Source organism: Leguminivora glycinivorella, chromosome 26, assembly GCF_023078275.1.
Source record: "Leguminivora glycinivorella isolate SPB_JAAS2020 chromosome 26, LegGlyc_1.1, whole genome shotgun sequence".
Classification (NCBI taxonomy): Eukaryota; Metazoa; Arthropoda; class Insecta; order Lepidoptera; family Tortricidae; genus Leguminivora; species Leguminivora glycinivorella.
The window spans coordinates 7,303,172-7,417,753 of record NC_062996.1 but is presented as its reverse complement, the minus strand read 5'-3'; the positions used below and the strand labels follow the sequence as shown (position 1 = coordinate 7,417,753).

Sequence of the window (114,582 nt, the reverse complement as noted above, 5' to 3'; positions counted from 1 at the left end):
GGTTTTTTTTTTCATACATTTTGTATGGCAGTAACGGAATGGAAGGTTTGAAAAATGTATGGATATCTTAAGACATTTGTTTTACTTCCTATCAGGCAGGATCGAAAGACCTTGAGATTCTGAGTATGAATCGCGTAAAAAACACCCATGTTACAAAAAAACAGGGGTGAACAACTTTAAAAAAAACCGGCCAAGAGCGTGTCGGGCCACGCTCAGTGTAGGGTTCCGTAGTTTTTCGTTTTTTTCTCAAAAACTACTGAACCTATCAAGTTCAAAACAATTTTCCTAGAAAGTCTTTATAAAGTTCTACTTTTGTGATTTTTTCCATATTTTTTAAACATATGGCTCAAAAGTTAGAGGGGGGGGACGCACTTTTTTTCCTTTAGGAGCGATTATTTCCGAAAATATTAATATTATCAAAAAACGATCTTAGTAAACCCTTATTCATTTTTAAATACCTATCCAACAGTATATCACACGTTGGGGTTGGAATGAAAAAAAATATCAGCCCCCACTTTACATGTAGGGGGGGTACCCTAATAAAACATTTTTTTCCATTTTTTATTTTTGCACTTTGTTGGCGTGATTGATATACATATTAGTACCAAATTTCAGCTTTCTAGTGCTTACGGTTACTGAGATTATCCGCGGACGGACGGACGGACGGACGGACAGACATGGCGAAACTATAAGGGTTCCTAGTTGACTACGGAACCCTAAAAATGGCTCATCTGGCCGGCAGCCATAAGGCCATAACAGATAATAGTAATTATGTGTTGAAATGAAATGAAAATGAAATATTTATTTTTCAAGTAGGCATATTACAATAAACATGTGAACGTCAAGTTTCAGTAAATAACTGATTTCGGTGTTTTTCTCAATTTCATGAGTAAAAATTACTCTAGACAATGAAATAAAACTATGGAAACGTTAATTAATCCGTTTCCATAATTTTATTTCATGAGTAACTATCGCGGTAACCGTTACATTACCTTTTATTTTTTATATTAAGTACATGTATTAGTTTACTTAATAATATACATTTCCATATTTATACATTGAAATAGATATCATACACGAAAGGAAAAAACGACACCGACGACGGTTTTTTTCCCACATTTCTAATTAACTACGCGCCTGCTTTCGAGTGCTTTAAATTTTAATAAACCAACGCATTCTTTGATTGGGGGCTCGGGCCTCTCAAGGTCAGTGCAAATGTGATGCGTAGAATAGGTACTAGTATAGGTAGGTAGGGGCGCGGGGCCGCGACTAAATCTTGTTCATTCACATCCGCTTGCATGTGTTGCGGATAGAGCGAGTACGTAAGCGGCGAGCACACATACTAATACTAACCGCGCGGAGGCCGTTTGCCACCCTGATGTATACATCAGGTATACCTCTATGTACCTAAATGAATTTATTAGTGTGAGAGACCCTTACGAATAACATTCAAGTTAGTGTCAAGTGATTGACTGCACATGTCAAAACAAAAAACATTAGGAATTGGTCACACACGTGTTCAGTAATTATCTTTGGTAAAGGCAGTCACACACATGTTCAGTAATTATCTTTATTTTTTTAATAACTCGATAACCGTAAGAGTTAAGTTTCTTAGAGACATTAAATTCATTTGATCTTCCCTTAAAGTTGACGGAATTCAATAAAAACAGTGTGTATAACAAATAACAATTTTATTTACATGATTTATTTTAACTTGCATTAATATGCTGTTCTCGAACATATTGTATCGATAAACTACCTCTCTAGTCGATCTGTGTCGATACTAACCCAACGAAGTAACTTTTCTAAGACGTCACCAGGTCACCACGCGTCCTTTTCTTTAGGGTGCTATAGAAAAGGATACCTATAGTTTTCTTTGTTCTTATTTACTGACAGACTTGTTTGACAGATTATATCAATTTATAGAGCAATCAATTTGATTAGTGAAACTAAATAATTTGTTATTCATGTTACCTACTTAAAACTGGAGTTTTAACATTTGGTTTAACAAGACGTCCTTACGAGGTTATATAAACAACAATGTGACACAGGACTCATAATAAAACGGCTCAACATAATTTTTAAGAAAAAAAAAACCGTCGCCTTTCGGGTTCTGGTGAAAGCTTCTTGCGAATGTTGGATTATGTAGAAATGTGTAAATATTTTTAAAACTGCTTTTAATGCTTTAATTATTAGATGGCAACACAAATGAATATACGTATAACGTTAAGGTTTGAGGAGTTTCCTCAATCATTCATGAATCCGATTACATTATAAGAAATCGAAGCTTGACAAACTTTGACTTGAAAACTCAATATGCTTAACAAACATAACTAAATAAATGTCACTGTTTTGGACTTAAATGCAAGCTTTTCTTCCAAAAATACCAAAGTTACTATGAGTGTGCCGTTCAGATTTGAGGAGTTCGGTTCTGACTATCATCAGCAGTTCCACTGCACCAAATGTTACTGTTCTGGACGTAAGTGCATGATGCTGTTCTTATAAAAATACCAAAGTCACTATAAGCGTGCCGTTCAGATTTGAGGAGTTCGGTTCTGACCATCATCAGCAGTTCCACTGTACCAAATGTCACTGTTCTAGACGTAATCGCATGCTGTTCTTATAAAAAATCGGCCAAGAGCGTGTCGGGCCACGCTCAGTGTAGGGTTCCGTAGTTTTCCGTATTTTTCTCAAAAACTACTGAACCTATCAAAATCAGAATAATTTTCCTAGAAAGTCTTTATAAAGTTCTACTTTTGTGATTTTTTCATATTTTTTAAACATATGGTTCAAAAGTTAGAGGGGGGGACGCACTTGTTTTTCCTTTAGGAGCGATTATTTCCGAAAATATTAATATTATCAAAAAACGATCTTAGTGAACCCTTATTCATTTTTAAATACCTATCCAACAATATATCACACGTTGGGGTTGGAATAAAAAAAATATCAGCCCCCTTGGGGGGGGGGGGTTCTAACTATACTAAACTAACTTCCTAGTTGACTACGGAACCCTAAAAATGGCAAAGTCACTATAAGCGTGCCGTTCAGATTTGAGAAGTTTAGGTTCTGGCCATCATCAGCAGTTCCACTGCACCAAATGTCACTGTTCTGGACGAAAGTGCATGCTGTTCTTATTAAAATACCAAAGTCACTATAAGCGTGCCGTTCAGATTTGAGGAGTTCGGTTCTGACCATCATCAGCAATTCCACTGCACCAAATGTCACTGTTCTGGACGAAAGTGCATGCTGTTCTTATAAAAATACCAAAGTCACTATAAGCGTGCCGTTCAGATTTGAAGAGTTCCGTTCTAGCCATCATCAGCAGTTACACTGCACCAAATGTCGCTTTTCCGTACCCAAATGCATGCTGTTCCTTTAAAAACACAAAAATCAGCATATGTATGCCTTTCAGATTCGAGGAGTTCCCTCGATTTCTCCAGGATCCCATCTTCAGAACTGGGTTCTGAGAAAAATGGGACTAATCTGTATGCATATACATTCAATAAAAAATCGGTCCAGAAGCGACGGAGATATCGAGGAACAAACATTAAAAAAAAAACATACAGACGACTTGATAAAGCTAGGAACATACTACGCGGACGTCCGTCGTAAATCGACCGCGGACGGGAATCTGGACAATGGAAATACACATAACCGTGCAAACTATCGGTCGACGGACGTGGACGTGGCCTTGAGCGCATGGACGTCCGATCGAAATCTGGCTCGCTGGATGTTTTGTTCCGTGCACACTGATCGGTCGCGGTCGCGGTCGTTTTACGACGGACGTCCGCGTAGTATGTTCCTAGCTTAACCGTCCTTCTTGAGAGATGAGGCGACGGTTAAAAATAATACCAATACTAATAGGTGCGTGCTATATTTTACTCAGCAGCCGGCGTAGCCGAATGGCAATTGTCGACACCATATGCCGACAGAAATGTAGTCTAGCTTTGTCGCGCAAGTACGCAACAGCTATAATTAGAGGTAGATAGATACAACGAAACAAATATTATCGTGAGCACGTGTGCATTCGACTACGCGCACTGATGAGCGGACCCAGCGCGTACGTACATTGCGCACCACCTGCACGCACACATACAAACCGCGCGGCATACAATCCACTGGTAGGCTATGTCTACAACGCCATCTAGTAATGTCTGACTTTAAACGTGCACATGACGTTGTATGTTTAGTGCGTGAAAGCTAAAACAGATGTCGCAAGATGTTGCAGTTTAATGACTATTTCGACGCAGGATACTGATAAGAGTTTTGTTGGCCACGCGTGGCTACTGGCGCCATCTAGCTCTTTGAGTGTGGATTAAATTTAGTACACAGGTCTAGAATACTTAGGACGGCGCCCATTTTTAGTATGGGGTTAGGTATCTGTACTAGTATTATTTGATCTGTGACACCGAGATCCAACTGACGTCACCGATAACAAAGGAAAGGACTGGAAGTTCAAACTCACCCGTTGCGTACGCAGGGTCACTTGAAGCGGGTACCTACACCGTTAGTCACTTGTCATTTGGGAACGGGACACTTCAGCAGCTATGACGTCACCACACCGGGATCCAAGCATGTGATGTCACCGATAACAAAGGATAGGGCTCGAAGTTCAAAGTCCTTTAATAGTCGCGCGCAGCGTCATGTGACGGGTCTAACCCTACGCCTCAGCCTCGAGAAGATTTCATTCCCCCCTCAGTTGGAGGGGGGTATCCACTATGGCACCGGCAAGAAACTCGGCGGGCCACTTTTCAAAACATTACATCTTATAATTAACATGCATTAAAAAACAAGATACAATTTGATAAGCAAAAGTATTCATCAAAAAAAAAACAGACTAGGTACAGTACAGTCTTCTTGTCATTTAGGAACAGCTTGTGACGTTTTTATATTAAAGGAAAAAATGGAAAAATTTACGCTTCCGGCGGGACTTGAACCCGCATCATTTGCAATCCGTGCAAGGCTCTTAACCAATTGAGCTACGGAAGCCGCGCCGGACATCGCAAATCTTTCCATGCCTTTCCTTATGTACACACGTCTTGGGGTGACGTCTAGCGCCATCTACCGACAGACTATTACATCTTGTAACGGCACTGGAGTCTCAAGTTATATTGAGAATTCACCAGTAACAATGTGCTAACCCATACTAAATTTATTTTTAACAAGCAGAAACGTCTGCTAACGATTCTAAACATTTTTATATTAAAGGAAAAAATGGAAAAATTTACGCTTCCGGCGGGACTTGAACCCGCATCATTTGCAATCCGTGCAAGGCTCTTAACCAATTGAGCTACGGAAGCCGCGCCGGACATCGCAAATCTTTCCATGCCTTTCCTTATGTACACACGTCTTGGGGTGACGTCTAGCGCCATCTACCGACAGACTATTACATCTTGTAACGGCACTGGAGTCTCAAGTTATATTGAGAATTCACCAGTAACAATGTGCTAACCCATACTAAATTTATTTTTAACAAGCAGAAACTATAACATAACTTGAGACTCCAGTGCCGTTACAAGATGTAATAGTCTGTCGGTAGATGGCGCTAGACGTCACCCCAAGACGTGTGTACATAAGGAAAGGCATGGAAAGATTTGCGATGTCCGGCGCGGCTTCCGTAGCTCAATTGGTTAAGAGCCTTGCACGGATTGCAAATGATGCGGGTTCAAGTCCCGCCGGAAGCGTAAATTTTTCCATTTTTTCCTTTAATATAAAAATGTTTAGAATCGTTAGCAGACGTTTCTGCTTGTTAAAAATAAATTTAGCTTGTGACGTCACCACGCCGGGATCCCAGTGAGTGACGTCACCGATAGCAACAGATCAAGGTTCTTTACGCGTCAATCTGTTAATTGCACTCAAAAATGTGACGCAGCGCAGCTTATGGTGACGTCAACAGACAAGATGAGCATGTGTCGTCATCTACAATAATATCAATGTGTGAGCAGCAGTATAATAAAGAGTACTATCGTACAGTATGGCCACTTCCGCTCCCCGCTGAAAGTGCCTCCACCCGCTCTCGGTTACCTCACAGTTACCGCCTGTTAAAAACGCGAACAGTCGTGTCTCACTCATACAAGCATAGTACGCGTTCAACTAAGAAGCTTAGAATGTGTGCTAGGAACGCGCCTCTTTCATATATTTGATCGCCAGTGTTCGAGATGTGGTGTGAGTGACCTCTTAAAATGATGAGAGAGAGAGAGAGAGAGAGTATATATTTCTGTGTGAGAAATCACAAATAACTATTGTATCTAAATAGTGAGAATGAAACGTTTGGTAGGTAAGTTTTACTATAAATAAAACAGTACTGATTTAATATTTCTTTATTTTATCCTTAAAAATAAGCTTCAACAAAAAGATACAGTTCATAAAAACAAGAAACAATATTACGCCGAAATACATTAAAAAATAATGTCTTCCATTTTTATATTCAAATTGGCAACGATTTTAACACTTTAGCAAACAAGAACCCGCCTGGTGGGTACTCGTGAACCTTGTTCAGATGTCGGAGAACCCGCTGGGCGGGTCCTCGTTCTCGCCATACAAGAGCGGTTACAAATTACGACCGGTTTCTGACGCCATTTTTTGTCTGGCAGTGAAGTTAACACAATCACTACTGTTAAACTAAAATCTAAAATAAAATAAAAATGGCTTCAAAAACCGGCAGTTATCGTACAGGAATAAGGAAGAGTGTAACTCCATACATCAGTAAATGCAGGTTATTTGTATAGGCATAGTTAAGTGACATCTAGCGACAAGCACGCGAATTATCAGTACAACTACTCGATACTAGGTGGCAACTGTGTCTCGTCTGCCAAAAATGTAATATTAGAACAGTTTACAACTAATATATTACAAGCAGAAGGAATTGAAAACAGAATACTGATTAATCCATACTAATATTATAAATGGGAAAGTGTGTGTGTCTGTTTGTTTGTCCGTCCTTCACGGCAAAACGGAGCGACGAATTGTCGTGATTTTTTAAGTGGAGATAGTTGAAGGGATGGAGAGTGACATAGGCTATTTTTTGTCTCTTTCTAACGCGAGCGAAGCCGCGGGCAAAAGCTAGTACTATTATAATATAAGCTAAAAATTGGTGAGCATTAGACTTTCCGTTCGTCGCGACATCTATTGACAAGTAGCAGTACTGATAATTTACGCTAGTTGACGCGTGATTGTCGCTAGATGTCACTTAACTATGTCTATACAAATAACCCGCATTTACTGATGTATGGAGTAACAACACTTCCCTTACTTATTCCTCAATGCCATTATCTATAACCAATATGTATAGCGATATTAGCGATCACCCGCCTAACGGGTTGTCCGGCTGAGCAATGTTCAACAAGCACCCACTAGGCGGGTTCTTGGCAGTGTAAATCTTATTCACGTCAAACTGACGACATTTTATAAATCCTTGGACAGGTGGAGCTATCAAGATAGTTGCCAAGTTGTTCTGACTCTAGATCGAGGTCATTGCATACACCGTGTAATACGTGAAATCAAACAGATTTACACATATCTCTAAGGCCAAGAATCACGAGGTATTTCGATCCTGATAGGAGAAAAAAATTGTCCCAAGATCACCATACATTTTTCAGACCTTCCATTCTGTTACCGCCGATACAAAAATGGTAACGGAATTGGAAAAAAAAACTTTGGGACACTTTTTTCTCCTATTAGGATTGAAAGAGCTCGCGATTCTGAGTGGAAATCACATAAAAATTCCCACATCCAAAAAAAAATGGGGGAACTTTGGAAAAAATGGCCCTAGTACAAAATATATTCAAAAACACAATGCATTATGGAAAAAAATGTAAAATATATGTAAATGTTGTAAAATATTTGTGCTACTTCAATATTACTACACGTGAACGCTTAAATTCATTTTCATCACACTCGCTCGTAAACGGTGTCATTAGATGCCTGCATACTGTAATGAGCAGGGCCCGTAACTTTCATGCCGATGACATAAAGACGTCACGCTGCATATAGGATGATTCAAGAGTTTTATTTAATAATTAATCATTATTCATCAATCATTCTAATCATGACTTCAAAACTAATCTCTTCATGCGTGAAATAATTAATACCTACTTGATACGCGAAAAGTTAATTAAATTATTTGTTTATTTTATTAAATATGTTTGTTACCATATTTCAATACATTATTAAAACAAAACAAATTGTTTCCTTTTCGTTTCACGTATCAAGTAGGTATTAATTATTCCACGTATGAATAACTTTTGAAGTAATTTGTACATGATAAAAATTGATTAATGAATAATGATTAATTATTACAATAAAACTATTTGAATCATCCTATATGCAGCGTGACGTCAAATTGATGTCATCGGCATGAAAATTACGGGCCCTGGTAATGAGCTATTTTACCGCCATAGGGCGGTAAAGTAAATACCTGGGTGGGGCCTTCCACGACCAGTCAAAAATTACAAGATGGCGGAGGAATGTTCGAAATGTCAGCGTGGGTATTTCAATACAAGTTTATAATTTGGTTATTACTTCGCGAGCGTGATGAAAAACATTGTGTATATCAGCGGCTGAAGGATTATAAACTCGAGTTCGTAATCCTTCACTTTCCGCCCTTAACCCTTAAATGCATATTGTTGCCATTTGGCTACAATGTATGTATATTTTGTATGTATGTATGTATATTTTGGCTAGTTTATAGCCAAAATATAAGCTGGACTTTTTTATTTATTTTTCTTAGATCCTACATCTCAATTACTAAATAAAAACATTATTTCCAACCATTTAAGAAAAAATGGCGGAAAAGTGTGAAAAACTGGATGATGGTGATTTTTAGTACATGATTCAGGCAGATTTTTTCAGAGTTATTAACTATTTTATGTTTAATCATTTTATCATAGGGGTTTCTCAAATAGTGTACCTTTTTAATAGTAGTAAAAGTTTTCTTATAAATTTTACTAGTAATTATATATTTATATAAGTAAGATTTAGCCTATTTTACTTCTAACACTGATTTAGTATTAAAATCGATGTTAAATATTTTTTTATTATTTTTCCTAGAGTCAGAAAACCATTGTCTATCACATTATTAATTTCTAGTTAAAAGAAAAAAAATCATGCATTTAAGGGTTAATACACAATGTACTTATCATACCCAGTAACTTACTTCATCATTGACTCTTACAGAATAAGGCCTGATTTAGACGGCGTGCGAACTCGCATGCGATTTTAGTTACACCGCGGGCTGTTGAGGTTACATACACTTTAGCACAGCCATCAAATACCGCAATGTAATAAAACTCGTATGCGAGTTCTCGTACCGTCTAAATGGGCCCTAAGGAATATCATGATCTGTGTAAGGCACTGGTCCCACCAAATGCGAGTAAGCGATGCTATCGGCTATAGAAGAGAACAAAAGATAGTCGCTCCCGTGTAAATAAAAGAGACGGCATGATAGCGCAAGCGAGTTATAGTTTGTAGCCGAGCTATGAACTAAAGATCGGACGCTCTATCTTTTATCAAAGAGGATTAAGTATTATAGAGAGTTACTGTCAAAGTAAAACGTGTAATCTAATCACAGTGCAGACTGCCATCTCTCGACACAGGCTTAAAACTTTGGAACCTCAGTTTTGACAAATTTGGCCCATATTCTTAGCTTGATACAAAGACATATGTAACTCCGTATAGACAGATAAATTCTAAGAAAAAAACGTACCTCAAAACCATAATGAAAAAGGTACGGTGGCCAAGATGGCGTCAGACCTTTGGGGAACGCTCGGCTAGATGGCGCAAATAAAAATATTTGACATTTGAACACATATCAATCTAAGAATATGGGCCAAATTTGTCAAAACAGGTTCCAAAGTTTTAAGCCTGTGTCGAGAGATGGCAGTCTGCACTGTGATTACACGTTTTACTTTGACAATAATTCTCTATAATATGTGTTAAAATGTCAAATATTCATATAAGCGCCATCTAGCCGAGCGTTCCCCAAAGGTGTAACGCCATCTAGCCATCTAGGCCACCGTACCGTTTTCTATATGGTTCTGAGGTACGTTTTTTTCTTAGACTGTAGCTGCCTATATACGTAGTTTCATAAGTATTTGTTTTTTTTTTTACACGAAAGCGACTATTTTTTGTTCGTTTCTATAGCCGATACATAGCTAATCGCTTACTCGTTTCTGGTGGGGCCAGTGCCTAAGGTATCCCCCCCCCCCCCCCGATATTATGCAATACTTTATGGGGATGGCACTGGCACAAATAGTAGACAAAACGCCTTAATACATGTCACAAGGGAGCAAAGTTGTTTCACTTAGAAGTGAAAGAAAGAAATATACTCTCAGAACTTTTTTTTTTATGGGATAGGAGGCAAACGAGCAGACAGGTCGCCTGATGGTAAGCGATCACTGCCGCCCATGGACACCAGAAACACCAGAGGTATTGGAGGTGCGTTGCCGGCCTTTAAGATGGGTGTACGCTCTTTTCTTGAAGATATGAAGGTCGTATCGGTTCGGAAATACCGCAACTACGAGTAAGAACTGAGAGTTTCTTTCTTTTGCTACGTTTTTGAAATGTGATATTTAAAAAAAAATGGTACATTACGATACAAGTGCGAAAAAAGGAAGTTAAAAACGAGTGGCGATGATTACTTTTCGCACGTGTACCGTACGACGTTTTTCAGTACAGATGGCCCTCCGAAGTTACGACCTGACATATAATGAGCCACTTCTCGCACTAGTGCGTAAACACCATCTGTACTGAAATAGTACATTACGATACAAGTGCGTAAAAAAGGAAGTTCGAAACGAGTGGCGATAAATTAAAACACGACCGAAGGAAGTGTATTAAATCGACTCGAGTTACGAATTTCCTTTTCGCACGTGTATCGTACGACGTTTTTCAGTACAGATGAGCCTCCGAAGTTTCGACCTGGCATATAATGAACCACTTCTCGAACTAGTGCGTAAAAAAACTGTGTGCGTGTGGATTGAGTGAGCACCTTCCGAAAATAAAAAAAAATATGCTGATCATTTAGTAAAAGTTCTAAAACAATTGTAAAACGAATCTCTGAATTTGTAAAAAGATAAATCAAAAGATACATTCATTAACATGTGCTCACTCAGTTCTCACAAACTACCAACGAAAACAGTGAATGTATTCATTTAACATATAATATTTATATACTAACATTTAGTAAAAAATATGCCAACTTACCTCTATAAATATTAGATCACCTAGTGACGTATTTAATTTTTTACAAATAGTTTCTTATGCTCACTCAATCCTCACACTTTTGAAAAGCCGAATTTTGATGAAAAACATAAGATTTAGACCACTACTATATGTGTATAGTTTAGTAAAAGTGAAATGGGAATTTGTAAAATACAAAACGAACCACTAACATGTCAGGTTTTTTTATAATAAATTTTTGTAAGTGCTTACTCAGTCCACACGTTTTGAGAAAGTTAAAAATGTAAATATCTTAAGATTTGTAGCACCACAGACACTTGAAAGTACTTCAACATTTAGTAAAAATTTTTACTAAATATCCACCATCTAATATTTTATATTCGTTGTCTGGTTTTCAAGATATTCAGACATAATTTTTCTTATACAAATGTATCATGTAGGGTGACCACACTATGTCGGCTCCTGATTTTCCCCGCCTTCCCATTGTCATATTGAGATTGGGGAGTTTCGTTCAATTTTGATAATAGTTTATATTAAACTAATACCATATTAATTCTCCATCCGCAAACTGTTTTTAGGTTATGTTCTTGGCCTAGTGATGATGTGTATTGTGTAATTTTTATCGACGTCAGGATAATAACCATATCGACATTCATGCATTAAAAAGGACATGGTAAGAAACAAAGAATATAATACTTCACTAGTAAGAAACCAGAAATCAGGAGCCGACATAGTGTGGTCACCCTACATGATACATTTGTATGAGAAAAGTTATGTCTGAATATCTTTAAAACCAGACAACGAAATAAAATATTATTGGGTTGGTAAGAAAGTAATGAGCGATCGATTGAATTCCACATAAAATTTTTGAGAGAGTTCTAGAATCTTCTATGGCCGAAAGTATATAAAGGGCGAGTCGCACAGTTTTTCGTCAGTCATTCACTAGCTGTCGCCGAGCTAATATAAGGAAGAAAATGGACGAATTAAAAGTGCATGTAAGGCATTGCTTACTATATGAATTTCAGTCTGGCCATTCAGCCGCCGAAGCAGTGCGTAATATATGTCAGCGTGTTGCTCCTGAAGTTGTGTCTGAGGCCACGGCGAAACGATGGTTCCAGCGGTTTCGTAGTGGCGACTTTTCATTATCAGATCAACCTAAGTCTGGTCGACCGGTGAAGATTGATGTAGCCAAATTAAAAACCTTAATTGAAGGAGATCCGAGGCTAACGAGTCGTACTCTTGCTACCGAGTTAGGCTGCTCTCATGTCACCATAGAAACACATTTACACGAGTTGGGAAAAAACTACAAATACAGTGTTTGGATACCGCACGAACTTGATAGACATCAACTAAACCGCCGTGCCGATATCTGCATACAACTTCTGTCTTTTCGCCGCACATTCAACTGGTTGGACCATCTTATCACTGGAGATGAAAAATGGGTCTTATGTATAAATCACACATGCAAACGTCAGTGGCTAGCTCCAAACGAAAAAGGAATAGAGGCACCAAAAACAGAGCCTCACCCGAAAAAAGTTATGCTGTCCGTTTGGTGGGATATTCATGGTATTATTCACTGGGAACTCCTACCAAGTGGAATGACTGTTACCGCATCAGTAATCAGCTTGAAAATTTAAACCAAAAAATCTGTCAGAATCGTCCACAGCATGCTAAAGTTTTTTTCTTACACGACAATGCTCGCCCACACATTGCAAAAGTGACTCGGCTAAAGCTATTGGAGCTAGGTTGGAAAGTGATACCTCATCCACCGTACTCTCCAGACTTGGCACCTACGGATTATGCATTTTTCAGATCGCTAAGCAATGCCTTGAATGAAAAAAAGTTCGATGATCAAGCCCATCTACGACAGTACATAGCTGAGTTTTTTGAATCTAAACCTAAGAACTTCTTCGCCGATGCTATTCATTCTTTACCAGAACGATGGAGACAAGTAGTAGATAACGAAGGCCGTTATATTTTTGATAAATGATTAAAATAATAAATTAAATAAAAATTACAATATTGGTTATGATTCGCTCATTACTTTCTTACCAACCCAATAGATGGTGGATATTTAGTAAAAATTTTTACTAAATGTTGAAGTACTTTCGAGTGTCTGTGGTGCTACAAATCTTAAGATATTTACATTTTTAACTTTCTCAAAACGTGTGGACTGAGTGAGCACTTACAAAAATTTATTATAAAAAAACCTGACATGTTAGTGGTTCGTTTTGTATTTTACAAATTCCCATTTCACTTTTACTAAACTATACACATATAGTAGTGGTCTAAATCTTATGTTTTTCATCAAAATTCGGCTTTTCAAAAGTGTGAGGATTGAGTGAGCATAAGAAACTATTTGTAAAAAATTAAATACGTCACTAGGTGATCTAATATTTATAGAGGTAAGTTGGCATATTTTTTACTAAATGTTAGTATATAAATATTATATGTTAAATAAATACATTCACTGTTTTCGTTGGTAGTTTGTGAGAACTGAGTGAGCACATGTTAATGACTGTATCTTTTGATTTATCTTTTTACAAATTCAGAGATTCGTTTTACAATTGTTTTAGAACTTTTACTAAATGATCAGCATATTTTTTTTTATTTTCGGAAGGTGCTCACTCAATCCACACGCACACAAAAAAACAACCATCTGTACTGAAAAATATGTTATTTCTACTCAGAATCACTAGCTAGCTAAAACAATGTCCCATGCATTTTTTCTTATTTTGTTACCATTCTCCACACATTTTGTAGGTATGGGGTAACAAAATAGGAAAGTAACGAAAATGTATGGAAATCCTGGGACACTTTTTGTCTCCTATTAAGATAGAAAAGACTTGCGATTCTGAGTAAATTTGACCTAAAATTGCCCAAAAAATACTAAAATAAAAAAGTGCCTAAAACGACATGCTCTACTCGAGCTATTTATTATACTTGAGCGAAATATTCTAAAATCGAACCACGTGCGTTCATTGTTCTATTAGGCATTGGTTTGAAATTACTTACATATAAATATTGGGGGACATCTTACACAAATCAACCTAGCCCCAAACTAAGAACGATATATATACTTATATAAAGAAATACATACTTATATACATAGAAAACATCCATGACTCAGGAACAAATATCTGTGTTCATCACACAAATAAATGCCCTTACCGGGATTCGAACCCGGGACCACGGCTAGCGGCCGTAGCCGAATGGCACAAACGCTCACAAAACGAAACGCTCGTAGATATCTATCTCTACCGCTCTTGCGTATTTGCGCGACAGATCCAGACTACCTTTCGCTGCGTTTTCGTTTCGCGTCGCAGAAATGCCATTCGGCTACGGCACCTGGTCTGGCTCAGTCGGTAGTGATCCCTGCTAAGCCGCGGTCCTGGGTTCTAATCCCGTTAAGGGCATTTATTTGTGGGATGAACACAGATATTTGTTCCTGAGTCATGGATGTTTTCTATGTATTTTAAGTATGCTTAGCACCCATGGTACAAGATTTGCTTAGTTTGGGGCTAAGTTGATCTGTGTAAGGTGTCCCCAGTGTATATTTATTTATTATTGCTATCATTTGGAGTTACTAACTATTGCCTTTATAGGTACATATTATTTGTGCGTGGTGCCTCAAGCATTCTAAAATATTCTACAATATATTAATTATGCACTTACATACAAACCACGCTTTTGAGAATTAAGTAGATTAGAGATGGGCCGAATACGGACTTTGCCGAATACGAATATTCGGCCGAACATTCTGTTCAGCTGTTACCGAACCGAAGAAGAACCGTGAAGGTACGTTATTTTTACTTTCAAACAAAATTATTGTATTTTATATTTTAACGTATTTTTAACTCCTTAGAATGCAGAAATAGGATGTCATTATGTGATGAATTATGAAACAACTTACGCTATTTATTTACTTTGTTTATTAGGTAAATATTCGACAATGTAACCGAACTATTCGGCCGAATACGAACATTTACCGAATATTCGGCCCATCTCTAAAGTAGATAAAGGGGGCCTATTTCTCAAAACTTACAAGTTACAAGTTACAAGCGGAAGTCTCTTTCCAACTTGTCATATTACACATTGACTACCGCTTGAATATTGCAACTTTTTTTTTATACTACGTCGGTGGCAAACAATCATACGGCCCGCCTGATGTAAAGCGGTCACCGTCACCTATGGACGCCTGCAACTCAAACAGTGTCACATGCGCGTTGCCACCCCATTAGAAACTTGTACATTCCCTTTTGCTGTGATAAGTACACAGCAAAAAGGAGTGCACAAGTTCTAAGGAGGGTTCGGGTTGCCGACGACTCAAAGGACAATAGACGGAACAAGTTAGTTCCGTAAGTCCTCCTGTCATCAGCACCGCACCCTCGTAACTTGCCCCAGAAATGGGCAGTGGTGACTTCGAGCCACGTTGTGGAATTTCATTGGAACTATTATCTTCATACTACACTGAACTGTCACCGCACACAGAATAACAGCGCTCTCTCTACAAATAGTCATATGTTTCTGGTCAGACTTAACGTTTCGGGGCATCTTTTTATCATGTGCTCAATCGCGTTCGACGTAAGTGACTTTTAAATAGAAGTATAGATGATAAATTGAAATAGATATCATATCATACACGAAAGAAAAAATGGCAAGGCGGGCATGTGGTCTAGTGGTAAAGACGTTAGCCGCGTAAGCTGAAGACCCGGGTTCGATTCCCGGCTCGGCCACCAGTGGGCCTTGCCGTTTTTTCTTTCGTGTATGATATCTATTTTAATTTATAATTTATATATAGTAGTGTGACTATTTGAAAAAAGAACAAATCAAAAAATATTCAATAAAATAGTTTGATTTGTTCCCTAGTTTTATAGAAGTATAGACGGTCAACCAAATCATGCCACTAAAAAATGGTGCGAAATTCTTTTCTATGGGAAAAAACCTTCGCCCATACTTTTTCCATCATTTCGTAAATGTTGGGGCTCGTTGATAATTCCGACAACATGAGTCCAACATTTTTCAAATTTGCCGCCTTTTACGGTTCCCTTAGTGCGTTTTCACATTATCTGATCCGATATCGGATGTCGGACCGATATCCTATACATAACAGGCGCCATCAGGATTTTTTCCATTGAAATCCTTCCGACATCCGATATCGGATCGGATAATGTGAAAACGAACTTAGTTTCGCCATGTCTATCCATCCGTCCGTACGTCCGCGGATAATCTCAGTAACCGTTAGCACTAGAGAGCTGAAATTTGGTACCAATATGTATATCAATCACGCCGACAAAGTGGTAAAATAGAAAGTGGAACTCAACATGTAAAGTGAGGACTGTTTTTTTAATTTCAACCACAACTTGTGATACATTGTTGGATAGGTACCTATATAAAAATGAATAGGGGTTTACTAAAATCGTTTTTTGATAAAATTAATATTTTCGGAAATAATCGCTCCTAAAGTAAAAAAATAGTGTGTGGGGGTGTAAAAAATATGAAAAAAATCACAAAAGTAGAAATTTATAAAGACTTTCTAGGAAAATTATTTTGATCTTGATAGGTTGAACGATTTAAAAAAAAAATACGGGAAACTACGGAACCCTTACACTGAGCGTGGCCCGATACGCTCTTGGCCGGTTTTTTAGTGTCTTGATTTGGTTGGCCATCTAGTACCTAATACCTATGTGTTAGAGAGACAGAGATAGAGGTTACAGCTTGCATTGCGCGCCTTTCCTTGGAATGTTGGTGAATGGTACGGGGTGGGCGTAGAGACGTCTTCTTGACTTGAACTCCACGAGGTCCGAAATTACGGTGGGCTGAAAAAAAAAAGTTTTTGTATAAATTTCATTTTTGGAACAAGCTTTTATCGCCGACTGTACCTTTTTTTCAACAGTCATCTGCTGCTTTCCGAGGCGTTTCTAAAAACCCCTTACTGGGGATATGGCGTTTCATAACAGAGTTCCTATGACCTTTCTGCTCCATCATCAGATCAGCTCCATGATACCATAATATTGCATTGTTTGCATAGTTTAAGCAGCATAATTTTGCATAAAACTAGCGTGACTCAGGGGACCGTAACCATGGCAATAACAGGCAAGAAAAAGTTGACACATAGAAAACATCCATGACTCAGGAACTAATAGGGCTCATCATACAAATAAATGCTGATTAGCAGGCTGGGTTACTAGCTAGCTCTAGACTTGTGTAGGACATGTACTGAGCATTTCTTTTTTTTGCCAATAAAAAAAAATTCTTTGTTTTAGGGAATTTTAGGTCAATTTTACTCAGAATTACGAGTACTTTCAATCTCACTGGGAGACAAAAAGTGTCCCAGAATTTCCATACATTTTTGTTACTTTCCTCTTTTGTTACCCCATACAACATGTACGGAAAATGGTAACAAAATAAAAAAAAATCGTATGGGACAATTTTTTTAACTACTAGGATTGAAAAAGCTAGTAATTCTGAGTAGAAATAGCATTTTTTTTTTCAAAAATATATCACACTTCATAAAAGTGGCAAAAAAAAAAGAAATGCTCTACTAATAGTACAAAAGACACGATTCCCTGCACTGTACTAGACCGAACTACTCCCAAATGATTCTGCTCTCTAGTACATTTAGTACACTCACACACGCGCAACAGAATGGGTGCGAAAGGAGCGAAGAGCCGAGGAGTGACAATGACAGCAAAGCGATCCGTGTGATCCGATCGCAACCGAACTAGAACCGACTGACTCGGACCGAGAGCGCGCGATAACGGCTGATCAGCTCTCGGCTAGTACGAGCGAGCGTTACTGTACGCCATATGCACAATATGTCTCTCGCTCTTTCGGTGTACTACTGTACTAAATGTCCTAAAAGAACGAACTAGTACACTTCGGAGATCGTATTAGTTGGGAGCGATATTTTCAGTGAGTAGGCACAACTCTACGCTCTAGGCCAGGCAATCGTTAAAAAAGAGGAATGGGGGCTTAGAGAGAGAGAGAGAGAGAGAGAGAGACATACCTTGTCTTCAGTTTTCTCTTCATCCTTTTTCTCGCCGTTGGCGCCGGCACCGCCCTCTGCCGTCGACACGATGTACACAGACAACTTTTGTCGGTCCTCCGACGTATCGCCTATGTGTTTCTGTAACAAATATTTTATCACGCTAGTTCGAAAAAATATAGTATTTCATGCAGGTGTACTGAAGGACAAATAGCATATTAATCGGAACTGTCTGAAGTTATTAATATTGTACACTTAGCTTCAAAAGCTTTTTCTCCTTCATTAACTGAAAAATGTCCAGTACTTAAAATTCCAAGTAAAGAAACTGTATTTTTTGCAACCGTTGTTTTATTTAGATTTTTAGATTTATTTATTGAAATTGAGCTTACAGTTTGAACCAATACACCTACACATTAACAATACACAATACATGCAATATAATATTAATAATAATAATAATAAGTTTTGTAAGTGGTTTTGTATTTTACTTTTATATTCGTATTATAAATAACCTAGCCTAAGAAAGAAAATAAATAAAGAGTATAAAAAAAAAAAAAAAAAAAAAAAAAAAAAAAAACACTGACACTGGCTGGCCGGCTCTTTGGATAAATTTTCACAATTTTATTTATTTTTATAGTATTTTTATCGCCGTTCTTGGTTTTTGTGGTTCAGTTTTTGTGTATTTTCTTGCGCTATATTAAATCATGTACCTATACGAACATGCAACGAATGCAATCTAAATACACGGATATCAACATGGACTGTCAAACGGCGATAAGTGCATTGTGAAAATGTTAACAAGGTCACGCACCAAAGCGGCACAAGGAAACGCACGCCCACCATCCTCGCCCGCCTCGTCCAGCTCCCCGTCCGCATCCTCGTCGGGCGACGAGTTCGCCACGGCGCCCGACACCGACGGGTCCAGCGACGAGAGCGGGCCGCCGCCGCCGCCGCCGCCACCACCTGCGCGACGTGGGCGGCCACCGCTGCCGGCACGCTTGGGGCCTGCGGGACATCCTGCCCCGCCCACGGCTCCCGCTGCCGGTGGTGTAGTGCGTCGCATGAGATGGACTCGAGAAATAAACGAGAATGTCATGCGCGCCTATTATGGGGCCACAGAGGGTGGAACCCGGCTATCCGCGTACCGTTCTAGAATGCTGCCTCTGTTTCAGGCACTCGAGCCATCCACCACCGTATCGGAGCAGCGTCTATCGGATCAGGTGCGCGTCATTCAGCGGTCAAAGCGGTTGGATGACGCCACACTTGATCGGCTTCGCCAGGAGGCTCTCGCTGCTCGCGCGGACCCCGCCTCGGGGCGGGATTTGCCCGCCATGTCGCCGGACCCGGTGCCCGAACCCGACCTGGCACCGGAGGCGCCGCGGGTTGATTCCGGTAACGACGGCGGGGACTTCGCGAGTCAGAGCGTGAGTGAGCCTGCTAATGAGCAACTGAGGAGGTCTTTGGAAGAGGCGATTACGCAGTATCGCTCCACAAACAATCCTAGGCCACGATTACCACGTCTGCCTATGAATAGACGCAATCTAGCGTTAATGGGAGCCTTAAACGCTTTACTAGAGCCATTTATACGGACTAGTAAAGATCTAGATGATACACACTCGATCATGTACTGCGGAGCCATCGCGGCGTGCCGTGTTGCTCGAGTCAAGTTCCCGGACGCTGACCGTGCAACTAGGACCGTCGGAGGTGTCCCTGCATGGCAAGTACGGATCGAGCGTCGTATCAACTCGTTTAGGACTCTCATTGCAAAGCTGATCTGCTTCAGAGGGGGTAATAATCGCCCCCGAGTAATGCGCTTTGTGAACCAGGCGTTCGCGGGGACGGACATCAGGCCCCGCGACTATTTGGCCAATGTCACAGAGCGCATCGACTTCCTGAAGCAGAAAGTCTATGCATGGGCAAGCCGTATTCGCCGCTACAGAAAGCGTGTGGACCGATTCCAGCAGAATCGTCTTTTTCAAAGCGACCAAAGGAAAGTATACCGAAGGTGGGAGGAAACCGACCCTCGTGTGTCTGACGTGCGGCTGCCGGATGCTACTGCCATGTCTGATTTCTGGCGTAGCATCTGGTCGGTGCCCGTCGAACACACGGAGAGTGAGTGGATGACCGTTGTCGAACGCGAGTGCGAGAACATCGAACCTATGGGGGCTATCACCATCAGCCCCGACGACGTAAGTTGTGCTACCCGTACGGCCCAGAACTGGAAAAGTCCTGGACCGGACGGATTGCACAACTTCTGGCTAAAATGGTTTCGATGTTCGCACTCGCGTTTGGCAACGCAATTTCAACAAGCCCTCGATCTTGGTTCTCTCCCACCTTCCCTAACAACTGGTGTTACTTTCCTGCTCTATAAGTCCGGTAGTACCACGGAAGCAAAAAACTACAGACCCATTACGTGCTTGCCTACACTTTACAAGCTCCTTACATCCATTTTGAGAGCAAAAATTAACGCGCATATTGTCGCTAACAACATTCTGGCTCCCGCTCAAAATGGATGTAGGGTTGGGTCCCGTGGTACTAAAGAGCTCCTCCTCATAGACATGACCATCTGCCAACAAGTTCGGCGGAACAAGGGGGCCATCTCGGCCGCTTGGATTGACTATAAGAAGGCCTATGATTCGGTGCCTCATTCATGGCTGAGAAGGGTATTGGAGCTGTATAAACTTGATGCAGCTTTATTATCCTTCCTGGCTGCATGTATGAGGCAGTGGACCACAGTCCTTCGTCAACCAGGAGTCAGGGATGACCCCCCTGGCCCGCAGGACTTCATAAGGATTGAGCGAGGAATATTCCAGGGTGACAGTTTGAGTCCATTATGGTTCTGCCTAGCTCTGAATCCGCTCAGCACACTGCTGAAGGATTCTGGGCTAGGTTGCCGGCTTCGGAGAGAGGGTGAAGTCATCTCTCACCTTCTGTACATGGACGATCTCAAACTATTTGCACCGAACACCCAAGACCTGATGGTGCTATTGACAACCACAGAAGTTTTCAGTACCGCCATCAGAATGGAGTTTGGTGTCGATAAGTGTGCGGTCATGCATGTACAGCGGGGGAGGTTGTAAATTCAGAAAATTTACAACTTTCTGAGACGATGTCGTTCAGATCTATCTCTGAATCAGAAACCTATAAGTACCTTGGTATGTCACAGTCGTTGGGTATTGAGGATGTTGGCATTAGACGGTCGGTGAAGGAGCGCTTTTTCAGTCGGCTCACAAAAGTCCTTAACAGTCTTTTGTCAGGAGGCAACAAAGTGCGCGCCTTTAACGCCTGGGTAATGCCTCTACTCACATACTCCTTTGGCATACTACGGTGGACCCAGACTGAGCTGGACGCCCTGGATCGGAGGGTCCGCTCACTGCTTACCACACACCGTATGTTACACCCGCGCTCGTCTGTTATGAGATTGTACATCCCACGGAAATGCGGAGGTCGAGGCTTCCTAAACGCCAAAGATCTTCACAACCGTGAGGTGTACAATCTCAGGAATTACTTCCTTAACAACGAGTGTGGGATGCATCGTGATGTGGTGGCAGTGGACGGAAACCTCACGCCGCTCTCCTTGGCGAAACAGAACTGGCGCAAACCTGTGGTACTAAGTACTGCGGACCGCAAGGCGGTATGGGAGAGCAAGCAGCTACACGGGCGGTTCTACAAGGCCCTCACGGGACCCGATGTAGATCTGCTCGCATCGGTGAACTGGTTACGATTCGGGGACCTCTTCGGAGAAACCGAGGGTTTTGCCTGTGCAATTGCGGACGAAGTTATGATGACGAACAACTACCGGAAATATATCCTGAAGGACGGTACGGTCGACATTTGTCGGGCATGCCGCCGTCCCGGAGAGTCACTCAGGCATATCATTTCCGGTTGTTCTCATCTAGCTAACGGCGAGTACTTACACAGACATAATCTCGTAGCCAGGATCATTCACCAGCAACTTGCTCTTCAATACGGCCTTGTGGACCGCGAAGTACCGTACTACAAGTACTTACCTGCGCCAGTTCTCGAAAATGGTCGTGCCACGCTCTATTGGGATCGATCTATTATCACTGACAGGACTATTGTAGCCAATAAGCCTGACATTGTGATAATAGATCGACTGCAACGCCGGGCAGTGCTCGTTGACATCACCATCCCCCATGATGAGAATCTCGTGAAAGCCGAGAAGGACAAGTCCAGTAAGTACCTAGACTTGGCTCACGAGATAATCGCCATGTGGGATGTTGAATCAACGATCATTGTTCCGATAGTCGTTTCAGCGAACGGTCTCATAGCGAAGAGTCTCGACCAACACCTTAAGAGACTCTCGCTAGGTGGCTGGATCAAGGGCCAGATGCAGAAGGCGGTGATCTTGGACACAGCGCGGATAGTTCGACGGTTCCTCTCTCTGCAGCCCTAACCACCGGCAGCTTGGGCCCTGCCCCGCTGCTGGCGGCACCCTAGGTTAGGTTTTTTATAATGTGTTTATATATTTTGTATTGTTTTGTATGTGGTTTTGTATTTTACTTTTATAATCATATTATAAAAAAGCCTAGCCTAAGAATCAAAATGAATAAAGAGAATAATAATATAATTTCTTTATTCAGACACAAGTCCATGATTATTGTTAGTTAAGTTCTTAAAAACTATGTTATTTTAACTAATTACAATTAATAATTCTTACCTAATTAATTTAAGTAATAAATATCCCCACTATGGGGGTTTATTAGTGCCGACATCCAATGTCTTTGCAAAAGACTATCTGGCCTGTCCGCAAGCATGCTTAGAGCGCTGTTGGGACTACCCTGTATTCTGCTCCTGATGGACAAGGCTTTTTTACGCATTACGGCATGGAAGTCGTCTACGTGAGCGTCGGCGAACATTCCAGATGCGCTGCAGAATCTAGGGAGTCCCATCAGAACCCTAAACATGTTATTATAGAGAACACGTAAGGCGTTGAGTGCTCTCTATAGTAATATAGTATAAATAAAAACATGCTTATATAAATGTCAAAACAAGACCCAAATGTAATTAAACAAATAATTAAGAAAAAAAAAACCGGCCAAGAGCGTGTCGGGCCACGCTCAGTGTAGGGTTCCGTAGTCTTCCGTATTTTTCTCAAAAACTACTAAACCTATCAAGTTGAAAACAATTTTCCTAGAAAGTCTTAAGAAAGTTCTACTTTTGTGATTTTTTTCATATTTTTGAAACATATTAGAACTTTATAAAGACTTTCTAGGAAAATTGTTTTGAACTTGGTAGGTTTAGTCGTTTTTGAGACAAATACGAAAACCGGCCAAGAGCGTGTTGGGTCACGCTTAGTGTAGGGTTCCGTAGTTTTTCGTATTTTTCCCAAAAACTACTGAACCTATCAAGTTCAAAATAATTTTCCTAGAAAGTCTTTATAAAGTTCTACTTTTGTGATTTTTTTCATATTTTTTAAACATATGGTTCAAAAGTTAGAGGGGGGGGACGCACTTTTTTTTCCTTTAGGAGCGATTATTTCCGAAAATATTAATATTATCAAAAAACGATCTTAGTAAACCCTTATTCATTTTTAAATACCTATCCAACAATATATCACACGTTGGGGTTGGAATGAAAAAAAATATCAGCCCCCACTTTACATGTAGGGGGGGTACCCTAACAAAACATTTTTTTCCATTTTTTATTTTTGCACTTTGTTGGCGTGATTGATATAAATATTGGTACCAAATTTCAGCTTTCTAGTGCTTACGGTTACTGAGATTATCCGCGGACGGACGGACGGACGGACGGACAGACAGACATGGCGAAACTATAAGGGTTCCTAGTTGACTACGGAACCCTAAAAACTACGGAACCCTACACTGAGCGTGGCCCGACACGCTCTTGGCCGGTTTTCAATTTAACGTTCCGGACTACGTGCTATTATAAAACTACATATTTAAAAATAAATTACCTTATATATATATAAAAAAAAAACATAAAATAAGGTATAGAGACCCGACAAGAGTAAAAAAAAAGGATTAAATCATTTGTACCTTGTAGAATTGTATTAGTTCCTCCTTCGTGACAGTGTTTAGGACTTCCACCTCCACCCGTGGCCGGTCGAAGTTGTAAACCTATAAAAAGTAATATAATTCTAAATAACACAAGTAAGTAAAATTATATTCTTTTGACAATATTTTAACTTGTGCTATCTTAAAGTAGTCACACTACTATATATATAAATATATTTTTTGCAAAAATTTAATTATTGGCGCAAGCTTTTATCGCCGACTGTACCTTTCTTCCAACAGTCATCTACTGCTGCGAGACGTTTCTAAAAACCCCTTACTCGATGGGGATACGACGTTTCATTACAGAGTTCCTATGACCACCATTCTGCTCCATCATCAGATCAGCTTAATGATACCATAATATTGCATTGTCACGTGATTTACAAAATAAATCTATATCAAAAGTGACACTTAACGCCATCTGCAAGTATAATCGAAAGCTACAAGACATTTTTTATGGCGCCATCTATGCTAATGTAATGAACGAATTCAAGTATTTTAACTGCGCTCATGATGTAGGGCAGTTACAATTTGGTGCCGTGACCAGGATACAATAATAATAACAAACATGTACTGATCACTCGAAGCACTTGCTTAACGAACAGTCGTCCTGCTCGCATACGCTATACCCGTCTCGCTCTCACCTGTGCACTGATCTCGCTCCATATCTGCGAGGCTTTAGTAGACATCCGCTTGGGGCGCTCGAGTCGCTGCGCCGCTAGCGCCGCTCGGTGCTTAATGAACTCCTCCTCTGGCATAGCTTCTAAGTAATCCTGTAGAAAATTCAAATTTTGGAAAAAAAAAACCCCAACATATTGGACCGATTTTCATCAAACATGGCTAAGAACACTCCAGACTAAAAAAAAGAAATCTAAATCGATTCGTTGGTTCGAAAGCTACGATGACACAGACAGACGTCAGACACGTCAAACTTATAACAGTTATAACACCCTGACCCCGTCGTTTTTGCATAGAACTAAAGATAAAGACTATAGACAGCTAGGTGTGTTTTAATTTCTACGATTTGCTGATTTACGCAAAAAATAAATAAAAAATGTAGGTATGTTTCGCATTATGGCACTCATTTATCTCAGCCGTTATCAATTTCACGCTTATACGCACCTGGAACATTAATTTTGTTCCAATTAATAAATTATCCGATTATTCGAATACTAAAAATTGTATTATACGAATTATTCGAATATTAAAAACCCATCGTATAATGCAAACCCTAGTTAGGGGTTAAAATGGACTAAAAAAGAATTTCTAAAAGATTTGCTATTTCGGATTTCCAGCGCTCAGGGTCTAAATTTTTATTTCCATTTATTTAAGAAACAAACAGCCACATAACTACAAGTGACCAATTGATTGAAGTGATTATAACCAATGAAGTCCATACTAATATTACAAAAGAGAAATTATGCGTGTCTGTTTGTTTGTCCGTCTTTCACGGCAAAACGGAGCGACGAATTGACGTGATTTTTGAAGTGGAGATAGTTGAAGGGATGGAGAGTGACATATGCTGCTTTGTATCTCTTTCTAACCCCCCACTTCCGTAAAATGGGATGTGGAAATTTGTATGGAGTATTCTGGAATTAATGGATTTAACACGAGCGAAGCCGCGGGCAAAATCTAGTAACCATATATTCCTTAAAAATACCTTGTGCTCCTTAAGGAAGGATTATATCCTTTGCTCCAAGTAAGCCAGAGACTTTGTTCAGAGCTGTTCTAATATGACTATAGAATTCATACATTTAAAAATACCTTGTGCTCCTTAAGGAAGAATTCTATCCTTTGCTCCAAGTAAGCTAGAGACTTTGTTCTAAGCTGTTCTAAAATAACCATACAATTCCTAAATTTAAAAATACCTTGTGTTTTTTAAGGAAGGATTCTATCCTTTGCTCCAAGTAAGCCAGAGACTTTGTTCTAAGCTGTTCTAATATAACCATACAATTCCTAAATTTAAAAATACCCTGTGCTCCTTAAGGAAGGATTCTATCCTTTGCTCCAAGTAAGCTAGAGACTTTTTTCTAATATACATATTTTTAAAATTAAAGGAAAAATGGAAAAATTCACACCTCCGGCAGGACTCGAACCTGCGACCTTTGGCCTTGCCGGGGCCATAATATAATATCGCTCGCAGACGTTTCTGCATGATAAAAAAAACAAATTCTGTTGTAATATAACCATACAATTCCTAAATTTAAAAATACCTCGTGCTCCTTAAGGTAGGATTCTATCCTTTGCTACAAGTAAGCTAGAGACTAAGTTCTAAGCTGTTCTAAAATAACCATACAATTAATAAATTTAAAAATACCTTGTGTTCTTCAAGGAAGGATTCTATCCTTTGCTCCAAGTAAGCTAGGGACTTTGTTATAAGCTGTTCTAAAATAACCATACAATTCCACCAATATAATATCATACCATACAATATAATATCGCTCGCAGACGTTTCTGCATGATAAAAAAAACAAATTCTGTTGTAATATAACCATACAATTCCTAAATTTAAAAATACCTCGTGCTCCTTAAGGTAGGATTCTATCCTTTGCTACAAGTAAGCTAGAGACTAAGTTCTAAGCTGTTCTAAAATAACCATACAATTAATAAATTTAAAAATACCTTGTGTTCTTCAAGGAAGGATTCTATCCTTTGCTCCAAGTAAGCTAGGGACTTTGTTATAAGCTGTTCTAAAATAACCATACAATTCCTAAATTTAAAATACCTTGTGCTCTTTAAGGAAGGATTCTATCCTTTGCTCCAAGTAAGCTAGACACTTTGTTCTAAGCTGTTTTAATATAACCATACAATCCTAAATTTAAAAATACCTTGTGCTCCTTAAGGAAGGATTCTATCCTTTGCTCCAAGTAAGCAGGGTGTCGGTCGCTCTGTATGATAACCCGTAGCCCTTGGACCCCGTTGGAGCGCCGTACACCGCTGAATACGATGTAGCCCAGTTGCTCCTGTAAGGAAATGGTAAATTACGATACAAGTGCGGAAAAAAGTCCCTTCGATCGTGTTTTAACTTATCGCCACACTTCCTTACACGTATATCTATGGGGGATATATTTGCTTAGAATTTCTGGGCAGCAGTATCGGTAATCAAGTATCTGGTTCAAAAATAATTTAGAATTCAGAGGAATTACATTTTAGGTTTCAGAAGAATTTCCTCCCGCGGACGCCCCGGCTGTGGAATAAGCTCTCTGTCGAGGTATTCCCGATGAACTACAGTATGGGGTTCTTCAAAAAAGGAGTGTACAAGTTTCTAATGGGTCGGCAACGCGCATGTGACACTCTTCGAGTTGCAGTTGGACTTTGCCACCGACGTGGTATAACTAACCTAACCACAAAGTTAAAATTTTGATAAACCGCCGACACAGTGGACCAATTTTTATGAAACATGGCTAAAACACTCCCGACTAACTCAGCTTTCAAACAAAAAAAAACTAAATCTAAATCGGTTCATCCGTTCGGGAGCTACGATGCCACAGACAGACAGACAGACACGTCAAACTTATAACACCCCTTCATTTTTCGACAACCAGTCTGGCGCAGTCGGTAGTGACCCTGCCTGCTACGCCGCGGTCCCGGGTTCGAATCCCGGTAAGGGCATTTATTTGTGTGATGAGCAGAGCCCGGAAAATCCATAGCAAAACAAAAGACTGTCGCAATCAAACTAGGGTGAGAAACATTTTTTTATCGATATCGAGTAAGTTTTGTCAAAAAAAAATCATACCGATATGTTTAGGTACGTACGTTATTTTATAAATTATTCACGCCAAACGCAAAACAAGTAGTAAGTTAAGGGTTAGGTTAGGTCCATAGAACAGTTACAATGTTCAACTTTGTCTATTACGGAATCATTCCTCATTCTGGACACTGTTCGTTGTTACGTAAACTGGAGTAAACTTTTACCGGTGATACGCAAATTTGAAGCCGTACTGGACCGAAATCCTGATTATGACCATTTACGAGAAATATCCGAAAATCTTACCCGACCTGACCATCATACCAATTACAATGAGTTTTATAAATTTGCTCCCTTGACGTCGAGTGAAGTCGAACGTTCATTTAGTATACATAAATGGCTTTACAGTGATAAACGAAACAGTCTCCTCCCAGAGAATGTTGAAAAATTAATGATTATATACTCCCATTACTATAACAAACCCAATAAGATGTCAAGTGCTGCTGTGTGTACTGACGTGGATTTCGAGGAAGAAATTTCATCTGTACCTGTATAATTATTTATACATTTTTTTTTTCATTTGGTGGGCCATTTTCTTCTCATATTTAGAACTATCGATATCGATAAAAAAATGTTTCTCACCCTAGTTTGATTGCGACAGTCTTTTGTTTTGCTATGGATTTTCCGGGCTCTGGTGATGAGCACAGATATTTGTTCCTGAGTCATGGATGTTTTCTATGTATATAAGAATTTACATATTTGTCTGAGTACCCACAACACAAGCCTTCTTGAGCTTACCGTGGGCCTCAGTCAATCTGTGTAAGAATGTCCTATAATATTTATTTATTTATTTATTTTTGCGTCGGGGGTCAAAAAAAATTACCTTAGTCCTAAGAACATTGAAGCACGGCTCAGAGAGGGTCTGTGCTAACAATTCTAGCACAACGTTTGGTCTCGTCGCGCGCACGCCGCAAGCGTAGTAGAGAGAGGCGCACGATGATTTGTGTACTGCGTTCTCTTTCTCCCGCAAGTAGTGCGCTCCTGGTGACAAATACAATATTCCATTAAATAAATAAATTAAATTAAAATAATAAATTATTATTATAGGACATTCTTACACAAATTGAACGAGGCCCACAGTAAGCTCGAGAAGGTTTGTGTTGTGGGTACTCAGACAATGATATATATAATATATAAATACTTATATACATAGAAAACATCCATGACTCAGGAACAAATATCTGTGCTCATCACACAAATAAATGCCCTTACCGGGATTTGAACCCGGGACCGCGGCGCAGCAGGCAGGGTCACTACCGACTGCGCCAGACCAGTCGTCAAACATACTAAATGTGCTATTGCACGTAGGCGTAGCGGGAGTGATAGATAAATCGTTCTCCCAAGGGAGTTATGAAATTTCTAGTACCGTACTTAACTTTTTTATATCTATTTACATATCTTTTACATTGCGAGTGTGATGAAAAACATTGTGTGTAGCTCGGGGCGTAAAAATATTGCAAACTCGAGTCTTTAAATCGCTCCGGGAAGCCGTCGCGAATTAACTTACTCTCGTTAGCTATATTCAACTTCCGCCCCATGTACTATTCTTTGCCCCTGTGCCAGAGTATTCAATTTGACAGCAGCCTTGTGGTGTCCAATTTAGAATTTCTAACTAAAATATAGACCGTCAACCAAATCTTGTCACTAAAAAAAGGCGGCAAGTTTGAAAAATCGCGGGCTAGCAACACTAGTTTTGAAAATCGGTGGAAATTCGCGTGTCATTTGCAGAGCCCGGAAAATCCATAGCAAAACAAAAGACTGTCGCAATCAAACTAGGGTGAGAAACATTTTTTTATCGATATCGATAGTTCTAAATATGAGAAGAAAATGGCCCACCAAATGAAAAAAAAAATGTATAAATAATTATACAGGTACAGATGAAATTTCTTCCTCGAAATCCACGTCAGTACACACAGCAGCACTTGACATCTTATTGGGTTTGTTATAGTAATGGGAGTATATAATCATTAATTTTTCAACATTCTCTGGGAGGAGACTGTTTCGTTTATCACTGTAAAGCCATTTATGTATACTAAATGAACGTTCGACTTCACTCGACGTCAAGGGAGCAAATTTATAAAACTCATTGTAATTGGTATGATGGTCAGGTCGGGTAAGATTTTCGGATATTTCTCGTAAATGGTCATAATCAGGATTTCGGTCCAGTACGGCTTCAAATTTGCGTATCACCGGTAAAAGTTTACTCCAGTTTACGTAACAACGAACAGTGTCCAGAATGAGGAATGATTCCGTAATAGACAAAGTTGAACATTGTAACTGTTCTATGGACCTAACCTAACCCTTAACTTACTACTTGTTTTGCGTTTGGCGTGAATAATTTATAAAATAACGTACGTACCTAAACATATCGGTATGATTTTTTTTTGACAAAACTTACTCGATATCGATAAAAAAATGTTTCTCACCCTAGTTTGATTGCGACAGTCTTTTGTTTTGCTATGGATTTTCCGGGCTCTGGTCATTTGTATCTTATCTGTGGTAACCTCCACCCTACCAAAAAGAGAAATAACTAGCATATATATCCATCCCTTTTTAATACATTATCTAATTCGTAAGGAAGTAAAGGATGAGTATACGCGTTTCATGTTTTTTTTATTAGGGAGGCATTCCAATGTTGCAGGCCCAACGAGACCCTTGAGGCTGTTCGACGTACATTGCTGGTTTTTGTTCGTTTCATAGGGATACCATACTTTAGTTTGATGTACATTGCTACTGCCAAAATTTGGTTGACAGGCTGTAGATATCATCACGAAAGAAAAAGCGACATGGCTTACTGGTGGCCAAGCTGGGAATCGAACCCGACGTATTGAGAACCACTTTCCTTGAGATTTGGGGCGGCGGTTAAAAAAATATAAAATAATTGTAAATTACTCTTATTTTGTACCCAATTGGGCCATTTTTTCAAAGTTGTCCACCCCACTTTTTTCTTGGATTTGGAAATTTTTATATGTTTTCGACTCAGAATCGTGAGCTCTTTCAATCCTAATAGGAGAAAAAAAGTGTCCCAAGGTTTTTTTCCCATTCCGTTACCATTTTTTCATACATTTTGTATGGCGGTAACGGGATGGAAGGTTCGAAAAAATGTATGGAAATCTTGGGACATTTTTTTTCTCCTATCAGGATCGAAAGAGCTCTCGATTCTGAGTATGAATCGTGTAAAAAATACCCATGTTACAAAAAAGCGGGGTGGACAACTTTGAAAAAAAAATGGCCTAATTAGAAACATACAAACTAGAGATGGGCCGAATATGGACTTTGCCGAATACGAATATTCGGCCGAACATTCGGTTCAGCTCTTACCGAACCGAACATTCGGCCGAATATTCGGTTACGCCATATTTTTAAAGCGAATGTTAAGATTAAAACTATGAAATGATTGATAATGTTTATACATACTACAACTATGTTCTTATGATTTAGTGGATAACTAAAACTTAGTTAAAGCAACTCTGAACTCTTCTCAACTCTTAAACTACGGTTTTTTAACTTTTTTACAAAACAATTGTGTTTATATTTTGACGCATTTTTAGTAGTTCCTTAGAAAGCTACTAAAATAGGAGCTTATTATCCAATAGAATACGTAAGATCTTCATTAGTTATTTACTTTGTTTATTCGGTAAATATTCGGCAATGCAACCGAACTATTCGGCCGAATACGAACATTGAAAAACTTGCCGAATATCGAATATTTACCGAATATTCGGCCCATCTCTAATACAAACTAAAACTGTTCTGAGATTTTTTTCATTTGCATTATGTACTAACCTTTTTCTATTTCCACTTCTCTGTACAGTAAAAGTTGCTGCGATAAGAGCGGTGAGGCATCTTTGGGTATTCTGAAAATACATACAATACAATACAATACAATACATTATTGCACACCTCACATAATTTACATGTAATGCACAAGAAACAAAATGAAATGAAATATTTACTTTCCAAGTAGGCATATTACAATGCGCTTATGAACGTCAAATAAAACTACGCCGGCTCTAACCCTACGCCTCAGCCTCGAGAAGATTTCAGTCCCCCCTCAGTTGGAGGGGGGTATCCACTATGGAACCGGCAAAAACAACTTAAACAGAGGTAACAGGCGGTCTTATCGCTTAAGAGCGATCTCTTCCATACACACACATATTACGTATAAATATGCTAGTAAGAAAACTGGATATTTAAATATATACAAAAAAAATATTTGTATTTATATGTTTGTGTAATGTTTGGACTGACTCCACGAGACAGGCCTAGCCTAGTGTGGTGGTCAAAGGTAAAATCTTTTGAAACACTTTTTGGCAAATAAACTATTTTTTATTTATTTTATTATATTTTGCTACGTGTGAGAAAATTCTGAAACTAGTAAGTGGAAATGAAATAATTAAAATTTCGCGTAAACGAGTATTTTTAACCCCCGACGCAAAAACGACGGGGTGTTATAAGTTTGACGTGTCTGTCTGTCTGTCTGTCTGTCTGTGTGTGTGTCTGTCTGTGGCATCGTAGCTCCCGCACGGATGAACCGATTTCGATTTAGTTTTTTTTATTTGAAAGCTGTGTTAGTCGGGAGTGTTCTTAGCCATGTTTCATGAAAATCGGTCTACTATGTCGCGGTCGGGGGTTTTTTCAAAATTTTAATTTTGTGGTTAGGGTATTAACCCCCGACGTAAAAACGACGGGGTGTTATAAGTTTGATGTAACTGTCTGTTTGTGTGTATATCTGTCTGTGGCATATCTCCCGAACGGATGAACCGTTTTAGATTTAGTTTTTTATGGAGTGTCCTCCATGTTTCATGAAAATCGGTTTACATTGTCGGTCCAAATTTTAATTTTGTGATTAGGTTATTTCATATTTGCGCTGGTAGCCTAGCGGTAAGTACGTGCGACTTTCGTTCTACTGGGGACGCTATTGCACAACACCCTGCATTTTATGATTAAGCACTGAGACTTGGCACAGGTTGTTCCTTGGGTGACCCTGAGTAGATAAAGATCGGGAGGCATTGAGAGCCCCCCTTAATTTAGGAGGGTAGAGGGGGGGAAGGCTGGCGCCGCCGCGCTTGCTTTGAAACCATATTTCTCTAAAACTATACAAAATAGGGCATCGATATATCATTTTCGGATAAATGAAGGACGAGGAATTCATTTTTGGAACAAAAAAAATGTATTTTAGAATAAAAATACAAAATAAAATGGGAAAATCTGAAAACGAGATTTTTTTTTATACGTATTATTGCACATTTTATGAAAACTGTAATGGTTTTTTCTTAATAAAAAAAATTATTTAATAGCTACATTTAACTAGTTTTAGAAAATGTATAATTTGTTCTAGAAATATATTATACGACGAGTGATAAAAAATAATTTACATCGCCCGATAGGGTGATTTGAATGCTCATTTCAATAAGTTTTGTCAATGATTTCAGGTATAATCACTATTTTTAACACACGAAAGCCGTAATCATTGTAGTTTATGGCTATTTTAGTGATTAATGTACTTAAAATAAAAAAAAATACAAAATTTTTAAAAAATATTAAAAATGTGATAATTTTTTTTAACATTATCCTATTTTGTTCTTTCCACACAATATATATCTAAAAGCAATAAATATCAATAAAAAGCCACATTTATGCAGTTTATAAAAATATATAGTTTGTTATATAAATATATTACGAAACGCGAGATAAAAAATAATGAAAATGAAAATTTTAATGTACGGGTCAGCTTGCATTATTCGATGAGGTGAGGTAAAGGTACTACCCGCTATGCAGTGGAGTTCGTCTAGTAATACAGAAATATACTTATTCTAATAACGTTTACACATGTAGGTATATCACGACCCAGTACAGAAAATTGTAAAAGTCCTATAATATAGTTTATTTTGATTGTAAAATAAAATTGCATGTGACTTATATTGCAAAAAAAATGTCTTAATCACGTTCTCCTCTCCTGAAGCAGTTCTGCATGCATAGGCTTGAAGATTTTTTAGTTTACTAGCAGAATTTAGTTACTTCCTTTGGGCCTCCTTAAATTAAATCGGTTTTACCCATCCATAAAAGATAAAATAAAAATCGTCATATTCTTCCTTTCAGTATCAATGATAGTTAGTTATTGCGCAATAGTGCCATAAAAAATAAACTAGATTCGTATTAGCATTAAATATTAATGATTTTTGAACTAAGACATTGCTTTTGTACGAAGGAGAACCTCAAAAAATGGTCTGACTAGACGAAAACATGTGTATCGGGGCTAGTACTCAAGGCTCTCAAAAAGTGTAGCTATTTTGAGTTATTCAAATAAAACAACATGAATAGTCTGAATTTAATTATGTATATATCACAACATCCACTGCATAAGCACATCAGCTCCGAACATTTAATTTAAAAAGTCTTTTTTTACGATTGCACCTTACGCGGCACTGTTTTTTACACCTGCATCCGACAATTTCGAGGCATGTTTCTGCAGCAACAGGCAACGTTGCGGGCAAGTAGGCTCCCAAATACCAATTGTTACAGACTTTCGTCCAGCCACAAGTCGCAAATAATGGCAAATTTTGAATTGGGTTTAGTTGACCCCATAAATAATGATATACCTATAACCCTTACAAAAATGGTGCAAGGCAGCTTTTGTCGGTGAAATGCTGTTAATTTGGCGGTCTTTTTTGGTTAATAACTATTTTCGGCACTCGTTAACCAAAGTACAGGACGCAGATCTGGAATAATAAATATGTCAAGTAAGAATTATCCATAAATTAGGCAAATCATATAGATAACTACTATTTCACAAGATGTATTAAGATCAGATGTATATATCTGACCTATCATATCAATTGATCATTTCATGTAATATAAATAGTTAAATTCAGACTATATAGGAGTATGTTGTATAATTTGAAGTATAAATAACTACACTTTTTGAGAGCTTTGAGTACCTTTACCTCACCTCATCGAATCATACAAGCTGACCCGTACCGTACATCAAGATCGCCCTGCCACGTCACTTTCATTATTTTTTATCTCGCGTTTCGTAATATATTTATGTAACAAACTATATATTTTTATAAATAACATAAATGTGGCTTTTCATTCATATTTATTGCTTTTAAATATATATTGTATAGAAAGAACAAAATAGGATAATGTTATAAAAAAGTTATCACATTTTTTTTTGTATTTTTTTTATTTTAAGTACATTAATCACTAAAATAGCCATAAAATACAATGATAACGGCTTTCGTGTGTTAAAAATAGTGATTATACCTGAAATCATTGACAAAACTTATTGAAATGAGCATTCAAATCACCCTATCGGGCGATGTAAATTATTTTTTATCACTCGTCGTATAATATATTTCTATAACAAATTATACATTTTCTAAAACTAGATAAATGTAGCTATTAAATCATATTTTTTATTTAGAAAAAACCATTACAGTTTTCATAAAATGTGCAATAATATGTATAAAAAAAAAATCGTTTTCAGATTTTCTCATTTTATTTCGTATTTTTATTCTAAAATACATTTTTTTTGTTCCAAAAATGAATTCCTCGTCCTTCATTTATCCGAAAATGATATATCGCATGCCCTATTTTGTATAGTTTTAGAGAAATATGGTTTCAAAGGAAGCGCGGAGGCGCCAGCCTTCCCCCCCTCCTCCCTCCTAAATTAAGGGGGGCTCTCGATGCCTCCCGATCTTTATCTACTCAGGGCCACCCAATGAACAACTGTGCCAAGTCTCAGTGCTTAATCATAAAATGCAGGGTTCCCATACAAGACATAGCAATAGCGTCCCCAGTATTCCAGAGGTCGCGGGTTCAATGAGTTTTTCGGAATTTATGTGCGAAATGTCATTTGATATTTGCCAGTCGCTTTTCGGTGAAGGAAAACATCGTGAGAAAACCGGACTAATTCCAATACGGTCTAGCTTACCCTTCGGGTTGGAAGGTCAGATGGCAGTCGCTTTCGTAAAAACTAGTGCCTACGCCAAATCTTGGGATTAGTTGTCAAAGCGGACCCCAGGCTCCCATGAGCCGTAGCAAATGCCGGGATAACGCATGGAGGATGATGATGTTATTACATATTTAATGTATACTTACTTTCCTTCAACCATGTTTGCGATCTTAAGTGCCTTCTCTCTCGTGAGGTTGCCAAACATGAGACCTTCGATGTGGACTTTCCTGATAAAACGGGCTGCGAAGTCATCCAGCATTTCCGGCGTTAGTTCTGAAAAACATTCGAGTAAATAATAAATAAATGAATGATATTCTCTGTAGGGGGTAAGGCATAGCGGATGATATTCCGCTTTGTGTGGTAGGGCACAGCACAGCGGATATCGTCTCGCTCGAATCTAGAGCAGAGCCCAACTGGGGTAGTACCTCCGCCTTACAGAAGACCGCAGCCAAATAGCACTAGACCCTACTCATAGTGTTGTGTTCCTGCCGGTGAGTAAGGCTGCCAGAGCTCAACGAGGGTGCGGTGTGCTGATGACTTACGGAACTGACTTATTCCGTCTTTTGTCCTTCGAGTCGTCGGCAACCCGAACCCTCCTTGTAACTTGTACACTCCTTTTTACTGTGTATTTAACATAGCAAAAGGGAATGTACAAGTTTCTAATGGCGTGGCAACGTGCATGTGACACTCTTTTTAAAGTTGCAGGCGTCCATAGGTTACGGTGACCGCTTTCCACCAGGCGGGCCGTACGCTTGTTTGCCACCGACGTACTATAAAAAAAAAAATTATAGGACATTCTTACACAGATTGACTGGGCCATTTTTTTTTTCAAAGTTCACTACACTTTTTTGTAACATGGGTATTTTTTACGCGATTCATACTCAGAACCGCGAGGTCTTTCCATCCTGATAGGAGAAAAAAAATGTCCCAAGATTTTCATACATTTTTCAAACCTTCCATTCCGTTACCGCCATACAAAATGGTAACGGAATGGGAAAAGCCTTGGGACACTTTTTTTCTCCTATTAGGATTGATTGAAAGAGCTCGCGATTTTGAGTGGAAACCACATAAATACAGAAAAAAATGGCCCGACTAACGGCTCAGCCACGACATTGGTCTAAGCGCGACAGCGGGGAGCGGCGGCCATACATCGGAGCGAGACACAGCGATGGGACTTTTCATTCGCACGTATGGCTGCCGCTCACCGCTGCCGCGCTTAGACCAATGTCGTGGCTGGGCCGTAAGTCCCACGGTAAGCTCAAGAAGGCTTGTGTTCTAGGTACTCACAAGACAACGATATATATAATATACAAATACTTATATACATAGAAAACAATCACGACTCAGGAACAAATGTCTGTGCTCATCACACAAATAAATGCCCGCACCGGGATTTGAACCCAGGACAACGGCTTAGCAGACAGGGTCACTACCGGCTACGCCAGATCCGCTATTAAACATAGGATTACATTTTGTAGAGATAAATTAAAGATGTGTATTTCGTTCCCTAATCTGTAAGAATAATACGCCTTTTTAGGGTTCCGTAGTCAACTAGGAACCCTTATAGTTTCGCCATGTCTGTCTGTCCGTCCGTCCGTCCGTCCGTCCGTCTGAGGATAATCTCAGTAACCGTAAAGCACTAGAAAGCTGAAATTTGCTACCAATATGTATATCAATCACGTCGACAAAGTGCAAAAATAAAAAATGGACAAAAATGTTTTATTAGGGTACCCCCCCCCCCCCCCACACATGTAAAGTGGGGGCTGATATTTTTTTTCATTCCAACCCCAACGTGGTATATATTGTTGGATAGGTATTAAAAAATGAATAATGGTTTACTAAGATCGTTTTTTGATAATATTAATATTTTCGGAAATAATCGCTCCTAAAGGAAAAAAAGTGCCCCCCCCCCCAACTAACCACCCTAACATTTGAACCATATGTTTAAAAAATATGAAAAAAATCACAAAAATAGAACTTTGAAAAGACTTTCTAGGAAAATTATTTTGAACTTGATAGGTTCAGTAGTTTTTGAGAAAAATACGGAAAACTACGGAACCCTACACTGAGCGTGGCCCGACACGCTCTTGGCCGGTTTATCTATTATTATTTATTATACCGTATATTAACCAAGACCTTAAAATAGTATCTACTTACTCTCGGCCGCCTCCAAAAGTTGACACCTTGTCCACACCAGGTCGGATAAACAGAGAGCTTGTTGGTATACTGCGTGCTGAAAATAAATGTTAAAAGTTATTATGGGTTAAATTGTGGCGTAGGCGAGAGGCTGGCAACCTGTCACTGCAATGTCACAGTTTCGTTTTCTTTCAACCCCTTATTTGCCAAGAGTGGCACTCACAGATGTCATATATACCATAGATCAAGCAAACGTATCTACTTAGCGTGTCAAATTAACTCAGTAAAATCCACTGAGTTGTCCGTCTCAATAGCAGCTTGCAGCTTTCGGGCGTCAATTTTTGTAAGTTGAAGTCAATTAAAGCATTAAAAATGCCTCGTTACGTGATATTTAATTGCAATAACACAGAAATTATGAATACTCAAGGGCCTGAGACATATTAAAATCACAGGCAAGTAACAACTTCAGTACAAAATCTGACACGCTCGGCCGCTATACAAATAAATGAACTTGTTTCTTCTATCTAAATCTAATTCTGTGGTGGCACTGAAGCTTTAGTAGTTTCATGTGTTCTGCCTACCCCTTTATGGGATACAGGCGCGATTGTATGTATGTATGTAGTTATTATAGGAAAACACAAAAATTTGCCTAAAGATCGCTTACGGAAATACGAAAACCTAGCGAATGCACAACGGTGACAAATGGTTTGTTACAACCGCCCCCGATTTAAAGTTTTAGACGTGTTATAGCTAAAAGCATATGTGTCGCTTAAGCAATTGGATTTACCCAAGTTTGAAGTTAAGCGACACATATTAGAGCATAAATTAAATATAACAAGATCATACCATCCCATACATTAAAATGCGACCGCCTAAGACCGCGCTTACACTCCACCACACATGGCGCCACAGAAAAAAATGTCTTGTAGCTTTCGATTATACTTGTAGATGGCGTTAAGTGTCACTTTACATAGATTTACGGCTCGGAATTGACACTTAATGCCAATCTACAAATAATCGGTGGCAACAAGGCATTTTTGTGGCGCCATCTATGTGTGGTGGAGTGTAAGCGCGTTCGTAGGCGGTCGCATTTTAATGTATGGGATGGTATGATCTTGTTATATTTAATCTATGATTAGAGTTAGAGAGCGGACAAACCGCCGGCCGACGAGTCGTAGTTGTAAGCTCAATGAGCATATTGTTGTGTGCGTGCGTGATGACAGGACTCGCTGGTCGTTCGCATATACAAAATCATGGAAATAGTGCGCGTATATTGCGCAATATCCCAATAGGAGCGTCCATCTCCAAATGTGTGGATTTAAGAACTTGCGATATGCATATTCAATTCAAATTGCAAGTCATGTCCGATTTGCTTTCTTCCTGTATTACGGTCTTCGGCATCCTTAGGTGTGAGATTGTTCTTTTGTATGTCCGCTGTCATGTATAAGTAAATAATAAATATAATAAAAATATGAATATATAAATACACTCGCCTGATAAGGTTGCAGTTTAAGGGATGGAGAGTGACATAGGCTACTTTTTGTCTCTTTTCAGCCCCCCACTTCCCTAAAACGGGGGGGTGGACGTATGTATGGAGCATTGCGCGATTTTGCGGCCGCCATTTTGAAAAATGTCCGCCATCTTGAATGCCAGTGTTATCACTGCGCATTCTAAGTAAAATGCAGTTTTTTTTATATAAATACACTGACCTGATAAGGTTGCTCGGCCTCGAAGTTCCTGATGCCGCGAATGTGGTTCTCCTTCATAATGGCGAACCGCTGCGGGTCCACCTTGAAGTTCACGATGCCGTCTATGATCTTCTCTAGGAGCACGTGCTGTTTATCGTCGTACCCGTCCACTGTTATCTGTGGTCAAAACATAATCAAATAAAGATTTTAACTAAGGCTGGTTTCATTGCCCCAGATTTTTTTTTAATGGCTTTTACTACTCGCTATTTCAAGCCAGGTGGATTCCGCCAATGTCGTGGTGAGGAGTGAGGACTTTTGACTTTTTTTCCCAGATTTGTAAGAACCTCTTTTTGACACATTACAGTGTCCACAATACGTAAACACGCGCAACCTAATGAAATTTTAAATAAAATTCTGTAATCATATTTTTAAAAAATCAAGTACTTAAAAACAATATTTCGCTGACTTTAAACGTAATCTAGCACATGTTACATTTTTGCGGGTCTTAGTGAGTATTTTACGATATTAATTTATCACGCAGGATTTACTTATTATGTCATTTATTCATTCATTTTTATTTTTAAACTAGTGCTTTGGCAGTCTGTCATTTCGATTCAAATGACATTTCAGTAAGTTGATAGAAATCGTATATTTGTTTAAGCGCCTCCGAAATTAATTCGAAATTAATCGTTAGATTTGGCAAACGATACGTCTTAAGCCATATCGCAACATACTTCAAAACAAATGTGTCAAAAATGTGAACTTACAAATCCGGGACAATAGTGATCCGAGCGACCAATTTATATGAAGTTGATGTTACTCTAAAACGTTCCCCGAACATAATACATATTACTCATATTAGTCCGACGCGGATTGCTCAAACCAGCCTAATACCTGGGCAGTAAGAGTTTTGAATGATTCACGGTTATTTTCATTAGACTTATATTGACCGGGATATAGACCGTGATTACCTTTTTGATTATCGGGAGCTCGACAAAAATCAAAAAGGTAATCACGGTCTATATCCCGGTCAATATAAGTCTAATGACCTGGGCAGTAATTGTGTGCCATTAAGGAATACGCTTCCTAAAAATGTGTCCGCGGCCGACAACCAACAAAACTTCTTAAATATATTTATAAACTACTTACAAGAAACATTTTGTTGCCCGCAGCCACAAATTATTACATTTTGGATAATTTAAATCATATAGACCGTTAAATCGATAGCCTAAATTATTATCTACAAAATACTTTTGGGAAAGACAAGCTTCATCGCGACACCTACTTGGGTTGGTCTAAAATTTCGTATATCCAGTGTGTAAACCATTCTTATCGGTCAGTGCTATTGATATTATTAAATTAAAACGGGACTTAATCGCGTAAAACTTACGTTTTATATTTAACCCGACGTTTCGGACATGACATTACGTCCGTGGTCACGGGTAGACTGGCTGGGAGTTGTATCAACATCTTCTAGCTGTACGAGTGTGAGTGTGAGTGTGAAGTACGTGAAGCGATTGAAATCAGGAAACATCGTAATTTCAATCAAAATGAAGGGCAAGGGATTTCATCTTCGTGGAATCCAGTAATTAGCAAGTGTAAACGTGAGAAAACTTCCCGTCTCATACCATCGGATGTCGTGAGTGTTGTATGTAGGCAGAGTGGCAACCCTAGCGTAAAAGTGACTGATGACAATCAAGTGCGGGTAGTTCGAAAAACTCGTACAGCTAGAAGATGTTGATACAACTCCCAGCCAGTCTACCCGTGACCACGGACGTAATGTCATGTCCGAAACGTCGGGTTAAATATAAAACGTAAGTTTTACGCGATTAAGTCCCGTTTTAATTTAATAATATGAGTGAAGATCGTGTTAGTTTAAATCAATATAGTGCTATTGATAATTATCGTTCCTATGATTTCAGTTTCGTCTTTTGACATAACACTACATTTTGCTCTAATTATAAAAGTAAGTTCACTTACTTCTATAATGACTAGCTTGGCACTTTTTGACGTGAATTTCTGTGAATGTGAAAGGAAAGGGGATGTTACTGGACGGGGGATACCACTAGAGAATGTAAAAGATTGTAGGATACTGATACTGGATATAGATGTGATTGAATAATGGTAAATAGATATGACTAGACAGAGGGTATTTGGTGGTGTTATTGGACTATAAAGGAGGGTTACCCTCATCTGGCAGAATAATTTTAGTCCGAAACACACTTCGCATAACATGTTTCGCAGAAACACTTTCAGTCGAATGGTAATTTTGCAGAAAACTTAGTTGGCATTATTACTACCACGCATAAGACACAATTGGCAGAATATTGTTTTACATAACATTACTTTGGTCGACTTTGATTTAGCATAATTGTATGTGCCATAATAATCTTATAGCATAACATTACATTAGCAGAATTATTACACGCTATCAAAAAATAAAACCGGCCAAGAGCGTGTCGGGCCACGCTCAGTGTAGGGTTCCGTAGTTTCCGTATTTTTCTCAAAAACTACTGAACCTATCAAACTGTTCAAAATAATTTTCCTAGAAAGTCTTTTCAAAGTTCTATTTTTGTGATTTTTAGGGTTCCGTACCTCAAAAGGAAAAAACGGAACCCTTATAGGATCACTTTGTTGTCCGTCTGTCCGTCCGTCCGTCCGTCTGTCAAGACCCTTTTTCTCAGGAACGCGTGGAGGTATGAAGCTGAAATTTATATCAATTACTCAGGTCTACTGTCCCTTGAAGCTGTGAAAAAATCAAACTTCTAAGCCAACGCAATCAAAAGATACAGCCGTTTATGCCGCAAATTTTCGACACTTGCAAGGGAATCAAAACCTACAGGGTGCTTCCCGTGAACTCAGAATCTTGAAATTTGGTACGAAGCAACGTCTTATAGCATAGATAAAGGAAAAATTACGAAAACCATAAATTTTTAGTTACATCACATAATATATTTTTTTTTAATAATGAACGAACTTTGTAAACCTTGCAGGTTTGTACGGAACCCTCGGTGCGCGAGTCCGACTCGCACTTGGCCGGTTTTTTCATATTTTTTAAACATATGGTTCAAAAGTTAGAGGGGGGGGGGACGCACTTTTTGTTCCTTTAGGAGCGATTATTTCCGAAAATATTAATATTATCAAAAAACGATCTGAGTAAACCCTTATTCTTTTTTAAATACCTATCCAACAATATATCACACGTTGGGGTTGGAATGAAAAAAAATATCAGCCCCCACTTTACATGTAGGGAGGGTACCCTAATAAAACATTTTTTTCCATTTTTTATTTTTGCACTTTGTTGGCGTGATTGATCTACATATTGGTACCAAATTTCAGCTTTTTAGTGCTTACGGTTACTGAGATTATCCGCGGACGGACGGACGGACAGACAGACATGGCGAAACTATAAGGGTTCCTAGTTGACTACGGAACCCTAAAAACTGCCCCAGAGTCATCGTTACCCAGAGTCAGATATAGTGCGAAAAGATTTTTCTTCGTATTCTTACGGAAACGTACGACCGTGTCATGATATTCCAGTCAGTTTCAGTATAAGACGTACTGACACTGCCTGAAGTAGCATGACAAATACCAAAGAGGATCGAGTATTAAAGAGCGTTACTGTCAAAGCAAAATGTGTAATCACAGTGCATAGACTGCCATCTCTCCACACAGGCTTAAAACTTTTGAACCTCAGTTTTGACAATTTGGCCCATATTCTGAGCTTGATATGTTTTAAAATGTCAAATTTTAATATTAGCGCCATCTAGCTGAGCCTACCCCAAAGGTGTAACGCCATCTAGGTCACCGCTGCTTTATCTATATGGTACTGAGGTACGTTTTTTTCTTAGACTTTATCCGTCTAGATGGAGTTATATAGGTCTTTGCAAATACGAACGTCTCCGGAAAAGTACGAAAGAAAAGCTTTTCGCTCTACATCTGTACTAGAATATAATTCTTAGTGATATGTATTTGTTTTTAAATAATTACCAGTAGGCCTAGCACATGATTGCCGCGAGAGCATGTCGCCGCGAGATAGATCACACGTCTTCTTTCAACTGTATTAATGACATAAGGACGGGTAGTCTATCTCGCGGCGACATGCTCTCGCGGCAATCATGTGCTAACCCTGCAGCACGGGAAGCATGGTCGCGCGATAGACGATAAAATAGCAGGCCATCCCTATCGCACTATTTGTAAGTGCGATAGGGACGGCCTGATATTTTATCGTCTATCGCGCGACCATGCTTCCCGTGCAGAAGACTCCGCTGAATACACGAACTATTGCAGACTGTCACTAATGACCAAAGAGGATCGAGTATTACAGAGAGTTAGTGCATAAACTGCCATCTCTTGACACAGGCTTGAAACTTTTAAACCTCAATTTTGACAATTTGGCCCATTCTTAGCTTGATATGTTTTAAAATGTCAAATATTAATATTAGCGCCATCTAGCCGAGCGTACCCCAAAGGTGTATCGCCATCTAGCTCACCGTACCTTTTTCTGTATTTTGGGGTACGTTTTTTTCTTAGACTTTATCGGTCTATACGAAGTTATACACTATGTAACATAATTGCCGAAGATAAATCCTACGGCTTATACATTACCTTCTATAGTACCTTTAATTTTCATGGTGTTTATTTTAAAAAAAGGAAGTGGTATTCGTAACCGCTATTCGATACCGGTTATGCTCTTAAAAGGATCACCAGCATTAATGTTACATCCTGTATAGGTCTTTGCCGTTAGGAGATAAGTTCTTAGTCCAGGGTGGCTAGCCGAATGGCACAATCGCTCACGAAACGCTCACGAAACGAAGCGCTAGTAGATATCTATCTCTATCGCGCTTGCGTATTGGCGCGACAGAGCCAGCGGCGTATCGCTTTCGTTTGGCGTCGGAGAAATGCCATTCGGCTACGGGGCCAGGGTAGTTTTGTCACCATTAGGCGATGAGTTCCTAGTCCAGGGTAGTTTATTTGTCACCATTAGGCGATAAGTTCCTAGTCCAGGGTAGTTTATTTGTCACCATTAGGCGATAAGTTCCTAGTCCAGGGTAGTTTATTTGTCACCATTAGGCGATAAGTTCTTAGTCCAGGGTAGTTTTGTCACCATTAGGCGATAAGTTCCTAGTCCAGGGTAGTTTATTTGTCACCATTAGGCGATAAGTTCCTAGTCCAGGGTAGTTTTGTCACCATTAGGCGATAAGTTCCTAGTCCAGGGTAGTTTATTTGTCACCATTAGGCGATAAGTTCCTAGTCCAGGGTAGTTTTGTCACCATTAGGCGATAAGTTCCTAGTCCAGGGTAGTTTATTTGTCACCATTAGGCGATAAGTTCCTAGTCCAGGGTAGTTTTGTCACCATTAGGCGATAAGTTCCTAGTCCAGGGTAGTTTATTTGTCACCATTAGGCGATAAGTTCCTAGTCCAGGGTAGTTTATTTGTCACCATTAGGCGATAAGTTCCTAGTCCAGGGTAGTTTTGTCACCGTTAGGCGATAAGTTCCTAGTCCAGGGTAGTTTATTTGTCACCATTAGGCGATAAGTTCCTAGTCCTGGGTAGTTTTGTCACCGTTAGGCGATAAGTTCCTAGTCCAGGGTAGTTTATTTGTCACCGTTAGGCGATAAGTTCCTAGTCCAGGGTAGTTTATTTGTCACCATTAGGCGATAAGTTCCTAGTCCTGGGTAGTTTTGTCACCATTAGGCGATAAGTTCCTAGTCCAGGGTAGTTTATTTGCAGGGCCCGTAACTTTCATGCCGATGACATAAATTTGACGTCACGCTGCATATAGGATGATTCAAGAGTTTTAATAATAATTAATCATTATTCATCAATATTTTTAATCATGACTTTAAAACTAATCTATTGATACGTGAAATAGTTAATACCTACTTGATACGTGAAAAGTAAACGAAATTATTTGTTAATTTTTTTACATTCATTTTATTAACTATGTTTGTTACCATATTTCAATAAATTATTAAAACAAAACAAAATTGTTTCCTTTTCGTTTCACGTATCAAGTAGGTATTAATTATTTCACGTATGAGTAGCTCACTTTTGAAGTCATTTGTACATGATTAAATTGATTGATGAATAATGATTAATTATTACAATAAAATTATTTGAATCATCCTATATGCAGCGTGACGTCAAATTGATGTCATCGGCATGAAAGTTACGGGCCCTGTTTATTTGTCACCATTAGGCGATAAGTTCCTAGTCCAGGGTAGTTTATTTGTCACCATTAGGCGATAAGTTCCTAGTCCTGGGTAGTTTTGTCACCATTAGGCGATAAGTTCCTAGTCCAGGGTAGTTTATTTGCAGGGCCCGTAACTTTCATGCCGATGACATAAATTTGACGTCACGCTGCATATAGGATGATTCAAGAGTTTTAATAATAATTAATCATTATTCATCAATATTTTTAATCATGACTTTAAAACTAATCTATTGATACGTGAAATAGTTAATACCTACTTGATACGTGAAAAGTAAACGAAATTATTTGTTAATTTTTTTACATTCATTTTATTAACTATGTTTGTTACCATATTTCAATAAATTATTAAAACAAAACAAAATTGTTTCCTTTTCGTTTCACGTATCAAGTAGGTATTAATTATTTCACGTATGAGTAGCTCACTTTTGAAGTCATTTGTACATGATTAAATTGATTGATGAATAATGATTAATTATTACAATAAAATTATTTGAATCATCCTATATGCAGCGTGACGTCAAATTGATGTCATCGGCATGAAAGTTACGGGCCCTGTTTATTTGTCACCATTAGGCGATAAGTTCCTAGTCCAGGGTAGTTTATTTGTCACCATTAGGCGATGAGTTCCTAGTCCAGGGTAGTTTATTTGTCACCATTAGGCGATAAGTTCCTAGTCCAGGGTAGTTTATTTGTCACCATTAGGCGATAAGTTCCTAGTCCTGGGTAGTTTTGTCACCGTTAGGCGATAAGTTCCTAGTCCAGGGTAGTTTATTTGCAGGGCCCGTAACTTTCATGCCGATGACATAAATTTGACGTCACGCTGCATATAGGATGATTCAAGAGTTTTAATAATAATTAATCATTATTCATCAATATTTTTAATCATGACTTTAAAACTAATCTATTGATACGTGAAATAGTTAATACCTACTTGATACGTGAAAAGTAAACGAAATTATTTGTTAATTTTTTTACATTCATTTTATTAACTATGTTTGTTACCATATTTCAATAAATTATTAAAACAAAACAAAATTGTTTCCTTTTCGTTTCACGTATCAAGTAGGTATTAATTATTTCACGTATGAGTAGCTCACTTTTGAAGTCATTTGTACATGATTAAATTGATTGATGAATAATGATTAATTATTACAATAAAATTATTTGAATCATCCTATATGCAGCGTGACGTCAAATTGATGTCATCGGCATGAAAGTTACGGGCCCTGTTTATTTGTCACCATTAGGCGATAAGTTCCTAGTCCAGGGTAGTTTATTTGTCACCATTAGGCGATAAGTTCCTAGTCCAGGGTAGTTTTGTCACCATTAGGCGATGAGTTCCTAGTCCAGGGTAGTTTATTTGTCACCATTAGGCGATAAGTTCCTAGTCCAGGGTAGTTTATTTGTCACCATTAGGCGATAAGTCCTCAGTCCAGGGTAGCTTTAGGTTAGGTAAAAATAGACTTACGCTGACGCCATACTTGGCGTTCCCGATGCTCCACCGAAGTCCGGCCAGCTCCGCCGAATAAGCGAACTGTTGTAGGCTGTCGCGAAAGACGAGCACCCATAGAGAAGTCAGGTTGCAGTTGGCAGGGTCTTGGTAGGCGAGTGGGCTGGAAATGTACAATAGGTGTAATTTGAAGTTTTATCTATGAATTTGGAAATTATATAGAATTAATAATAAATATAAATAATAAATAAATATTGGGGGACACCTTATACAGATCAACTTAGCTCCAAACTAAGCAAAGCTTGTACTATGGGTGCTAAGCGACGAAATACATACTTAAATAGATAAATACATACTTATATACATAGAAAACATCCATGACTCAGGAATAAGTATCTGTGCTCATCACACAAATGCCCTTACCGGGATTCGAACCCAGGACCGCGGCTCAGTAGGCAGGGTCACTACCGACTGAGCCAGACCGATCGTCATTGACTTGACTATGATAACTTGTGTAACTGTAAAATATTAGGTAGTAAGCTGTAGGCAAGACATCTAAAAGCCTCCGCCACACATAAAGCGTTTTGTCAGCGTAGCATTCCGCTCACAATCCGCTTTTTGTCTCTTTCCAACTCCCCACTTCCCTAAAATGGGGGGTGGAAGTTTGTATAAAGCATTCCGCAATTTTCGAATTTAACGCGAGCGAAGCCGCGGGAAAAATCTAGTCTAAAATACTTCTCACCTGACTAAGTCAAATGTCAGGAACGCTTTGGGCAGTCGGAATTCATTGTCCTGTTTGAACCACAGTCTCATCAGCGTGGAATCCTGAAATAAACAATAATTCAGTATTTTCATACATACATAACATACATAAAATCACGCCTGTATCCCATAAAGGGGTAGGCAGAACACATAAAACTACTAAAGCTTCAGTGCCACTCTTGGCAAATAAAGGGTTGAAAGGAAACGAAACTGTGACATTGCAGTGACAGGTTGCCAGCCTCTCGCCTACGCCACAATTTAACCCATATCCCATAGTCGCCTTCTACGATACCCACGGGAAGAAAGGGGGTGGTGAAATTCTTAACCCGTCACCACACAGGGGATTACACTGATGATGGCTACAAATTTAATCCTTTTTTCAAAACGTGCATATTGATATTGAATTGAAATAAAGAAATATGTCATTTGTTCTTATAGAAAATAAAATAACACAAAAATATTTTAGGAAAATATAATTTTTGCCACGTCCAGGCTGCGAAACAGCGCCATCTAGTTGTATCCCTAAAAGGCTCATACATTTCAGGGGTACACTTTTAAGTATCAGTGTCAGTCAGCCCGTAAAGATTAGCAATTTTAATAATAAACACAACATGTCGAGCGACCTTCGACAATTTTACGTGAGTTACCCGATTTTACATGTTTAATTTGTCAGTCCCGTTGTTATATCGTCGTTGGCTCCACGTTAAAATGTCTCGCAGTGCTCACGAGCACCGTGTATAGTCTGGATTTTGAGGGTCTCTTTTTGAACTCACCCTGACCATCGCGGGCGCAATGGCGTCGCAAGTAGGGTCCTTCTCTGTCTCCAGTTCCAACCTTGACGGGATGAACTCGTTGGCGGGCGGCAGGTGTAATGCGGGGATCGGTTTCATCGAGTTCCACTCCTGAACAACATGAATAATTAAAACATAAACATACACAAACTCGCGCTTGTATTTACAAAAAAAATACAAAACATAAAAATTCTATATATATAATAAGTACATTTCATCAAAGAGGATCGAGTGCATGATGACATAAAGCAAGCTTCTAGCGATGCAATATTTGTCCGCAAACTAAAATCCATCCTACTCGAAATGGCTTGCTATACTTTGGATGAGTTCCTTGATACCTACAGGTCATTAACTGGATCGTGTACCTACTAATGTAATATGTGTGTCTGCATTACTTAGAATACCCAATGTGAAATGTGATTTTTTTTTTCTAAATAATCATTGTATGTAAATAATTGACGTGTAAATGTGAATATTTTACCAATAAACATCTATATCTATATCTATAGTATAACATAGAGAGGGGATACCAGTCAATATTCAAAGTTACTACCAAATCTACTAATACCCAATTAAAGGTTTTTTTTTAATTGCGCAATTCTTCGGTTTTACATACATACAATCACGCCTGTATCCCATAAAGGGGTAGGCAGAACACATGAAACGACTAAAGCTTCAGTGCCAGCTTCTTTGGTTTTATGGTTTTATAATAATGACTTCCCAATTCGTTACAAGGTATTAATACCCCTCCGCCTTGATATAATACAAAAATAATATAAGAAGTTTATAAACTTATCATACAGGTAAAAATACTACTACTATACTCTGTCAAACAAGTTTGTCACTAAATAAGAACGAAGAAAACTATAGGTATCCTTTTCTCTAGCACCCTAAATAAAAGGATGCATATAGTTTTCTTTCTTATTTACTGACAGACTTGTTTGACAGAGTATAGTAAGCTCTTTAACCACGCCTCGGACACTGGCAATCGAATATATGAAAGAGGCGCGTTCCTAGCACAGTCTAAGCTTGTGTAGGTGAACACGTACCATGCTTGTATGAGTGAAATATGACAGGTCGACTGTTCGCGTTTTTTCAGGCGGTAACTGAGAGGTAACCGAGAGGGGGAGGGCGGCATTTTCAGCGGGGAGCGGGAGTGGCCATACTGTACGATAGTACTCTTTATTATACTGTGCTTTAACACTAGTCACACGTACACGGACACCAGTCCCAACTTTGACCCTCTCATGTGTACATTTTTACTAGTCTGACACGCCTTTCTGAACCGGTGATAAGGTTCAATTTAGTATGGCAAAAAAAGTGTGAGCTCAGTCCCTATTGAAGGTCCATGGTGTTAACGCCATGAATGGCAACACTGTTCAGGACAGCCAACCTCCGGGCGCCTCGCTGGACCAATGAGCGGCGGCCAGCGCCTCGACCTGCCTCACCAATAGGAATGAAGACTGAAGCGCCACAGTTTCCCCTGCGCGTCACTATAAAAGCACAGTATAATAAAGAGTACTATCTTACACACAGAACTTTATTTATATAGAAGAAACAAGTTCATCTATTTGTATAGGGGCCGAGCGTGTCAAATTTTGTACTGGAGTTGTTTCTTGCCTGTAATTTTAAATATGTCTCAGGCTCTTGATTGTTCATAATTTTTGTGTTGTTGCAATTGAATATCACGTAACGAGGCATTTTTTATGTTTTGATTGACTTCAACTTACAAAAATTGACGCCCGAAAGCTGCAAGCTGCGATTAAAGACGGACAACTCAGTGGATTTCACTGAGTTCATTTGACACGCTAAGTAGATACGTTTGCTTGATCTACGGTATATATGACATCTGTGATCTTACAGTATAGCCACTTCCGCTCCCGCTGAAAGCGCCGCCCACCCCCTCTCGGTTACCTCACAGTTACCGCCTGTCAAAAACGAGTCGACCTGTCATATCTCACTCATACAAGCAAGATACGCGTTCACCTACACGAGTTTAGAATGAGTGCTAGGAACGCGCCTCTTTCATGTATTTGATCGCCAGTGTCCGAGGTGTGATAAAAGCGAGAAACATGGCACTAGCGCCCCCTTTTTTTCCTAATCGACCTCATCTATCTCTCAACGTGTCCTAGACAACTAAAGAACCTCCTGACTTATTGTACATTTAATAGTTATTTGTTATACAAGGGGGCAAAGTTGTATTTTAACGCCGAGTGTGGAATTGAAAAACGAGCAAGTGAAAGGACTCTATAGTTGAACCACGAGCGAAGCGAGTGGTTCGAGAATAGAATCCTGAACTTGCGAGTTTTTTAACACACGAGAAGTAAAATACATTTGCACCCGAGTGTAACACAAAACTTTTCCCCTCACTATAGCGAGGAAACTACAACGCAAAAAATGCGTTTAACACTGCTTCTAGTAGTTCCACAGGTGATAACTCATCTTTATTACTAGATTCACCTACTTTTGTCAATTTTGAAGCAGTTAATTTGACTTTATTCAAGGTCAAATTACTTTACCCACTAGTGGATAAAATGCGTTTTTACCCGCTGGTATTAAAGGACAAAATACGTGTTTCCGAGCTAGTGAGGGGAAAAGTCCATTAAAAATGGTAATTATTTAAAGCTGTTTTATTACTACATATTGATTTAAACTAACACGATCTTCACTCATATTATTAAATTAAAACGGGACTTAATCGCGTAAAACTTACGTTTATATTTAACCCGACGTTTAGGAGATGACATTACGTCCGTGGTATTACTGTTTGGGTCTCGGCTCAAACAGTTTGCATTAAATAGTCAGTGGGATTTCCAAGATTACTTATTTATTTTAACCATGGAGTATGGATATAACTATTTAATTAACTTTAACTTGATTATATTACATGCAGTTACACTATTCATTAGCCGGGCCCGTAACTTTCATGCCGCTCGCTGACATAAATTTGACGTCACGCTGCATATAGAATGATTCAAGAGTTTTATTCAATAATTAATCATTATTCATCAATCATTTTAATCATGACTTCAAAACTAATCTATTCATACGTGAAAATTAAATTAAATTATTTGTTTACTTTTTTAAATTCGTTTTATTAAATATGTTTGTTACCATATTTCAATAAATTATTAAAATAAAACAGACAGATTAATAAATAATAAGTTACCTAACTCAATAAGGGAATCTGAAATGCCGCTATTTAGGAAATATTTATTGGATTTTTTGGTGCAAAATGCTTTTTACTCTATAAAAGAATATTTAAACTATATGCCACACATGTATTAATTAAATATAAGTAATTGTAGGGTGTTTATTATGCATGCTGCATGATAGTCATAAATTCTAGTCATAGTTATAAGAAACGCTGTATGAAACTAGTTTTCTATAAGATTTTGCATGACCTTTAGCTGGCTGAATACAATGCACTTTACATTTGTTTGATACCATCTACTTGACTGTATTCTTGCAAATAAACGATTTTGATTTTTGATTTGAAAACAAATTGTTTCTTTTCGTTTTACGTATCAAGTAGGTATTAATTATTCCACGTATGAATAACTTACTTTTGAAGTGATTTGTACATGATAAAAATCGATTAATGAATAATGATTAATTATTACAATAAAAATATTTGAATCATCCTATATACAGCGTGACGTCAAATTGATGTCATCGGCATGAAAGTTACGGGCCCTGTTCATTAGTAAACCGAAAATAGACTCACCTTGATTTTTTTAGGGTCAATCTCTTCCTGAAGATATTTGGTGCCGTACCAGGGTTCCACTTGCGTGCACTTGTCTGCGAACACCCTAAAATATATCAACGTTTTACTATAGGAAATATTAATATAAAAATAAAATAAATAAATATTGGGGACACCTTACACAGATCAACTTAGCCCCAAACTAAGCAAAGCTTGTACTATGGGTGCTAAGCGACGATATACATACTTATATAGATAAATACATACTTATAAACATAGAAAACATCCATGACTCAGGAACAAATATCTGTGCTCATCACACAAATAAATGCCCTTACCGGAATATACATATAAAACTAAGTAACTATACAGTCTGAAAAAATAGTCGTAGTAGTAGTTAGTCTAAGAAAAAATGTATCTCAGAAAATGTATGCTTGTTTAGTTGATGGAGACACTGATTATATTTAAAAAGTTTAACACATGGGTTAAATTGGGCCTTATGAGGTTTATAATAGGCTACTTGCCTCCTAGTCAAATCAGCTTCTTTTTTTTTAAATTATAAATGGGCTTACTCTTGACCACAGACTAGCCAAAGGCAAAGACGTGGCCTACGATGGAGTGAGCTCGCCCAGAAGATGCCTGTTCACTCTTGATTTGAAGGTTGCCGGGTACTTTACTTCCATCTTTTTAAGAACTGTCAAAACGAATTTGAACGACTTGCTAATATGGAATTAATTACATCGAATCGAGTGACGTCACGGTCGATTCAGTTACTTTATATATTTCTACCTGACTTATTAAATAGAAATTGGATTAAAAAATAACTTCTGTCCATGTTTTTCTTTTTTTTTTTTTTTTTAATTTATTTCTAATAACACTATAAAGATGCTTACTGCTACAATTTCGCCAAACCAAAGTTTAACGGCGAGGTTATGCACTCTTATATTAAATACTTATAACTATTCATTAACATGCACCATCAGTTAATACAAAACTAACCACTAACAGTTGAATTTGGAGGACACGTAACATGTCAACAGATCCAGTCATATCCTATGCTACAATCTACATTAGGTATGTATGCACGTAGGTTGTTTACATCTTACGCCGCCTCCCAAGAGCATAGTATACTAAAGCTACTTATTGATTAATGTATCTATGTTCTTTAAACTAACACTGAAATGATCTAAATGAGAGTATCTAATAGGAACTTTATCTTATAATTATCTGATGCTTTATTTCGTGCATGGTATAAAATATTTTATTTTAAGAAAAGCCAAGTTCCCTATAAATGTAATTAAAGTGTTTCTATAATAAATTATGGTTCCCTCAAAAAAAAAAAAAGTTTCTATACTTACTTGGCCACGATACCGACACGCACGTTTTCGGCCGTCAGCATGGCCAACAACTCGTCCACCAATTCCGGCTTCCATTCAGTTAGCAGGTAATACGCGCTCAGTACGTCCTCTATTGGGAATTCCTGTAATATCAATTGTAGCGTAAAATTACTTACAAGGAAAATAATTTGAAGATAGAGTTGTGGTTATGTTTTGGGAATTTTCGCGAGAACAATCACCAAAAAAAATTCTAAGGATGGTAAATTTTATGTTTTTCCTAATCACGAGCCCTTTCAATCTAGGACAAAAACACAAGAGACAAAAAAAATGGTAACAAAGTGGAAATATTAAATTTGGGACGATTTTTTTACCTACTAGGATCGAAAGGGCTCGTGATTCTGAGTAGGAAAAACATAAAATTTACCTCTTTTGAAAGAAAAAAAGGTTTTGAATCTTTTTTCTCGATAAAGCCCTAGAAACGCCTGCCAGCGATTTTAAAGTAAAGGAAAGTTGTAAATTTCTGAATAATTATAGTTGATCAGTAAAGCGCTTTTACCGTATGTCACGACAACGTTGAGTCTTCTTCTTACTGAGCATAGATATTTTTAATAGTCAATCTTTGACAATACTTACATGTAAAAGTCCCACGTGAGAGGTGACAAAAGACAAGGTATATTTTATCGCGTACAAATATACTCACGTGTAATAATTGTAATAAGTCAACGTGAGAGGTGACCAAAAACCTAGGTTCCTGAGGGTCGATCTAAGTACGGCTATGTTTATAGTCAAGCCCTAGTGATAAGGTGTATTTGAAAATACTCACGTGTAATAGTCCTACGTGAGAGGTATCCAAAGACCTTGGTTCCGGAGCGTCTTTGAATAGAAAATCCATGGCCATCAGATCTCTTTATTCCTTGCTTAACTTTAAGACGTAAAGTTATAATTGAAGTCCTTGTATCAATGATTATTATACGATATACTTACATGTCTTACGTGAGAGATGACCAAAGACAAGGCATATTTTTTCACGTACAAATATACTCACGTGTAAAAACTGTAATAAGCCAACGTGAGAAGTGACCAAAATTTAAGTTCCTGAGGGTCGATCTAAGTACGGCTATGTTTATAGTCAAGCCCTTGTGATAAGGTATATTTGACAATACTCACGTGTAATAGTCCTACGTGAGAGGTGACCAAAGACCTTGGTTCCTGAGCGTCTTTGAATCGGAACTCCATGGCCATCAGATCTCTTTGCTCCTCCCACACCCATCGTTGAGGTTTTACTTCACGAAGCATGGCTATGTACTGTTGACAGAAATAGTATAATTTCGAGGGTTTACTGGTGAAACCTGATAAATCGAGATAAGTTGTCCTTGAAAGAAGCATGTTAGAGGTAATTTCATATTATGAGCATGTTTTTCAAAGTTGTTCTCCCCACTTGTTTTTGGAGTTTGGGTTTTTTTATGTGGTTTCCACTCAAAATCGCGAGCTCTTTCAATCCTAATAGGATAATAAGAGTGTCCCAGGTTTTTTTTCCATACATTTTGTATGGTGGTAACAGAATAGAAGGTTTTAAAAATGTATGGAAGTCGTGGAACATTTTTTTTCTCCTATCAGGATCGAAAGACCTCGCGATTCTGAGTATGAATCGCGTAAAAAATACCCATGTTACAAAAAAAGTGAGGTGGACAACTTTGAAAAAAAAATTACCTCTTTGTACCTTTTTATAACGGCAGTTCTCAAAAAGTTTGTACAAAGTGTTTGGAAAAAGTTAAAACATTTGTTTTTTTTTTCTATTTTGTTAACAAGATTTATTTGATGAATTGAGATTTTAGTATCGATATTTTCTTAATTATAACAATTAAATTTATTTATGTAGATGTACAAGTTCACATACAATCATAAAATTTTAAAAAGAAAACTAACTATACATACTTATAACCCATTCTGTGACATGCCGGGTCCAAAGGTCCCCAGTTCGTTCATCCTTTATTATAACAATTATCCTGTATGTATCTTGCGAAAGTCGACTTATATTACTAAATGTTGGTAACAAAATAGGATCAATTAAAATTTGCTGACGTGGCTATGTACAAACTTTTTGAGAACTGCTTATAATCCCAGATAAATATAGAATATTGACATGTAAAATATATTATTTTATCAATAAATAAATGAATGAATGAATGAATGAATAAAGTTACCTGAAACACCAAAGCGACGATGTCGTCAATATGCTCAACGCCTTCCTCGGTCAGATCCACTTGCACGCCGAAGAAACCGAAGCCGCGGGCGCCGATCCGAGTGCCACCCACCAGACTGTGACGATAAATAAGTTTTTTGCAAAAATGACATTTTTGGCACAAGCTTTAATCGGGTGTGTAATGATTGGTATAACTTTTTTTGGTATAGTTACATTTGATATAACAACATTTGGTATATATCTTGAGGGTATAATCACTCATTTGACATAATTAACATTTGGTATAACCACAAAATATCTACTTTTATTTCGTATAACACTTATTTGCAGAGGGCGGAATTGCTCATGGCAAAAATCAAACGTCAATAGAGTTGGAACGTTGAATTCTATCGACTATCGATTACACTGAAATTATCAGTATATTGTTGAGTTGTTTTCGACGTAAGTACGACAAAGATACCTTTTTATCCATTTGTTGACTCTTTTTCGTTTTGGATTAACCATTTTTTTCAAACGTGAATTAGTTTAAAAAGGACTAGTGACAGAAATGGTAATTATATGTCATACAATTTACTTTTAATTTAATCAAAGAGGTCAAAATCAAATGGTCGAATAGCTAATCAAAGAGGTTTAAAGTCAGAAATGTAAAAGGAGACTGAATTTATCGATAGCTGAAAATGTCGATAAAATTTAACATTCCAACTCTATTGACGTTTGATTTTTGCCATGAGCAATTCCGCCCTCTGCTTATTTGTAATAACCGTGGTATGGTATAACTATATATTGATATACGACTAGTATAACATAACTAGGAAACAGTATAAAACATTTCATGAATTAATTTTATTCTTTTTTGAAGGGATCACAGTTCTTTGCGCCGTCTAGCTTCAAATTGACGCACCTGTGTCTGCACAGTTTTTTTTTTGGCGCCTTACACAGATCAACTTAGCCCCAAACTAAGCAAAGCTTGTACCATGGGTGCTAAGCGACGATATAAATACTTATATACATAGAAAGCACCCATGACTTAGGAACAAATATCTGTGCTCATCACACAAATAAATGCCCTTATCGGAATTCGAACCCGGGACCGCGGCTTAGCAGGCAGGGTCACTACCGGCTGCGCCAGACCGGTCGTGACGATAAATATTACAGGCTGATAATAAACAATCGTACAGTCACCGGCATAAATAAGTGATTTGTGTAACTTGTCACTTTAACATCGTGTTTGACATGTCATATGAAATTGTCAAACGATTAAAAGCGACAAGGTACAGAAATCAAAGTTTTGCGTAGGGTTGTAAATAGAAAAAAAACCAAATGTTTTTTTCAGAATTGTGAACGTGTTTCAATAACAATAACGTACATTTTAATTCAATTAACATTCAGTATACAAACGTTTATTGGGGAATCCCCGATGCTGCGTGTAGCGTGGAGAGGCAGTGGTGTTGCCAACAGTAAATAGTGATAACTACCAACTACAGATTTCGTAAATGTTACTTTTATAAGACCAGAAATTAAAGTTATTTGATTAAATTCGTTTAATAGTTAACATTAAGTCTAAAAAACCGTATAAAAGTATTAGCTACTTTGCAAATTTTGAGATTTCGTACTTTAGAAAAAAAACATACTCCAGAAAAAAAAAACTGTTTTTTTTTTTTCAAGCCAGAAAAAAAACCGTTTTTTTTGCAACCCTAGTTTTGCGCCAAGCAGAAACGTATGTACGCACCTGTTGCACCATCCTCTGGCTTTCAGTTCAGAGAGCAAGCTGCCGGGTCCCTCGTGGCCGAGTAGATGGGAGAGGTAGTGGCCTGGCTACGAATAAAATGATAAATGATTTATTTGAATATAAATATTTTTATATTAAAGATTTGCGATGTCCGGCGTGGCTTCTGTAGCTCAATTGGTTAAGAGCCTTGCACGGATTGCAAATGATGCGGGTTCAAGTCCCGCCGGAAGCGTAAATTTTTCCATTTTTTCCTTTAATATAAAAATGTTTAGAATCGTTAGCAGACGTTTCTGCTTGTTAAAAATAAATTTTGAATATAAATGATTACATATTATGTAACATTTTAGGGTAGGTGTGGTGACGGGTTAAGAATTTAAACACCCCGTTTGTTCCCGTGGGTGTCGTGTAGAAGTCGACTGTGGGATATGGGTTAAATTGTGGCGTAGGCGAGAGGCTGGCAAAATGTCACTGCAATGTCACAATTTCGTTTTTTTTAACCCCTTAATTGCCAAGAGTGGCACAGCAACTTTTATAGTTACATGTGCTCTGCCTACCCCTTTATGGGACACAGGCGTGATTGTATGTATGTATGATATGAATTGCAGGAAGAACACAACTCTATCTTTAACTCGACTATAGTTTTCCGTGAAACAAATTTCCGCTACTTCTTTCCAAAAACGGTCTATTGTACCTTCTATTACATAAAATCATAAATTAAATATAACAAGATCATACTATCCCATACATTAAAATGCGACCGCCTACGAACGCGCTTACACTCCAAACAAAAAAATGCCTTGTTGCCACCGATTATTTGTAGATTGGCATTAAGTGTCAATTCCGAGCCGTAAATCTATGTCAAAAGTGACACTTAACGCCATCTACAAGTATAATCGAAAGCTACAAGACATTTTTTTTTGTGGCGCCATCTATGTGTGGTGGAGTGTAAGAGCGGTCTTAGGCAGTCGCATTTTAATGTATGGGATGGTATGATCTTGTTATATTTAATCTATGATAAAATTAAAACACACGTATCGTATGAATGTTTTGATATCATTTTTCTTAATTCAAAAATAACTTCAAATATTCAATATGCTACATAATCGTATATTGATCTATAACACTCACCCCACTCTTATAATGCTTTCTAGTGTCCGGTATAGGGAAGTCGATAGACAGTGACCTGAAAAAAAAAAACAAAATAAACTAGTGTCCTAATTAATTCCTAACCTTGGGGAAAAAATTGGCTGCTATAAATATTGTTTTTTTTTTATCAAGAAGGTGTTAACCTTGGATTTAATCGGTACCTCGAAAGGGTAACGGGAAGGGTAATCCATTCCTAGAGCTAAGTCAAATGAACGGGTTACCTGAGGTCCTTGACCGGCAGACAGTAGGCTCGCTTGCGCCTGAGCTCCGGGGGAAAAGGGTGGTCCGGCCACGAGGGCGCCTCCACAGAAGTGTCTGCTACCTCCGAGAATAGAGGGACCACCATCGCTTCCAGCTCGTCTAGAGATTCTAGAAAATAATATAAATAGGTTTACGTGCGTTTTCACATGCATTTTTTTTGTGTAACTGAATATATAATTAGAAACCATGTGACTAATTAAAGACCAATTTGAAAGTTATTATCTTGTATATTTAAAGTTACGCGGCTCAATTTCACAAACTTACATAGATTTTATTTTGATAACGGGGGCCGTGATTTTGGCAGACTCGTTTGTTATGAAACTTGAGAAATTATTTGCGAACGACTATCCCTTTTATACATACAGCTACCTTTCCCTGTCACTAGAGATGGGCCGAATACGAATATTCGGCCGAACATTCGGTTCAGCTGTTACCGAACCGAACATTCGGCCGAATATTCGGTTCTGCCATATTTTAAATCCTGGCTTAGATTTAAAAACTTCTCAATGATTGGTAATGTGTACATGTATCTTACTAAGGCTGTTAATGTTCCTATAATTTAGTGCATGAGTAAATTTTGGTTTTTGTTTTTTTAAGCTATGTTATTTTTACTTAATTGTATTTATATTTTAACGCATCTTTAACTCCCTTTGGTAGGTAGTTCCTTAGAATGCTGAAATACGAGTATGTAGGAAGTCGTTATCAGATGAATTACGAAACAACTTATTCTATTTATTTACTTTGTTTATTCGGTAAATGTTCGGCAATATAACCGAACTATTCGGCCGAATACGAACATTGAAAAACTTGCCGAATATGCCGAATACCGAATAGTTACCTAATATTCGGTCCATCTCTACCTTTCACAACTAGCGTCATGATTGATACTTACGATGTTGACAGGAGTTCCTTGCGAAAATCTATCCCTTTTACACATACACTACTATCAACAAGTATCCCTTACTACCTACCTTTCCCGATGACAGCTAGAGTCATGATATTGACAGACTACCAGGCCCCGTAGCCGAAAGGCATTTATTTATTTATTTATTTATTTAAACTTTATTGCACAAAAGAACAACTTAGTGTACAAAAGGCGAACTTAATGCCATGAGGCATTCTCTACCAGTCAACCTTTGGGCAAAGCAGAGAAGATTGTAGGCGGTGCATTAAGAGACCAATTTTGAAATATCAATCAAAAGCTTAGACATATAATATATTAACGTACATACAATTACATACTATTTTTACATAAATAACGATAGGTTATATAATACATAGGTACTCATATATATATATATATATATATATATATATATATATATATATATATATATATATATATATATATATATAAATATTACTAACCTGTCAGAAAGATAACATTCAATTCTACCTTAAGCTGCCAGCAAAGAAGTCGCGCACAGATTTTTTAAAAACGTATTTGTTGGGTAATTTCCTAATGTTAGGTGGTAGACCGTTCCAGAGGCGGATGACCTGAATGGCGAAAGAGTATGACATGAAGCCCGTACGGTGAAGAGGAATAGAAAGAGTGAGATTGCCGGTAGAGCGAAACTGACGGACCCGCGAAGCATCAGAAAAATTAAAAAGAGATTTTAGATATCCAGGGGAGTGTGGATCATTAAGAATAGAATAAAGAGTGCAGAGCATGCGAATATTACGCCGTTGACGAATGGGAAGCCAGCCGAGCTGTGAGCGAAATGCGGACACGTGATCAAATTTTCGAAGACAGAAGATGAATCGGATACAATTGTTAAGGAGTCGGTCCAATTTGTCAAGAAGCTCCTCGTTCAAGTCAGGACAGCATACATCACCATAGTCGATAATGGGTAAAATCAGGGTGTTAACTAGCAGTGTTTTAGTTTTGACTGGCAAGAAGTGTTTGAGCTTGTTGAGTGCGTGAAGAGTGCCCGTAACCTTCCGACTGATTTCGGCAATCTGCGGTCTCCAGCTTAAAGTGCTATCCAAGTGCACTCCCAGATCCTTAACGCACGAGCTGAAAGGAATAGGAGTGCCATTGAAGTGCACTGGACCTATCGTCTGTAGATCTAGCTTGGCAAGTTGTTTAGAGCTACCGATGATAATGGCCTGGCACTTTGCGGGATTTACAAACAGGCCAAACTTTCCCGACCATTGCTGTATATGAGAGAGGTCCCCGTTTAACTTCTCTATGGTAGCCAACACATCGGTCACTTTGCACTGGTCGTAGAGCTGTAGATCATCGGCGTAAAGATGGTATGCGCAACGAAACTCTGGGGTAATAAAGTTAATAAAAGTTAATAAAATTTCTGCGAAACGAAACGCCATCGAAGCGCCGCAGAAATGTAGTCCGGCACTGTGGGGCCAATACGCAAGAGCGATAGAGATAGATAGTTATGAAAGAGATATTATCGTGAGCGTTTCGTGAGCGTTTGTGCATTCGGCTACGCACACAGGGGTTCTGAAACTTGACGAGTTCCTTCCGAACTACTAACCCTTTCATATCTACACTACCATATACAGCTATCCCTTACTACCCACCTTTCCCGATAACAGCGAGCGTCATGATGTTGGCAGAATACCAGGTGTCGTGAAACTTGAGGAGCTCCTTGCGAACGTCTATCCCTTTCGCCTTTGGAGTGGTTTCTAGAGTTTCTCTGTTACCTGTTAAAAGAAATGCAATTGCTATAAGTGTATTGCAAAACTTACGAAGTTAGAAACTTTGTTTAGTACTTATAAACTGAAATATACAGAGTGGGGCCTGTAACCAAGGTGAAGAATTGAACTGTAGGCTATTCTCCTTATACTGATCAACATTTGTTCAGTGACTTTTAAAAATTATGAAGTCTTTAAATTTTTAATTTTTCATACAAAATAAATATTAGCTTCAATGTACGCCATTATTGTTGTCATTGACGTTGTCTGTCACACTTTAGACTTAACAGAATTCGCAATACACTACCTCTTAGAAAAAACTTTCAAGGGTAATAAAAATCAAAATAAAAGTTATTTTTAAAAGTCGCCGAACACGTTAAATTTGAAAATTGCGGAATGCTCCATACAGACTTCCTCTCCCCATTTTAGGTAAGTGGGGGGTTAGAAAGAGACAAAAAGTCGCCTATGTCACTTTACATTTTTTTTATATCCCTTCAAAATTCACGTTAATTCGTCGCTCCATTTTGCCGTGAAAGACGGACAAACAAACAGACACACACACTTTACCATTTATAATATTAGTATGGATATGTATAACAATAGTTACCAGTGCCAAACTTGTGGTACGGATGTCTTTTATCCGCCGTGCTTTTGTTCAGCTGTTCGAGTCTCCCAAATATCTGAAGACGTGTTTTTCTCATGCTCAGAGTTAACTACGCTCAATTCGTAACAACAAATGTTTGTCAGCCTATACTATAACTAAAGTAACAATCTTCTTACCACTTCCAAACTTGTGGTACGGATGTTTTTTATCCGCTGTACTCTAGTTTAGTTGATCTAGTCTCCAATTGTCTGAAGACGTGTTTTTCTTATGCTCAGAGTTAACTACGCTCAATTCGTAATAACAAATGTTTGTCAATTTATACTATAACTAAATTAACAATCTTCTTACCACTTCCAAACTTGTGGTACGGATGTTTTTTATCCGCTGTACTCTAGTTTAGTTGATCTAGTCTCCGAGTGTCTGAAGACGTGTTTTTCTTATGCTCAGAGTTAACTACGCTCAATTCGTAATAATTTTTGTCAGCCTATAACAAATGTAACAATCCTCTTACCAGTGCCAAACTTGTGGTACGGGTGTTTTTTATCCGCCTTGCTTTTATTCAGCTGTTCAAGTCTCCAAGTGTCTAAAGACGTGCTTTTCTCATGCTCAGAGTTAACTGGGGTCAACTCGTAAAAAGAAAGACTCTTTTACAAATGTTTGTCAGTTAAAACATATATATATATATAACAATAGTTACCAGTTCCAAACTTGTGGTACGGATGTTTTTTATCAGCGGTACTCTTGTTCAGCTGATCAAGTCGCCACGTATCTGAAGACGTATTTTTCTCATGCTCAGAATTGACGGCGCTCAGCTCTCGGCCCGTCGCTGACTCGGTGAAGAGTGGGGCGATGAAGAATTGAGCGAAACTGTAAATGTTAAGTATTTTAAAACCACTGGCAAACGTTAACTCAAAGACATATGTGATGATGATAAATAAATAAATTTTATAGGACATTCTTACACAGACTGACTGAGTCCCACGGTAGGTTCAAGAAGGCTTGTGTCGCAGGTACTCAGACAACGATAAATATAATATTAAAAGACTTACGCCGTGTCTGAATGAAGATTGATTATATTGTTTTTATTTAAGTTTAGTTGTGGACACTTGGAGACCTTATACATCTCCAAGATTATGTGTTTAATGTTTATCTTACTTTAATTTTATTGTATAAATCTATATTTCCTTCCTTTGTAACATACGAGCACAGAATATAGTGTCTTACAGCTATGTTTAATTATTTGAATATTTAATTTAGCCTGGCAGCTTGAACATGTCATGCACACTTAAAGTCTTTGCTGCGGTGGCGTCGTTGATCGGGTCGCCACCTTCCCGAATAAAGGTTGAGGGAGGCGATGGCTGAGATACGCGTCATACTCGTGAACGGGTGCCGTCTGTGAATACCGGTCTGTTTAAGCTTACTGGGGCTGTTATAACTTAGTAACTTTAATTCTAATTTTTATTAAATTAGGACACTTTGTTCGGTTGTCGTTTGTTTCCTTTCTTTTAGTGAATATTTTAAATATATGATTTTGACTCATGGAGACCATATACATCTCTAAGGAGAATTAGATTAAGTAGATATACATTTTATTTTTAGTTGTGACATTTAGAGTCATTTGCACCTCTAAAGTAATTTTAGACTTTTTTTTTTGTATTTGTACTTTTTATATTAAAATTTAGTGTAGTTCTTGGTTGTAATTCGACATTTAGAGACCTTCTACATCTCTAATTAATTGACAACATTTCATTTTTTTACGATGGCTAAAAATCAAAGTCTATTTGTAGATTAGGGCTTGCTGAGTACATATAAAAATAAATTGGATTTTTAAATTCAGTTATTCTTGAGAAAATTCAAAATAACTTGACTAAATCAAGATTTAGGCAGATTAGAAATATTCCCCGTGCCTATACAGTGCGTAAACGTAATAAGGGCGATAAATGAAACCAGGCATATAATTCAATATTGTTATCATTAATTAACAGGTGTTTTTGAGTGACTCTTAATTTCCAGCCCATAATTAATTTTTGAAAAATTTCCCAGCAGCAATGTACTGTAAAAGGGGTTGCGATGACAATCAATGACAACTGTCAACGAGCGTTTAACGCGAGTGTGTTTGCATTACGTTGCGGGCCGAATTAATTTGTATGGATAAAAAAAATATTTCAATTTTAAGTAAAAGTTATCTAATTCCATTTTTTATGTCCTATACTCATCACCGTTAAGAGGTTCGCCCGTATTAGGTTTACACCCTGTATTCCGCCTGTCGTCAGAAAAAAGTAGCAGTTTGACACTGACAGTTTATTGACATGGAAGAAATTTTCTTGTTTATGTATTTGTCGAGTTATACGTTTGGTTTGAATTCAATTTGTACCTACAGAGATTAAACTCATTATGAAAGTTACGGAGGGCTACGCGGTGGCAGATTCTCGCAATCTGCCACGAGTAGATAACATAATGCTCATGCAATTTATGTGCGAAAGCGATAGCTTTAACTCTGCGGCCGTTCGCGGAACAAAAACCCTGCTTTCTACCCGAGACACCTACGTAGAGACTGCGATTGGATACCTACGTAGAAGTGAGGAGAGAGAGGGTCATATGTTTCGTCAGGTGTAGGGTCACACCCGAACATAACGTTCATTCCAAAATGTATTCAGTGCTTGCACGAATCAATGAAGCCGAGGATATCATTTTAGATGTCAAATGCGAAAATTGTGCTGCAAGAGAAGGAGGATGTAAACACTCCGTTTGTTTCATCATGTGGCTGATCAAGCGGAGCGAAGAGCCGTCAGTCACATCAGTACGATGTTACTGGACTCGGCCCAAGTTAAGTGAGGCTGTGTCAAAAGACAAATTTGTCTTAGCTAAAGACATGGGGAAACGCCCCCTTTTACCCCCTCCTGCGAATATTCCTAATTTGTCGACATTCTTGGCGGAATGCAGCAAGAGAGAGTGCCATGATGCACTTATTGTAAACAATAACAGTGAAAAAATAACCATGGACAAATATAGTTTATTCGATATTATTTTGGATTTTCGTGCCACTAATGAAACAATAACATTGGACAGTTTGAAAAGATTTGCAGAGCGGAAACTCACTACAGATGTAAAAAGGGAGATAGAGGAGCAAACCCGTGATCAAGCCAGCAGCAAGCTGTGGCATACACTGCGACAGGGGAGGGTCACAGCATCCAAAATTTTTGAAGCTACTAAATGCAAAACGGATGGTGTATTGGTACAAAGCATTCTTGGCGGTTATAAAGTGCCAGAGACGAAGGCAATTAAACGCGGCAAAGTATTAGAGGATCAGGTTATACAGCAATTAGAAAACGACATGAATCTCAAAATTCAAAAGTGTGGTTTCATATTAATATCCCCATTTATTGGTGCATCGCCAGATGGTTTGTCTGAAGATTTCACAGTGGAAATTAAGTGTCCTTGTACCCCTAAAGCTATGAATAACTACATGAAAAACAATGAAATTACATACAAATTTAAAGCCCAAACGCAGCTTCAAATGCACGCAACAGGGAAAAAAAAAGCGTTATTCTGTGTCGCTGACCCGATGTACGAAACTAATAAGGTCTACCATACACATTGGTTATATTATGATAGATTATATGTGGACACCCTCATAAAAAAAGCAGAAATATTTTGGAAAACATTTATATTCGATAAATTGTTAAGTAGTACCACAATAGAACATTAAGTAACATAAGTTATTCATAACGTTAGGGATACAAAAGACACTTAATCTTAAACGGTCTCATAGCGAATAGTCTCGACCAACATCTTGAGAAACTTTCGCTGGATGGTTCATGGATCAAGGGCCAGATGCAGAAGGCGGTGATCTTGGACATGGCGACGGATAGTCTGACGGTTCCTCTCTCTGCAGCCCTAACCACCGGCAGCTTGGGCCCTGCCCCGCTGCTGGCGGCACCTTAGTTTAGGTTTATTGTAATGTGTTTATACCTATGTCTTTATATTGTTTTGTAAGTAGTTTTGTATTTCATATTAGAAATAACCTAACCTAGTCCCACTCTGGGCACAGGCCTCCTCTACTTACCTTATTAAACCTTTTTTATGTTATTCAATTGTATTATTATTCGGTACAAACAAAGACCTTTTCCTTCTAACTAGGATAATCATATGTTCTTACCTCTGAAACGCTAACACTTAGTGACACTATTTATTTGTTATACAAGGGTGCAAAGGTGTATTTTAACGCCGAGTGTGGAATTAAAAAACGAGCAAGTGAAAGGACTCTATAGTTGAACACGAGCGAAGCGAGTGATTCGAGAATGGAATTCTGAACTTGCGAGTTTTTTTAACACACGAGACGTAAAATACATTTGCACCCGAGTGTAACACAAAACTTCCCCTCACTATAGCCAGGAAAGTAAAACGCAAAAAAACGCGTTTATTACTGCTTTCAGTAGTTCCACAGGTGGTGAAACATCGTCATCACTAGATTCACTCATTTTTATCAATTTTAAAGCAGTAAAAATGACTATATTCAAGGTAAAGTTACTTTATCCACTAGTGGATAAAATGTGTTTTTACCCGCTGGTATTAAAGGACAAAACACGTGTTTCCGAGCTAGTGAGGGGAAAAGTAATTTCAAGATCATACAAAATATTAGATATGGTCAGACACAGCATCATCAAACTGTTGGTGACGAGCAAATATCATATGGCAACTAGGGATGTACCGACTAGTCGGGAAAGCCGATCCGGCCGCATTTGTAGTCGGCCAAATCAATAGTCGGTATATCCCTAATCGCAACACATCCTTATTCTTATAAGGAAAACAAACTAATGAGAGTACTGAGCAACTCCGGCCGCCTCCGTCGTCAGTCGCCTACAGTAACATAACTAAGGCCACAGAATATATAATAGTACAAGCTAAGGCGTAAAATACACAGAAGGGACGCGGAACGGACGCCCGCGCCGCGCCACCCGAGCCGCGGCGCCACGCAAACACTCACATTATCCGATCCGATATCGGAAGGATTCCAATAGTAAAAATCAAAGATGGCGGTTTAAATGTATGGGATATCGGTCCTACATCCGATATCGGATCGGATAATGTGAAAACACACTAAAGCCGCAAAAATATTAAAAACTAACATAATATTGACTGATAGGTGTTGAACTTATTTCTTATGATTTATTTAATATCAATAAAAAATTATATAACTTTGAGTTTACAAAATTTTATTTGTAGGAACCCTTTGAAGGCCTCTACTTATTTATTACCAAGCTTATACTGGTCTTATTTGTTTAGCCATAGGAATGGCTCTTGCCTTTAAGTGACCTTATAAGTAAAGTTACTTTTAATGATATGGATAGCCTTTTAATCAGAAACAATAAGAAGTATTTAAATACAATTTTTATACAAATAAAACTAAAACAAACAAAAAATTTAATTCGTTTTATTGTTTAAATTAAGTTCGGTCAAGTACTCTTCACTTTATACCTTACAATCTTTTTACATCAGACCCTTTAGCATAACTTGCCTTGTCGTGCGCGAGTCCATCCATACATCAAGCGCGACAAGGCAAGTTGTGCTAGAGGGTTAGATGATTTTTATAGGAATTAAACAAGTGTTTTGAAGCAGACAGTTAAACGTTTTTCAATATAGCTGATTGAAGATTAATTAATCCACATACAACTATCACTATGTCATCCAAAATACTGATTAATTTGTTATTAACCACTGAGTGTGGTTTTAAGAGTTTATACAAACGTAGTCTTCTTATGACCCTTTCTATGTGTACTCTTAAACTTGCTATAATTTTGCTCTGTATTACCTCTGCTTTAGTCATTTTTATGTCTTTTGACACACTAGGAGGGCGTAAAAGTTTGCAGGATTTTGAAACCAACTGCGTTTCTAAATATTTGAATCCCCTGTCAGCTAGAATTATGCAATTTGGAGGAATTGTGTTTAAGAAGTCACTATGTTTCACAATGTTTATATCTGAAGTACGGCCTCCAAAACCTTTTGATATGAAACTTATGAATCCGTCAGGTGTTGCCCCAATCAAATATTTGATGGTGTTGCAATGTTTGTACTGAGACCATGATAATGACTGGTATACAGGATTCTTACATTTTTCAATTTCAATTTCAAAGCAGTCTATGATGCACTGCACATTTGCATATTCGGAGTTTACTCTGAACGACGTAGGTAAATTTCTTTTTATATCTATTGCAGCAGGCCAATAAACAAGCTGTTGGAGAAAGCACTTCAAAATATTAAGTGTTTTAAAAAACATTCGCCATAAACTTGTTTTAGATATTTGAAATAGATCACTTATTCTTAAAAATGAATCATTGTTTTTTATCTTATACAACACTATGATGATGTTTAATGATGGTATTTTACAGCCTTTTTCGAGCCATTCTATAATCCACCAACATGATTTTGGGATACCTATATAGCATTCTGGACTATTTTCGATCAATGACAGTATAAAGTTTCTCCCACTGTTGGTACTGTTAATGTCAGTTTCAGTGTTTACTTCTGTTTCTGAGGAGCTCCCATGTCCCGAGAAGTCAGAACTTGGTGGTAGGTCTATTACTACAGATGAATTATCCTCTGAAGGTTCTTCTTTTTCTGACTGTTTTTTCTCTTGTGTCATGTCTGTGTATACAAATTTATCCAAAGTTAGTATTTTAACCTGGCTGGATTTGTTCCGATGGTCTGGTACACACAAAGTACCCTTATTATGTGTTGGGGCATGTGGTTGCTCGATCGTGGTGTCCTCTATTTGTGTCGGTTCTAAATGACTTTCACAGATATTTTTTAAGACTGGAACTTTACTTTTTAGTCTGGCTCGTGCACACCCATTTTTCCAATTATCGTAGTTTGCTAAATCCTCTTCTGGCTGAAAAATATAAATGTATATGTTGAGACATATATGTTGGTGCAGGAGAAATAATGGCTAAAGAGACAAATGTATATAATCGTGACCTAAATTTATATTAACATAAATTTACAAAACGTATTGCACGTTTTTTTAAATTTACAAATTATATTAACGATTTCTACCCACTTTTTTACCATGCATGCATAATTTTAACAAATATCTAACAACATGTATTATTATGTAATATCCTTTCGTTCATATAATTGGTTATGCCACTAATTTGTTATACCCTTTCAGGGTCCATGTACCTATTATGCAAATAAAGAACTATTGACCAAATAATAATTTGCAGACCTTTATAAACCTACATATTGTATTATGTGGTGAACTGCACGCTAGTCATAAAATATCTTTATGTATTTATAAAATAACATCTCATGTAAGCGAATTTTGTAAATTCATTATGAGATAAGAAATGTCTTAAACCATAAATATAATATATTAAGCTCCTGTTCGGATTCCACGCGACGCTGCTCGGAGTGCTCGTTCAGTGTGGCTCAGGCGGGCAATTATGGTCGCGCGATAAATGATAAAACATCTGGCCGTCCCTATCGCACTTACTAATAGTGCGATAGGGACGGCCTGATATTTTATCGTCTATCGCGCGACCATGCTACCCGTACAGGTAATGAAAATTACTACGGGCACCTCTCATGCTTTGATAACGAACTATAATATATATAATCTAAAATCATAGATAGGTTAGGTACTATACTTACATTTATATGATCTTCACATATATACATTGCACCTTTAGGAACATTCGTCTTATTAACAGCGGCGCACCATTCTGCCCTGTTTCCGTGCGGTACGAAAAAGAAATATTTTTCAGGCGACATTATAGCTTTACGTTTACAAGTTGGCACGAAACATGTAATTAAGGGATCTTGTCGGTACATTTTTTTATTGATCATGATGGAGTTCTTTTATCACTAACGATTTTTTTTCAAAGATGTTTTCAGGGTTCAATGAAATCAAATCAAACACAACGGGAAAATGTCAAATGTCACTGTCAAGCAATCGCTGACATTCACAGATACAGTATACTTTTACTTTTTTTTTTTGTGAGTTGACTACAGCCGTATAGTGTTTTCTACCTAGATATGTACTTACGCCCTTTCAGAACGAAGCAGTTTTAAATAATAAAAATGAGGGGGTTAAAATCAAAATAATATGAAAAGAAAAAATATGGGTCTCTTAACTTTTTGAGTACTATTAAACACCATAATAAAAATCAGGGGTAAGAAAAATGAAATGTTGTCAATTGTATAGAGTTAACTTTAGTTAGAACTTAGAATTAGTATATAATAGTATCAATTGTAATTTCAACTCAATTTTAAATATTTTTTTAAATACCTATGTACATGTGACGTGTAAAAGTGCCCCTGTGGCCTATTTGCTGAATAAATTATTTTGATTTTTTGATTTTGAAGATAACATCCTAACAAATGACACACACACACACACACACACACATACACACACACACACACACACACACATACACCCTCACGCATAAACAATTCTTTATTCTCTCTCACACACACACAACCACACACACTTTCTGACGTGGCGAATGTATAAATTTAAATATCCAATTAGAATTAGTTTTTGCATGTTTAGTTTGTTTAGTTTTAATTTATTTTTAGTATCCAATAGAAAAAAAAAATTGTTGTCTTATGCCGCTTATGTAAAATCTTTCTGTTAACCGTACGATTTCCCTCACGGGACAGGCCTAGCCTAGTGTGGGGGTCAGTATAAAATGTAACTTTGTGTACCTTAAATTTGGAAATAAACCATTTTTATTTTTATTTATTTTGTCTTGCGTGGGCGACGGTCGCGCGACCGTCGCCGTCGCGTCTCATACTTCCATATCGATAAGGTTTGATTTCGTATGCGTCGCATCGCCGTCGCGCGACCATCGCGCGACCGTCGCCCACGCAAGCCACGGCGTTGTACACCATAGAAAACATTCATGACTCAGGAACAAGTATCTGTGCTCATCACACAAATGCCCTTACCGGGATTCGAACCCAGGACCGCGGCTCAGCACCACACAGCAGCATACTCGATCCTAAAATGTATTATTCTATTCACTCACATGTCCAAGGATTTCCCCAAATGGTCGGGCAGCACGTCAAAATAGTAAGTAGTGTGGTCGGACGAGGTAGACGCGTTGGACGAACCGCCGTGCTCAGATAGAAACTTATTGTACTCATTTTCCTGCAGAAACACAAATACTCTCACCCGTTCGTTTGTCCCTTTTATTGGTGTGATAGAAAGGGACAAGCGCACTTTATCAGCTTGACTTGAAACTTTAGTTTACGTTTATGAATAAGGGGGTAAAAAGAGAAAAGAAGGAGAGAGAAGATCAATATGCAATTCTAATTTATATTCGTTTTTGGCAAACTAAATTAAAATAGTGACAGTTAGGCCACCAAAATGAGTAGCGAAAGTGCGTTTTTTAATAGTTATTTGTTATACAAGGGGGCAAAGCTGTAATTTAACGCCGAGTGTGGAATTGAAAAACGAGCAAGTGAAAGGATTGAATGAATGCTGAGCTTGCGAGTTTTTTAACACACGAGAAGTATAATACATTTGCACCAGAGTGTAACACAAAACTTTTCCCCTCACTATAGCGAGGATACTACAATGCAAAAAAATGCGTTTATCACTGCTTCCAGTAGTTCCACAGGTGGTAAATCATCTTTATTACTAGATTCACCTACTTTTATCAATTTTAAAGCCGTTAATTTGACTTTATTCAAAGTCAAATTACTTTACCCACTAGTGGATAAAATGCATTTTTACCCGCTGGTATTAAAAGACAAAACACGTGTTTTCGAGCTAGTGAGGGGAAAAAGCTTTTTTCTACTCCCGTACTGTTATTCGTGAGTTACAAGGTCGTGCATAGAACTTTAAAACCCTACATAAAAGATGTCAGGACAAGTCTATCTAGTCTATACCCTGAAAACATTTAGTAGCAGTAGCACGATATAGCTGTTACAGTTCAGTAAATACATTGCTACCAACTTAACAAACCAATTCGCAGAATCGAGACTCCTTCGTTTTCTGCTGCGTTCATTGGCGACACGTCGAATCGCATTCAAATGTATGAGAACTCGATTCAACTCGGCTCGATTCGTCTTAGTGGCCAGGCACCATACCATAGACAGTTTTATTTTCATGTTTGCACTCAAACTGCATATTCAAAATGGTAGGCGGTCCACCTAGATAACTAAGATGACTGAAAGTAGGTATTTGTTGAATTTATAATTTTCTTTCAAAATAAGTGCTTTGGTCGTAGAAAAAGTATTGTATGCAACGGTGTTTAACTGAGTCAAAAAATGCTCGTGGCGTCTTTATTAACAATTTTCGGCTTCGCCTCAAATTGTTACCCACGCCACTCACCTTTTTTGACCTCTTTTAACCACCAGTTGCATAAAATACTATTATTCAACTTGCCTTGTTAGTATGTTAGTGTGCGTCAAAACGTAGAAGCTAAATTTGACCCACTTCCCGGTTTTCGATTGAGCTGAAATTTTGCACACATATGTAAATCACGTGACAATGCAATATTATGGTATCAAGGAGCTGATCTGATGATGGAGCAGAAAGGTGGCCATAGGAACTCTGTCATGAAACGTCGTATCCCCATCGAGTAAGGGGTTTTTAGAAACGTCTCGGAGAGCAGTAGATGACTGTTGAAAGAAAGGTACAGTCGGCGATAAAAGCTTGTGCCAAAAATTATTTTTTTGCAAAAAACTTATTTCAAATATTACCTCTGGATATTTTTCGGTTCCTAAAAACAGCATGTGCTCACAAAAATGAGCTAGGCCTGGCAATTCTTCCGGGTCGCTCAAATAACCTGGAAATTAAACAAATAGGAAATTCGTTAATATGTAAGATATTACAACAAGGGTCCAATTCTAAATCTTACACTTTCTGAACGTAGCAATAGCTCTGAAATAAGAAATTAGTGACCAGATTTGGTTGACCGTTGACCGCTTATAAATATTGTATTTTTTTTACACATAATTACACATGTAATAATCATTACGTGTTAGTGAGATACACGTACATAGTTAGTAATTTAGTACTAGCCACCATTTGTTTGATAACCTGTTACTACTGGTGGGAACCTATAATTGGCTGTTTGTTACTAGGGTTATATTATCTATCCTGAATTGTAAGCTGTTGGTTCTCCAAATAATAAATAAATAATAAATAAATAAATAATAAATAATAATTATTTTTAAATCGGGACTTAGTCGCGTATGACTCAGCGTTGTCCCCGTGGTCACATCTCGGCCATTAGCGATCAAATATATGAAAGAGGCGCGTTCCTAGCGTACAGTCTAAGCTCGTGTAGGTGAACTATGCTTGTATGAGTGAAATATGACAGGCCGACTGTTCGCGTTTTTGACAGGCGGTAACTGTGAGGTAACCGAGAGGGGGTGGGCGGCACTTTCAGCGGGGAGGGGGAGTGGCCATACTGTACGATAGTACTCTTTATTATACTGTGCCGTGGTCTCGGAGAAGACTAAGTCCGAACCAGGACCAAGACCACCACGAGACCACGGGGACAACGCCGTCCCTGAAACGTTGGGATTAAACTGATTTAATATGTAGTCATACGCGATTAATTGCCGATTTCAAAATAATTAAGAAAAACATTGAACCTAATCAATTTAATTTAATTTGGTAAAGGAAGACATTGCAAGGTAACCTGCCCCTCTAGCACAACTTGCCTTGTCGCGCGCGAGTCCATACTTGAAGTTGCGCTTGATGTATGGACTCGCGCGCGACAAGGCGTTGTGCTAAAGGGTCTGATGATACGTTTAGGGCCAATTGCACCACCCGCTTAACTCAAGGCAGGGATCGGAACCGGTTTCAAAATATCGGTTAATATTGTTCGTAAACAGTTCAAATTTCTGTTCTGTCATTAACCGGTAATCTACAATAACGTTTTGACAGAGAACAAATCAATTTCGGTTACCTGTATTCAAGATGAACAGAATTTATTTCGTTCCGTGAAGTTTATTGAACGGGTTAATAAAATGACATGCTGTGTCAAGTTTGACAATAAATTTATTTACATATCTATAACAGCCTCTTCAACCAGCAATACACTGATATTGCACTTTTTTATTGTGAAGTTATAAATCGGTATGTCAGACATTGACTTAAATGAGGAGGCACACTGACATTTTATCCCACATTGAGTAATTATTAATAAAGATCGTTATCAATGTGCACTTTTCGTGGCAGATGGTACGGTTGGCAAAAAAAAACAAATACATTTAAATATTAACTTTGTTCTTAACTACAAAATAAATACTTACCTTCTTAGGATTACACCTCTACGGTACAAAGCGTTTTCCGACCAACTATATATTTTTAAAACAATATACGTCAAATGACATTAATTATTATGTATGTCATAAAAATACATTACACGAAGTGTATATTATTTTAATCCAAATAATCAAATGCACTCTAAATACGATTAATTATCTATAATTGTTATTCAAGTAGTTTAAGTCAAAAGCAGTGCACGGAGGAGTGTAATAAAGTGCACGAATAATCCCAGTATGGATATGACACACTACCTAGATTTTATAACAACCTTCCTGTTACTTCTGTCAACGTAGAAAGGTCATTTAGTTATTTAAAATGGATTTTTTCTAATTGACGTGAACTTCTGACAGCCAAATCTATTGAACAAATTTTAGTTATTTATTCAATGTAATTTGGATAAGTAATTATAAATGTGTATATATTTCATAATTTGTTAAATATATGTAATGTTTTAAATACTTGTGTATTTGTTTTTTTGGCAACCATACTCTGCCACCAATACAGCACGCTGATAACGATCTTTAATTATTAACATAATTACTAAAAGTTATCCCACCAGGCGGCGCCTGTGCAAGTGTCTAGCCATGTCACTGTCATTCATATGTGAGAGAGAGAAAACAAATATCATCTTCTCTCTCTCACGTATGAAATTCTTCATCTGTGCAATGGAAGGACGGGACGGCGCCATCTGTCATAACTTTTGAGTGTGCCTCCTCATTAAATGCAATAATTGATACCTTTAGCCAGAGACTTCGGTAGAAAGAGGTTATATTCATTTATTACATTTTAACTCGAAATTAAGAAAAAAAAATCATATTTTATTGTACAACTAAAGAAAATAAACACCGTGGGCCTAGCTAAAAACTACTAGGAATCACATTACACAGTGTAACAACATTAATTTTTAAAATCTAAATTATAAAATGCAAACATGGAAAAAGCTTGCCTACTACGAGGATCGAACCCGGTACCTCCATATTCCTAGTCCATGTCCCAGACCGCTAGACTACGGAGAGAGATTACTGACCGGACCAAATTATTGAACCGTATCGGAGTGCATTTACCTACACCGAAAGATACGCCTTATATACATAACTATAAGGTCCATTTCAAAGATACTTTTAACATAATAGTTTGTAGCTTGACGTCATAAAATTGTCATTCGCACCAAAGTTTCGCTGCCTGCAAATGAGAAAAGAGTCGTTGTATCTCTGACGTTGACATCTCTGACGTAGAAACCGGTTAATTTCGTTCAACAGAAACAGATCTGCTGAAGAACAGTTTTCTCATATTAACCGGTTAAAAACCGGTAACCGAAAACAAGAACACTATTTTTTCGGTTTGACGTCTAGAGCCAAAACCGGTTTGGTTGAAAATACCGGTATCCGATCCCTGACTCAAGGTTAGCGGGCTGTCAACTGTCAAATTCCATATAAAATGGTGGGTCAACCTCTTGACACAAGCTTAAAACGTTTGAACCTCAGTTTTGACAATTTGGCCCATATTGTTAGCTTGATATGTTTTTTTTTTATCTTTATTTAATTTGAAAGGGGTTTTATCACGCAGTGATTATGTCACCCCCGTTGATATGTGTTAAAATGTCAAATATAAGCGCCATCTAGCCGAGCGGTCCCCAAAGGTGTAACGCCATCTAGGCCACCGTACCTTTTTCTCTAGGGCTTTGAGGTACATATGTTTTTGCCCTGAGTTAATTGGTTGTTGCAAGTGGGCAAGAAGGTTTACTGATTAAACCCGATAAGTTGAGCAAACTAGTTTTTGAAATTCGAACTACGTGAAATTTCCACAATGTTCTTAACTCAACGAAAATTATCTCGATTTATCGGATTTCACCAATAAACCAGTTGCTTAAAGTCGCCGTCAATAGAATTTGTGAACAATGTAAACAAACCTTGTAGTCAAAATGTCTTTGATTTCCATTCTAACTCCAGACACTGGCTAAATCCATGTGTTATTTAATCATTTCATGTCACATTATGATCCTTTAAAATAATAAAATTGTGCTCAAATATTAATATTTTATAGTATAATGGTTTGTTTACATTGTTGACAATTTCTATTGACAGCGATTTTATTAATAAGTAGGAAAAACGGACTCTCGGAATGGTCATTAAGAAAAAATAGGTTGTAAAAGAAATATATACATAACCTACCAACATTAACGTCGAGTGCGGCGGCAGATTTATCGGTGGTGGGGTCACTCACCAGGAGGACCTTTAGCCGATTAGACAGCTCCAGGCCTCTGAAACGAATTTTTTGTAATAGTAAATAAATAATTTAGGATTTCTTTCAACCCTTTTTTGCCAAGAGCGGCACTGAAACTTAGTAAAGCTAAAGCTAATACATCCATACTAATATTATAAATGGGAAAGTGTGTGTGTCTGTTTGTTTGTCCGTCTTTCACGGCAAAACGGAGCGATGAATTGACGTGATTTTTTAATTGGAGATAGTTGAAGGGATGGAGAGTGACATAGGCTGCTTTTTGTCTCTTTCTAACGCGAGCGAAGCCGCGGGCAAAAGCTTAAAAGCTACATAATAAAACAGTTACCTGTACTCTCTCTTATCTTCCTGCGACTTTACTATATTATCATATCGCTTCGTGACCGCAGGGCCCATCGTCCCCGGACTACCCGGGCTGCCTCCAGGGCTCCCGTGCCGCCCCGGAGGGTGCCGCGGCGCGCACTGTGCCGACGTCATGTTAGAATGATGGCGCCGGGACACCAAAGCGTAGCTGTAATTAGAGGAGGTTGAATAAACCACTGGACCAAAACCCTGGATTTTGTTTTATGAAATAGGCAGCAAACGGGCTGTCATCGCCGCCATGGACATAAGCAACATCAGGGGAGCCACTTATGCGTTGCCGACCTTTGAGAACTCTAAATACCTGCTTCTTAAAAACCCCATGTCATAGCACAAGGGAAACACCTCAGAAGGTTGCTCATTCCATAATTGAACTGCACAATCCCAGTTCTTTCAACTGAACGTCTTTACTATAGCAGGAAAGTACGTGAAGCGATTGAAATCAGGAAACATCGTAATTTCAATCTAAATTAAGGGCAAGGGATTTCATCTTCGTGGAATCCGGTGATTAGTAAGTGCAACCGTAAGAAAACTTCCGGTCCCCTACCATCAGATATCGTGAGTGTTGTATGTAGGCAAACTGGCAACCCTAGCGTAAAAATGACTAATGACAATCAAGTGGGAAGTTCGGAAAACTTTTACAGCTAGAAGATGATACAACTCCCAGCCAGTCTACACGTAATGTCACGTCCGAAACGTTGGGTTAAATATAAACGTAAGTTTTACGCGATTAAGTCCCGTTTTAATTTAATAATATGAGTGAAGATCGTGTTAGTTTATATCAATATATTGAGGTTGAATAAAGCTGTTTGATTGTTGTTCAAGATTGAACAAAATACAAATGTGTTCAAGGTTATATCAATATATTGAGGTTGAATAAAGCTGTTTGATTTTTGTTCAAGATTGAACAAAATACAAATGTGTTCAAGGTTATATCAATATATTGAGGTTGAATAAAGCTGTTTGATTGTTATTCAAGATTGAACAAAATACAAATGTGTTCAAGGTTGAACAAGTGTATTCAAAGTTGAATGTATGCTTGTGCTGTGACAAGGTGTAGATGGATGTAAGGAAAGGAGTTTGAACAAGGCTGTTCGATAGTTCAAGTTTGAACACTTGTATTTAAGCCTGAAAATGTATGCATGCATTTCAACTTATAGGTGTAGACTGTAGCTATACGGAAGAGTTTGGATTTGTATATCATTGTTCAAGGTTGAATACGTGTGTTCAAACATGAACAAGTATAGTCAGCATCAAATGTGTGTGTGCATGGGAAAACAACCCACTTTGTTGATTGATATAAAGCCACTTTGTCAGTTAATTCATATACAGATACAAGTAAATTTCGCTTTAATGGTAACCGACAAAGTGGAACATTTTACTACACACATGCACAATGAATCACACTATTTAACATCACTTAAGTTGAAGTAAACACCACATGGGTATTGAAGTGCCGAAATTGATAAAAAATGCACAATTACACAACTGCATTTTTTATCAATTTCAGGTATTGTGTGCTGTTTCGTTGTTTTGTTATCTTAATTAACTTTCGACTGACATGTCGATACTTATTTGAAATCCAGTCACTCCATTTGACAAGCATATTCTCTATAACATACAAGAGGTTAATAATGGTCCCTTGAGTGCCTACCTCTTGTATGCCGAAAAATAATCGCGGCACACAAGAAGTTAACAATATGGCACATGTATTTTGCTTAAGAATGAAATAAATAATTTAATGAAAATCTATATCTGACTGATACAGATGTATGCGAGTCTGAATTTTCCATCGAAATAAATGACTTTTCATATTGACAGAAACTTTAAATTGGCAATTTTTTGTTTGTTGTCCTTTTTCCTAAGCTACGTCCAAATTATGCTGCAGATTTTTCTCATACACACAAAAAATATATTGTACTTACTCGAGAGTGTTGTACTTATATGGTTAGCTTTGATTTTAATGACTCAACCACTATGTAGGCAGCAAGATGTCATAATAAATTAATCAAATGGGAGTATACATCATTAATGAATAATGAAACACATTAAAATTGTTATTTCCCTTCGAGCTGTACTTATGGTACTAAGTACGATTGCATTTGAAGGACAAATCGATATGTTAGTAACGCCACATTACCATTATTTTGTATATTCAAGGACAAACTAAAAAAACTCACCTGAATTAAGTATTAAGAAAAAACTTCGCTAACTAAGTAATACAATAACACACAAACAACGGAGGCGTTTAAAAGGACTTTTTAGTGAGAACTATGAGCTACATGTGGTTAATAACGTACAATTTTACTGAAATAAGCGTGTAAACCGATACTAGTTAGATGGGACGAAACATAACCTATTGCAGCTAGCCCGATATGCCACGGTCGGTGAGAAGTTGTGGTAACCCACAAACAGTATTCTTCTCGATGCCAGTTTGAATAATTTAACTTAAAATATATAATTATTAGAATTAATTTCGTGGCTAGATCACGATGACAATGAAAGTATTGACTGACGTGACTGACAGTGACGTTTCGTGTAGTTTTATTGGCTGTCATATTTTGTGTCGGCAAAGGAATCACTATTCTGCCAAGAATAAAACCGGCCATGATTATGGCTCTTGCACAGAATGCACGCAGCTTCATTCACGCATTCTTGCTCCATGCTAGATGCACTAATTACTTCATCTCTGTAATTGATGTGGAGTCGAAGAGAAAGAAATTTATTACCATTGCAAAAAATCCTTTTCGCTGAAGTAGTCAATATTTTCTTAATCTGTGCTCCGTGTGCAAGTTTCCTTTTTCTGAGTACCATTGGCAACACTGCTGTACATTTGTAATCCTTATTACAAGGGCATAAATGCTACCGAGGGTGCTGCTATTGTACCCTGTTCGGGCAGATTGCGCCCCGTATTAAGCTGTAAGCAGCTACGGAATCCCTTTATAACAGTCCCTTCGATTGTGTTTTATTTATCGCCACTCGTTCTAGCCTTCCTCTTTTCCGCACTAGTATCGTAGTGAATTATTTCGTAAGTACAATACATAATAATATACATTAAATATGTACCATGTTACTTAGTTACCTATGTATCATGTGAAACCTCGTACAATTGTAATTTTGTATAAACATAGATGAAACAAAATAAAACTACAAATGCACATTTATTTAGTTTTATTACATAATCAATATCCTAAAATATAATGTAGGTAGTGATGGTACAGTGTTGTTACAAACAAAAATATATTGTGTAGTAACCAGGGATTATTTATATAGGACTAGCTTTTGCCCGCAGCTTCGCTCGCGTTAGAAAGAGACAAAAAGTAGCCTATGTCACTTTCCATCCCTTCAACCGTCTCCACTTAAAAAATCACGTCAATTCGTCTCCGTTTTGCCGTGAAAGACGGACAAACAAACAGACACCCACTTTCCCATTTATAATATTAGTATGCTAAGAATCGTACCTCGATGTTTTAGCGCCACCTATCAAATACTATCATAACTACACTGATGATGGCTACATTTTTTTTTTTTTCAAAATGTGTATTGACGTGATATCATGATTTTAAAATAAAGAAATATGACATTTGTTACTATAAAAAATAAAAACACGCAAAAATATTTGGGTAAAATATGATTTTGGCCACTTCCAGGCTGCGAACAGCGCCATCTAGTTTTAAGCCTAAAACGCCCATACATCAGGGGTACGCTTTTATGTATAGGCTTATTGTCCCAGATTTGTGAGAACCTCTTTTTGACACATGACAGCGTCCACAATACGCAAACTCGCACAACCTAATGAACTTTTAAATAAAGTCCTGTAATAATATTTAAAAAAATCAAGTACTTATAAACAATGTTTCGCTTACTTTAAACATAATCTAACACATGTTACATTTTTGCGGATCTTCGTTAGTGAGTATTTTACGATATTAATTTATCACGCAGGATTTACTTATCATGTCATTGATCATTCATTTTTATTTTTAAACTAGTGCTGTGGCAGTCTGTCATTTCGATTCAAATGACATCTCAGTAAGTTGATAGAAATCGTATATTTGTTTAAGCGCCTCCTTGTACATAGGGCCTAATCGATTCAACCAATTCGAAATTAATCGTTAGATTTGGCAAACGATGCGTCTTAGCCACATCGCAACATACTTCAAAACAAATGTGTCAAAAATGTGAACTTACAAATCCGGGACAATAGTCAGTCCAGTATTAAATCGTTCTTGATAGTGTCAAACCAACCATACAAAGATTACTCTAAAGATTGCAAAGTATATTCCACGTGATGTGTCTTTATATGGCCTTTCAGACTACACTTCTGCACAAAGGCCTGTCCACACACGGCACAAGCGAACCTCCGGTCATTATTATGTATACGCATATGTTCTTTAAGGGTTTTCTTCCTAGCGTAAGATTTCTTACAAACAGCACACTCGAAGATTCTTTCCCCTGTGTGTTTAATCATATGGACTGTCAATTCGTTATTTGTGAAGCATTTATAAGAACAAACTTGACATTCATAATCTCTCTCTTCCAAATGGTCTCTTTTCATGTGTCTTGATAATGTGTAACGTCTGTCAAAACTTTTATCGCACACATTACATTTATATTGTAATGGGGCGACATTGTGTGCTTGAACTAAATGTTTTTGACGACGGAAATATTCTGAAAACCTCTCAGGACACTTTGGACACTTAAATCGTTTAACTAGCTTATGAACAGTATCAACATGGTTCTTATACTTCTGCTGCGTCGTGTAAACCTTCTTGCAAATCTCACAAGGGAAACTACCACCGACATGCATGCTTTTTATATGAACCTTCAATCTATATTTCGTTACGAATCCGGTTCCGCAGTCTTTACAAACATAGTTTCTAAAATGCGTGTTCATATGTCTTTCTATCGAGCCAAAAGTCTCAAAATTGAATCCGCAAAGTTGACATTCATAGACATTATCTTCAGACAATTTAAAAGGTATAATTCTATCTGTAAACTCTAAGTGCAACTTCTTTCCGTGTGTTTTAGTTATGTGAGATTTTAGCTCGTTCAAATTGGGCATGCTCGCTTGACAGATTGAGCATTTTAGATCTGTCACATCGACGTAAACTACTAAACTTTCAGCACCATATGTGCGTAATATTTTTCTAGCTTCGCTCTTCAGATGTTCAGTATTTTGATGTATTTTTAACTGGTTTAAGTTATCGAAAATGCTTCTACAGTAAAAGCAAGGGAATCCAGAGCGGCTCTTGCTTTTAAAAGGGGTTACATTGGAACACTCTAGAATAGTGGAAGCGTTGAAGATATGAGCATGTTTCTCGGTGATATAGCTTTTTCGGATTTTCGTCTTCCTGAATTCTGGTTGTTCGAGAAGTTTCGTTAGCATTCTTGGGAGTATCAGTTTACCTGTAATAAAAGAGACAAATGTATAAAATGGTTTAATAAAAAAACAGTTTTGAGAGACAGATCATGAAATAATTATGTTTTTTAAATATGGACATTTTTATACATACTTAAAATTGCAAACGGACGTCCTTAGTATGCAAAACGGTCAAGTAGTCAGATCAAGTGAAGGTAGTTCGAAAAACTCGTACATAAGGTGTAGAGGATTTTTCAAAGAAAGGATTTTTCAAAATTCACGATTTCTAAATGAGGGTCAGGGGGCCGATTTTTGAGTCTCACGGCGTTCGAATTCAGAAAATTGTCACTGAAAATAATAGGCAATTCACCTTTTTCAACCGGTATTTTAGTGACAGTGAGACTCAAAAATCGGCCCCCTGAAGTTCAACATTTGAATAAGATTACTTTCAGTACGCGGGCGAAGCCGCGGGTAAAAGCTAGTTGCCTAATAAGGGTGACAAAATGTTGTATAAAAATGAAGTAGACAGAAAACTCTGTCTCCTTTGGTCTTCAGAACAACGAACAACACATTTGTAGGTAAGAGTTTTGAATGATTCACGGTTATTTTCATTAGACTTATATTATATTACCGGTTTTCACCGGTGAAGTCAGAATTGAACAAACGTAGTGACACTGTGAGTGTAGTGTGTTTGGACAGACCATCGAGTGTGAACGCGACCAGTGGTACGCTGAAAGTGAACGCAGCCGACGCGCGCGAAGGAGGGTAGATCGCGCGCTGTCTATGCAACTTTAACATCCACCCGCCTTCGTCAGTTTTCCGTGATCATGATGCATGCAACTGCGTCGAAATATCGGGAGCTCGACAAAAATCAAAAAGGTAATCACGGTCTATATCCCGGTCAATATAAGTCTAATGAAATTTGTAGGTAATTTGGTCCTAACACGGTCCTTCATTAATATTATTTAATATTAGTTAAATTCAAAAATTGCGGAATGCTCTATACAAACTTCCACCCCCCATTTTAGGGAAGAGGGGTGTTAGAAAGAGACAAAAAGTAGCCTATGTCACTCTCCATCTCTTCAACTATCTGCACTTAAAAAATCACGTCCAGTCATAAAGTCAACCCACGATAAGTTTGCAACAATTTTGACAGCCTCGCCGGTGCAACTGTTATTCTAAACGTCAAACTTCGATGAAATGATGACGTTTACTTAACCATTACAGAGGCAGGGCTAGCAAAATCGTTGCAAACTTATCGTGGGCTGACTTTAGCTCCGTTTTGCCGTGAAAGATGGACAAACAAACACACACACACACTTCCCCATTTATAATATTAGTATGAATTACATTTAACCCTTAAATTCATAGTGATTTTCATATGCATCATGCATTTTTGACTCTATTGACAGCATGTCAAAATTCAAATTTGAATAAATCTTTGTCAAGGTCATGCATTTAAGGGTTAAATTCTAAACATACTTACCCTTCATCTAAGCAGCGCTGGAGGCCTAGCGGTAAGAGAGTGCGACTTTCGATCAGGAGGTTGCGGGTTCGAACCTGGCTTGTACCAATGAGTTTTTCTGAAATTATGTGCAAAATGCCATTTGACATTTGCCAGTCGCTTTCGGTGAAAAGAAAACATCGTGAGGAAACCGAACTAATTCCAATAAGGCCTAGTTACCCTTCGCGTTGGAAAGTCAGATGGCAGTCGCTTTCGTAACACTAGTGCCAACGCCAAAGTTGTCAAAGCGTACCCCAGGCTCCCATGAGCCGTGACAAATTTTATTTATTTATTCAATTTATATACAAAACATTATTTTAAATATATACCTAGCTCCACAAAACTATTTATATACTTTGACTGTGGAGTCAGAGCTCGCTATTATAACAAAACAAAAATATCGCTATATACACCATAATATTCTATTGGACGATCCGGTAGGAAGTAATGACCTTCGCCATTCCTATAGGATATCCAAGAGATGTTTTTTAAGTTTATTCTTGAACACTGTTTTTTTCCGTTCAAGAACAATGTTCGCCGGTAAGGAATTCAAATGCCGGGACAACGCAAGGAGCATGCGCGGATCCAGGGGGGGGGGGGGGGCATGACCCCCACCTGGAGCCTAGGTTGGCCATACAAATAGACCACGTGACCCCCCCCCCTGGGCACGAAGCTGGATCCGGCTTGGCAAGGAGGATGATGATGGCTTACCCTTCAGCTGATCCAGTTGGCGCACATAGGCATTGAGTGATGAGTAGAGAGAATCCCTGGTGGGTAAATGTCGCAGTGTGCCGCGGGGGAACCGGGCGATCAACTTGGCTTCGTCCACCGCTAGGTCAGGCGTCTCTGAAGATAGAAAGAAATAAATATATTTAAATTAAAGGAAAAATTTAGACTCCAGAGCATGTTAATATGTATTCGAAAGGCACTGGTCCCACCGCGAGCTAGTAAACTATGAGCTATCGGCTATAAAAACGAACAAAAGATAATCACTCCCGTTTAAATAAAAGAGACACGGCGATGTTTATAGCTACTCGCCCAGCGGTGAGCTATCAATATCGCCGTGTCTCTTTTATTTGCACGGGAGTGCTTATCTTTTGTTCGTTTTTATAGCCAATAGCTCATAGCTTACTAGCTCGCGGTGGGACCAGTGCCTAAGGGTAGACGTTTGCTATACGCCACCATAGGGCGGTTGAGAATTGATGGAAGGCATGAATAAATTCGCACACATCCAGCAGGTCTCCGTGGCGCAGTTGGAAGCGCGATGGTCCCGGCAAGGCCAGAGATCGCGGGTTCAAGTCCTGCCGGAGATGTGAATTTTTCCATTTTCCTTTATTTTAAAAACATGAAATATCGCTCGCAGACGTTTCTGCATGATTAAACAATATATAATTTAAACTTGTGCCTACATTTGTCCTGCCTTGTGAAAATAGACCACCGTTAGGTATACGAACTAAAACACGCCATAACACTATTAACACTGAAATGGAAGTGGGCAGGCCACATAGCGAGAGACCAGACCCTTTAACACAACTATCCTTGTCTCGCGCGAGTCCAGACTTCAAGCGCAACTTCAAGTATGGACTACGCGACAAGTCAAGTTGTGATAGAGGGGCAGTCTAACAGATGGAAAACGAGATGGACGACAAAAGGCAACACGAGCAGCACAAACTCGCCAAGTAGATCAGTCAATGAATGCTCAAAAGGGGGGTCTAGGTGGAATGGCCGAAAGCAGAAAGTTTCACTTCGGGATGTTGTTAGGGGTAGTCAGGAGACATACATACTAAAAGTCCTCGGACTTTGGACGTGAGCTCGAAGAGGGGGGGATGAAAAAAGGTCCCATTTTTTGGTTTTTTGCTCATATTTCAAAAACTATGCGTCATACGAAATTTTGGTTTACTACACCTTGAAAGCTTATAAAATTCTCTATAACTTTGATCTAGAAACTTTTTTTCTATTCTCAACCATTATCTAGGTATGAGCTCCTAAAAACTGTTAATTTTTTAAAAATCGTTTTCCCCCCCCACTTTTTGCTTCATACATTGCTCCATATCTTGAAAAATATTTATCTTAGACAAAAGTTTTCTTAAAAATCTTGTAGATCATTCAAATACCTTTCATAATATGTGTACATATGCTTCTGGGTCATGTACCGTTGAATAATTATACGACTTTAAAACGAAATGAAACAACAAATGTATGTGATAAACGTGTAAAATATGTATTTCATGAACATGATTGTATTATGATGCTGTATAAATGCATTCACACAACAGGTAACAATACAATTAGCTGTACACATCTACCATCCACCACTACTACAATCTGTGGTGCACCGGCAAAATATGACTTCAGTATTTCTTCCGGAGCAGCTGGTACTTTGGTTTGCACAGGAATCAGTAAGTTGCTTTCGTTCCGTGCCATCCCCATTCATCATCCTCCTTGCGTTATCCCGGCATTTGCCACGACTCATGGGAGCCTGGGGTCCACTTTGACAACTAATCCCAAGATTTGGCGTAGGCACTAGTTTACGAAAGCGACTGCCTCCTTACTTTCCAACCCGAAGGGTAACTAGGACTTATTGGAATTATTCCGGTTTCCTCACGATGTTTTCCTTCACCGAAAAGCGACTGGCAAATATAAAATGACATTTCGCACATAAGTTCATAAAAAAGTCATTGGTATATTAGCGAGGAAGGTAAAAAAAGTGTGGAATACTAATACAACTAACTAACTTAGTTTCAGAGGTAAAAACAGCTTAAGTTACAATTATGTCCTAACTCTTAAAAGTTTTCTACTACTATTCTACTTTAAATCAAATTTTAACGTAAAAAAAAAAGGTTTTTACTTGACGAATACTGGACCAAGTGCGCTAAAATACTCGTACCTATACTGGATCGAGTACTCTTAGATCATAAACTGTTATAAATTTGAAATTCTCATGAATGCAGAAATAACCTCATTGATTTCGTAAAACAAATCCGAATTTTTATGTTATTACGTGAACAAATATGTTAGTTATGTTACTTTGTACCTTTGAACGGCTCTCCTCTGCAAAATCATGAGTTTGCACTTGCCTCAGTATCCTTAGGAGGTATGGATATAACTTACACGTGTTTTAATTTACTCGCTGTCTCTTTGGGCGGGATGATACTAATCGGTCTTCTTTGTTTGTTTGAAATGCTGTCGGTCTCACACCTTACTACTGTCAACACTGCAATTCTCTAACCTTGTGTGTTACTGTGTTTGTTGTCCCAAATAAATCAAACAAATTGAAACTGTTTCTTCCATGTCATCTGGATCAGATGTGACAACTGTATCTTAGACAATATCCTCCCCGCCGTTATCATCAGTGTCTTCCTCTATCGTGGGGGTGTCGTTGACTTTCGATCCGGAGGTTGCGGGTTCGAACCCGGCTCGTACCAATGACTTTTTTCTGAACTTATGTGCGAAATGTCATTTGATATTTGCCAGTCGCTTTTCGGTGAAGGAAAACATCGTGAGGAAACCGGACTAATTCCAATGAGTCCTAGTTACCCTTCGGGTTGGAAAGTCAGATGGCAGTCGCTTTCGTAAAACTAGTGCCTACGTCAAATCTTGGGATTAGTTGTCATAGTGGATCCCAGGCTCCCATGAGCCGTGGCAAATGCCGGGATAACGCAAGGAGGATGATGAATGGGGATGGGCACGGAACGAAAGCACCTTACTGATTCCTGTACAAACCAAAGTACCAGCTGCTCCGGAAGAAATACTGAAGTTAATATTTTGCCGGTGCACTACAGATTGTAGTAGTGGTAGATGTGGGTATGACAAGGCCTTTATGTACAGCTAAATTGTATTGTTACCTGTTGTGTGAATGAATTTATACAGCATCGTAATACAATCATGTTCATGAAATACATATTTTACACGTTTATCACATACATTTGTTGTTTCATTTCGTTTTAAAGTCGTATAATTATTCAACGGTACATGACCCAGAAGCATATGTACACATATTATGAAAGGTATTTGAATGATCTACAAGATTTTTTAAGAAAACTTTTGTCTAAGATAAATATTTTTGAAGATATGGAGCAATGTATGAAGCAAAAAGTGGGGGGAAAACGATTTTTAAAAAATTAACAGTTTTTAGGAGCTCATACCTAGATAATGGTTGAGAATAGAAAAAAAGTTTCTAGATCAAAGTTATAGAGAATTTTATAAGCTTTCAAGGTGTAGTAAACCAAAATTTCGTATGACGCATAGTTTTTGAAATATGAGCAAAAAACCAAAAAATGGGACCTTTTTTCATCCCCCCCTCTTCGAGCTCACGTCCAAAGTCCGAGGACTTTTAGTATGTATGTCTCCTGACTACCCCTAACAACATCCCGTAGTGAAACTTTCTGCTTTCGGCCATTCCATCTAGAATCGTTCGTTGACTAAGCTAAAGTCCGAGCGTTCAGTTTATATTATAGGCCCGTCGATTTACAATCGCCTGCCGAACTCGGTAAGAGATGCAGTTTCCACAGCGGCTTTCAAGGTCAGACTTAAGATGTGGCTAACGCAAGAGTCATTCTACTCGTATGACGATTTTTTTAGTCTACCAATGGTTGATAAATTGTAATTTATTAATTAATGTTGTAATTAATAATATAATATAATAACTTATTTTACTTATACACCATTCCATCGACATGTAACAATTGTTATTAATAAATATATTTCATTTCATTTCATTTCATGGGTCAACGATGTTGTAAAATGGCAATTCTCAATCGTCTAGTTCATATTCTAATTGCCGCGACGCTTATATTTTCAGTGGAATTTGAATTCTGATAAATTAGAATTAGAACTCAAATTTCACTGAAAACAAATGAGTCGCGGTAATTAGAATTCGCCCTTGCGTCTTGAGAATGAGCGAAAAACTGCATAACCACAGCCCAAGACAGACAAAAGTTTTCCACCCCACTTTTTTTTTATTTGGAAATTTTTATGTGGTTTCCACTCAGAATCACGACCTCTTTCAATAATAATAGGAGAAAAAGGTGCCCCAAGGTTTTTTTTGCCATTCCGTTGTTACTGTTGTTAGGCTTTTTTGAGTTAGATATGACAGGTCGACTGGTCACATTTTTGACAGGCAGTAACTGTAAGGCAACCGAGAGCGGCTGGGCGGCACTTACAGCGGGGGACGGGAGTGGCCAAATACGATAGTAATCCTTATTATACTGCGCTATAATCTTACCAAAATGGCTCAGCGGAAATGGAGATGGATCGGTCATACCCTTTGAAGAGGAGCTACCAATAGCTATAAGAGAGCTATAATTTCGAATTTTAATGACATGTGTTAATAGTATTTTATGCAACATGCGTTTAAAGGAGGTCAAAACACGAGTGGCGTGAGTAACAATTTGAGGCGAAGCCGGAAATTGTGATTAAGACGCCAAGAGCATTTTTTGACTCAGTTAAACACCGTTGCATACAATATTTTTTCTACGACCATGTACTTAGTTTTCTTGAATAACTATCGTGAAATTCACACTGTTTCCTGTATTTTGACACAAAGGTTTGCACTGTCAGCTCAGCTCCCCAAAGCCTTTCCGCGCGCGCAGTATCGTTATAACAATGCGTTGCCATGGTTACAGAGCCAAACAATGCGTTTTCAGTTTTCTCGATACTGAGCGCATGCGCTGAAAGCCGGCGGACGTTGGTTTTGAGGAATAGACTTATTTAGGGTTTTAAATTTAAAGATCTATGCGCGGCCCCGTAAATGACGAATAACAGTTCGGGAGTAGAAAGATTGTCATTTATATGTTAACAGCCCTCACGATCGTATCAGCTCGTATTTAAAGGGCTAGGACAATCAACAACAACAACAACAACAACAACAACAATAATCTTACCAGAATGATTTTGCGAATGGTTAATAAGCGGCACATCAGAATCGTAGTCCCTGTCGTGGTCGCTGGCCTCTTCCTTGATCTGTGTCTGTCTCTCCACCTTTATTTCCACTTCTGTTACTGTGTGCTCACCCACTGAAATGATGAATAAAAATACAGAAAAAGTAGAAAAATTTGAGTGTTTAAAGAAAATTTTACATTTAAAAAAGTGCCATTCTTTTATTCATAATATAATCTTATATTTTCTGAGTGGTTTTTTGCTTCCAATACATCAAAATTTAAACTTCAAACTTCAAACTTTTTATTTTGCAAGAATACATGTAAATCAGGGATGTAACGGAGCTCTGCTTCTGCTTCCGTTTCTACGGAACTTCCGTTTTGTTTTGCACATCCGCTTCTGTTCCGGTTCTGTTATTTTTCAAACGGAAGTTATAACGGATGTCGGAACCTAGCCCGACGGTGGGACATGAGCGGCGTACATCAAAGACCAACAGGTCTATACCTGTCATTCGCTCATCTCTCCGCTTGCCACGTGCTGCGGTACTAAACATCAATCGCTTCATTCCATTGCGCGCCAATATTTGTCCTGTCCACGTGATTCTGTAGCGAGTGAACAACTATTCAGTGGTGCAGGGCTTATCTACTATCCCCTTAGAAGCAAACTGCCGGGAGATAAAGCTGCTAAGCTTTTATTTATTAAATGCAGTTTACTTCTTTTAGAATCACTCCATTCAATTTAAAAATTTAATTGTGTGTTAACAATTACACATATAACTTTTACTGGTTACTTTTGGACTGTATTGTACTACCTAACAAGCAAGTTTTCTTTTTGTTTCTAAAACCTTTTACGGCATAATAAAGGATTTTTATGTGATTTTTAGCGAGTAAACAACTAAACATCTTAAAGTTCAAGGAGATTAAATTTTTTGGATTGTAATGATATAAGATAGAATATAACTATAGACTGGATAGGTAACTTTTCTTTTCGTTTTTAAAACCTAAGTGGGCTTAAAGGTTGATTATTCCAAGCCAGTTCTTAAATTCTTAGTTCGTAAACAGTAAACCACCACCCAAAAGTTCTAGGTTATACCTATGTGGTATTTTTTCTTTTCGTTTTTAACACCCATAAGTTCCGCTTCTGGTTCCGGTTCCGCTTCTGCTTCCGTTAAACTAAATTCAAAACTTCTGCTTCCGCTTTCGGTTCCGTTAAAAACACATCCGTTACATCCCTGATGTAAATACATAATATGTCTTAAAACTAGGGAAGTGTCAGTGTATTCGACCAACAGGCATGCAAAAGATACTTAAACAGATTAAAAATTGAAGTTATAAAATGTCAACATGTAACTAACCTACCTTCGGAAATTACAAAACAATAAATTTTAAATCATGTCAAAAAATAGGGTAGGTTCACATTAAAGGTATTAATGGTTACAAAGCTAGGCAGAACGGAACGGTTATACATTCAATGTCAAAATAAAACTAACACAAAAACAATATAGGTAAATCAAAATTTGAATTGGAAAAAAAAAACAGAAACATGAAACAAAAAAATAAAACCGCCTTCAAAAATAAGCGCGTTACAAAACACGGAGAAACTAAAAAGCCAAAAATAATAAACCTTTCAATTCAGATTTCTTATCGTATTGCAATAAGCTAAACATCCAAATTATAAACAAATCAATTATTTTTGTAGTCGGTACCAGACCTGTTCGTCGCCTAGCTATTGCCTGTTTGCCCCACCCAACCATACACAGGCTGGTACCGACTCCAAAAATAATTGATTTGTTTATAATTTGGATGTTTAGCTTATTGCAATACGATAAGAAATCTGAATTGAAAGGTTTATTATTTTGGCTTTTTAGTTTCTCCGTGTTTTGTAACGCGCTTATTTTTGAAGGCGGTTTTATTTTTTGTTAAAAAGTTTATTTATTTGTTGATTTTTAGTGGTTCCTAGTGATATTATATGTATCAGTCCGAATACATGTACAGTAGTGAAAGAATTATCCTTTAACTCCTAACCATTGAGGAGTTGACCTTCCATCATCAGCTCAGTTGATTTTTAGTGGTTCCTAGTGATATTATATGTATCAGTCCGAATACATGTACAGTAGTGAAAGAATTATCCTTAAACTCCTAACCATTGAGGAGTTGACCTTCCATCATCAGCTCAGTTGATTTTTAGTGGTTCCTAGTGTTATTATATGTATCAGTCCGAATACATGTACAGTAGTGAAAGAATTATCCTTTAACTCCTAACCATTGAGGAGTTGACCTTCCATCATCAGCTCAGTTGATTTTTAGTGGTTCCTAGTGATATTATATGTATCAGTCCGAATACATATACAGTAGTGAAAGAATTATCCTTAAACTCCTAACCATTGAGGAGTTGACCTTCCATCATCAGCTCAGCCACATAAAATTATTACCATCAGACGTAAATACTGGTGTACCTTTGAAAAATAGACTAAAAACATTACATGTGCCTATAACATTTGAAGAGTTCCCTCGATTTCTCCAGGATTCCATCATCAGACCCTGACTTGGTGCCAATGGGACCATCTCGGGGTTATACCGGTTCGATCAAAAAAAAAATTTTGAAAATCGGTCCACGATTCTCGGAGATATCGAGTAACATACATACAAAAAAATAATAAAAAAAAAAAACATTCAGTCGAATTGAGAACCTCCTCCTTTTTTGAAGTCGGTTAAAAATCAAAATAAAAATCAAATTATATCGAATTCGCGCTATATGGGGTTGAATAAAGCAGGGTATTACTGTATGTAGACTTATATTGACCGGGATATAGACCGTGATTACCTTTTTAGGGTTCCGTAGTCAACTAGGAACCCTTATAGTTTCGCCATGTCTGTCTGTCCGTCCGTCCGTCCGTCCGTCCGTCCGTCCGTCCGTCCGTCCGTCCGTCCGCGGATAATCTCAGTAACCGTAAGTACTAGAAAGCTGAAATTTGGTACCAATATGTATATCAATCACGCCAACAAAGTGCAAAAATAAAAAATGGAAAAAAATGTTTTATTAGGGTACCCCTCCCTACATGTAAAGTGGGGGCTGATATTTTTTTCATTTCCAACCCCAACGTGTGATATATTGTTGGATAGGTATTTAAAAATGAATAAGGGTTTACTAAGATCGTTTTTTGATAATATTAATATTTTCGGAAATAATCGCTCCTAAAGGAAAAAAAAGTGCGTCCCCCCCCCTCTAACTTTTGAATCATATGTTTAAAAAATATGAAAAAAATCACAAAAGTAGAACTTTATAAACACTTTATAGGAAAATTGTTTTGAACTTGGTAGGTTCAGTAGTTTTTGAGAAAAATACGAAAAACTACGGAACCCTACACTGAGCGTGGCCCGACACGCTCTTGGCCGGTTTTGATTTTTGTCAAGCTCCCGATATTTCGACGCAGTTGCATGCATCATGATCACGGAAAAACTGACGAAGGCGGGTGGATGTTAAAGTTCCCGGTCACGGTCTATATCCCGGTCAATATAAGTCTAATGAAAATAACCGTGAATCATTCAAAACTCTTATTACTGTATGTGTTTTCAACTAATTAGGGCAGTTGCAACCACATTTTACAGACACATCATCGACATGCAGTTGATGTCTATGGAACTTCCCATACAATAAAATTTTTAACAAACAACACAGTTTGGTGCAACCGGCGCATAGTCCTAAATAATAAAAGACTAACCATTAACAAAGACAGTCTCCTTGCTGGCAGCGAGCAGCAACTGCTTCTCTGTGTTGACGACCATGGCTCGGAAGGTGCTGGCGTCTCGGAGACGGTGCACACACGACGAGCATATTAGTGAGCTGATGGACCTTGTGGTTGACATCTGTGATAATAGAACTGCAGTTAAAAATTGACTAGTTAAACAGAAATACTCATATGCGTTCCCGGGCGAATACAATCTGGGTGTATTCAAGTCAAGAGTGAATAGGCTATTACTGAACCAGTGAGCTACAACCTCGGCCTTGTCGTCACTTTCCATCAGGTGTGACTAAGGTCAATCACTGGCCAGTTTATAATAAAAAAAAAAATCTATTCAACAATAACAGTTTATATGTATATTACAAATGAATACTTCTTTTTAAGTCCAAAAATACTATTTATTCGCGATAAACATATATTTGTTTCATATATTTATTTATTCCAATCAATCGGCACTGACAGATTAACCTTACATGCTACTTGGCATTATATATTACTTAGTGTCTAACATATATATAACAATACAAACATGTTTAATACTCATTGAAATACTTTTAAAGTTACTTTTTAAAATATTACCATATATATAACAATACAAACATGTTTAATACTCATTGAAATACATTTAAAGTTACTTCTTAAAATATTACTTGTGTTAAGAGGTAATAATTTTCCTACAGGCTAGATGAAATTTAGAGACCTAACTTTTTAATAAACAAATTAAAAAAAATGAATGAATGGACAGTACAACAACAGAAAGAGATGAACTAATATACGGCATATTTTTCCTACAAAATCTAGCGAATAAGGTTTATTAATACGCTATACACCTAACAAACATAATTTTGTTACAGAAAACTTAATAACTTACGTATAAATTAAAGCATTCCATGAACATGTTGTAATAAATTTCTCTAACACCATTGTTATAATATTCCGTCATGATGTCCTTATGGTGGCCTTTGGACAAGCAACACCGACATTCCCCGTACGTGTTAGGTATATCAATATCCATTTTTCTAAATTATTTACCACTTAATTTGCTAAAATTGAAACGGAGATGCAATCGTTTCTTTGCTTTCTCGCCGAGAAATTCTCGGCTTCGCTTGGCTTTGATGATTATGAATGTCAAATTTGACAATTGACATTGACAACAGATAGAGCTGTGCATGTAAACAAATCAACTGAGGGTTCCATTTGTCCGATACGGAACCCTTGACCTTGTAAAGAAATCAATTAATTTAATAACATAATTTATAAATATATAAATAGTACAACATACACTTCCTCGTGCACATAAAGTATTAAAAAAAACATTTGAGATATAAACCAATATAGAGAACGATTTTGAAAGTCAAATTAAATCGACCGATTATATTTCATGCCATATCGTAAGACAGTACTATAACTGTCAAGTCTGTCAACCAAAAGTCCAAACTTCCAAAGCTTTGGGGCCTATGTTTGGGGCACAGTTTTATATTTATTTGTTATAAACTGGTTAAAATATTAAATACTCTACTATTTACATTATAGGACGAGATACTATTCTTTGGAGCTATACAATCGAGCGCAAAGAGGAGACACAGAGACAAAATATCACAAAATCCTCCCCCATTTTTGCGTTCCGCTGCTTCGCTCCACTCTAGTGGACAGGCAGCCTTCAAATGAGTTTATTTATGTGTACTTGATGACAATAACATTGCGGTCATTATTATTATCAATGAACTCAAATCTGATTCTAACTTAAACTAGTACCTGGTGAAGTTTATAAAATACTTTTCCAATGCCTACTTGGTGAAGTTAAACTTATTGAAAAATGGACTACATTCATACTTTGTACGGAAAGTGCCGCTGTTGTCAGGAAACAGGAGAGCATCGCGATGTCTTTAAGGAATATTACTGTGATGGGTCTCGTGAGGTGTACTGCAATATATTCTTGGAATGTTTCAACCTTTTCGTGAGTATTTGGGCAATTTTTTTCAAAGATGTCCCACTTTTTTTGTAACATTGGATTTTTTTACGCGATTCATACTCAGAATCGCGAGGTCTTTCATTTCCTGATAGGTTTCCATACATTTTTCATACCTTCCATTTTGTTACCTAAAAATAGGGTTTGCAATCTATTATAGATATTCGAATATCCGAATTATTCGAATATCCGCCAATATTTTTATCCGAAAATATTCGAATAATCTAAGTGAAATTATCCGGATAAACGGATAATTTCTATAAACATTATTTTTTATTTATAAGTGATATATTTAATAGATAGACGTCACTTGAACCAATTTCGATCAATTCTTAATACGGATAATGTTATTGCTAACAAGTTAACACCTATTTATCTTCAAAATCAAACTAATATTTACAAAACAAAGAAAGCATTCGTGAACAAGAAGTAGGCAGAATGCCTCACCCCACGCACTCGTTTTTTATCGAATATTCGATTAATTGGATGATTAAAAAAAAAACATAAAAACGTTCAAGTATTATTTTTTAATATGAAAACGTTACCCCAACCTACTTTCATTACTGCTAATAGCTAACGTGAAGTTATCTGTAAAACCATACTTAATAAGGGAGATTTATACCTAGATTTCCTGGTCCCTTTTTTTTGGAAATTGAAATTTAGCGCCTCACTCCGAATTTAGCTGTTATCAGTTCCATGGCAATTTAGTACTCCAGAATTCCCTCCACTTCACTAAGAAATATAAGGCATTTTCCTTTTAAGTCATTAGTTACATGCATACACAAAAATCGGTCTAATTACTACTTATACTTTGAAATCTTAGCCGATCTACTGATCAGCTTGGAAACTAAAACCCATCAAATCGCTGCTGAGCAATTTGAGGCGTTTTGGATTTGAATGTTTAAATAAGTTCGCCTTTGTACCTCCTCCTTCTTCATTCTTTTAAATTTTATGTCTGGTATATTTTATGTTGGTGGTACAATAAAGAATTTACTTACTTATTTATCACCTCTTCTCTTCCAGTGGTACTTTGGTACCAGCCACTGTGCAACTAAGGTTTTAAATGATCCACACCTGGATAGAAAGTGTCTTCGACTAATTGCTTCTCTTTTTTTGGTTATTCTGTTTTGAACGAGTACCTATATCTTTGCTCATTCCTGTTCTAAGACCCTAACCAGGACGTTTTTGTTTAGAGCCTACGAAAAGAGTTTTCAACTTTTTATATTAAGTATCCGATCCGGTCCAAGATGGCATTTGGTACGGGCGTAGGCATTTATGAAAATGACTAGTGACTACAGTGGTAGTATCAGCATGGACAATTATGCCACTGTCTTCCAAGCCGAGACATACCCAATAATTACCTGTGTACATAAGAATATAGTTAGACAAACCCAAGGAAAGAATATCTATATACTCAGCGACAGTCAGGCGGCACTCAAAGCCTTCACATCGCCCAGAGTTGACTCTAGACTGGTATTAAACGGCATCCAAGCTCTTAACAAGCTTGGAAGGCAAAACAAGGTGCAACTGGTATGGATACCGGGGTACGAAGGCTTCATTGGCAATGAAAATGCTGATGAACTTGCCAAGGCCAGGCCGGATCTGTAGACAACTTCACAGATCCGAAGGAACCATTAAAGCGGCTATTAAAGACCAAGCAAAGGCTAATCACCAAAAAGAGTGGGATGCCCTGTTAGGTCTGAAGCATTCAAAGCTCTTTATGCGGAGGGTTGAATCTGGATGGAGCAAAAAGTTAGGAAAGCTAGGCAAAAGAAAACTCCAAATTATAACGGGGGTGTTCACAGGCCATTACGGGATCAAAGGAATTTTGGCCAAGATGGGACACGCTGACTACACTGATTGTCGCATGTGCGGCGAAGAGGAAGAGACCATCAGACATCTAATGTGTGAATGTCATGCCCTCTCCAGACAAAGAATGAAGAACTTTGGAGCAGGCTACCTTGTACCAAAGGACATCAGAGAGCTACCCATGAGCCTCATCATCCGATACGTGGAGATGGTCGAGAAGCTCCTGAATAGCTGAAGGATCTTAAGATCGAAGGGGGTAATTTCACAAAAGATCCCGATGGGTCGAAGTGTAGCCGGAAGGGCCCCCGCAGATTTAAGATGAGTATCCGATCCGATCGAGCGGAGGACCGACTCCTATACATTCTCGAAATCATTCAATGCGCCATCTTTGATTTTTGCCTTTGACATCCTTCCTACATCCGATATCGGATCGGATAATATGACAACGCTGTATGGCCCTATAACCATCATTATATCCAATGATGTTGTCTCACGTTCCACTCTCAACAAGCCATCCTCTCTACCATCCATTTCCAAGGTAAAGGTGTTGTCAGAAAAACTTCTCCTTATACTTTACACCTAACTAATTACTACTACTGTCTTATATCAACAGCTCACTATCTGATTGCAAGATTCTAGTCATAGAACGAAATAGAGATAGAGAGCTAGGTGTGTTTTAATTTCTACAGTTTGCTGATTTACGCAAAAAATAAATAAAATATGTAGGTACATTTCGCATTTTGGCGCTCATCTATCTCAGCCGTTATCAATTTCACGCTTATACGCACCTGGAACATTAATTTTGTTCCGTTTAATAAATTATCCGAAATTATCCGAATTATTCGAATATTCGAATAATAAAAATTGTATTATCCGAATTATTCGAATATTAAAAACTCGTCGGATAATGCAAACTCTACTATTTGTTTTTACTAACTTTGATTCGGTGAATCCTAAGCTTTACCATGGCGACTGTTGTAGTGATAGGGCAGCAAATTCGAGCCCTATTTACGACCACATTCGCTTCCCTAGCCTCTACCGCCCAAAGTGCCACAACAGTCCCGTCACCGCCAGCATCTCTCCTGACACAGCTCTTGGCAGTAGCTCAGGCGATCACTGCCTTCCACGTGCAGCCTAGAGTTCAATAGGCTAGCTGTACTTCGGCCTTTTACAGAAATATAATACGTTATAGTGGATACTGATGCAACTAAATATTTAAAGAAAATTTCATTTTTTTTCAAGTGTTAACGGATTAACGATTAACTTTAACTTACGTTAAATTTGTCGAAATGTATCGCTTTAACGATTAACGAAGTTAACTTTTTTAGTAACGGATTAGCGATTAACGAAGTTAACTATTTGATTAACGGTGCCCAGCTATGTGTATATGATGCAAGTAAAGAACTATTGAACCATTGAAAGAAAGATTTTTGTGAAATAAACACTAGCCACAATCTTATTTTAAATTATAATACTGTAATATTGCGCCTTGTGCCTTATTGTGTGTATTGCGCCTGTGTGGTGAAGAGTTAAGAATTTCACCACCCCCTTTCTTCCCGTGGGTGTCGTAGAAAGCGACTATGGGATATGGGTTAAATTGTGGCGTAGGCGAGAGGCTGGCAACCTGTCACTGCAATGTCACAGTTTCGTTTTCTTTCAACCCCTTATATGCCAAGAGTGGCACTGAAGCTTAAGTTGTTTCATGTGCTCTGCCTACCCCTTTATGGGATACAGGCGTGATCATATGTATGTGTAATACTGTAATATCTAAATCTGCTTTCTAAATTTATTTTTCTCACTGCACCCACATACGCGAATTTCTGTTTGGCCCTATGGTTGACTGGCAGAGAATGCCTTAAGGCATTAAGTCCGCCATTTGTACTTTTTTTTCCAACTGTGCAATAAAGTTTATATAAATAAATAATATACCTTCTACCTAAAATTTTGTAACAAATACATGGTGCTTGTGAGCATTGAGAGAGATATTTTAACAGCGTATTCTTGATCCCATTAAAACTAAAATGTCATATATACATTTCTGGATTTCGCCTAGTTTCAGAGTTATTAGTATAACTGATTGAAAAAAAAATCTTTTTATTACTCAGGACAAAAGTCTTTAACGGTCTTGATGCCATTATGGAGAAGAGTCTCACTATAGTCATTGTCAAATTGTGAGAAGTAAAACCTTAACAAAGTGTTGAGCATTAGACTCTTTCTTCGTTTGTCGCGACATCTATTGACAAGTAGTAGTACTGATAATTTACGCTAGTTGACGCGTGATTGTCGCTAGATGTCACTTAACTATGCCTATACAAATAACCCGCATTTACTAATGTATGTATGGGTTACAACTCTTCCCATACTTATTCCTCTATAGTAACTATCGCGGTAACCGAAGACAATATACCTTCTTAGAATAAGTTTTTAAAAATGTATTTGCTCACTGTATGGTCTTTGGTCTGAAATAGAGATGGGCCGAATATTCGGTAAATATTCGGTATTCGGCATATTCGGCAAGTTTTTCAATGTTCGTATTCGGCCGAATAATTCGGTTGCTTTGCCGAATATTTACCGAATAAACAAAGTAAAAAAATAATGAAGATCTTACGTATTCCTTTGGATAATAAGCTCCTATTTTAGTAGCTTTCTAAGGAACTACTAGAAAGAGATAATTGCCTATGCGTCAAAATACAAATACAAAGTTGGAAAAACCGTATCAATCAATCAATCAATCAAAATATTGAGAAGAGTTTAGAGTTGTTTTAACTAAGTTTTAGTTAAATTCACTAAATCGTAATAACATAATTATGTAGTTCTAGTAACATAATATATGTAACCATTATCAATCATTTAATAGTTTTTTCTTAACATCCGTTTTCTAAATATGGTGTAACCGAATATTCGGCCGAATGTTCGGTTCGGTAAGAGCTGAACCGAATGTTCGGTCGAATATTCTTATTCGGCAAAGTCCATATTCGGCCCATCTCTAGTCTGAAATAAAGTTTTTTTTTATATATTAAACTATTAGTGTTCTATGCTTACAGAGAAAGATCTACAGAACCTTGAGAAAAAGCAAGAAATGTTCTTTGAGCCGGTGATTGAGATACAAGAAGGGGCAATGGAAGTAAAGAGAGAGCCAGATGCTGATGATTATATGGAGACTGAAGACAAGGAAGGTGAGTTTTCATACCACAGATGTCATATATACCATAGATCAAGCAAACGTATCTACTTAGCGTGTAAAATGAACTCAGTGAAATCCACTGAGTTGTCCGTCTTTAATCGCAGCTTGCAGCTTTCGGGCGTCAATTTTTGTAAGTTGAAGTCAATCAAAACATAAAAAATGCCTCGTTACGTGATATTCAATTGCAACAACACAAAAATTATGAACAATCAAGAGCCTGAGACATATTTAAAATTACAGGCAAGAAACAACTTCAGTACAAAATTTGACACGCTCGGCCCCTATACAAATAGATGAACTTGTTTCTTCTATCTAAATATAGTTCTGTGTTTCATACAAACAATTTTTGCGGTGACCGCTTTCCATCAGGCGGACCGTATACCTGTTTGCCACCGACGTGGTATAAAAAAAATAAAACCATAAATTCACCAGCTTCCACATTTTCACCAAAACTTACTATTTTAATTTGACGCCACTCGTTTCGAACTTCCTTTACCTCAGTACAGATGGTACGAGGGTCGGTTGATAAGTATCCGAAATGGCACAGAAATAAGACAATATATCTAAATGTGATATTTTATTTTTCAACGTAAGTCCCTTCTAAGTCTACGCACTTAGTCCAACGTCTCTCCAAGGCCATTATCCCATTTTTAAAAAATGACTCTTAAAGTCCCTCAAAATACCTATTAACAGCATCTATGACTTCAGTATTCGAAGAAAATTTTTGTCCGCCTAGCCACTTTTTGAGGTTCGGGAACAGATGGAAGTCGCAAGGGGCCAAGTCTGGTGAATACGGGGGATGGGGTAACAATTCGATGTGCAACTCCTCGATTTTAGCCATTGCAACTTTGGCTGTGTGAACAGGGGCGTTATCCTGATGGAGCAAAATTTTTTTCTTTTTTAAGTGAGGCCTTTTTTCTTGAATTGCGTTGTGGAGGCTTTGTAACAGATCTGCATAATATTGGGCGTTTATTGTTTTTCCCTTTTGAAGATAATCCACAAAAACTACTCCTTTGCAATCCCAAAATACGGTAGCCATTACTTTACCGGCGGACTAAACCGTTTTCGCTTTCTTAGGGGCAGGTTCACCCCGATTGGTCCACTGCCTAGACTGCTCTTTTGTTTCTGGCGTGTAGTGGTGGATCCACGTCTCGCCAACCGTTATGTATCGACGTAAAAACTCCTTAGGATTATGCCTGTACTTCTCCAAACACTTGTCCGAAACATCCTTGCGGGTTTGTTTTTGCTCGTCTGTCAAGAGACGCGGCACCCAACGTGCACAAAGCTTGTTCATTTCCAAATGTTGATGCAAAATGTTAAAAACACGTTCCTTTGAAATGTTTACCATCTCTGCTATTTCCACCAATTTCACACGACGATCATCTAGTACAATTTTTTTTACCTTGTTGATAATTTCCGATGTCGTTACCTCTATAGGCCGTCCGCTGCGGGGAGCATCTGTACAGCTCTGCCGACCACGTCTGAAGTCGGTAACCCAAGTGTGAACTGTGCTTAAAGATGGCGAAGAAGAGCCCAAAACGCGGTCCAGTTTGGTTTTTATTTGTGTTGCAGTTTTACCTTTCAAAACATAATACTTAATTACCGCACGCACTTCGGATTTTTCCATTTTCATGAAAATCAATACAGCTTTTCTTTAGGTCTCTCGAATATATAATTATTCAATTTATAAGAACCTAATATTGCCTTGTTATTTACGTAAAAGCCTAAAGATTAGAATGACATTACAACTTTTTTAATTATATTTTTTTTAATTACTCACTTCGGTGACTTATCAGCCAGCCCTCGTAATTTTTTTACGCACTAGTGCGAGAAGTGGTTCATTATATATCAGGTCAAAACTTCGGGCCATCTGTACTGAAAAACGTCGTACGATACACGTGAGACAAGGAAATTCGTAACTCGTCTCGATTTAAAACACTCCCTTCGGTCGTGTTTTAATTTATGGCCACTCGTTTCGAACATCCTTTTTTACGCACTTGTATCGTAATATACTATTTCTTGCAGGAAAGGACACTCGGTCAAAACATATAAAACCCCTACTTATCAAGAAATCTGAAAGTAAAAAAAAAAGCGACCAGCGACCCGTCATCACTGAGAAAGCAGCTTACATCGACAACGCACTGCTTATATTGGAGAACTCCAATGTTACTGCTTTCAAGGTATGTACATATCATCATAAATTAAATATAACAAGATCATACCATCCCGTACATTAAAATGCGACCGCCTAAGACCGCGCTTACACTCCACCACACATAGATGGCGCTACAAAAAATGTCTTGTAGCTTTCGATTATACTTGTAGATGGCGTTAAGTGTCACTTTTGACATAGATTTACGGCTCGGAATTGACACTTAATGCCAATCTACAAATAATCGGTGGCAACAAGGCATTTTTTGGTGGCGCCATCTATGTGTGGTGGAGTGTAAGCGCGTTCGTAGGCGGTCGCATTTTAATGTATGGGATGGTATGATCTTGTTATATTTAATTTATGATATCATAGAGGAATAAGCAAGGAAAGAGTTGTAACTCCATATTTTGTAGCGTCAATCACGCGTCAAATAGCGTACATTATCAATACCACTACTCGACACTAGGTGTCAACAGTGTCGCGTCTGCCAAAAATTTGATAGCAAAACAGTTTACAACATATATTACAAGCAGAAGGAATTGAAGAATACTGATTAATACTATTGTAATATTAGCTAAAAATTGTTGAGCAATTAGACTTTTCGTTCGTCGCGACATCGACGCGAGATTGACGCTAGATGTCACTAAAAATAACTCGCATTTACTGATGTATGGAGTTGTCAGTCTTTCCTCCTTATTCCTCTTTGGTATATATTTATAAAATATATTTACATACATATTTATATCATATCGACATTACCCCAAAGTATACGGCCGTACGAAATAATACTACAGAAGTGACCGATGAAGTAACATAATGATATTCATTAAAAATAATAACATGATTTTTAACCTATCAAAAGTTAATTGTAAAACTTTGGACTTTTCTGCAATCTAAAATAGAATAAATGTCTACACTATTGCCCCAAAGTATAATGCCATACTAAAGAAGTGAGTTCAAGTCTCATCCAAGAAAGCTAAATTTTCCACTTTTAAATTTATTTAAAAAATTTTAATATTTGGACTGAACATAAACTATATTTTTTAAACTTTCTTTTAGGGAAGAAGCAGAGAAGGACTGCCTTGTTACTACTGCAAAAACATTTTCGACAACATAGAAGAATTAAGGACACACCAAAAAGAACACAAAATAGCTGACATAAAGAAATCTTTACATTCCCTTAGCACTTACTGTCTCGTTATAAATGTGGACATAACATACTTAAAGTGTACCTTATGTGATACTGGCTTAAATACTTTAAAAGATCTTCAACTCCATCTAGAATCGAAACATAACAAAAAGTTTTACCCTAAGTTAGACGACAGATTAATACCATTTAAAATACCTATGGATAATAATTATATTTGCCAAATATGTGAAACAAAGTATGAGACATTTGGATCAATAGAAAGACATATGAATGAACATTTCAGAAATTATAACTGTGATAAATGCGACACGGGATTTGTAACTGGTCACAGATTAAACACACATATTAAAACAGCTCATGTGGAAGGCAATTTTGAATGTGAGACGTGTAAAAAAGTGTTCCCATCGCAATTAAAGTTGAAGAACCATGTAGATACGGTGCATAAAATGGTGAAGCGATTTAAGTGTTCAAAATGTTCGGAGCGATTCACGGATTATTTTAGACGATACCAACACTTAGTTGCAATACATGGTCAGCCGCAGGTAGAATATAAATGTAATGTTTGCGATAAAGTTTATATAAGAAGGTATATGTTGTCGCAGCATATGAAGCGAGATCACATGGAAGAGCGTTCATTTGAGTGCGAAATATGTTTTGCGAAGTTTTTTGCTCGGAAAGAGTTGAACACGCATATGGTAAAGCATAATGGGGCAAGGATATTTGAGTGTAGTGTGTGTAAGAAGGCATATGCGAGGAAGAAGACGTTGCGAGAGCATATGCGGATACATGATAACGACAGGAGGTTTGCTTGCGCGGTGTGCGGACAGGCTTTTGTGCAGAACTGCAGCTTGAAGGGACATATGAAGACGCGTCATCCTGAGGTGAATTGTGTCGCTTAACTTCAAAACTGGGTAAATCCATTCTGCTACAAGGTTGATTATCTTTCAGATCATCATCATCATCATCCTTGCGTTATCCCGGCATTTTCGGCGGCTCATGGGGTCCGCTGTGACAACTAATCCCAAGATTTGGCGTAGGCACTAGTTTTACGAAGGCGACTGCCATCTAACCTTCCAACCCAAGGGGTAACTAGGCGTAGGAATTAGTCTGGTTTCCTCACGATGTTTTCCTTCACCGAAAAGCGACTGGCAAATATCGAATGACATTTCGCACATAAGTTCCGAAAAACTCATTGGTACGAGCCGGGGTTCGAACCCGCGACCTCCGGATTGAAAGTCGCACGCTCTTACCGCTAGGCCACCAGCGCTTCAGACTTTCAGATCATATTAAATTTTTTATATATTCAACCTTAAAGCAGAATGGATTTACCCAGGTTTGAAGTTAGCGACACAATTCGGAAAAGTGAAGTTGTACATTCGACTACAAGGAGATGTATCCACTTTTTCACCTTATTTGCGTTGTAATAAGGCGAAAAAGTGGATACATCTCTTTTCACCACACCAACTGGTAAAGGCTTTCTTTGCTATTCGAAAACAGATAGCAAAATTGCATTTTATCCTTGTGGATAAAATGCAATTGCTATGCTGTTTGTCTCTGTTTGTTTTGCCCCTTGTGGGGGCAAAGTAATTTCATACGAATTTTAACTCGATGTCTTGCTGTCGATGTCTTGATGGCTGCTAGATTTTGCCTATAAATTATGATTATGAATCATAAATATTGAATAAATTAATGGATTTCATTTATTTGGATGTTTTATAGTCAGTATTTTGTTCGTGTTGGTGCGGTGAAAAATTTTGTGAAAACAAATAACTATTGTAGTCGACTGTACATTGTCACAGAATTAGATTTAGATAGAAGAAATAAGTTCATCTATTTGTATAGGAGCCGAGCGTGTCAGATTATGTACTGAAGTTGCCCGTATGTACTTGCCCGTGATTTTAAATATGTCTCAGGCCCTTGAGTGTCCAAAATTTCTGTGTTGTTGCAATTAAATATCACGTAACGGGACATTTTTAATGTTTTTGTTGACTTCGACTTACAAAAATTGACGCCCGAAAGCTGCAAGCTGCGAATAAAGACGGACAACTCAGTGGATTTTACTTAGTTCATTTGACACGCTAAGTAGATACGTTTGCTTGATCTATATTATACACCGTGTTTCCGGTATCACTCAAAACCTCAGACGCCCCAACTGATTTTTATTTTTTTAAACGTATCTAGGATGTTCATTTTTTAATCTGATGATTATTATTTGTTTAAATTGAATTTTTAATTTTCTGTGCAGCTCTACTCGGCTTTTAACTCTACACTCAATAAAATAATTGCTAGCTACCATCATAAGCCTTCAAACTGTTTAATTGTGTACGTTACTGCAACGACACAAGGTTCACCAATAGACAGCTATGGCAATGTAAAGCACTTTAATCTGTCTCACAGTAAACTTCAAATTGAACAGGTGACTCAGTAAGCAAATTTAAACCTAAAATTCAAAATGACAAGGTTGTAATTAGGTACGAGTTCAGTTTGTTATGACTTATGATAAACTTTAAATTTAAACTGACGCACAACGTCTATTTCGTAGCAGAAAAAAAATCGTCCAAGTAACCAGCCAGTATTAATACCCTTAAATACTGAAAAAGGTATAAAACCTCTAACAATATGATATGCACAATGTTGTATTACGAATTTGTAGAATGGGCACGTAAACAATAACTAATAATACAAATTAAAACAAAAAATATTACCCCCATCAAGATATTATACCTCAATCGATTCTACTCTCGATTCTGAACAAACAGTTTTCAGGTTTTTAGTGTTAAGTGAAACACGGTGTATATGACATCTGTGATATAAGTATTTATTCAAATTGAATAACAATGTTATATAAAAAAATTGTAGCAGTATTGTTTTTTTTTAATTCCTGCCTTTACAACCCGACAAAAAAGAGTATAATATAATAGGGGTGCTACCGTCTATGTAAATCGTTTTGCATGTGGCATCTATTGAGTCTCTTTTGTATGAGAAAAGTGTTTATAAACATTAAATAAATGTCATATACAAAGAAAAAATGACCAATGCCTCCAAGTGTTCCAAGCTGGATTCGAACCAGCGTACTTCGTTAACCGGACGGATGCCTCAACCACTCGGCCATCGGTACACGAAAGCAAGGGTCGAAATTTTCAAGTATATGACACAATTACCGAGAGCTTAGCTTGGAGTGTTTATATGATAAATAATTTTTAAGAAAAAAAAACCGCCTTCCTTTGGGGTTCTGGTGATAAATACTTTCAAATGTTGGATTATGTTAACAATTCGTCTGTATATTTTTTTAATGTTTGTTATTCGATATCTCCGTCATTTCTGAACCAATTTTGAAATCTGGATGATTCTGAAGTACTTACAGATGAGAATGATTATCAGAACGGAACTCTAACCAGGGGCGGCTCACTCTTCATCAGCAGTTCCACTGCACCAAATGTCACTGTTCTGGACGTATGTGCATGCTGTTCTTATAAAAATACCAAAGTCACTATAAGTGTGCCGTTCAGATTTGAGGAGTTCCGTTCTGACCATCATCAGCAATTCCACTGCACCAAATATCACTGTTCTGGACGTAAGTGCATGTTGTTCTTATAAAAATACCAAAGTCACTATAAGTGTGCCGTTCAGATTTGAGGAGTTCCATTCTGACCATCATCAGGAGTTCCACTGCACCAAATGTCACTGTTCCGTACGTAAATGCATGCTGTTCCTTTAAAAACACAAAAATCACCATATGTATGCCTTTCAGATTTGAGGAGTTCCCTCGATTTCTCCAGGATCCCATCATCAGAACTGGGTTCTGAGAAAAATGGGACCAATCTGTATGCATATACATTCAATCAAAAAAAAAATTTTCAAAATCGGTCTAGTAACGACGGAGATATCGAGGAACAAACATTAAAAAAAAATAAAAAAAAACATACAGACGACTTGATAACCCCTTCCTTTGAGATTTGGAAGGCGGTTAAAAATGAAGTATTATTTCTCTTTTTTGCCTAATTGTACTCGCCGATTTACTAATAACCTAACCACAAAATTAGAATTTTGATAAAACCCCGACGTAGTAGGTAGACCGATTTTCATGAAACATGGCTGAACACTCCCGACTAACTCAGCTTTCAGACAAAAAAAAACTAAATCTAAATCCGTTCGGGAGCTACGATGCCACAGACAGACACGTCGAACTTATAACACCACGTCGTTTTTCATCGTGGGTTAAGAATAGTATATTAATTACGATACAAGTACGGCAAGGCGGAAATTAGGAACGAGAGGCTATGAATTGAAACACGACTGGGATTGTTTTGGATCAACACGAATTGCAAATTACCTCTTCGCACGTGTTTCGTACTATTTTTTTATGAAATAGGCTGCAAACGAGCGGACGAACCGCCTGATGGGAAGCAATCATCGCCGCCCATGGACATAAGCATTAGGACCCATTTAGACGGTACGAGAACTCGTATACGAGCTTTATTACATTGCGGTATTTGATGTGCAAAATTGTATGTGTACCTAACCTTAACAGCCCGCAATTTAACTAAAATCGCATGCGAGTTCGCACGCCGTCTAAATCAGGCCTTAGGGGAGCCTGCACAGCCTGCACTTATGCGTTGCCGAACTTTGAGAACCCTCTAAATATTACCTGCTTCTTGAAGAACCCCATGTTATAGCGCAAGGGGAACACCTCAGAAGGTAGCTCATTCCACAACTTGCACGTCCTAGCCACAAAATTGACATTTTGAAAAAACCCCCGACCGCGTGATAGTGGACCGATTTTCATGAAACATGGTTAAGAACACCCCCGACTAACTCAGCTTTCAGACAAAAAAAACTAAATCAAAATCGGTTCACTCGGACTGAAAATCAGCGTTGCGCCGTCAATTTGTAACAAAATGGCATAACATGCTGAGCCCGTTCCTTTTGACATGCATGCTAATTGTCTATTTTATTTTTTAATATTTTTGTGTAAATGTTCAATTTTTATTTGTGTGTCAATAAATGTTTTCTTATTCTTATTTATCCGTTCGAGAGCTACGATGCCACAGACAGACATACACGTCAAACTTATAACACCCCGTCGTTTTTGCGTCGGGGGTTAAAAACGAGCGAGATCGAGAGGCCCGTTTGTTCTTGGTTTGCCACGTGCCGAGAAAGTGAGGATGAACTACTATGTGTTAGAACCTTGAGGCTTATGGACCCTTTTCTGGGCGTTTTCCAAATTAAATCCCGAATATCGAATTTCACCAGATCTGGACGTGTTGGGGCTCATTCTTCTCAGAATCGCGAGTAGGGGGCCGATTATTGAGTCTTACTGTCACTAAAATACCGGTTGAAAACGGTGACTTGCCTATTATTTTCAGTGACAATTTTCTGAATTCGAACGCGTGAGACTCAAAAATCGGCCCGCTGGGGGCCGATTTTTGGTGTGTGTGTGGATTGAGTGAGCACCTTCCGAAAATAAAAAAAAATATGCTGATCATTTAGTAAAAGTTCTAAAACAATTGTAAAACGAATCTCTGAATTTGTAAAAAGATAAATCAAAAGATACAGCCATTAACATATGCTCACTCAGTTCTCACAAACCACCAATGAAAACAGTGAATATATTCATTTAACATATAATATTTATATACTAACATTTAGTAAAAAATAGGCCAACCTACCTCTATAAATATTAGATCACCTAGTGACGTATTAAATTTTTTACAAATAGTTTCTTATGCTCACTCAATCCACACACTTTTGAAAAGTCGAATTTTGATGAAAAACATAAGATTTAGACCGCTATTATATGTGTATAGTTTAGTAAAAGTGAAATGGGAATTTGTAAAATACAAAACGAACCACTAACGTGTCAGGTTTTTTTATAATAAATTTTTGTAAGTGCTCACTCAGTCCACACGTTTTGAGAAAGTTAAAAATGTAAATATCTTACGATTTGTAGCACCTAAGACACTCGAAAGTACTTCAACATTTAGTAAAAATTTTTACTAAATATCCACCATCTAATATTTTATATTCGTTGTCTGGTTTTAAAGATATTCAGACATAACTTTTCTCATACAAATGTATCAAGTAGGGTGACCACACTATGTCGGCTCCTGATTTTCCCCACCTTCCCATTGTCATATTGAGATTGGGGAGTTTCCTTCGTTCAATTTTGATAATATTAAACTAATACCATATTAATTCTCCATCTGCAAACTGTTTTTAGGTTATGTTCTTGGCCTAGTGATGATGTGTATTGTTTAATTTTTATCGACGTCAAGATAATAACCATATCGACATTCATGCATTAAAAAGGACATGAATGATAATTGGTAAGAAACAAAGAATATAATACTTCACTAGTAAGAAACCAGAACCTGGTAATCTAATCGCGCTAACAGATGAGCGTACCGGATTTGTAAGTGGGAGCGAGAAATAGTTATTCTTTTCTCGCTCCCACTTACAAATCCGGTAAACTATTATCAAATTGAACGAAACTCCCCAATCTCAATATGACAATGGGAAGGTGGGGAAAATCAGGAGCCGACATAGTGTGGTCACCCTACTTGATACATTTGTATAAGAAAAGTTATGTCTGAATATCTTTAAAACCAGACAACGAATATAAAATATTAGATGGTGGATATTTAGTAAAAATTTTTACTAAATGTTGAAGTACTTTCGAGTGTCTTAGGTGCTACAAATCGTAAGATATTTACATTTTTAACTTTCTCAAAACGTGTGGACTGAGTGAGCACTTACAAAAATTTATTATAAAAAAACCTGACACGTTAGTGGTTCGTTTTGTATTTTACAAATTCCCATTTCACTTTTACTAAACTATACACATATAATAGCGGTCTAAATCTTATGTTTTTCATCAAAATTCGGCTTTTCAAAAGTGTGTGGATTGAGTGAGCATAAGAAACTATTTGTAAAAAATTTAATACGTCACTAGGTGATCTAATATTTATAGAGGTAGGTTGGCCTATTTTTTACTAAATGTTAGTATATAAATATTATATGTTAAATGAATATATTCACTGTTTTCGTTGGTAGTTTGTGAGAACTGAGTGAGCACATGTTAATGGCTGTATCTTTTGATTTATCTTTTTACAAATTCAGAGATTCGTTTTACAATTGTTTTAGAACTTTTACTAAATGATCAGAGTATTTTTTTTTATTTTCGGAAGGTGCTCACTCAATCCACACACACACGATTTTTGGTGTCGGCCATTCGGTTTCGTGATATTCCTTCAATAATATCTCCACTACTAGCGATTCAAGTTCTACTTACAGAATCGAAAACAAGTGGTCATTACCACTAGTTTTAAAATTACTAGCCGCCCTTTTTCAAAAATAGCATTACGTCGTTTTCCACAGACTTTCGAGCGGCGAATTCGTGCGTTCTAAATTCAAAAATCAATCCCCGGGGGCCGATTTTTGAATCTCACGGCGTTCGAATTCAGAAAATTGTCACTGAAAATAGTAGGCAATTTCAGTGACAATTTTCTGAATTCGAACGCCGTGAGATTCAAAAATCGGCCCCCTGATTCGAATCCCGACGATAAAAAAATGTGTCCCAAATTTTCCATACAAAATTCGAGTTTCCAATACGTCACGCTCGTAGTAAGTTCATACTAAAATCGTGACGTAAAAGGAAAAAAAAATAGGACACATTTTTTAGGGTTCCGTAGTCAACTAGGAACCCTTATAGTTTCGCCATGTCTGTCTGTCCGTCCGTCCGTCCGTCCGTCCGCGGATAATCTCAGTAACCGTAAGCACTAGAAAGCTGAAATTTGGTAACAATATGTATATCAATCACGCCAACAAAGTGCAAAAATAAAAAATGGAAAAAAATGTTTTATTAGGGTACCCCCCTTACATGTAAAGTGGGGGCTGATATTTTTTTTTTCATTCCAACCCCAACGTGTGATATATTGTTGGATAGGTATTTAAAAATGAATAAGGGTTTACTAAGATCGTTTTCTCATAATATTAATATTTTCGGAAATAATCGCTCCTAAAGGAAAAAAAGTGCGTCCCCCCCCCCTCTAACTTTTGAACCACATGTTTAAAAAATATGAAAAAATTCACAAAAGTAGAACTTTATAAAGACTTTCTAGGAAAATTGTTTTGAACTTGATAGGTTCAGTAGTTTTTGAGAAAAATACGGAAAACTACGGAACCCTACACTGAGCGTGGCCCGACACGCTCTTGGCCGGTTTTTTATCGTCGGGATCGAATCAGCTCGTGATTCTAAGAAGAATGAGCCTACACGTCAGATTTGGTAAAATTCGATATTCGGGATTTAATTTGGAAAACGCCCTTCTAATGGCAAGCTTATCATAAAGAAAACGAAAATATATTCATTCAACATTTAATAATCAACAATTTGGTAAAACCTCAGTCAATTGTGAAATCATAACAATTCAAATTATTAACAATTTAGGGCCGGTTGCATCAAACCCTCTGTCACCGTTAAAGCGTTCGTTAAATTTTATTATATGGGAAGTTCCATAGACGTCTGCTGTGTGACGATGATGTGTCTATAAAATGTGGTTGATGCAACTGGCCCTTAAAATACAATTAACAATACAAATTCATTCACGACCGGTCTGGGTCAGTCGGTAGTGACCCAGCCTGCTAAGCCGCGGTCTTGGGTTCGAATCCCGGTAAGGGCATTTATTTGTGTGATGAACACAGATATTTGTTCCTGAGTCATGGATGTTTTCTATGTATATAAGTATGTATTTATATCTATTTAAGTATATATGTCGTCGCTTAGCACCCATAGTACAAGCTTTGCTTAGTTTGGGGCTAAGTTGATCCGTGTAAGTGCGTTTTCACATTATCCGATCCGATATCGGATGTCGGACCGATATCCCATACATTACTGGCGCCATCTTGGATTTTTTCTATTGAAATCCTTCCGACATCCGATATCGGATCGGATAATGTGAAAACGGCCTAAGGTGTCACCAATATTTTTTTTTATCTTTTAAACATTATTATTTGTGAGTGTGCACGGGAAAACGTCCCACTTTGTCGATTGCTATAAAGCATTGTCAGTTTAATATAAAGATACAAGTAAATCTCGCCTTAATGGTAACCGACAAAGTGGGACGTTTTGCTAAACACACTCACATTTTGTTGTTAAGAATAACTGAAATCCTTTTGGCTGCATATTTCCTCTCAAAGGAGGTTTTTTCTCATAATAGACAAATTATAACTCAGAATTCCACCACCCCCTTTCTTCCCGTGGTTGTCGTAAAGTCAACTGTTCTATATGTTAAATGAAAAGGCACACTCAAAGGTTATGACAGATGGCGCCACCCTATTAGTCCATACGTAAGAGCGAGAAGATATGTTTTTTCTCTCTCACACATATGAATGACAGTGTCATGCCTAGACACTTGCACAGGCGCCGCCTAGCGGGATAAAATGTCAGTGTGCCTCCTCATTGTGGCGTAGGCGAGAGGCTGGCAACCTGTCACTGCAACGTCACAGTTTCGTTTTCTTTCAACCCCTTTATTTGCCAAGAGTGGCACTGAAACTTGAGTGAGCTACATGTGCTCTGCCTACTCCTGTATAATTCCCCTCAGTAGCTCGGAAACACGTGTTTTGTCCTTTAATACCAGCGGGTAAAAACGTATTTTATCCACTAGTGGGTAAAGTAATTTGACCTTGAATAAAGTGAAATTAACTGCTTTAAAATTGATAAAAGTAAGTGAATCTAGTAATAAAGATGATTTTACCACCTGTGTAACTACTGGAAGCAGTGATAAACGCATTTTTTGCGTTGTAGTTTCCTCGCTACAGTGAGGGGAAAAGTTTTGTGTTACACTCGGGTACAAATGTATATAAAAATACAACTTTGCCCCCTTGTATAACAAATAACTATTTTCTCAAACATGCAATGAAATATTGTCTTTACGTTCCTTAAAATGGGCTGGGAAGTATCGCTTTTTGGGCGCAACAACTCGAGAGGACTGTAAAGGGATTTCATATTATTTTTTAGGCCTAGGCCTGCAAAGTAACTTTTTTTTATAAAATATTGTCCTTTAGAGCATTTTTTTTTTATTTCATTGTATGTTTGAGAAAAGCACTATACATGCCTCGGCGTGAAAACGGATTCCCGGCCTCGTATCCCTATCCGGCCTCGCTCGCACGCTCGCTCGGCCGTATATACCCACTTGGCCGGAAATCCTCATTTTCCCGGCCTCTGATGTAATGTACTATTTCATGATCGATTATTAAATAAAAGATTTTCGAATCCACACAATACTTTTACCCTCTAACATTTATTAAAATTAACCTTAAAATATTATGTTGTGTAAAAACTAGTTACT

General features: G+C 37.8%; 3 protein-coding genes across 5 annotated transcripts; 1 reads left to right on the top strand and 2 right to left on the bottom strand.

Moving 5' to 3' along the window:
* Positions 1-16,760: 16,760 nt before the first annotated feature.
* On the bottom strand, positions 16,761-79,975 carry LOC125239908 (insulin-degrading enzyme). 3 transcript variants are annotated; one of them, XM_048147674.1, is made up of 27 exons: positions 79,668-79,975; positions 77,456-77,638; positions 77,061-77,149; positions 73,311-73,396; positions 71,630-71,751; positions 63,295-63,464; positions 61,880-62,002; positions 59,299-59,446; positions 59,060-59,114; positions 57,932-58,017; positions 56,204-56,318; positions 55,167-55,304; positions 54,021-54,142; positions 52,684-52,768; positions 48,939-49,067; positions 48,146-48,228; positions 47,422-47,566; positions 39,758-39,913; positions 38,070-38,145; positions 36,059-36,185; positions 31,739-31,809; positions 28,776-28,933; positions 27,033-27,167; positions 24,849-24,977; positions 24,187-24,267; positions 18,188-18,307; positions 16,761-16,997 (listed from the first exon to the last, which is right to left on the bottom strand). In XM_048147674.1, the coding sequence occupies exons 2-27, from the start codon at positions 77,602-77,604 to the stop codon at positions 16,890-16,892; spliced, it is 3,006 nt and encodes a 1,001-aa protein (XP_048003631.1). In that variant the 5' UTR covers positions 77,605-77,638; positions 79,668-79,975; the 3' UTR covers positions 16,761-16,889. The 3 variants fall into 3 exon arrangements, with proteins under 3 accessions (XP_048003631.1, XP_048003632.1, XP_048003633.1); XM_048147675.1 differs by having other exon boundaries at positions 79,844-79,962; XM_048147676.1 differs by lacking the exons at positions 61,880-62,002; positions 63,295-63,464; positions 71,630-71,751; ... (2 more) ...; positions 77,456-77,638; positions 79,668-79,975 and adding an exon at positions 60,310-60,319.
* Positions 79,976-81,599: 1,624 nt separating this feature from the next.
* Positions 81,600-95,075, bottom strand: LOC125239874 (zinc finger protein 25-like). Its single transcript, XM_048147600.1, has 5 exons — positions 94,844-95,075; positions 93,952-94,096; positions 90,236-90,367; positions 85,065-85,199; positions 81,600-82,896 (listed from the first exon to the last, which is right to left on the bottom strand). Exons 1-5 carry the CDS (start codon positions 94,985-94,987, stop codon positions 81,746-81,748), a joined length of 1,707 nt encoding a protein of 568 aa, XP_048003557.1. The 5' UTR covers positions 94,988-95,075; the 3' UTR covers positions 81,600-81,745.
* Positions 95,076-100,220: 5,145 nt separating this feature from the next.
* Positions 100,221-105,231, top strand: LOC125240129 (zinc finger protein 540-like). The gene is made up of 4 exons (XM_048147976.1): positions 100,221-100,236; positions 100,795-100,926; positions 102,960-103,114; positions 104,146-105,231. The coding sequence occupies exons 1-4, from the start codon at positions 100,221-100,223 to the stop codon at positions 105,133-105,135; spliced, it is 1,293 nt and encodes a 430-aa protein (XP_048003933.1). The 3' UTR covers positions 105,136-105,231.
* Positions 105,232-114,582: the final 9,351 nt, after the last annotated feature.

Excerpts from the sequence above, each read along its gene's own strand:
- LOC125239874 (XM_048147600.1), bottom strand. The coding sequence starts at position 94,987 with ATGGATATTGATATACCTAACACGTACGGGGAATGTCGGTGTTGCTTG. Across the intron at positions 94,097-94,843 it reads TGGAATGCTTTAATTTATAC|ATGTCAACCACAAGGTCCAT; the intron begins GTAAGTTATTAA and ends CTATTATCACAG. Across the intron at positions 90,368-93,951 it reads GGAGACTGTCTTTGTTAATG|TGGGTGAGCACACAGTAACA; the intron begins GTTAGTCTTTTA and ends TCATCATTTCAG.
- LOC125240129 (XM_048147976.1), top strand. Across the intron at positions 100,927-102,959 it reads GGAGACTGAAGACAAGGAAG|GAAAGGACACTCGGTCAAAA; the intron begins GTGAGTTTTCAT and ends TATTTCTTGCAG. Across the intron at positions 103,115-104,145 it reads CCAATGTTACTGCTTTCAAG|GGAAGAAGCAGAGAAGGACT; the intron begins GTATGTACATAT and ends ACTTTCTTTTAG.
- LOC125239908 (XM_048147674.1), bottom strand. The coding sequence starts at position 77,604 with ATGACGTCGGCACAGTGCGCGCCGCGGCACCCTCCGGGGCGGCACGGG. Across the intron at positions 62,003-63,294 it reads GTACCACAAGTTTGGAACTG|GTAACAGAGAAACTCTAGAA; the intron begins GTAACTATTGTT and ends TTCTTTTAACAG. Across the intron at positions 52,769-54,020 it reads CGTGTCGGTATCGTGGCCAA|GGTGTTCGCAGACAAGTGCA; the intron begins GTAAGTATAGAA and ends GATATATTTTAG.